This window comes from Schistocerca americana, chromosome 1 (assembly GCF_021461395.2).
Source record: "Schistocerca americana isolate TAMUIC-IGC-003095 chromosome 1, iqSchAmer2.1, whole genome shotgun sequence".
NCBI lineage: Eukaryota > Metazoa > Arthropoda > Insecta > Orthoptera > Acrididae > Schistocerca > Schistocerca americana.
Genome location: NC_060119.1, coordinates 107,002,939 through 107,147,117, shown reverse-complemented (window position 1 = coordinate 107,147,117; position 144,179 = coordinate 107,002,939). Strand labels below are relative to the sequence as shown.

The 144,179-nt window shown below is 39.6% G+C and overlaps 1 protein-coding gene across 1 annotated transcript; it reads right to left on the bottom strand.

The window, feature by feature from the left end:
- Nucleotides 1-116,803: 116,803 nt before the first annotated feature.
- Nucleotides 116,804-118,683, bottom strand: LOC124603037. The gene is made up of 2 exons (XM_047136369.1): nt 118,599-118,683; nt 116,804-117,441 (listed from the first exon to the last, which is right to left on the bottom strand). The coding sequence occupies exons 1-2, from the start codon at nt 118,681-118,683 to the stop codon at nt 116,804-116,806; spliced, it is 723 nt and encodes a 240-aa protein (XP_046992325.1).
- Between the last annotated feature and the right edge of the window lie 25,496 nt (nt 118,684-144,179).

Genomic DNA, 144,179 nt, shown 5'->3' with positions numbered 1-144,179 from the left:
AAAGAAGCTTCTGCATACATGCTTCTGGTACTACTCTTATGTGCCCTGCAAGAGCATGCATGAGGTAGAGATTTGCACAGTGCATTCGCACCCTTCAGTCCCAACCAGGCCCTTCAGTCCTGACCGGGCCCTTCAGTGCCGACATGTCCCGACTCTGCTCGGCTGCAGCATGAGGCAGAAATTTGCACACATGTTGTCTCTGATCCCTGTCATTTGGCACAGCCCTGAGACAAGATATATTAAGTCCACCTGGTCAGCTCTTCTCTCCCTCGGTTTCAGTCAGTGCAGTCTCCAAATATATTTAGGTTATGTTTTTGATGGAAATGGTATTTTTATGTAACATCTTCACCAGTTTCTTTGAAAACCTGTGTGTAGAGGTCTTGGTGAAATCAACGCCATCAATTTCGTATGTTCTATTGATATAAGGTGTCATTACAATGACTCCAACACTGGTTTTCTTGAAAGATGCCTGGTAATCACTTTATTTGTCACATATTCCTGTAAATATGGAGAACCGTGTCCTGACGCATAACTTTCAAAGTAATTTCTGAATTTATGCTTCTTGATGCACATTTTTCTTAGTGAACTGAAGGAAATATTAAGTTAGCAGAAGATATAATATTGGTGACTAATTAAACAACTGTGATAATATACTATATAGATTTTCTACTTTATACAGAATATTTTATACTTTTTATGAGATGCGAGGTAGATGGGTCAGTTTGTATCAGTTTTGAAAGGGGTGGGTATTGTGGATAAAAGGATGGTTTATGAGAGCCCATACATCATGACTAACACTAAACACACACCACATCCTTCAAACAACCCTCTCAAACAAGTGTGCCTGATTCTTCATCATTTGCTGGAAGCAAGACATGTTTCTGATATCTGTGTAAAGATGTGATTGTTAAACCAACTATGTTGTAAATGTAACTTAATGGTGTCTAATGGGAGACGACATCGGTGACTTACAAGAAGTCAATTATTCTTTATGGAAGTTGAAACATACCAAGAGTGAACCAAAAGTATTTCTTCAAGTACCTACATCTGAATGGACTAAAGGGGTTTGAACACCATTTATCCTTATTAATCCCTGTGCATCCTTGTTCAGTGGCGTATGGTTCAGTAAAGCTCAACACAAAAATGTGAGTGAGACTATTATCTTGTAGTGTTCATAATGCTTACTGTGCCTCTAAACTGAATGGTGTTAGCTAAAACAGTTGTGTTGCTGGTTAGTCACTATGAAAATATTCGGTCACAAAATTGTAAAACATGTTTTTTTATTATGTGAATAATAATCTTGTAGTATTCATAATGCTTACTACGCCTCTAAACTGAATGTTGTTAGCTAAAACAATTGTGGTGCTGGTTAGTCACTATGAAAATATTCAGTCACAAAATTGTAAAACATGTTTTTTATGATGTGAATAATAAACAAGAATAATTTTTAATTAGATACTCAGCCTCTAACACCACAAAATAATAAGGCTTCTAGAAGACCACCATCTTTGAATCTGATTTTAGTAACTAGGCACTGCCACAAACAGTTTCACTGATGAAAAGATACTTAAACATTTTTTCTTGAAGACTGTTCACATAATATTGATACTACTTCCTATAATTTTGAGGATATACAAATGACACAAATAGTTGCAAATTGTCTCTGTACCACTTTGCATTGAAACTACCATGAGTTGATGAAAATATGATAACCACTAATAGCTTACTCTATGGGGATTTACAACTGGATTCCAAACCTTCAGATATTCTATACTGTATCTGACAATTTCACCACAAGGCAGAAAGTACCAAGACTCAGCTGACCACACAAATTTCCAGTCAAATGTAATGCATGTGTTGTGATATCAATGGAGGCACTCCATGGTGACCTCTATTGCCTGGTCCCATGGAAGCTATTGTCCCATTGACAGATGTCTCTTAGATCATGCAATAATTTGCAATTCAGCATTATACAGTACTGTCTTTCAATTGCTTGAATTAGTCTTGCTATATGTTGTGAAGTAGCTGTGGTTGACTAATTCCCTGTCTACAATATATGATTATATGACCAAAGTATTATTATCAGCATACATACAACACGCTGTATCATGGAAAGCCTGTACAAATTCACAGGTGAAGGAGTGGGGAATGAACAAAGGGTTTATAACATTTAAAATGAGAAAGCCTGTCTGCTTCACAAGTCCTGATGTGAAACAGTTAAACATGTTTATATCTACATCTACATACACACATTGCAAGCCACCATACAGTGAATGGTAGAGTGTAACCCATATCACTATGTCATTTCCTTTCCTGTTCCACTCACAAATAAAGCAAGGGTAAAAATGACTGTCTATAAGTCTCCATATGAGTCCTCATTTCTTGTATCTTATCTCCATGGTCCTTACATGAAATGTATTTTATTTGTTTATTTATTTCATTTATAGTGCAGAATAATCCACAATTTTCAAATGTAAGGACTGCACATTATTCTGGCAATGTCATTGTCATTCCGTATAGGTCCCACATGTGCTAGTGTGTTGTATTGTAGTGTGATGTGTTCTGGTGGCCCAGTTTCTTCAGAAATGCATATTTCATTGTTAGTTAGTCCAATGTGATATAAGTGTATCAGGTATGCCCCATTCCGAGCTTGGGTTGACATGTTTTAGTTGTAATCTTTTGCGTACATCAGAGGAGAAAGAGTGTACCCGGTGACCCCTATCAGATGCCTCCCAATCTCTCTGCCACATTTGAATCTGCCATTGTTTCATTCATGTTTTGTTTATAATGTTGGTTCCTGTAATCTTGGTGAATTTATTGTATCTGCCCCTTTAAAGCCAGTAAAGTGCAGGTCTATAACACATTTTTATGTCTATGGGGCAAGCCACATCATAGTGCAGAGTGCCTCCAGTGGTGGTGCTGAAGGTTCCCCTCATTCTCAGGAGTACACTACGCTGACCTCATCTTGCAATTGTCTTGCTAGTCTGTGTGTTCAGTCCATGAGCCTAAGCACTCACGGAGAAGCATGGATTCCAATACTACAATATGGTAGGTCCTTATTGTCTTAATAGGTAATTTGTACTGTGTTGTGGCGAATCTTACTAGTTTGTGTATAATTTAGGAGGCTTTATCAATTGTCAGTATGATATGTTCATTGAAAGTCTGTTTTTCATCAAGATACAGTCCTAGACAGTATGTGGCCTGCTTCCTCTGTATGCTAGAATTGTCTAATTTTATAATTGGATTCATCTCTGAGCAGTAAATATAGAGGTTTGTTGAGTGCTATTTTTAGTTTATTTTCATTGCACCAACCGTTCATTTTCTGAAGCAGTTGTGTGCCTTTTGTCTCAACTGCAGCTCTTGAGTTGGCTGACACCACTATGAACAGTCACTGTCCAGGGTGTTCAGCAAGGGCTTGACTGTGATATCCCTGACAACCTTGCATGTAACAGCCCCCATTCTGTCACTCTGCCTCTGGAGTAATTGATGAGGCTGTTGTAGAGGGAAGCTGATAGCCACATTTTCCTTAACCTGGAAAAGAGGGACAGCCACCACAGGTAGTCAAAAACTCTGGCTATGTCGATTAGTATGGCAGCCATGTATTTGTTGCTGATGTTATTTGTTACTGTCAGTGTCTGGTTGATGATGTCCTCTACTGATCTATGTTCCCTGAAACCAAATTGATGGGGTGTTAGGCTGAAGGGGGGGGGGGGTGTCTCTATGATCGTAGGCACTCACACAGGAGCTTTTCCTGCACCTTGGCGAGAGTGGTTAAGTGGCAGATCAATCAGCATGTTTTGGGGTCTCTTGTCTCTTTGTCTTTATATTTCCTGATTATTAGTACATTAGCAGTTTCCAAGAGGTTTGGAATCATGCCTGTTCGTAGTTCCTCGTTGAACACGGTCATAAGAAAAGGTGTAATTTGTGTTAGTATTTGTTTGAATGTTTCTGAAACTATTTTGTATGGGTCAGTTTCTTTTCAGTTTCAAAGGCTGCTCATTGCTATTGCAACCTCTTCTTGTGAGAATAGTATGGTTATACTGTCATTAATGCACATCTGTTTCACGTTGTCTCTTAGGTCAGTGTGCTGTTACCTGTCCCGTGTGGCGTCATCTTCTGGGAGGAACCTTTTCAGGAGATATTCTGCTGTGCTTCTTCATCCCTTAGTCATTGTGTCATCAGCTTGTTTTAGTGTTAACAGAACTGTTGGTGTCCTAACTTGTCCTGTTTCTATCTTCAGTGGATGTTCCCAGATGTCATTTTCCAATTGGGTTTTGACAAAATTGGTCGAGTAGCCTTGCCTTGCTATCTTTAGTTGTTTTTTGTATTTCTGTGTCACAAAACAGATCAAGTCTTATCCGTCCTTCAGGAGCTGTCTTTGCTTGGTGCTGAGACTTTCTTTTGTTCCATGAATCCTTCCTTAATCTTGACAGTTCTGTTGACCACAGTTGTTTGCATCCTTATACAGTCTTTGCCCATGGTATAGTTGCTTCCTGTGCTCTTTGAATGACCTTTGTTGGAACAGGCATTTTATAATTTGTATGACCTTGAACAGTGTGTAGTGGCAATGTCTAAACAATCTCTTGAACTTTCTGCCTTTCTATGAGTAGATGCTGCTATTCACGGCCCATGTTATGTGTACTGACATATTTGTCTGTGGTTATAATGATTGTGTTGTGGTCACTGTATGTGTGGCTCTATCAAATACCCTCCATTTGTTGAATAGCGGATGAGATTTTGTGTTCCCTAGAGAAAGATCTATGTTACTTATGCCACCAGAATATCTGCAGTAGGAAGGTGGCTGCCCCTCACTACTCGGTATGAAAATGTTGCTTTCATTTACCACATGAAGCACTGGTTTTCTTCTGATGTCAGTTCTATCTGAGTTTTGTGTTGATATCAGTTAGAATGAGTAGCCTCTTTCTTAGAGTACAATATACTTTATTTTGTTTAAGAAACGTTCTGTTATTTCTGCAGTGACAATATGTTCAGAACAAAAATAGGTGATCTGTGTTACTATGGGGCATTTATTAACTACTATTATTGCATTTGGTGTTCCTGCTATTGTGATGTAAGGGAAGCCCTGGAATCTTCCCACCTCACAGAAAGGGTTCCTGAACACAGGCGATGTTTGCTTTTGTTTCATCTAAGAGGCTACCTAGTTCTGTGCCTACTAGGTCACTACCCTGGCGATTTAGTTATATCGCTTTCAGAATGGGTATCTAGTGATGGAAAAACACTTAGATGTGGTTTCTTTAGAATCCAGAAATGAACGTCCATGAGCCCTCATGAAATTCTTATATACTTTCTCTAAGTTTATGCACTCTCCCCTTCATGCACATGCCTCCCCTGAAAGCTTACATAGTTCTTTGGGGTTCGCTGGAAGATTTTCAATGTTTAGGATCATTCTGTCAGTTTGCTTTGTTGTTGGGAAGCAGATTTTATCCACATTTTTAGTCATAGTTCATATTATATAGCGATGAGCTGTTTCAAAAAATATATCCTTTTTTTAGCCTGCTATGTTGCAGGTGAGCTTTTAAGTTGTCATAGTTTACATGAATTATGGTTTTCTGCTTGGGGTCCTCAGTTGTGTCTGGTTGGTGTACTTGACTATTCATTAGTTGCTCTGAATTCAAGTGATTTTGTAGTGTTGCGTGTTTTCCCTGCTTTATGGTTTCTGGTAGTATGGAGTGTGATGTGGTTTTGCTGAGCATTTCCCTTGATAGTGGCTTGCATTTGATCTCCCCTGGGGACTTCTTGTTCATAAAAGCTGACTATTGTATCTCCATTTCTGGGGTGGTTGTGTCTGGTGTTGTGCCAGTGCAGAATGTGTCTTCTTGTTCACTACCTCACTACTTTGTTTTTTATAGTGACTGTGTTTATTGCCCCCACAGACAAAATGAGCAAGTGTAATATAGGGTCTGCATTTAGTTGTATCATATTCTACTTGTTGCTCAGGTAGTGTGCAATTGCCTTTGTTTGTGTTTCCCTGTGGTGTTGCATTTCCTGTGACATTTCATTCCCAGGATTTTCAAAGATGTTGTGACATTACTCTGTACAATCTCATAGTACTTTGTCTTCTGGTTCATCAACTTGTAAAAGGAGAACAGCCTATAAGACAGCCTAGTCAAACATTATGTTGTAGGTACATGGCCACTTCATATTCAGTTGCATCCTGCATGCAACTATTGTTTATGTACCCAGTAATTCTGAAGTACTTAAATTGTATTGTGCCCCAGAACTGAGGTATTACATTAGTATTAATACCTGCATTTGGGGTTGCAATAACCCCATGTGTTGCCAGCAGGAAACAGCTCACCATCAGCCTCTCATCCTAGTTGACGGCGATTTATACCTTCACCTGTCTGCATTATTAGTTACACCTGTTTCTGTGTGGGTTAGGAGGGTGGGTGGATTTCTGACACTTGTGGTAGCACTCCCTATTGTACTCGGTGCACTCTATTTGCCTTTCATACAGTTGCTTACAAGTAGGACAGTCTAGGCCCCCTGTCTTATTGCATGTTCAGTGTCTGTGTTTGCTTGGTATACAACCTACAGATTCTCCTCCCTGTATTCCAACTTTCTGTGTCACAGTTTTGCACATCTCCTACATAATGGGTCTTTGTCACAACAGTGATTGACCAAAGCCCCAACAGTTAAAACATTCTTGTACAGCAACAGAGTCAACAACACATAAAGAAATAACTCAAAAGCCAAAATCGCGTAAATACTGCTTATTGGCTAACCAGTTTCAACACACTAAAGGTGCCATCATTGGATCTGAATGTAGATTAACATTTATAAATCATTTGGATATAATGATACATGAGGCAGACCAGCTGATATAAAATCATTGTCACAAAAAATAAAAAACAACTGCTCTCATGGTCATTCTTTTCCGTACGATATGTAAAACTGAAGTCACAAGATAAAACTATTTGGTATGTGACCACTGCTCAACTTGAGCTGACTTAAGTGAAAAGTCAGTTACAGTTTCAGGTGAACACTTTTTTTCATCACATGGTGCTGCTCAAGACCTTACATCAAACTGGGCCTCCCACATGATTTCTCAGGGGTTTTATATACCCTAGCTAATAATTCATGTATTGTTGTATATAGTAAATTTGCTAATTACAATTACAAAACTTGGTGAGAATTACAAAAAATGTTGTCTTCTGTTTGTTACAACTGAAACACATGGAATGTGGCACAAAGATGATCAAATAGCTCTTGTTTTCATGGAAAAATAAGTGAAATGGTATGAATAAATAATGCTGATGACATTTTTGTTAATTAAAATGAAACCGCTTCTGAGTATTTCAACCATGTTGCCTGTTTCAAATATGAGCACATTATGTTTTAGTGTGAACATATTTTCAATACATAATACAGCAACCCAAATAAACACTTTGTTTACATTGTTAATCTGGTTTTGTTTTATGAATTACTGACACATTAGCCATTAGCTTAGCAAGCTGATAATATGCTGAAAAGAGTTATTACATGTTTTGAGCTTTATGATTACAGGATACTTTGTATCTCTTTCGTTACTCAATAGTTTGTAAATGAACACCCATAATTGCAACTGAACAAACTTACAATACATGTTCATACCAATGGATGTCTGCCCCCGGTAGCTGAGTGGTTAGTGTGACAGAATGTCAGTCCTAAGGGCCTGGGTTTGATTCCCGGCGGGGTAAGAGATTTTCTCCACTCAGGGACTGGGTGTTGTGTTGTCCAAATCATCATTATTTCATCCCCATTGATGCGCAAGTCGCCAAAGTGGTGTCAGATTGAAAGACTTGCATCCGCCAAATGGTCTACCTGACAGGAGGCCCTAGTCACACGACATTTACATTTTTATGCCAATGGATATAAGTAATATTAGTGAGTACTCTAGCATGGAGTTGTCAAAAATTATGTTACAGACCTCAAAAGATGAGATTAGTTATACAGGTCCTATTTAATGACACAACAGTTAATCATACAATCCAAATTAGCTCCAAAATCATGCAAAAAATGAGTTATTATGTCTCAGTACACCCTCAAAAGTATTGTACATCGACTTTTTGGACTAACTTTTGCAAGGCCGCGTGGTTAGAGGCTCCATGTCATTGATTGTGTAGCCCCTCCCGATGGAGGTTCGAGTCTCCCTTGGGCATGGCTGTGTGTGTTGTTCTTAGCATAAGTTAATTTAAGTAGCGTGTAAGTCTAGGGACCGATGACCTCAGCAGTTTTGTTCCATAGGAATTCACACACATTTGAACATTTTCAGACATTTTATGAATTGGAAATCAGGGTACAATAACTTCAGCATTCATACATATGACAGTAAATACAAAACAAACAATACATCCTCTAGTAGTAATTGGTCAAGTGAAATGGTAATACTGTGTACAGAACAAAAAAATTTCAACTTTCTTTTACATGCTACAAAATTAGTTTTTTTCGTGACATAACTCATTTTTCAGTAGTGTTGGAATGAGGCAGACAAATCTAACGTATCTCCTAACTTCCATTTTGAGGTAGGAAAGCACAATTCATATCTCAATTTTTCACTTTAAACAGGACACACAATGATAATTTCATAGGTCTTCTTATACAAATAATCAATTTACAGTATATCATTTCTCCATGTTTTATCTCAGTCTAACAACCACCAGTCTCTTCTTAGTGTTAAAAGCACATAAGTTGACTACCATTATGTACCCAACATAGATCATTCACATTCAAATACATACTTTCTGTTCACACAGAGCATATCAGTATAACTTTTTTTCTCTATGACAGAACACTCTGAGTAAAATGTCATATGTTCCCTCATTTGCATAATCACATAAAAAGTCTAATATCAATTTCATGATCAAGGTAAGTAATGTAAATCAGTAGTGTTTGTACCAGTTGTGTTAGTGCACACTAAAGATATAAATGATAATTCTGAATTCAACAAATCTCATATACTTAGCTCAAGTAAAACATCTATGTATCAGCGTAGTAGTTTTGATGCACACCGTATGATTAAAGTAACAAAAAACATCATTCCATGAATCTCCTATTCAAGCATATACATATATACATAACTAACTAATACCTCTTGAATTTAAATCTCCTGGTAATGCTATCCACTACTAAATGTGGTGATGTCAACTACATCCAAATCTTGGTTACATCGACAATAAAAGTTCAAGCTTCAAACATAAAACCAAAAGTAAGCCTACCCTTCTCTCCATTTCTCAAAATAAAATTCAAATAGTATGTATGACAAAACAGCAGAACTACATTTCCTATCTCAGTGTCACTTTATCATCAAAGTGCAATTATCTCAGTGTCACTGTATCGTCAAAGTGCAACAACAAGTACAGAGTAGCACAATGACATAAGTGGTCAACTTTGTATCAAAGAATGAGTCAGTACTACCATGTTATACATCTGGTTGCCTAAAATATTTCTCACCAATACTATACATAGGCAGTGTGTGTGTTTTTATACAAGGGTTGGAACTTTAATAGTGGCAACTATTTATTTACAGCTCATACAAAATAGATAACTGTTTCAAAGTTGTACTGACCTTTAAAGTAGTCATCAGCATTGAGTACAACCTATTGCCAGTGATGTGGAAGTCAAAGGATACTCTCAGCGCTACCAGTTGTGTAGTGCCGTAGCACTCAAACTGTGAACACAACTGGCACTGCTAAGAGTATCCTACGGCTTCCACATCCCTGGCAATGGGTTATACACAATGCTGGTGACTACTTTGGAGGTCAGTAAACCTTTGAAATACATGAAATGAACAATAAACATGATATAACTACAATGTGTCATCTATGTTTAAGGCATATTTTCTAACTCACCAAATTTGGCAGGACTTAAAATGAGAGTCTTCTGGCAATATGTAGATGACACTTTTGTGGTGTGGCCCCATGGTGAAGAAGAGCTGTCATGTTTCGTGCAACATATGAATGCAATCCACAAGAACACAGTGAAGGATGGTTGCTTGCTGTTTTTGGACATCTTGGTTACTAGGAGAGTGGCTGGGTCATTAGGGCATTCTGTCTACCGTAAGCCCACACTTACAGACCTTTACCTGCAAGAGTTGAGTTGCCATCACCATTCACACTCAACCGGCATCCTTACAACATTGGTGCACCGGGCTCATGTTGTTTCTGATGGAGACAGCCTTATAAAGGAGCTAGAACATCTACAGTCAGTGTTCAAAGATAATGGTTACTCTCCACATCAGATTAGTACAGCGCTAAGAAGAAAGAAATGTGAACACCCACAACATCAAGAAGGTAAGGAGCTGCTCAAGTCCAGGGCATTCCTTCCATACATCAGCAACCTTTCATCTCAAGTAGCCAGGATTCTAAGGAAACATCAAGCTAAAATAATCTTCTGACCACCGACAAAGATTAGTGCCCTTCCCAGTTTGGTAAGAGACAATTTGCGTCTGCAGAAGGCCGGGATCTATAAATTCCTTGCCAGTGTGGCAAAGCTTACATAGGTCAGATGATATGTACAATACATGAAAGGTACTTTGAACAGGAGCACCACACTTGCCTTTTGCAGACCAATAAGTTGGCCATAGCTGAGCATTGTATTACCACAGGACACTCGATGGATTTTTCTGCCACAAAAATGTTTGCCCCAGCAAGAACATTTTGGGATGTAGTAATTAAAGAATCTGTGGAAATATGCCTGTCACAAAGTCTTATAAATCATTATGGAGGTTTTCAACTGGATGAGGCTTGGAACCCAGTGGGCTCTCTAATATCTTCTGAGAGAAGACTGTTTATTCATAATGACACATCTGGTGATATCTGAGGTCTGGTTTTTAGTGGTGCGAGCATGCATTCTGACAGAGGGTGGGCCTGTAGTTTTACCTGAATGCATGCGCCTGTGCATCACAGATAGAACAGCACTTGCAGAGGGCATGATAGAGGACGCTCCTGTGATGGCCGCCAGTGTGCATGAGTTTCTGTGTCAATTTTTGCTATAAAACCAACACTGAGAACTTGCAGTCTCCAGTGGCAGACACTCACCTGAGGATTGCTGGACAATTGCCAGTCAAAATACTGTGGCAAGAAGTCATCATGATCCGGCTGCATTCCCAAAACCTTGCTGAACATTCAGTACACCAGAAAAACTTTAAGGATTACAAGTTCATGAACAGTTTTGATTGCTAAGAGATTCCTACTATTTTTAAATTGTAATTTTTCTTCCAGATATCACTACATATCTCAAATTTTAGCAGATTAATTCACAACTTCATTATCAATATCTCTCATGTGTGAATACTATAAGCTACAATTCATAATTTGTAACACAAAATGTAAAGTATTTTCAATTCTCATCATCAATGACAGTTTAAGAGCTAAATGCAATAGTGATCTGAATAAGCAAATGTAGCGTCATCTCCTCATTCACATAATCAAAATACCATAGTGTAGTGTAATAAACAATATCCATAATCATCAGTGTATCACCATGCTCAACAAAGGTAAATAAATTTTCCACTCATAAGTTACTGTGTATTCAATATATATATATATATATATATATATATATATATATATATATATATATATATATATATATATGGAGAATCTACTTCACAGGTGCTGAACTTTAAGTACTTACAATTTAAAATAAGTAATTACGTGAGCATATAGTTTAAAAAGTTCTGAAACACATGGCTTAACAAGATGTATGCAATAAGACTCTATTCATGGTTACTGGTCTAATACTGTGCATCATTTTGGTAAAAGGTGTTGAAGTCTGAAACGGACGCACCAAATAGTTTTCCAGACACATGGAAGAATACAGTAAGAACACAAATAAAAAAATTATCAATAAACAAGAGATATGTATTTATATGTGTATAATATAGTGTAATCAAAATAATCTCCTCATAACATGACAGAATTAATCATAGTACAAATGTTATAAAAGCAGTATATGTGTTTGGGAAAAAACAAAGTAAACAAAATAATCTCATCATAACATGACAGAATTAATCATAGTACAAATGTTATAAAAGCAGCATATGTATTTGGGAAAAAACCAAGTACATATTCTCTCAAGTATGTGCCTATTCAAAGATCACAGTGTATAAATCAAATAGTCAAGTGTATAGATACAAGTATGTAAGTCAGAGATAAAGGACAGTTTAATAAAATATGTGACACTAGAAATGTGTCACTGTGGAAGTAAATGTCACATTGGTTGCATTTGCCACACACACGATGCATGTATGAATGTGCACCCAATGAGGGAAATTTGTTACTTATCCACTTCTTCAACTGTAGTCTTCCTTCCACCACTTTTCTTTTACTAATCAGTACACCATAAGGTTTCAGCTTTAGCTTACATTGATAATTCTTCAATCTGCCCGGTCTCTCACCAAAAATGTCACTATATTCACATAAAAAATTTTCTTGTTCCTCTTTACCCTCCATACTCAAAGCTTTAGTTTCCCTTATCTTTCTTCACTGTAAGAATCATTAGTTATTTCCTAATCACAAAATTCTTCATCTTCCTCATAGTATCCTGTATTATCAAATTCCTCTCCCACACACCAAATCTGATAGCTATTATTATGATCATGACAATATCTGTCTCCCCAAAAATTCCCAGCTGAAGATCAGTAAATGACAATTTTATCTCATTCCAATTAAGTTAACTTTGGCATTGACAGTCCAGTTCACTCCCAGTATTAAACTTTCATTTAAACCTTCAGTAACTAAACAACCCTGCACAAAATAAACACTATTTATTTTGAAAAACAGTTAAGCTTGTCTGGTGATTACTTTACCACATTTAGAGTGGCACCTGTAATTCTGACTCCAGTTGCAGGAAACTATGCATAATTCTCCCCATCTTTCATTCTGTCTCTTAGTGTTTTTGATATTCCACATATAGGACTTACAGTGGCAACAAGACACCTCTCCAATTATCACTTTGTACACAAATGTATGGATTCCCATGCATAGACTTACAGTGGCAACAGGACACCTCTCCAATTATCACTTTGTACACAAATATATAGATAAATATATAGATTCCCATGTATATCACAATTATCAATGCTTTCATCTTCATACAGCAAATTCTCTTCTATCACTCTGAAATTTATACCTTTTTCTTTCACTGCAAATTCTACATTTTTGACAGGTTGTAAGCTCTCCTTAACTACGTTGTGATCTACTGGCTCTTCATTACACTCAAAATTTATCTCTCACTCTAGATGTATGTACTGACAAATTCCCTTCAAAACACCATTCATTTCATTACCATTTCTAACACTATCAAAATAATGGCAAGTTACTTTCAAAATCTCATCACTTTGCTTACTGACAACAGACCAAGTGGACACCATTTCACTGATATTAACTGGTATAAGCAGGTTATCACATACTTCCATATTCTTCACTACATCATCATCAAGACCTACATTTGACTTTTATCTTCAGCTTTCATCAATCTTCCCCCTTTAATCTCAACATAAATCATCACATCAAATTCTTTACAAAGCATTATATCATCATCACTGTCAACATCAGAAACAGCATAATACCATCGTCACCTAAATCATGATCAATAACATTATTATTCACAGCACACTCCTCATCATCACCACCATCATAACTACTATCCATCCTATCTTCTCCCCACTCAAGTATGTGATTCTCAGTCTCAACACATTTTACCACAGCACAAATAGGTTCATCACTCTTCTTTATATTTTCATTATTCATTAACCCCACAAGACCAAACTTATCACAATTATCATTATCAGTATCTTCAATCAAAGCTCTGTTACAGCTACAAGATCCATCAAACAGGTTAGGCAAAACATGATAATCAAGATCAACTTCTGACCTCTGCTTTCTATTTTCTTTCTCTTTCATCACTCTTAATATGTATTCCAAAAATTCCCTACTAAACTCTATTCTATTTACCTGATTTAAATTACCATAATCTCCACTGTGGAACTCCCTCTGAAAATTACCTCTTGCTTTTCTGAAGTTATAAATCTATTAAAATCCATGTTCTCTTTGCCTATCCCTCTGCCTGTCATTTCTTTCCCGAACCATATGTAGTTTATCAACATATTTTAAAAATTGTTCGATGGAATCAACTGGTCCATATATTAGCCCCCACTCCCTGTACTTTATGTGTCAATCATCTCTTTAATCCATTTACGTCTATTATCTCATGTAATGGTTCATCTAAGTGCGCAAAAGTTTTTAAGTTGCTGTTCACAAAAGTCTTTGATATGAATGCTGCCTTCTCTGAAACATAGTCCACTCTAAAATTCTGGTTTGAACCTGTATTGCTTGGCTTCAGACCAAAATTTGTTCAAAAAACATTTTTCAAATTCTGTAAACATCATATCTGTACATATATTCCAATTATCCCCTGACAGAACCTCCCCGCCTACAAATTTCTTTATGAATTTAATTTTCAAGTTGTCTGACAAACTGCAAGTAAAATAATCCATACACTAGCATATTAGTTCCACTGTGTGGAATTTCTATCCCTGGAAAAATTCTTTATGTTGATACTATTCCAAGTATTACCTCTGCTACTAAAAATGTTTCTCTTTGCAACGTCCTCAATTTCATCTACTTTTGCCATAACATTTGAAATAGTGAAAACACATGCAACAACACTATCTTTTACATTTGACAATTCTTTGTTAAATATTCTATTTCTTTCATTTAGTCTCAAATCAATATTGCCATTTTGACTTTTAATCACAGAATGTACTATTTTTGGGCTCCTGTCATTGCTCTCTATCTCATTGATCAGTTTTCAACCTTCTTAATTTTGTTTTCTGCTGAAGTAATATATGTTTAAACAACATGTATTTCAAATTTTCTAATCTCTGTCTTTACACGTGTTTTAAAATCATTTAAATATACTTCTAATCCCTCAGTTGTCTCTACAGTTTTCTCTACCTGAACTTTAGCATGGCACATTTTAGTGCTTGACCTTGCCTCTCCGAGTTTTTATCCAAATAACTTAATTTTCTCCCTCGTTGCTCCAACATTTTGTCTAATTTCTCACTCTACTTTTTCAGTTTTTTCCAATCCTGTGATATACTTTCTAGATTTGTTAACCTAATTTATCCCCAATGAGTTTTGCAAGCATATTAAAAAGATTGCCAGTTATCTCCTCATAACTGCAACCTTGAATCAATGAACAAATACTGTCTGACTTTCCACCTACTTCTTCCCATTCCAGTTCTATATCACTAACATTATTTTCAACTGTCTTCTTATTATCTTGTATCAAATTTTTTACCTTTTCCATCTCTTGACTGTCAACACTACTGTCATCACACACCATGAAAATATTATGTTATATGAAAAACACACACACCAAAACAAAAGAACATTGCCTCAACAAAAAGTGTTCATACAGCCTACTGCATTGACGACTGTAGAAAAGATGAAATAATTGTAGATGGTATACCTCAGTTATTGCAATGTCCAGGTTTATTGTAGATGTCATTGTGTTAGCCAATGTCTTAAGAAGTTGACAGAACGAGAATCAGAGTTGTTACATGTTTCAGATATTATGATTTGGTGTATTTGGTTATCCTTTCTGTTACTTGACTGTTCATAAATGAAAAGCCCAAGATTTAATTGAATGAATTGATGTAAATGTTCCTACCAATGGATGCAAGTAATATTAATGTGTGCTTTGACATGGAGTTGTTGAAAACTACATTACAGAGCTCTAAAGGTGACATTACTTATATGGACCCTACCTAATGACATGCAGTTAATGATGCAATCTAAATTAGGCTAATTATGTGTTTATAAACTGGCATGCGGTGGCAATGATGACGATACACAGTTGGTGCACATCAACAGCGCTGAAAGAACGTATATAGCTTCTTTTCTGTGTTTACTTCATAGATTCTTACTTACATTGCATGTGAGTTTTGTATAGGAGGTGTAATTTCGAGTTTTAGTTACTGTAATCGTAAATTCAGGCAGATTGTAGTGCAGTCGTTAGGCATTTGTACAGGTTAGTTCATACATTCTTTGCGTGTTTCCCTTGTGTTATCTAGGCACGGACTCGTGTTTCAGTAACTGTTGTTAAACATCAATTAGAATGGACAGGGACTGTGATTGCTGTGTTCAGATGAGGGCTGAGTTGGCATTCCTTTGCTCACAGCTGCAGGCGGCACTGACTTCGGTCGCGCAGCTTGAGGCTGTTGCCAATGGGCACCACTGTGGGGAGCTGGACTTGGGTATCATGTGGATGTCAACCTCGTCCCGTCTGTCCCCAGATCGGTCTGCCGCTGTTGTTGCCCTGGTTGTTGCCCGCAGTGGGGCTGAGCCCTTGCCTGTGGTTGATTGGGAGGTCGTTCCAAGGTGTAGCAGGCAGCGAAAGACGTCCCCGGAGGCTGATCAGAAAGCCTCCCCGGTGCGTCTGACAAACAGGTTTCAGGTACTGTCTCTGGCTGAGCCATATGCAGCTGCCTCACCCTTCAAGGTCCGGGCAATCGCAGAGGGTGGGCTTATTGATAATTGGGAGCTCCAATGTTAGGCGCGTAATGGGGCCCCTGAGGGATATGGTGGCTAAGGTGGGGAAGAAATCCAGTGTGCACTCCATGTGCATTCCGGCTGGAGTCATTCCTGATGTGGAAAGGGTCCTTCTGGATGCCATGAAGAGCACAGGGTGCAGCCAACTGCAGGTGGTGGCACATGTCGGCACTAATGACATGTGTTGCTTTGGATCTGAGGAAATTCTCTCTGGATTCCAGCGGCTATCTGATTTGGTGAAGGCTGCCGGTCTTGCTTACAAGATGAAGGCAGAGCTCACCATCTGCAGCATCACTGACAGAACCGACTGCAGACCTTTGGTGCAGAGCCGGGTGGAGGGTCAGAATCAGAGGCTCAGACAGTTTTGCGACCGTGTTGGCTGCAGATTCCTTGACTTACGCCATAGGGTGGTGGGGATTCGGGTTCCGCTGAATAGGTCAGGAGTTCACTACACTCAGCTGGTGGCTACATGGGTAGCGGAGGCTGTGTGGCATGGGCTGGGTGGTTTTTTAGGTTAGAAGGTCTCGGGAAAGTACGGGGTGGGCTGCAATCTCAAAGGGTGCATGGCAAATACAGGACGTGCTCAGATCAAGGAACAGTCAGAATTGTAGTTGTAAATTGTTGTAGTTGTTCTGGGAAAGTCTCTGGGCTTCAAGCACTAATAGAAAGCACAGAAGCTGAAATCGTTATAGGTACAGAAAGCTGGCTAAAGCCTGAAATAAATTCAGCAGAAATTTTTACGAAGTCTCAGATGGTGTTCAGGAAAGATAGATTATGTAGAATTGGTGGTGGAGTGTTTGTGTCTGTCAGTAGTGGTTTATCTTGTAGTGAAGTCAATGTAGATACTCTGTGCGAATTGATATGGGTGGAGGTTATACTTAACAGCCGAACTAAGTTATTAATTGGCTCCTTCTACCGACCCCCAGACTCCGATGATATAGTTGCTGAACAGTTCAGAGAAAATTTGAGTCTCGTAACAAATAAGTACACCACTCATACGGTTATAGTTGGTGGGGACTTTAACCTTCCCTCGATATTTTGGCAAAAATACTTGTTCAAAACCAATGGGAGGCAGAAAACATCTTCCAAGATTGTCCTAAATGCTTTCTCCAAAAATTATTTTGAGCAGCTAGTCCACAAACCCATGCGAATTGTAAATGGTTGCCAAAACACACTTGACCTCTTAGCCAAAAACAATCCAGAGCTAATAGAGAGTATCATGACTGATACAGGGATTAGTGATCATAAGGTCGTTGTAGCTAGGCTCAATACTGTTTCTTCCAAATCCACCAGTAACAAACGCAAAATAATTTTATTTAAAAAAGCAGATAAATTGTCACTAGAAGCCTTTCTAAGAGACAATCTCCATTCCTTCCGAACTGACTATGCAAATGTAGATGAGATGTGGCTCAAATTCAAAGATATAGTAGCAGCAGCAATTGAAAGATTCATACCTCATAAATTGGTAAGAGATGGAACTGATCCCCCGTGGTACACAAAACAGGTCCATACACTGTTGCAGAGGCAACAGAAAAAGCATGCAAAGTTCAGAAGGACACGAAATCCCAAAGATTGGCTAAAATTTACAGACACGCAAAATTTGGCACGGACTTCAATGCGAGATGCCTTTAATAGGTTCCACAATGAAACATAGTCTCAAAATTTAGTAGAAAATCCAAAGAAATTCTGGTCGTATGTAAAGTACACAAGCGGCAATAAACAGTCAATACCTTCGCTGTGCAGTGCCGATGGTACTGTTACCGACGACTGTGCCGCTAAAGCGGAGTTATTGAACGCAGTTTTCCGAAATTCCTTCACCAGGGAAGATGAATGGAATATTCCAGAATTTGAAACACAAACAAATGCTAGCATGAGTTTGTTAGAAGTAGATACCTTAGGGGTTGCGAAGCAACTCAAATCGCTTGATACGGGAAAGTCTTCAGGTTCAGATTATGCTGGTATAATAGCTCCCTACTTAGCAATCATATACAACCACTCGCTCACCGATAGATCTGTACCTACAGATTGGAAAATTGCGCAGGTCGCACCAGTGTTTAAGAAGGGTAGTAGGAGTAATCCATCTAACTACAGACCTATATCATTGACGTCAGTCTGAAGTAGGGTTTTGGAGCATATACTGAATTCAAACACTATGAAACACCTCGAAGGGAACGATCTACTGATACGTAATCAGCATGGTTTCAGAAAACATCATTCTTGTGCAACGCAGCTAGCTCTTTATTTGCACGAAGTAATGGCCGCTATCGACAGGGGATCTCAAGTTTATTCGATATTTCTGGATTTCTGGAAAGCTTGTGACACCGTTCGTCACAAGCGACTTCTAATAAAGCTGCGGGCCTATGGGGTATCGTCTGAGTTGTGCGACTGGATTCGTGATTTCCTGTCAGGAATGTCGCAGTTTGTAGTAATAGATGGCAAATCATCGAGTAAAACTGAAGTGATATCAGGTGTTCCCCAGGGAAGCATCCTGGGACCTCTGGTGTTCATGATCTATATAAATGACCTGGGTGACAATCTGAGCAGTTCTCTTAGGTTGTTCGCAGATGATGCTGTAATTTACCATCTAGTAAGGTCATCCAAAGACCAATATCAGTTGCAAAGCGATTTAGAAAAGATTGCTGTATGGTGTAGCAGGTGGCAGTTGATGCTAAATAATGAAAAGTGTAAGGTGATTCACATGAGTTCCAAAAGAAATCCGTTGGAATTCGATTACTTGATAAATAGTACAATCCTCAAGAGAGTATGGCAGATATGATACGCGAGTTGGGATGGAAGTCATTAAAGCAAAGACGTTTTTCATCACGGTGAGGTCTATTTACGAAATTTCAGTCACCAACTTTCTCTTCCGAATGCGAAAATATTTTGTTGAGCCCAATCTACATAGGTAGGAATGATCATCAAAATAAAATAAGAGAAATCAGAGCTCGAACAGAAAGGTTTAGGTGCTCGTTTTTCCCGCGCCCCGTTTGGGAGTGGAATGGTAGAGAGGTAGTATGATTGTGGTTTGATGAACCCTCTGCCAAGCACTTAAATGTGAATTGCAGAGTGATCATGTAGATGTAGATGTAGATGAAGTTATATGAGAAATGGCCTGTTATGTTTCATGTCACAATGGAATTGAGTGGCCAGTAAAAACACCTAACAGTTAATTTGGTTTCACCTAGACCTCTTGTATGTTACCGGATAATTTCACTGTCACACTCAACTTTGACTCAATACAAACAATATTTTGGGCAACTGTAATGAACACTCCTCCTCCTATGGCATCGAATGTCTTTCCAACATATGCTCCATAACTCGCTAAATATCTCTGAGCTTTCTAATTTGTGTAATCTGAGCTTGAGAACTTTCCTGTAGCGCACTAAATTCAGGAACTTTGTTATGAATCTTTGACAATTTTTTGCTAAAATTTTTACAGTCAAAGTATCTTGGACAAAGTGTTTGGACTTTCCTTTCTACATATCGACCGGTGAGTGTTGATGAGTGTTTATCAGAGTACCTCAAACTACTGCCTAGTTTTAAAAAAACCCTTCCGCACTCTGCAAGTACTCTGCTGTATAAGTAGCTGCTTCCTTCGTGTAGGGCACCCCTGACTTATCAAAGGGCATCCTACAAGTCCCCATCTAAAAACACAGGTCTAGAAATACACAGCCAAGATTATCATAGAGTCAATAAAAGGACCCTGACCAACTGTGGGAACAATGCTGCAAATTGCAAGCTCTAATTGTAACCTGCACACAAGCCCAGAACTGATGAGCCACAACATCCAGATTATTGCACCCTGCACACTCAATAGCTACAGGCACGACTGCCCCAACATCTTGGATGAGGCCCCCTGGCAGACATACTGAGTGAACACTGGCCTGAAGGTGACTGACTGTAGCCAAAAGCACATTCAGCTGTCTGTGAACTGTTGTCAGCTCCACCTGCATCCATACACAGTATGCACACATCCTACCCATGCTAGCAAGACTAACATGTCCTACCCAATGATGTCCAATTCCATTGGAAACCGTGTGACCTTAACAGTTCCTGTTCCAACATACAGTGCTGCTAAGGGAACAAGACAGGTTCATCCATTATTTCAAAATTATTGCACACGGTAAAAGTGATGATAGCTGTTGAAAGTAATCATCACAGTACATGTTAGACCTCATAGAAAATTTTGTGTTATTATGATATGGGCCTATAAGGTTTGAATAGTTTGCACTGAAGACGGTCACACAGTGACTGAAATTGATCTGTAAAATAAAGTATTTCAGTCTCTATGACAGATGCTGCCATTTATCCAAAATATATCATACCCATGCTAACAAGACTAACTGAAGAAGTCAACCATAAAAGCAGACATAAACCTACATATGCAACTTGCTACCCTCCTGAAGTGTCAATAATGGATACTGCTGCCTTAATGAACTATGTAGCTGGCTGTTCAGAGATATGAACACTGTTCAATAAACAGCCTGAATTTCCACTTACACTTAAAAAGGCAATATTAAACCTCATAAACAGAAAAACACACTTGAAATTTAAGGAATATTCTACCAGTAAAACATAGAAAAATCTAAATATGCAATGTGCTCCTCTGGAGATGTGAACAGGTGACAGCATAGGGCCTGACTGACTGGCTTACTAACCAAATGGATGCTTCTCTCCAAAACATAACAAATGTGCAACTACTGTGCTATAGGCTGAATAAATTTACTCTTGCAAAACATGACACTAAACTTTATAAATAGAAAAACATACACAAAATTTAAGAAATACACTATGGTTCTTGAAAAACACAGGAAAAGCTATAAGTAACTTGCCACTCTGGAGATGTGAATAGGCAACAGTGGCAGATGATCTAACACTAAGACAAGCACATCAAGCTCAAAAATTAACCTGGACTGAACAAACAAAACTGAAGTTCATGAGGATCAGAAAAAATTAAAATTGCCAAATTTTCTTAGAAATGCAGTTTTATTTTGAAAGTACAACACAAAAAATGATAACAATAATAACAAAATTAAAGTTTCCCTCATAGCAACTGATATTATTTTTTTCTCTAATACCATCATTTCCACCCAAAAGGAAAATATTTTGGAGTGATAACTATCAAAGCTGAGCACATTTGAAATCTACAATAGTAGTAACAAAAACGTGTGGAAAATTGTGTCCTATACTCACTGGAGAATAGAATGAATCACCACTTGATTGAGGTTTCATTACTCATTATGCTAACACAACAAACATAAACAACAGTACATGAGAACAACACGGAGATGGTTAGCATCCAGTCAAAGAGCTTTGGATAAAGCACCAAATACTATTGCTAGTGTAACTGTCAATAGTCACCACAGAGCCACCCCTCCTCCTCCCCCCCACCCACCCGACACCCCCCCCCCCCCCCCCCACCCACACAATTAGTGCGGAGCATGGGCGAGGACAGGAAGACCAGTCATGTCTTGGTTGGCCTCTGGGAGTGACATGAATGAACTATTTCTTATGTCTCATGGAGTGTGGGAGAGACTCAATGACGAAGGCTGAGACAATTCAATCCTGTAGCCAGCATGTGTGACATAGGGGATGGTCCATGCAGGAAAGAGGAATCATTTGGTTACATGATGTAGAGGTGAGATGCGAGATGAGAGATATGATGACCATAAGGTGGCCATTGGTGTCAATCAAAATTGAAATGTTGTCATCATCAGCACCCAATGGAAGGTGATAAGAACAGAGGTATGTGATGTAATTGGTGGCTGGGTGGTCAAGTGAAAATGGCGGCACGTAGAACACGAACAGTATGTCATCTGGTAATTGGAGGGAGAGGTCCTCAATGTAGTATGACTAAACGTCAAAGCAAAAAGTTGCCACACTGGATGGAATGGGGGCAATGGTATTGAAGAAGGCACCAGGGGAGAAAGTACTTTACATGCAGCACATTTGTTTTTGTGGGAACACAAGGTGGAGGGTCAGAGGAACCTCTAAAATGAGGCACCCAGGCACCCAGAGGAAAGAGCACTAATGGGGGGTGCAGGTATGGGACATGTCACACACATCACTCAAATCTGAGGGTGAGACATACATTGGTTACTTCAGGCTAAGACACTCTTAAGAGGAGTCACAAAGTCATGGAATCACTGGGACAAGGTCAGCCAGGTCTGAGACTAGAGGGGAGGGGTGGGGGGGTCTTCACTGAGTGTCCGCACTGGTTTAACTTTGTTTTTGAGTGATACAGTCTGGCACTTGCCATTAAGGTAAATGTCCATCGCATTGTCTGTATGACATAGTACTCTGGGTGGTCCCGAGTATGGGCACTGTGAAGCTACCTGAACTGTGAGATCATGGAGCATAACAAACTCACGCTGGTCGAATTCCTTGTGGACAAACACGTGAGGCATAGAACAAGAGTGGGGAGTGCAGGGATGTGTATATACGCTGCATAAGAATGGACACGCTTGACTAGTGTTGCGAGCTTGGACAGAGAAATGGAAGCAGAGAACTCAACAAACATGGCTAGAGGTACAAGGGGTTCACAACACAGGAGTGCCACCAATGAGCAGTTGAGGTCAGTACATATAGGGTGTTACAAAAAGGTACAACCAAACTTTCAGGCAACATTCCTCACACACAAATAAAGAACAGATGTTATGTGGACATGCGTCCGGAAATGCTTAATTTCCATGTTAGATCTCATTTTAGTTTCCTCAGTATGTACCGTACTTCCTCGATTCACCGCCAGTTGGCCCAATAGAAGGAAGGTAATGTTGACTTCGGTGCTTCTGTTGACATGTGACTCATTGCTCTACAGTACTAGCATCAAGCACATCAGTACGTAGCATCAACAGGTTAGTGTTCATCACGAACGTGGTTTTGCAGTCAGTGCAATGTTTACAAACGCGGAGTTGGCAGATGCCCATTTGATGTATGGATTAGCATGGGGCAATAGCCGTGGCGTGGTACATTTATATCAAGACAGATTTCCAGAATGAAGGTGTCCCGACAGGAAGACATTCGAAGTAATTGGTCGGCATGTTAGGGAGCATGGAACATTCCAGCCTATGACTTGCGACTGGGGAAGACCTAGAACGACGAGGACACCTGCAATGGACGAGACAATTCTTCATGCAGTTGACGATAACCCTAATGTCAGCATCAGAGAAGTTGCTGCTGTACAAGGTAACGTTGACCACATCACTGTATGGGAGGTGCTACGGGAGAACCAGTTGTTTCTGTACCATGTACAGCGTGTGCAGGCACTATCAGCAGCTGATTGGCCTCCACGGGTACACTTCTGTGAATGGTTCATCCAACAATGTGTCAATCCTCATTTCAGTACAAATGTTCTCTTTATGGATGAGGCTTCATTCCAACGTGATCAAATTGTACATTTTCACAATCAACATGTGTGGGTTGACAAGAATCCGCACGCAATTGTGCAATCATGTCATGAACACAGATTTTCTGTGAATGTTTGGGCAGGCATTGTTGGTGATGTCTTGATTGCGCCCCATGTTCTTCCACCTACGCTCAATGGAGCATGTTATCATGATTTCATACAGGATACTCTACCTGTGCTGCTAGAACATGTGCCTTTACGACACAACATGTGGTTCATGCACAATGGAGCTCCTGCACATTTCAGTCAAAGTGTTTGTACACTTCCCAACAACAGATTCGGTGACCGATGGATTGGTAGAGGTGGACCAATTCCATGGCCTCCATGCTCTCCTGACCTCAACCCTCTTGACTTTCATTTATGGGGGCATTTGAAAGCTCTTGTCTACGCAAGCCCAGTACCAAATGTAGAGTCTCTTCGTGCTCGTATTGTGGACGTCTGTGATACAATACGCCATTCTCCAGGGCTGCATCAGCGCATCAGGGATTCTATGCTATGGGGGGTGGATGCATGTATCCTCGCTAATGGAGGACATTTTGAACATTTCCTGTAACAAAGTGTTTGAAGTCACGCTGTACATTCTGTTGCTGTGTGTTTCCATTCCATGATTAATGTGATTTGAAGAGAAGTAATAAAATGAGCTCTAATATGGAAAGTAAGCATTTCCAGACACATGTCCACATAACATATTTTCTTTCTTTGTGTGTGAGGAATGTTTCCTGAAAGTTTGGCCGTACATTTTTGTAATACCCTGTATATTGAGTAACACCCAAGGTGGCATTTTGGAACAGGATCCACTGTGACACATCAGGGCCATTTTCAAATTGTGGCTCCAATGCTATGCAGTTGTGTGGGATTTGTTGGCACCACACAAGGCACACATCTTGGACAAAAGAGGAGGAGTAACTAAAGTAGGTGAGCCATGTCTTGACATGATGGGATTGGCCAAAGTGTCAGTCAGAGGCACTGCTTCCATCCATCTGCTGGCATGGTCAATCATGGAGAGAATGTACCTAAAACAATCATGAATGGTCAAAAGAAACTTAGACCATAGAAATGTAGGAACAAGTCAAGGTGTACCTGTAGATGCATCACACAAAACCAACAATGAAGAACTGGGAAGATGACGTGATTGCACAGTCAATGAGAAAGAAGTATCACATAACAAGTTTTGGATGTAGGTGTCTTGCATTTGCAGGTGAGCTACTTCATTCAAGTCAAGTCAATGCGCCAGAAATGGTGTGGAGGTAGATCAGTCACATGATTGCAAAGTGCATCCACAAGTCATCAGTGATAGATAAAAATCATGCTCTCTTGCCCTCGTACGTCCTCACAGAAGTAACATATGGTCTCATAGATCAACAAAAATTCTGTTATGGGCCAACCATTTGTGAAGAGGAAAGGTTTCTGGCAAACACCATGTTGATGCAAAACAGCGCTGATCAAAGATTCACTTGCTAATGGGTGATTGGATGTGTGAGAATTACAGTGTCCATAAGATATCTATTGAAGTCATTGAATACGTGAATTATGTCTTCGGACCATTGCATCTTACACCCACTGGAAGTGTTTTTGCCGATACATGTGTACTGCACAACAGAGTCTTGTCACCCATTATTTCAGAAACTAAGAATTTTAACTATTACCCCCATCTACATTTACGAAATCATAATCTTCCTACACAGCAGACAAAAATTATTTGAGGAGAATCATTTTAACCATACATATAACACAAGAAATAAAAACAATTTAATGCTACCTACACACCAGTTGAAATTACATGCATGGACTACATTAGTACATTGGGATGACAATATATAACAAGTTAATGAGCAAAAACACATTTAATATGAAGCCTGAATTTTAAAAATGAGGCTACAGCAGATTATGTGGGAAATGTGCTACTATTTAATAGAAGAATTCACAGAGGATGAAATGGCAATTTGAGCAAGAGGTCATTAAGTGTTAGATTTTATTGTATGTTCATACAGGGTGTCCCATTTATCTTGAACATCCTAAGTAACTGTTTGTCCAGATGCAAATTACAATATGTTTCAAACAAATGTTCTTTAGCCATCAGGGGGACATCAATCAACATGACTGCCTTCGTAGTAGTTTTATTTTTTAAAGAGATATGAACAGCAGTATGGCTTTTTTAAATGGCACCCTGTATTTTTTATTTGGTAATTCATTTACTCTCCTAAAGACCTATTCAAAAATGAATTACAGTGTACCATTCACTGAAAGACAACATTATTAATTACATAATACAAAATTGACTTTGAGCCCGGTATCACAAACTTGTCCACTTGCTGGAGTTGCCAGAAAACAAATGAACACCAAGTAAAAACATAGCACAAAATTGACTCTCCTGTCCCATTTCCCAGCAGTAGAACATTCAAAGGCGCTCAGAGGGGTGACCCTGGACACCGATACGCTCGTGCACTCATTGAATGAAAGAATTATTTACTGCTTCCAGTATTGCCTGCTGAAGAGAATTACAAGCAAGCAGGATACCTCCCTGCATGTCCTCTGGAGTTGTTGGAATATTGTGATAGACAATATCTTTAATGCATCCCAAAAGAAAAAAGTCCAGAGAATTTAAATCAGGAGACCTATCAGGCCAAGTAACTGTTCCTCCTTGACCAATCCATCTGGCAGGGTACCTTCAGTTCAGAACATGACGTGCATGCAAGGCATTGTGTGCTGGACATCCATCGTGTTGATACCACATAAGCATTCAGGTTCTTAGTGGTGTTTCATACGGAAGAGGAGGAAGAATTTCTTCTGAGAAAGTTGGCATATGCTGTGACGATTAGACTACCACTGATGAAATAAGGGCCAATAATTGCAATACCAAGCATCCCACACCAGACGTTAACTCTCCATTGACGCTGATGTTCCACCTGTCTAAGCCATCATGGGTTGTCACTGGACCAATGATGCATGTTCATATTACTTACCTGCCCTTTGAGAAAAAACATTCATCAGTAAATAGAACATTGGAGAAGAAGTTCGGGTTGCTGAGGATTTGCTGCTGTGCCTACTGACAGAACTGTACACGATTCTGGAAATCATTCTCATGCAATTCCTGATGTAGGTGTACATGGTAATGATGGAACTGGTGACATGTGAGAATACAATGTACATTGGTTTTTAGAAATGCCAATCTCGTGTTCAAGCTGTCATGTGCTCACATGTAGATTCATAGCAACAGAAGCGAGAACAGTAACTTTGGCAGCTTTGTCTGTGCAAGTGCTATGACGACTGCACTGTCATGGACTGAAACTTCCTGTTTCCTAAGGAAACATCCATTAGGAAGGTGGGTTCTTGTCAGGATATCGCTCTCTGTACAGTTCTGCTGCCTGTGTAGCATTTTGCTTACCTTCAACAACAATTTAAAAAATCTTATGTTGATGCAGTTTGTAGGAGGGACAGCCTTTATTGTATGCCTACTCTACAGAACAGTATTTAAAAGGACTAAACTACTGCACTAAATGTACCCGTACATATGAAAACAGTATTGCAATTACTGCTCTGCTAACTTACATTCCCCATAGATGAGTAGCATTTCGACCTTCTCTTCATTGGTGTACAGTCTACTCACACAACTCTTCAACTGATAATGGTTGACAGAATGACAGGTGTGCATTCTACTTATGTTGCATTTGTCCTCTGTCAACATCAGCACGTGAATGTGTTCCATTACCCCAAGTACCTGCACTAAGCGCTCGGAGTGTCAACATCAGTGTTGTGTTATGTAATTAATAGCGTTGTGTTTCAGTGAATGGTACACTGTGATATATTTTTGGATAGGTCTTTAGGAGGGGAAATGAATTACTGAATAAAGAATAAAGGGTGCTATTTAAAAAAGTCATACTGCTGTTCGTATCTTTGTAAAAAACAAACCTACAACAAAGGCAATCATGCTGATTGATGTATCCCTGATGGCTAAAGAACATTAGTTTGAAACATTTCGTAATTTGCATCTGGACAAATGGATATTTAGAATGGTCAAGCTAAATGGGACATCCTGTATAACAAAACTGTATTATTATTATTATGTGGTTTGTTAACGTCAGCTGTTCGTTCTTTGTGGTGAAATTTCACCATAACTTGATGTGTCTCTTGTACCTGAATCAAATGATTTAGATTAATATAATTATAAGACAAATATACTACAATCCACAATCTCACCAGAGTATTTGCCAGTGGAGCTTTAAGAGGAGCAGAGGAATACAAAGCCAGAAAAAGTTCACCATGCCAAGAAACTGTACGAGGTCACAATAAGTTTCAGATGGAGGCATTTCATTATTGAAAGCTATGTGGTTAGGCATTGACCAGAATCCGTCAGAAGTGGTGGTGTAACCAAAGAAGTTAACACTACAGCATCAAAGCTGACTTGTTGTGGTTGATTCCATTGCCAGAGAGAATTTTGAATACCTAAGGTAAGTGCCGCTCATGCTCTTTGGTGGAGGCAGAGAAGATCATCTAGGTAAGTTTAGTAGAAAGGTAAGGAAAGCTGTACAAAGTCGATAAATTGTTGCCAAGTTTGGGCAGTGGTCTTCAGATGATAAGGAATAATGTAATACTCAGACAGGCCGAACTGTGTGATGATGGCAGTTTTTGGAATATCATCCTTGTGCATAGTATCAGATGTTAAACTTTTTGACAGCCAATAACACTAAAGAACTGTGTGCCATGGAGCTGCTGCATGAAGTCCAGACTGTGAAGGGTTGGATAGTTGTGCACAACAATGGACAGTCTCCACATAACCTAAATGTACTGTCTTTCTTAGAAACCAGGCAGATGGTTTGATGATGACCAACTGATATCAGATGAGTGCACCATACCTAAATCTAAGAGTTCTTACATGGAAACCTTCACATGGCACAATTTTTTACCTGTGACACATTTAGCTTTGTAATGGATAGAAGAACCTTCTGTCATGGATAACCTATAACAGGTACCATTCAATATAATGCCAATGAATGTGTCTGTAGGACTCGGAAGCACTGCATGTGTAGATTTTCACATGAAACATCGATAGTTTGTTGTCACTGACCTGAGATGTCTGCATTGTAGGCAGTTATGAGGTGGTGGCAGATGCACAGTTGGAGCCCTCAACAGGAGGCTTCTGAACAGAGGTGAGGTCATTCACTGTACAGAGAGCATGCACCAGGTTGGCTGATGCATCGGTGATCACCTGACAGAGGGTGTGTATAGGTACATAAAGAAAAGCCCCAACAAGCTATGACAAAAATTTAAAACCAATGATAATAAATATTAGTGCAGCCGCTGTAAGTGCCAATAAAGATATATTTTGCTGGAAGGCGGATGACAAATGATTAAAAAAATCATCCCCCCCCCCCTTTTTTTTTATAGAGAGACTCTGACTTTTGTTCTCAAGTGGAGAAGATGCATTTTTGTAAAATATGTGTGTTAGCCATTTGTGTTGTCTGAATAATAATTATTATTTGTGCGAAACGAAGAAAGTTTTCCTTTCTTACGCGCATCATCTCGATGTCAGCGGCCTGCATCGGTAGAAGAAGCCTGATCAAGAACTAATGTTAAACACACGGTCAAGAGAATACTTATGGCAGAAGAAGATGAATATAACCAAGGACACCAGAAGTAAGTTCATGACCCAACTGGCTCACATTTTACGAGATTTATAAATTAAAAATGAAAGACAATTTATTCCCTCCAAAAACTAAAAAAAATCAAGTATTCCAAGAGTAATACAAGCAATTTGTTTAAATTTGCACAACTGGCAACCTGGTGACATGACATTGAGAAAGCCATGAATCCTGTTGTGTAAATTATTCAAAATTATGACATTGTATGAGATTTTTTTTTTTGTATGTACTAATTATTTTCAAATTTTCATGTGCAACATCATGACTGGGAGCAAAATAATCAGAACCAAAAATTCTTGTGGAGACAACCCATTCAAAAAGGAAGCAAAAAGAAACTGGAATTTGTGGAAAATTTTGGAAATATGCTTTTTGTTTCATCGCAGTAAAGGTAGGACCGCTACGCAACCGCTTGCTTAGCTGTGCTTGGTAGCATCCCCTGCATTATAATTAGAAGTACCTTCCTTTAATTTCCTTTCCTAAATGCATTGTAGTGAATTTTTCAGAAATTTTATGTTATCAGCAGCGAGAGAAAAGTTTGAAGTTTTTGTGTCATAACATTTCATGCATCGTAAAAGTAACTATTTAACGCTTGACGATTGATTGATTGATTGATTTGATTTATTGATCCATTTTCATCTACAGCTGCACAATGTGCAAGAGTTATTTGGATTTTTTTGTTAATATTAACAGTTTTACATATCTGCATCTACATCTACATCCATACTCTGCAAGCTACTTGACGGTGTATGGCGGAGGGTACCTTGAGTACCTGTATCGGTTCTCCCTTCTATTCCAGTCCCGTATTGTTCGTGGAAAGAAGGATTGTCGGTATGCTTCTGTGTAGGCTCTAATCTCTCTGATTTTATCCTCATGGTCTCTATGCGAGAAATATGTAGGGGGGAGCAATACACTGCTTGACTCTTCGGTGAAGGTATGTTCTCGAAACTTCAACAAAAGCCCATACCGAGCTACTGAGCATCTCTCCTGCAGAGTCTTCCACTGGAGTTTATCTATCATCTCCATAACGCTTTCACGATTACTAAACGATCCTGTAATGAAGCGAGCTGCTCTCCGTTGGATCTTCTCTATCTCATCTATCAATCCTATCTGGTACGGATCCCACACTGCTGAACAGTATTCAAGCAGGGGGGAAACAAGCGTACTGTAACCTACTTCCTTTGTTTTTGGATTGCATTTCCTTAGGATTCTTCCACTGAATCTCAGTCTGGCATCTGCTTTACCAATGATCAACTTTATACGATCATTCCATTTTAAATCACTCCTAATGCATACTCCCAGATAATTTATGGAATTAACTGCTTCGAGTTGCTGACCAGCTATTTTGTAGCTAAATGATAAGGCATCTATCTTTCTATGTATTCACAGCATGTTACACTTGTCTACATTGAGATTCAATTGCCATTCCCTGCACCATGCGTCAATTTTCTGCAGATCCCCCTGCATTTCAGTACAATTTTCCATTGTTACAACCTCTCGATACACCACAGCATCATCCGCAAAAAGCCTCAGTGAACTTCCGATGTCATCCACAAGGTCATTTATGTATATTGTTAATAGCAACGATCCTATGACACTCCCCTGCGGCACATCTGAAATCACTCTTACTTCGGAAGACTTCTCTCCATTGAGAATGACATGCTGCGTTCTGTTATCTAGGAACTCATCAATCCAATCACACGATTGGTCTGATAGTCCATATGCTCTTACTTTGTTCATTAAATGACTGTGGAGAACTGTATCGAACGCCTTGCAGAAGTCAAGAAACACGGCATCTATCTGTGAACCCGCGTCTATGGCCTTCTGAGTCTCGTGGACGAATAGCGTGAGCTGGGTTTCACACGACCGTCTTTTTCGAAACCCATGCTGATTCCTACAGAGTAGATTTCTAGTCCAAGAAATTTGGTACAGGCTGTTTGGGCAATTGTCTGTCTGTATAGCTCTAGATTGGGTGATATCAGATTTTTTGTTTGTGCTGTGTGTATATCCATAGCTACAGTTTTTTCAGTGTATATTATTATGTCATTGTCATCAAAGTAACATGTTAGCCTGTCAGTGGTTTCTTTTATGTTTTTTACAAGAGTTTCTTCTGAGTTTCCTGTAATTAGAACATTCGTATCATCAGCAAATTGAAATATTTTACTGCTGTCATTGCTTATGTTTAGGTCATTTACATAGAGTGAGAACAGAACAGGACCCATTACTGATCCTTGTGACACTCCATATTTAACAGTCAGTAGCTTGGAATTATATTTCTTGATGACATTGTCCCTTTCTTGATCTATTTCCACATATTGTTCCCTGTTCTTAAGATAAGAGCTGAGCCAGTTGTTAGCTGTTCCCCTAATGCCAAGATTTTCTAGCTTGTGTAGCAATTTGTCATGATTTATGGTGTCAAATGCCTTTGACAAATCTAAAAATATGCCCATGCTAAGTTTTTTGTTGTCTAATGCTATCAGTGCCTCTAATAGAAAGGAGTGAACTGCAGATTCGGTTGAGCGGTTTGCTCTAAATCCATGTTGGATTCTGACAGAATGCCACTTACCTCTAAGAAGTCTGTTAGCCTCTTATTGAAAAGTCTTTCTAATATTTTTGAGAAAACAGACAGAGGTGCCAGTGGTCTGTAGTTGGAAATATCATCTTTGTTTCCTTTCTTGTATAATGGCTTTACTTTTGCTATTTTAAAACATGAAGGTAAAGTTCCTGTAGCAAAAGATAGGTTACATAGGTGGGTTAAGGGCTCAGTAATCAAGTCCCCATACTTCTTTATAATGAAATCAGGTATATCATCTACACCTGCAGAGTGTTTTATTTTGAGACTTTTTATTGTAACCTGTACTACTTCTACATTTGTTGGGTACAGAAACATTGATCTGCTTGAGACTTTTTTCCCTGTTTCTGTATGCTGTTTTCTATTAGAAGTCTGTTGTAGTAGTTTCTCTGTTACATTTATAAAATAGTTATTAAACATATTAGCTACTTCCTGTGGGTTATTAATGTTATCCAAGCCAGCCTTTAATACTATATTATTAACTCTACTTTTGTAAGATTTGGTTTCTTTTTTCGCAACTTGCCAGATTGCTTTGGTTCTGTTTGAAGTATCTTCTATGTATTTGTCATTGTCTCGATTCTTTTCCTCCTTTATTGCTTTATTTAAGATAGATTTATATTTTTTAAAGTAACTATCAAACTCCTGAGTTGTGTTGCAGCTTCTTGCAATATTATGAAGGTACCATTTTCTAGCACAAGATTTCCTTATACCACTAGCAATCCACTTGTTGCTTTTAGTGGCTTGCGTTGTTTTCGCTTTCAATGGAAAATCAAGATCAAAATAATACTTAAAAATATTCATGAATGTCTGAAACTTACCAGAAATATTTTCTGTACTATACACTATCTCCCACGATTCTTGTTGAAGATAATTCTGGAATGTTTGTACTGCAGTATTACTGAAAGTTTTGCCCATTTGTGTAGTCTTCCTCATATAATTATAGGATGGATTAGTGTTTACACAAAAGCTTATAGCCTGTGCATGATGGTCTGCCAAACCAGCTTTAATTACAACTCATTTATATTTTGTTTTGGAGCTTATTATTATTTGGTCTATGGTAGTGCTAGAATGATTCGTTTCACGTGTAGGGGAGTGGATTGTAATCTCCAAATTATTGGCTGTTAATATGTTTATCAGCTCAGATTTTCAATTTCTTTGCTTATTAAAGTCAACATTTACGTCTCCACATATAAGAACTGTTTTTCGATTTGTACTACTTTATTTAGTAAAGTATGAAGCCGAGTATTGAATTTTTTTAGGTGGGTATCTGAAGATCTATATAAACATATTACAATTAACTTGAATGCTGGAATTTCTATGCCTGATATTTCAAAATATTTCTCAATGTTTAAGGACTCAGCATTGTCTAAGTTATTGAATTCGATATCTTTCTTTATGTATATGCAGTTCCCTCCACATGTAAACTTATTTCTACAAGTTTGTGCTGCTAACACATAATCCGTTATTTTCACTGTCTTTAACTCATTTTCTTTCAGTCAGTGTTCAGTTAAGCACAGTATATTAACGTATCTGAGTTCACTTGATAGCAAGATTTCAAGCTGTCTTACTTTATTCCTAAGTGACTGTATGTTCTGATGAAGAAGAGTGACATGGTGAGATTTTAGGTTTGTTCTGATTGTACTTGGTTGACCACTTACCTTCCTGAATTTAAATTGTGTGAGAAATCTTCCTTCTCATCTAGAAGCATGAGTTGGTTTCTTCCATTGGTCATAAGAAAATGTCCTGATGGTGAAAAGGGGCAGTTCTCCCTCTCTCTGGTCATTTTACTTGTGTGGTCGATGTTGAGGTGGTTTCTGTTTTTGCTGCAAGGACTGCTACTGGAGGTGGTGTTGATAGGTGCACTAGTTATCCTAATTTGGTCTTGAGGCTTTTTGGGAATAAAAAATCTTGTGGATGACATGGTCACCTTACATTTCTTCTCACTGGAATTGCTGAACTTCCTCCTGTTGCTGGGGTGGTAGTAGTTGACTGTTAGTGTTCCCTGATACATGTAAAATTAGATGCCATTGGTGATACTTTTGAGACTGCATCTGATGATGTCCTTAGTGGGTCTCCTGTAGGTACTGCTTCTGGTTTCCAGTGCCCCTTGTTGTATCTTGAATATCTTTCGGTGTGGAACTTGGTTCTGCTGCTTTTTTTGGGTTAGATGCTTTTGCCGGTATCACAGCCTGGTTTAGTCGATGGTAGTTTTGTTTCGCTCTGTCTTCTTTGAGTGATGAAGGTGTAGTACAGTTCTTTTTTGCGCCTCCTCATTTATCTTTCATAACTATCGAGTTGGATAAGTCCGTTTGTGCTGCTGATTTTTCTTTTTGTGTTTTCACTGTCATATTTGCTGAAAGATCTTCACATTGTATGTATGTTAAAGCTGGTATTTGCAGATTGGCACTTACTGCTAGTTGTAAATGTCTACATAATTTCTCTTTGCCTACCATTCTTAAGTGAAGTCCACGCTTTGTATAATCGCTTCTACTGAGGAATGTATTGACATCCACTACCACTACATGCTCATAATTTTTTGCTGTCTTCATTGAGAATGACACGTAAATCATATGTTTAAATTCACAAAAATAATATATTTCAATTTTCTATTTTTCAAAATTTCAATTTTAATATTCAAGCAAAATGGCACAAAAATCAGTTTTCATTATTGTTGACAAAGGCGAAAACGCAATGAGCCAAGATGGCATACAATTGCAGGATAGAACATCTCAAGTACCAGCGCCATTTCTTCCACACTCAGTAGTATTAAGTAGGTCAGAGATGAACATAACTGAAGTAACAAGTGCTGGTGAACTTACACAGAGTTCTAACTATGATGATATGTTGAAGACAATAGATGAAACTACATCATGTATCTCCACGAGCAGCATTCTGTTTGCACAGCAAAGCATAGAAAGTGCAGATAACATCATTTTTTACGACACTTTACCACCACCGATCACACAAAATTCAAATGTTGATTTGCAGAGTACAGTTGCCAATAACCAACGTACATTAGACAGCAACCAAAACAGCACACATGTGTTTCCTAGAAATTGGACGGAAGCACAAATGATCAGGTTTGTTGTTGGGTACACGCAAGGTGATGTACTTTTGTGGGCAACCAAGGTAGCTGAGCATTGTACCACATATTTACAATTTGAACGGGCATTTCTTGACAAATACTGGTCAGAAGCCGTACAGGAGACTTAGGCGAGAGGTTTTTAACCCCGCCCCTTTTAATAGCAAATATGGTACATTGCAAAGATATTTTGAGAAGTATCTCAACAAAACACGTTATTGGACGAATCCTATTTCTCATGTGGATGTTTAAAAATTTTAAAAAGTTGTTTTCCGCCACACATTCGTGAAAAATTAATTACTACACCTGAGCATGACACAGAATATTTTATATCCATTTTAGATTCAATCAACCTAATAAATAAAGAGAAAGTAGTAACAAATAGGATGTCAGACAGCCAAACATCACAACAACGTAACTTTAATGGTCAATACAAAAGGCTGGACACGAATACACAGCAAAGCTGGTAAGCGCAACCGCAAGGATACATTACCCATGGTAATGGATATGGGAATGGGAATGGTAGGAACAAGAGATTTAAACAAAACTTTCCGTAAAGAGGAACGATTACCATCCACAAGCTAATTTCAATCCCTTATTTAGACGCGTGTAAATAAAATCAGTCAGCCGCATCGGTGGCCGGTGCGCGGCAACAACAATAGCATGCAACACGCTGTACCACAGCCAAACTTTGCGCAGCAAAACCACAATACAGCAACATTTCACAACAGCCATATGACCACATGAGAAAGCATGTTGTGAACTGGAAATTATACACACTGGACAAACAATCACACAGTACAACTGACAGAAGTTGTCCCGTGTACCGAAGTAGATCAGACTACACCACATGAAAACCCAAATCAGTCTTAGGTGAGCGATGGGGGCAAACCAGAGTTGCAAACATGTTTCATACAATTCGATAAACAAGGAGACATAAAAGATGATCTATAACAACATGAACTAAAATCAGCAAAAAATACACTGGAAGAACAAGTGCAAGCAGTAACCAGAGTGAAAATTTTTGGTATAGATACACAGTTAATACTTGATACAGGATCCATACTAATTTAATGTCTGAAGCATTTTTCACTGAATTAAAAAGACTGAATAAATTTCCAGTTCTGTCAGTGCAAAACTGCAAAGTACAAACAGCTAAAGGTGGCAAAACCAAATTAGTAAAACACCAAGCTCTTATCACCATGAACATTGAACATTTTTCTGTGCAGTGTAATTTTTTAATAGTGGACAAACATATAGTCAACTTCTTGATAGGTATGGACACATTTAGAACCTACAAAACTCAAATAGACATAGGGAATGGTAAGTGCCATTTCTTTGTGAAGGACCGAAGATTTTCTATCAGCCAGATTACAACACCAAAGAGGTATGACAAAGTAAACAGAGAACCCCATGTCACTGTATTCATATCCCACCATGTATTTTGTGAACAAATGTGATAATGAACACTAAAATGACACTGAAGTTAACCAGGAATTAGTAGAACAAAAATTGAATGAAGCAAATATTCTATATGCTACACAACGACAAGAGCTTTCTGACTTACTTTTTAAATATGAAAGTGTTTTTAATAAGACTCCAGGAGTAATCAAAGATTATGAACATAAACTTAATGTCTATCCTCATGAAACATTTTGTGTTAAGTCTTACCCTATACCGTGCGCAAAGTGTGAAGCAGCTAAGCAGGAAATCAATAGAATGTGCAAATGGGTAATCATACAGCCATCATTTTCTCCATATTGCAGCCCAATACTACCAGTTAGCAAACCTGATGGATCAGTATGACTAGTTTTAGATGCTAGAGGCATAAACAAAATCTTAGTACTAGTAAGAACAAAACCAGATAATTTAGATGAACAATTGCTAAAATTTCATAACATCAAATATTTCAGCACCCTTGACCTTAAAAAATCTTACTGGCAGATAAAGTAACATGAGGAGAGTAGAAAATACACAGCATTTGTCTGCAATGGCAGGAGTTATGAATTTCAAGTTCTACCCTTTGGCTTAAACATTAGCACAGACATATTTATGTCAGCCTTGGACAAGGTCTTAGGACCTGAATTGCTCAGTAAAGTTGCCATTTATGTTGATGATATGTTAATAGCCACATCAACTTGGGCAGAACACATCAGTATAATAGAAAAGATATTTCAGAGATTTACAAAGTATGGAGTAACAGCAAATCTAAATAAATCTAGCTATGTCAAAGTACAAGTGAAATGTTTAGGACATATTGTATCAGAACAGACAGAGTATATTAACAGACCCAAAGAAACTAGATGCCATACGTAATTGCCCACCCCCGAGGAACAGAAAACAATTGAAAGTATATCTAGGACTAACTTCCTTTTTCCAAAAATTTATACAACAGCAGCTTATGAATAGTGATGTCCTACTTAACCTGTCGAGAAAGAATAAGCCTTGGATATGGGATGAGAGATACCAGGAGGACTTTACCAAAATTAAAAATGCATTAATATCAGCAAACATTTTGAGTCATCCTGACATGTCCAAAGACTTTTGTTTAAGCATGGACGCCTTGTCTCAAGGGCTGGGGGCATGTTTGTTCCAGATACAAGAAGAAAAAGGAAAAACCATACCCAAAGTCATCAGTTTTGCCAGTAGAATTTCATCAGTGGCAGAAAGATCATATTCCGTATCAGAACCTTAAAGTTTAGCAGTAATTTGGGCGTTCAAGAAATTTGAGTATTTTCTTTGGGGTAAAAACAATAAAGTCTATTGTGATCACCAATCATTATCTTTTCTCTTAACATGTGAACTGTTACACAAAAGACTAGTGAGGTGGTGTTTGTACCTGCAGGAATTCAATTTTGAAATAATATACACAAAGGGCAGTCAGAATGTTATTGCCGATGCATTATCCAGATTACTGCACCGACTAGACGAGTTCTGTGAACTGTCTGAACAAGATTCAGAAAGCCATACATTATTGATGCAAAGTAGTACACAAAAATCAGACAACAAAAAATTTTGCAAACAAATGGGAATAAAACAACAGCAAGACAACAGGTGGAAAAAGGTAATACAAAATCTTAACCACAATGCAAACCAAAATGTAAGTAAATCGTATCAGTTATACAAAGGCGTTTTGTTCCACCAGAAGTACAAAAGTTCTAACCATTGGTGTGTATGCCTTCCAGAGGAATGTATTGACGAATTTATCAAAAACACACACAAAGTATGGGGACACTACAGAGTAACAAAATGTGCAGACAAGATTTCCAAACTTTGTTACTTTCTTAATGTACGACGACATGTTTCACAAATATTTAAGAAGTGTGCTATTTGCCAAAGAACAAAACCATCCAATATGTCAAAGTTTACAGAACTACACCCCATACTAACCAAAGCTCCACTGGAAATGGTTTCTCTGGATATCGCAGGGCCATATCCTTGACCAAAAGGTGGTGTCACATACATAATAGCTCTTTATGATATTTTCACAAAATACATCAAACTTTATGCTATCAAAACCACTACAGCCAGTAGCATCACAAGGAGGATTGAAGAGGATTATTTATGAAGAGTAGGGAAACCCAAAGTCATATTAACAGACAATGCAGCCTATTTCGTAGGAAGAAAATGGAAACAATTCATGAGCACACAGGACATTAAACACATCTTGGTAAGTTTTTTCCACCCTAAAGCAAGTCCCGTGGAGAAGGTGTTACACTCATAACAAACATTCATGATGGATTAAATACATTACTCCATTTATGCAAATAGTAAACAATCTCCCCCACTCTTCCACAGGTTTCACTCCTAATCAACTTACGTTTAACACAAAGAAAATGACAAATGGGAATCATCCATACCAAAATTATCTACTAAAGAGTTAACGTTGCAGAATAAAATAGACAAGCAATAATTACACTAGAGAATAGAGCAGAATACAGAAAGAGAATATACAACAAAAAGTTAAAATGAGTTACACATTTTTTTTGAAGGGCAATGAGTCCTCTTGAGAACACATCCCAAATCAACAAAGATCAGATAGTTGAACAAAAAATGGTAATTACTGTACTCAGGGCCCTATATTATTGCAAAAATTCCTTGTCCTGGAACTTATAGGTTGGTATATGAAAGAACAGGGAGAGACAAAGATCTCCACCCTCACAAAGACTTAAAAGCTTTTCACAAGTAGTGACACAATGCACAGCAGTTTTCTTGTAATAAAATGTATTTATAAGTAATGTCATAGTTTTATAAGTAAGAAATCTTATTATGTGTATTTTTACATGAAATGTGTATAAACTCAAGTAATTTTCTTGTTTTGTAAGCAAAGACAAACATTTGTTTGGGAGGAAGTTAAGAAACACAGCTTCACACGAAGCGAAATGCAAATTGGAGCAGCATACAACTCAGCTCAGCATGCTCAACAATGCATGTTTACATCAGTACTACGGAAGAGACACTGACCTTGGGCAAGCCCAACAGGCTAACTTGTGGCACGACCAAACAGAAACGCAAAGCTGCACAAGTATTAAGCCCAATTTCAAAATAAATAATAACACGTAACTACTATATTTATTATCAGGGAATGAAAAAATATAATATTACACTTATATCAACATGCAAAGTTGCGTCAATACTAAAATATAAACATTCTAACTAGAATTAACAGAAATCATTACAGCAAAACATAGAGGACATGTTAGCTTACAAAAGGATAAGATACTGTAGGAGATGTCAAAGTAATTTTCTTTGTAGTGTAAATGAATAAAAGGAATACAAATGCAAGTAGATAAATATATAAACAAATAAGAATGAAATATGAAAAATTCTGCAAACGACTGTGATGACCGAGTATCTGTGTGGTCTATGAACTACAAAACACAATTAGTTTTTAAGTTAGTTACAAGTTTTTTCATTGCAGCTACCAATGCCTCGACACGGCGCAAAAAAAGAGATTTATGATGGGTGTTATAGGTACCGAATGAAAAAAACGGGCCGCTCCTCAAGGAAATGATTTAGTTATTAGTATGTCTATGTGTATATTTTGCATCAATCAAATGAAAAATAAGAATATACATCATCGCAGTCCAACTACAAAACATTTACCTGTACCTACTGACTGCAAAATGCACATAAACGCGGAGAATTTTCTACATTTGACAGAAATAATGGATCGAGTGTCAGCCTTAGATTTAAGACATTGTAATATGCATTGTTATGTCAAAAATGTTTATGTGAATTTTAAGTGTATATTGAGCCATATGTAAAAGATGAAGTTGAAAAACGAACAAAAAAGGAAAAAACCTCCAGGACTAAAACAATTCTCACAGCAAAGTGAATGACAAAATATATAGTGGTATCCAAACGTGTGTGCAATAGTGCAACGAATCAGTTTTGGTAATGTTATGCTACGCAATGTCTGATATATTAGTCAGTAAACTACAATTGTTCAAGTATCACTTTCCTTGATGTCAGGTGTTGATGTGCAGTATTCACCCCACTGAAAATGTGGATACAATGGAGAAGATCCTTCCTGGGCCATATGAAAGGCGAATTATTTGCCACAGCATCAGTTCTTGAAGAGTAAACGCACATGGATTGCACTCACGTAGGAAAACCATGCCACAGCAACCTATTTGACGGATAGTACGGCACTCAGAGTGAAAATGACACTAAAAGTGCAAGTGGAATCGCGGATGACCATACCCAATAATATGTGGAACATTTAACAGTTGTTGCACAGTCGCCCGCATCTCGTGGTCGTGCCGTAGCATTCTCGCTTCCCACGCCCGGGTTCCCGGGTTCGATTCCCAGCGGGGTCAGGGATTTTGTCTGCCTCGTGATGGCTGGGTGTTGTGTGATGCCCTTAGGTTAGTTAGGTTTAAGTAGTTCTAAGTTCTAGGGGACTGATGACCATAGATGTTAAGACCCATAGTGCTCAGAGCCATTCGAACCATTTTTTTGTTGCACAGTCAACAAACATATTTAGCGTGCATGTGTACAGAGACTAGCAATATTGGCAAAGAGACGAGTAACCACTCTTGGAGCGCCCTCTTGTAAATACTTGGTAAATTATCATTCCATATGTAAGTTATGTATTTCCTGTAAGATAATGTGTAAACATGACAAGTTGGTATATCAAACCCAAAAATACAAAGAGAAATATGCCGACAAATGAAGGTCATTGCACCCCCTTCGGCAAAAACTTAAATAAGTTGTACGAGTGTATACAAAACACTGTGCACCTCCATTACATGTCATCGCACAGTGTGGGGGCAGTTTTATAGGTACATAAGGAAAAGCTCCAACAAGCTATGACAAAAATTTAAAACCAATGATAATAATTATTAGTGTGGCCACTGTAAGTGTCGATAAAGATATATTTTGCTACGCCGGAAGGTGGATAACAAATGATAAAAAAATCATTCAATTTATTTTGTTAATAGAGAGACTCTGTCTTTAGTTCTTGAGTGGAGAACATGTATTTTTGTAAGATATGTGTGGTAGCCATTTGTGTTGTCTGAATAATAATTATTATTTGTGCAAAACCATGAAAATTTTCCTTTCTCCCACGTATCATCTCGATGTCAGCAGCCTGCATCGGTAGAAGAAGCCCAATAGAGAACTAATGTTAAACACACAGTCAAGAGAATACTTATGGCAGAAGAAGATGAATATAACCAAGGAAACCAGAAGTAAATTCACGACATGACTGGCTCACAATTTACGAGATTTATAAATTGAAAACGAAAGACAGTTTACTCCCTGCAAAAAGTAAAAATATATCAAGTATGCCAAGAGTAATACAAGAAACTCTTTGCCTTTACAAATGTCTGCTTGTGTCTGTGTATATAATAGAGGGAAACATTCCACATGGGAAAAATATATCTAAAAACAAAGATGCTGTTACTTACCAAACGAAAGCGCTGGCAGGTTGATAGACACACAAACAAACACAAAAATACACACAAAATTCAAGCTTTCGCAACCAATGGTTGCTTCATCAGGAAAGAGGGAAGGAGAGGGAAAGACAAAAGGATGTGGGTTTTAAGGGAGAGGGTAAGGAGTCATTCCAATCCCGGGAGCGGAAAGACTTACCTTGGGGGGAAAAAAGGACAGGTGTGGCTAAACATGCCATGGTGCACGGCCAGCACATCTTGGCACAGTGTTACACCATCCGGGTTATCTGGATACTTCCCACTAACACCAACCTGTCAGAACCCCAAGTTGCCGCCGCTCATACCTCACCTGTCATTCAACATCTTTGCCTCTGTACTTCTGCCTCGACTGACATCTCTGCCCAAACTCTTTGCCTTTACAAATGTCTGCTTGTGTCTGTATATGTGCGGATGGATATGTGTGAGTGTGCGAGTGTATACCTGTCCTTTTTTTGCTTTTTTCACCCTAAGGTAAGTCTTTCTGCTCCCGGGATTGGAATGACTCCTTAATCTCTCCCTTAAAACCCACATCCTTTCGTCTTTCACTCTCCTTCCCTCTTTCCTGGTGAAGCAACCGTTGGTTGCGAAAGCTTGAATTTTGTGTGTATGTTTGTGTGTCTATCAACCTGCCAGCGCTTTCGTTTGGTAAGTCACATCATCTTTCTCTCTAGATATATTTTTCCAACGTGGATTGTTTCCCTCTATTATATTCATATAAAAAAAAAGATGATGTGGCTTACCAAACGAAAGCGCTGGCACGTCGATAGACACACAAACAAAACACAAACATACACACAAAATACTAGCTTTCGCAACCAACGGTTGCTTCGTCAGGAAAGAGGGAAGGAGAGGGAAAGACGAAAGGATTTGAGTTTTAAGGGAGAGGGTAAGGAGTCATTCCAATCCCGGGAGCAGAAAGACTTACCTTAGGGGGAAAAAAGGATGGGTATACACTCGCACACACACACATATCCATCCACACATATACAGACACAAGCATACATATACAGAGGCAAAGAGTTTGGGCAGAGATGTCAGTCGAGGTGGAAGTGCAGAGGCAAAGATGTTGTTGAATGACAGGTGAGGTATGAGCGGCGGCAACTTGAAATTAGCGGAGATTGAGGCCTGGTGGATAACGGGAAGAGAGGATATATTGAAGAGCAAGTTCCCATCTCCGGAGTTCGGATAGGTTGGTGTTAGTGGGAAGTATCCAGATAACCCGGACGGTGTAACACTGTGCCCAGATGTGCTGGCCGTGCACCAAGGCATGTTTAGCCACAGGGTGATCCTCATTACCAACAAACACTGTCTGCCTGTGTCCATTCATGCGAATGGACGGTTTGTTGCTGGTCATTCCCACATAGAATGCGTCACAGTGTAGGCAGGTCAGTTGGTAAATTACATGGGTGCTTTCACACGTGGCTCTGCCTTTGATCGTGTACACCTTCCGGGTTACAGGACTGGAGTAGGTGGTGGTGGGAGGGTGCATGGGACAGGTTTTACACCGGGGGCGGTTACAAGGATAGGAGCCAGAGGGTACGGAAAGTGGTTTGGGGATTTCATAGGGGTGAACTAAGAGGTTACGAAGGTTAGGTGGATGGCGGAAAGACACTCTTGGTGGAGTGGGGAGGATTTCGTGAAGGATGGATCTCATTTCAGGGCAGGATTTGAGGAAGTCATATCCCTGCTGGAGAGCCACATTCAGAGTCTGATCCAGTCCTGGAAAGTATCCTGTCACAAGTGGGGCACTTTTGTGGCTCTTTTGTGGGAGGTTCTGGGTTTGAGAGGATGAGGAAGAGGTTCTGGTTATTTGCTTCTGTACCAGGTCAGGAGAGTAGCTGCGGGATGCGAAAGCTGTTGTCAGGTTGTTGGTGTAATGGTTCACGGATTCCGGACTGGATCAGATTCGTTTGCCATGAAGATCTAGGCTGTAGGGAAGGGACCGTTTGATGTGGAATGGGTGGCAGCTGTCATAATGGAGGTACTGTTGCATGTTGGTGGGTTTGATGTGGACGAACGTGTGAAGCTGGCCATTGGACAGGTGGAGGTCAACATCAAGGAAAGTGGCATGGGATTTGGAGTAGGACCTGGTCAATCTGATGGAACCAAAGGAGTTGAGGTTGGAGAGGAAATTCTGGAGTTCTTCTTCACTGTGAGTCCAGATCGTGAAGATGTCATCAATAAATCTGTACCAAACTTTGGGTTGGAAGGCCTGGGTAACCAAGAAGGCTTCCTCTAAGCGACCCATGAATAGGTTGGCATACGAGGGGGCCATCCTGGCACCCATGGCTGTTCCCTTTAATTGTTGGTATGTCTGGCCTTCAAAAGTGAAGAAGTTGTGGGTCAGGATGAAGGTGGCTAAGGTAATGAGGAAAGAGGTTTTAGGTAGGGTAGCAGGTGATCAGCGTGAAAGGAAGTGCTCCATCGCAGCGAGGCCCTGGACGTGCGGGATATTTGTGTATAAGGAAGTGGCATCAATGGTTACAAGGATGGTTTCCGGGGGTAACAGATTGGGTAAGGATTCCAGGTGTTCGAGAAAGTGGTTGGTGTCATTGATGAAGGATGGGAGACAGCATGTAATGGGTTGAAGGTGTTGATCTACGTAGGCAGAGATACGTTCTGTGGGGGCTTGGTAACCAGCTATAATGGGGCGGCCGGAATGATTAGGTTTGTGTATTTTAGGAATTCCCCACTCCACCAAAAGTGTCTTTCCACCGTCCACCTAAGCTTCGTAACCTCCTAGTTCATCCCTATGAAATCCCCAAACCACCTTCTCTACCCTCTGGCTCCTACCGTTGTAACCGCCCCCAGTGTAAAACCTGTCCCATGCACCCTCCCACCACCACCTACTCCAGTCCTGTAACCCAGAAGGTGTACACGATCAAAGGCAGAGCCACGTGTGAAAGCACCCACGTGATTTACCAACTGACCTGCCTACACTGTGACGCATTCTATGTGGGAATGACCAGCAACAAACTGTCCATTCGCATGAATGGACACAGGAAGACAGTGTTTGTTGGTAATGAGGATCACCCTGTGGCTAAACATGCCTTGGTGCACGGCCAGCACATCTTGGCACAGTGTTACACCGTCCGGGTTATCTGGATACTTCCCACTAACACCAAACTATCCGAACTCCGGAGATGGGAACTTGCTCTTCAATATATCCTCTCTTCCCGTTATCCACCAGGCCTCAATCTCCGCTAATTTCAAGTTGCCGCCGCTCATACCTCACCTGTCATTCAACAACATCTTTGCCTCTGCACTTCCGCCTCGACTGACATCTCTGCCCAAACTCTTTGCCTCTGTATATGTATGCTTGTGTCTGTATATGTGTGGATGGATATGTGTGTGTGTGCGAGTGTATACCCGTCCTTTTTTCCCCCTAAGGTAAGTCTTTCCGCTCCCGGGATTGGAATGACTCCTTACCCTCTCTCTCAAAACCCACATCCTTTCGTCTTTCCCTCTCCTTCCCTCTTTCCTGACGAAGCAACCGTTGGTTGCGAAAGCTAGAATTTTGTGTGTATGTTTGTGTTTGTTTGTGTGTCTATTGACGTGCCAGCGCTTTCGTTTGGTAAGTCACATCATTTTCGTTTTTAGATACATTTTTCCCACGTGGAATGTTTCCCTCTATTTTTTATATATATATATATATATATTCCATGTGGAATGTTACCAGTAAGATGACAAAGTTACCTGTCAGGCAAGAGCATTCGTAGGTAGTGCAAACAAAGGGGACCCACTGAACCGCAGATGAGGGAGGAGAAAGGGTGCAGGAGCAAAGAATCTGCATGTTCGGTGTGTGTTGGAGTAAGTTACCAGAATGTAGTTCAGGGGAGAGACCAAAATGTTTAAGAAAATCGATCCTAAGGACAGGACGCTCCATTCAACCACATGTGAGGTCCAAGAGAATTGTAGATATTGCATAAGGTGAAGCCAAAGATCGGTGTCATCATGGATGGTGTTATCTAAGCTCTTAGCTGTTCAAAGAACATTTGATGTCAGGAGAAGACTTGAATGAGCAAAGGAGGGAGGGATGACATTCAGATCTACGCTAATGTTGACAAGGGACTCGATATTATTTGCTAGATCAAACACATAAACTCTGAGAGACACTGAGAATGATGACTGGTTCTGGAGACAGCAGCCTGTTGCAGCAATGTGGGTCAATGTGCTTAAATTGGCCCATGTGACGAGTTTTGGTGCCACAGTTTCTTGCAGCATTGCCAAACATCACATGAAACCAACATTGCAGGCAGATTGGGTGTGGAGCAAGGCAGGTGTCACCTGCACCATCTGCCGGGTCATACTGGTGATTTGCAGTGGCAGAGAGTGTATCAGCAGTTGTTGTAGATCAGGAAGCAGGAGCTAGTAATGCTAAGGGGTGGTCCCCAGATGGCAGCATGACATTGTCAGGTGTTGCATGAGATCTAGCATGATCTCTGCCATATGACCATGAAGGAGAAGTTGGTGGGGCAGGGGTTGAAGCACTGCTACCAACAATGTCTGTCTCATATCGACTTGTTGCTGGCAGGAGCTGACGATGGTAAATGATGTGAAAAGCATGATTAGTGAGCTAGCATTGAGCATCCAATGGCTCCATGGCACAATGATAACACAAGTGCCCCACATGTTTTAACTATTGGAGATTGTTACTAAAGTAAATTATTAAAGTTTGTAAAGAACACTTGAAGTTCATGAGCCAGTGTGATGAACCATAATATCCATAGAGCAACATGAGGCATCATCTCTGGGTCCATGAGAGCATGTAGCCTCCAACAGAGCAGTGAAGGGGTTTTGTCTCTGAGGTGCTCATCATGGGTGATGTGCCATAAAGCATTCTCAGAGGAGAATGGAAAAAGTGTTCAATGATAATCACATGTACAGTGCCATATTTTGAAGGGGATAGATATGTCAGAAACAAGTCACTGAGACGTCTGTATGTTCTCATAAGTAGCTACCCTAAGCATTCAAATCTGGCGTAATCATTGTGGATGCCATGTATGTCCAGGATATTGTTGAGCAAAGTGTACCATGTTTTCAAATAGTTTTAAACTGCTTTGGTAGCTTGGGGAAATGTCCGACATAATCTTGTTGCATTACTGAGGAGGAACTCAGTATAGAAAGGACAGAGGGCAGAGTGGCTGTATGTAGAAATGATATCTGGAACACATCCAAAGTGCAGCAACAATGTGCAAGTGGCGTATAACCTTGATGAAGGTGCAGGCTGGGAGATAGCCACATGAGGAACACAATATGGTAGACACAATTGAAGACACAACTGGTACAGACGGAATGGCTGTAACAGTTGAGAAGCAGCTTAAATTGTTTGGCTGTGACTGGTCCTGAAATGGGATGAGGCAACATTGCTCATATATGAAAGACAAGTCTCTCACCAGTTGTGATGGTATAGTCAAAGGCAGGGAAGGATGTACCACTGCGGCCAAAAATGCACTATGCTCATACTGAAATGACCTCATCCCTGAGGAGAATATTCACAGGACATAGGTACCGGCCAAAGCCGTGGTATGGTGGCAGCATGGCATTTAGTTCTTATCATGGCAGCATTGTCATGCTCAGGTTACATACATGTGCTGACATGTCTTACAACAGGGCTTGATGATGCTGAATTGGTAACTGCACAGAGAAACACAGCTGTGAAATGTGGGTGATGTCTGGAGTAAAAGACATCAAACGACACTCATAGGGAACCAATCGATTGTCCAGCACTGTTTATCACTGTCATGCATAAAAAGAAGGGTGTGAGCCAGTGGAATCTGGATTACCACTATGGGAAATTGGGACCTATACTCACTGGAGATTAGAATGCTTCACCACTTGACAGTAAGACTGAGGTGATAGTAATCCAAGAAACACAAACAACATTACATGAGAACAAGATTGAGCTTAGTAGCATAGAGGTAAAGATCTTTGGCTGAAGCTCCAGAGACAATCGATTGTGTAACTACTGATAGCCACCACACATTATTTGGAATTATGTAGATCCAAGAAAGCCAGATCACTAGTGGTCATTGTTGTTTGCAAGTTTCATGATGCTCTATGTATGTTACAGTGTACAATAAACCTGCAATGAGATGTATTAAGGTGTACCTGTTTCTTATTTCACATATCACATTGATTGACTCTAAAATATGAATCCAGTTCTCGGCAAGAACTCTAGGCCACTGAGCAGATCTCAAGACAAGTTACATCACCCACATATACAGTTTATATTTCATCATGATTTTGACTGCAATAACTTAATGTAAGTATGTCATCATGAGAAACAAAACTGGCATTCTATGGATCGGAGTGTGGAATGTTAGATCCCTTAATTGGACAGTAGGTTAGAAAATTTAAAAAGGGGAATGGTTAGGTTGAAGTTAGATACAGTGGGAAATAGTGAACTTTGGTGGCAGGAGGGACAAGACTTCTGGTCAGATGAATTCACAGATATAAATATAAAGTCAAAGAGGGGTATTGCAGGAGAGGGTTTAACCACATATAAGAAAATAGGAATATTGATAAGCTACTATGAACAGCATAGTCAATCCATTATCTCACCCCAGATTGACACGAAGCCCACTCCTACTACAGTAATACAAGTTTACATGTCAACTAGCTGCACAGATAATTGAAGAGATTGAAGAAATGTATGATGAGGTAAAAGAAATTATTCAGATAGTTAAATGAGATGAAAATTTAATTGTGATAGGGGACTGGAATCTGATAATAGGAAAAGGAACAGAAGGAATAATAGTAGGTGAATATGAACTGGGGGAAAGGAATGAAAGAGGAAACTGTCTGGTAGAGTTTGGCACAGAGCATAACTTAAACACCGCTAACACTTGGTTTAAGAATCATAAAAGAAGCCTGTATACCTGGAAGACACCTGGAGACACTATAATGTTTCAGATTGATAATATAATGGGTATACAATGATTTAGGAATCAGATTGTAAGACATTTTCAGGGGCAGATGTGGATTCCAACCACAATTCATTGGTTATGAATTGTAGATTAAAACTAAACAAATTGGAAACAGAAAGGAAACTAAGGACATAGGACCTGAATAAGTTGAAAGAACCAATGGTTTTTTAGAGCTAGAGAGGAAACATTGGGAAATGGTTGACTAGAACATGGGAAAGGAATACAGTACAAGACAAATGGATAGCTTTAAGAGGTGAAATATTGAAGGCAGCAAAGGATGAAATAGATAAAAAGGTAAGGCCCAATATGAATTCTTGGATAACACAAAAGATACTGAATTTAATTGATTAAAGGAGAAAATTTTAAAATCCCAGCAAATGAAGCAGTCAAAAGGTAATACAAATGTCTTTAAAAAATGAGATTTACAGGAAGTGCAAAATTGCTGACCAGGAATGGCTAGAGTACAAATGTAAGGATTTATAAGCACATTTCACTAGGGGAGAGATACATACCACCCACAGGAAAATTAAAGAGGCTTTTGGAGAAAAGAGAAGCAGTTATGTGAATATCAATAAGCCAGATGGTAAACCAGTCCTAAGCAAAGAAGGGAAAGCTGAGAAGTGGTAGAAGTATGTACAGGGTCTATACAAGGGAGATGAACCTGAAAACAATATTATAGAAAGCAAAGTAGATGTAAATGAAGATGAGATGGGATAAATGATACTATGAAATAATTTGATAAATGTTTGAGAGATCTAAGTTGGAACATGGCCTGGAGTAGACGAGATTCCATAAGAACTACTAATAACTTTTGGACAGCCACCCATGACAAAACTCCTCCATACAGTGTGTAAGATTCATGACACAGGCAAAATACCCTCAGACTCCAAGAATTACTGAACTATAAGTTTCAAAAGTCATGGTTACAAGAATGTAACACAAATTCTTCGCAGAAGAATGGAAATACTGCTAGAAGCAGACCTTGGGGAAGAACAGTTTGGATTCTGGAGAAATGTAGGAACACATGAGGCAACACAGGCCCTATGACTTACGGCATCTTATAAGATAGGTTAAGGAAATGCAAACAAATTTATTTATTATTTTATTTACACTTCAAGTTCTGTAGGACCAAATTGAGGAGCACATCTCCAAGGTCATGAAATGTCTCAGTACATGAAATTACAATATAAAAGTAATAACAAATAAAATCAAAATATTTATGAACCTGAAAAAAGTCAAGCCATAAGTTTAAGTAAATGCAATCAATAATACAACAAGAATCATGTTAATTTTTCAAGGAACTCCTCAACATAATAGGAGGAGTGACCTATGAGGAAACTCCAGTTTTGATTTTTTACGGATTACTGCTAATATTTTTGAATTCTTGTGGTAATTTACTGAAAATGGATCCAGCAGTATACTGCACGTCTTTCTGCACAAGAGTTAAGGAAGTCAGATCCAAATGGATGTTGGATCCCTGCCAAGTATTAACTGAGTGAAAGCTGCTTATTCTTGGGAATAAGCTGATATCGTTCACAAGAAGTAAAGAACATATATTTTGAGAGTCCAGTATCAAAATACCCAGACCAGTGAACAGAGGTTGACAAGAGGTTCACAAACTTACATCTTTTATTTCCTGAACCGCCCATTTCTGAGCCAAAAATATCCTTTTAGAATGGGAAGCGTTACCCCAAAATATACTACCATATAACATAAGCAAATGAAAATATGGCAAGTAAACTAATTTTTGTGTCGAACAATCAGTTACTTCAGATACCATTCAAATAGAAAAAATGGCAGCATTAAGTCTTTCAACAAGATCCTGAAATTGGGCTTTCCACAACAATTTACTATCTATCTGAACACCTAGAAATTTGAACTGTTCACTAATCATATGCCGATTTTGTGAAATTAAAATGTCAGCTTTTGTTGAATTATGTGTTAGAAACTGTAAAAATTGAGTCTTACTGTGATTTAGCATTAGTTTATTTTCTACAAGCCATGAACTTATGTCATGAACTGCACTGTTTGAAACTGAACAGGAGTGGCCTCAACACTGATCCCTGGGACACCCCCCATTTGACCATACCCCACTCGGACCCCACATCACAAACTTTCTCAACGCTGTGAATAACAACCTTTTGCTATCTGTTGCTAAAGTAAGAGGTGAACCAATTGTGAGCTATTCCCCGTATTCCATAATGGTCCAACTTCTGGAGCAATATTTTGTAATCAACACAATCAAATGCTTTAGTTAAATCAAAAACTATGCCTAGCATTCAAAACCTTTTGTTTAACACTTCCAGTACCTCACAGAGAAAAGAAAATAAAGCAATTTCATTTGTTAAATGACTTGTTAAGTTGAACTGCACCTTCAATAGCAAATCGTGTGATATAAAATGATCTATTATAATTACATTTACAGCCTTTTCGATAACTTTAACAAACACTGACAGCATACAAATAGATCTAAAATTGCCTGCATTGTCCCTTTCTCCCTTTTTATAAAGCAGTTTTACTGAGTTCTTTAATTGTTCACCTTTACTACTGAGTTCTTTAATTGTTCAGGAAGCTGACCATTCCTAAAGGAAAAATCACAAATATGGCTAAACACAGGGTTAACATGTGCAGCACAGTACTTTAATATTCTGATAGGCACTCCATCATGTCTATGGGAGTCCTTAGTCTTCAGTGATTTAATTATTGACTCAATCTCCCCCTTGTCTATATCACAGAGGTGTATTTCAGACATCAATCTCGGAAAGGCATTTGCAAAAAGAGTTATATGATACCCTGTAGAAACTAAATTTTTATTTAATTCACCAGAAATGCTCATAAAATGATTGTTAAGTGCTGTACATATATCTGATTTATCACTAACAGAAATATTTTTACTGCAAACTGACTTTATATCATCGATCTTGTGCTGCTGACCAGACACTTCCTTCGCAACTGACCATATGGTTTTAATTTTATCCTGTGAATTAGCTGATCTATTTGTGTAGAATATTTTAACATTTGTAGACCTACAGAAAGCTTTTGACAATGTTAACTGGAATACTCTCTTTGAAATTCTGAAGATAGCAGGGGTATTATACAGGGAGCAAAAGGTGATGTACAGCTTGTATAGAAACCAGATGGCAGTAATAAGAGTTGAGGGGTATGAAAGGGAAGCAGTGGTTGAGAATGGAATGAGAAGGTTTATAGCCTGTCCCCAATGTTATTCCAATCTGTACATTGAACAAGCAGTAAAGGAAACCAAAGAAAAAAATGGAGTATGAATTAAAGTTCATGGATAAGAAGTAAAACCTTTGAGGTGTGATCTGGGGTTTTCCCAGTGTACATAAATCTTGAAAATTTCTCAGGTATTTGGCTGAACACCCAAGAAATTTCCAAAAACTTTGAAGTTTGCCGAGGATGTAATAATTCTTTCAGAGACTGCAAAGGACTTGTAAGAGCAATTGAATGGAATGGACAGTGTTTTGAAAAGAGGTTATAAGACCAACATCAACAAAAGCAAACCAAGGATAATAGAAAGTATTGGAATTAAATCAGGTGATGCTTAGGGAATCACATTAGGAAATGTTGCACTTAACACAGTGATTTAGTTTTGCTATCTGGGCAGCAAAATAACTGGTGATGGCCAAAGTAGAGAGGTCATAATGTAGACTGGGAGTGGCAAGAAAAATATTTCTGAAGAAGAGAAATCTGTTAACATTGAATACAGAGTTAAGTGTTAGGAAGTCTTTTCTAAAGGTATTAATCTGGAGTGTAACCATGTATGGAAGTGAAACATGGATGATACACAGTTTATATAAAACGAGAATAGAAACATTTGAAATGTGGTGCTACAGAAGAAAGCTGAGGAATAGATGGACTGATCACCTAACTAATGAGGTGCACTGAGTACAATTGTGAAGACAAGAAATTTGTGGCACAACTTGATCAAAAGAAGGGATAAGTTGATAGGACACATTCTGAGACACCAAGGAATCACAAATTTAGTATTTGAGATTGTGGCAGTAAAATCAGAGAGAAAGACCAAGAAAGGAATACAGTAAGCACATTCAGAAAGATGTAGGTTATAGTAGTTATTCGAAGATGAAGAGGCTCACACAGGATAGAGTAGTGTGGAGAGCTGCAGTAAACCAGTCTTTGGACTGATGACCACAACAATAAATTTTTTACATTTAAAGAAGAATATGTTACATCTCAAAGTGACTGGAATATTGAAGTGTCACACAGAATAAACAGAAATGTAACAGCATTGTGGAAGAGTTGGGATATGAGGTACTGGACAAAGGGCTAATGCTGTTTAAAATTTCAGGTTCGCCAAATGTACAAAAAACAAGAAAATAAAATGGAAAATAGACTCAACAATAATGAATTAAAGCTGTAGAAATAAATGCTGGAGCTAACCTGTGTGGGTAGAAACTTAAGTTAGGTACAAAAGTCAAATATGTGACAATCAACAATGAGAACTTCACAACAAACAAGATAAGTACTTTTTACTTTTCTCTGTGTAGTGTGTTTAGGACATGTGAAAAACTTTTTGTTTATGTTTGTTTGTTAGTAAATCATTGAAAATGAGTGATCTTGGTGACATGTTAATCAAGAATAGGAGATGGACAAAAGTTTAGATTCTGAATAGGACAGTATTGATGTGCAGATTTTAGTTAACAATGACAATTTAAATGATAAAAGTCATGAAGTGAGAGCTGTACATGTTTACTTGAGGAGTGCACATTTTCCTTTTCCTGGATTTGACCACCAGGAATGGTTAGGCAGCAGCACTAATCTATTTGAACAACTAAAAACATTCTTAGGGGAAGATTTGGACAAACAGGGCGATTGAGATTAGATTTCATTATACAGCACTGACTTAAGAATTGTATTGTTTTGCTTGCATTGAAATTGTATACACCGATGGACTTTATTTTTGCATGTCATCATTTGCTTGCAACACACCTTTGTGAATATGCGAAGTTAGCTATTGTTATTTCCCATATTGTAATAAAAATTTATTACTGTGATTTGCTTGAATTGTTGTCTAGCAATCCGAGAAAGCAGCTTTCCTAGGCACCTTATATTATATGGGTGGGCAGAACACGACGTCACAAGTGTTGCAAACAAGGGAAATTCCAGCACTGGTCAAATAAAACTCAAACCAGTCTTTTATTATTACTGCATATCAATTTCAATCACACAATGATGATATTCAGTGATAAAATAAAAACAAAATCAGAAAAAGTGGAACCTAAACAATCAATGTACAAACATATGTATCATTTTACAATAGGGAACATTGAGTTTTACAAAGTAAAATACTTACCAAGACTAAGTTCTGTGGATTCATACAATCATGAACAAAATACAACTTCAAACACAGTGGCTTACTGTGAAGAATGTGCCACCTAGCAGATAAGGTTCAAACGAAGATAGCTGGTTTTATTGAATACATTAATGAAAGAGTTTTTGTTGTACAAAATAAGACAAAAGTTTGTATGGAAACAGAATACAGTATTACTGAATGAAAAACATTGCCATAAAAACATAATACAAGAAAATAAAATGCTGCTAATGTTATATACATTGTTGAATAGAATTACAAGCTATTTTGACTTGCTTATATATCAATAAAATTGTCTTTCCACAAATATGTGTTAATGAAACCGTGATATTATCAACAAAACTGCAGCAGACATTCAAGACACGTATATTTCTTATTAAAATATCTTGTCCACATGGAACTTAAAGCCAGAACAAAATCATACAACTATGCCTACTAGCACGTTAAATCCGAATAACTCTATATCAGTGTCATTTTTTTAAACTATTTACCGGGTAGTGTACAAAATTGCAAATGCAAGACTTTTATTCTTTCAATAAACTAACACTTATATTGCAGATAAACTGTTTTAAAAATATTTACTTGCAGGTGCTGGCCACTAAATGTACTGACACAGTGTGCTTTATGTGATATTAATAACAATGTTTTTTAGTAAGAAATGTACGTTAAGAGAAATGTGGTAACATAGTTTGATGTTACAAATCATTAAGTACACAATGGGTGCAAAGTCAGCAAAATAAATTTGTACAGGTAAACTGCGTGGAAAACGTTCTTATACTGTGAGCAACTAGAGTGACACTGTATAAGTGCTCACTCAAAGGTGTGTTAACGACTCTGGTCATCAGCACCAACCAAATGAAAAGCTTTCCCCTCTAGTTGCATTTGTTGGTACTCTCATAGTGCATAGACTGGTAAGTGCCACTCTCCTGTGATTTGCAATACATGTGTGTTCACTTGTGTACTTAGCTTGTTTGTCAAGACTGTCTTCTGCATGTGCATGCATCTTCTCCTTGCATGTCATCATTTTCTTGTCACCGTCACCATTGTCATGGTGTTCAGTTGTCATCACATAATCATAGGCATTGCTGGCACCACCTCTCTGCCTGATTCATTACTGTCACTGTCATCAGTACTGCCAGCACCGCAGTCTACTCACTACCTTCTCTGCCTCTGTCTTCACCGCTGCCACCGTCGTCATCTACTGTCATTATATCACAACGGATGTTGCTACCATGTTTCCCCGCCATCCTGGGTATAGTCTGCCACCAGTAACCATGGTCCTGATCTCCTGTTTCCCTGCTTCCATTGACCAATAATGGACACTCCAGCCAGCACTGTTATTTTCATCACCTCCTCCTTTGCTCCAACTATCACTACGTAGAGCACTTCCTCTGGCCCACCACCCTATAACCACCCTCCTCTTCCAACAGTATTGTCTGACTCCACAGTAGCCTCTTTTGCCTACCCTGCCCTTCCCATGACCTGTTACATGTCTTCCACTACATCTTTTGACTATCCCCCACTTCCAGCTTCTCCTCACCAACCACCTCCCCTGCAACTCCTGCCAAAATAACAACTCACCAAGCTACCATCACAACACCTGAAATCACACTATCATTGACATGTGACAACATTTACTCAAGCCTACTCCAAGGATATGCAAGCAGCTGCAGATTGCGACAAACATTGGAATAAATGAAACCTGTTGCCTGGACTCTGAGGCCAAACTTGGATCATTCCAATAATTGACAGAGAAGTACGATAAGACCAGCCTTGCACATCGAGTTCCCAATTTGCCGCATTGGCTCCATAACTGACTGTCACCCCTTGGTTCTGAGTCAAGTGGAAGGACTGAAACGAAGATTTCAAAATTTCTGTGACAAGCTAGATTGCAACTTCCTGGACTTGTGTCATAGGTTTGATAACTGTCCAGGTAGCTGACTGCATGTGAGGTGCATGCAAGGGGTTTTTGGATTAAATTATTGTCCACCCAATCCAGAAAACAATAGCCATAGGAAAACCCAGAAGCATCTGTGTAAGATGAAAAGAAATGCTTGCCACAGGTGGGAGTAGTAAAATCCTAATGGTTAACTACCAAAGCATTCCCAAAAAATGGCTGGAGTTTGAAGCACTCCTGAAAGGCATTGAAGCCCACATAGTACCAGGTACAGAAAGCTGGTTGAAACCTCAACAGCGAAATTTTTTGGGGGAAAATTAAGTGTGTATTGGGAGGATAGACAAGAGGGAAATGGAAGTGGTGTATTTGTTGCAGTAGACAAGGCATTCAAATCCACCAAGACAAAAAAAAATAGAAGCTTGATGTAAGATTGTTTGGGCAAGACTCAGTATCAGAGCTTTGGCACAAAATGATAATTAGATCGTTCTATCACCCACCAGACTCATCTCCTGGTGTAACCAAAAACTTTATAGAAAACCTCAAGTTTGCTTTTACTTATGTTCCCCATTCATACTGTAATCATTGGTCAAGACTTCGATCATCCAACAATCAATTGGGAAAATTACAATTTTGCTATGGTGAATGTGATAAGACAGCCTCTGAAACTTTACTATATACCTTCTCTGAAAATTATGTAGAATGAATAATTTGGAACCCCACTAATGATGGAAATGTACTGGATCTAATGGCAACAAATAGACTCCACCATTTTGAGAATGTGTGCTTCAAAACTTGTATCTGTGATGATGATATGATTATCAAAGTACAAAGGACAACTAAAACAAGAAGAAAGATGTATATGTTCAGTAAACTAGATGAAAAATCAGTAATGTCATATCTCAATGAGTAGCTTGAAACTTTCAGCACAGGGCTATAGCATGTAGTAGGAATATGGCTCAAGTTTAAAAGAATAGTTGACCATGCACTGGATAGATATGCACCCAGTAGAAAGGTGCATAGTGGGAGGGAGCCTCCATGGTATTCAGTCATTGTAAAGAAACAGAGACTTCTGCATAAACAGGTGTAAAAAAAAGTATAGGACTATAGATAGACATGCTGAAAGAAACGTGTTTGGGTGGCAAGAGAGTGTAGCAACTGCTACACACTGATACCACACTCAGCGCCTGCAATAGTCACTCGCATTGAAGTTCACATGTGAGTGTGAAATGGAGACAGAAGAATGCCATCCTTACACCGAGCATTTTCGCCACTAGGGGCACGGTAATTCGCCTGCAGTGATGTGCCATATTTGCTCTTAGAATAGCAGGGAAACTAACGATATTTACTCTTTGTTTTTTGTAGAGGTTCTGTGACTCTTGTCATAGTAGTGCTTGTACACAACTGGGAATGTGGAGAGTTAATAAATCTGTTTGATGTTCCATCTCATCTTTCAAGTGCAGGATTTTCTCACATAGTTACACCTCTTGTCAGTGGTGACCCCAATGTGATTTTTCTATAAGGAAGTAGCAAACATCAATGGAACCATTTATGGTATATTGCCTGGCTGTGCACCTCCCACCATTTTAAACCCAAAATCCTGTACTGTAGTTTGCTCAGGTGGAAGCAAGCTTTTCCTACACCAGAATAACCATCACAACACAAAATTTTCTTTAGTCATAAGCCAACTTGACCAGTGATATGCTACGGAGGTCCAAGACTTAATAACAGCTCCTCCAATGGAAAATGCCTATGACAGATTAAAATCAGAACTCATACATCGTATAGCAGCTGCACAGGAAGATCGCATTTGCCAGGTATTGACTCAAGAAGAAATTGGCGACAGGAAAACTTCACAATACCTTCACTATCTTTGCAACAAAGTGGACATCAGCACCATTCCTGGCAACCTCCAGTGCATGATTTGTGCTGTCTGCCAGCCCAGATAAAAGCCATCATTACTATACAGTTGGACATGTCACTGGATGCAGTCGCAAAACTTGCTGACTGCCTTCAAGATGCTATCACACTGTGCTCACAGGTCAGTACAGTAACTGTTGCTTCCAGTGTTACATCCATAATCCCTATGGTGTTGCATACTGATTACGATGCCCTGGCCCCTAGGTGGATCTCTTAAGTGCACAGATGGCAGCTTTGCTTTCACACAGTAATATGAGCCACCATAGCGGGTGTAGCCAACGACATTCCAGGAGTCGCTCTTCTTCACTTACCAATTCAGAGTCTGACCCAACAGTTTGCTGGTACCACCACAGATACGGCAAGCAGGCGGAAAAGTGCACAAGCCCATGCACATTCCCAAATGGAAGTGGCAGTCTTCAGTAGGCGCCACCAACTGCCACAACACCTCTCAGCATCTACACTCCTGGAAATGGAAAAAAGAACACATTGACACCGGTGTGTCAGACCCACCATACTTGCTCCGGACACTGCGAGAGGGCTGTACAAGCAATGATCACACGCACGGCACAGCGGACACACCAGGAACCGCGGTGTTGGCCGTCGAATGGCGCTAGCTGCGCAGCATTTGTGCACCGCCGCCGTCAGTGTCAGCCAGTTTGCCATGGCATACGGAGCTCCATCGCAGTCTTTAACACTGGCAGCATGCCGCGACAGCGTGGACGTGAACCGTGTGTGCAGTTGACGGACTTTGAGCGAGGGCGTATAGTGGGCATGCGGGAGGCCGGGTGGACGTACCGCCGAATTGCTCAACACGTGGGGCGTGAGGTCTCCACAGTACATCGATGTTGTCGCCAGTGGTCGGCGGAAGGTGCACGTGCCCGTCGACCTGGGACCGGACCGCAGCGACGCACGGATGCACGCCAAGACCGTAGGATCCTACGCAGTGCCGTAGGGGACCGCACCGCCACTTCCCAGCAAATTAGGGACACTGTTGCTCCTGGGGTATCGGCGAGGACCATTCGCAACCGTCTCCATGAAGCTGGGCTACGGTCCCGCACACCGTTAGGCCGTCTTCCGCTCACGCCCCAACATCGTGCAGCCCGCCTCCAGTGGTGTTGCGACAGGCGTGAATGGAGGGATGAATGGAGACGTGTCGTCTTCAGCGATGAGAGTCGCTTCTGCCTTGGTGCCAATGATGGTCGTATGCGTGTTTGGCGCCGTGCAGGTGAGCGCCACAATCAGGACTGCATACGACCGAGGCACACAGGGCCAACATCCGGCATGGTGTGGGGAGCGATCTCCTACACTGGCCGTACACCACTGGTGATCGTCGAGGGGACAGTGAATAGTGCACGGTACATCCAAACCGTCACCGAACCCATCGTTCTACCATTCCTAGACCGGCAAGGGAACTTGCTGTTCCAACAGGACAATGCACGTCCGCATGTATCCCGTGCCACCCAACGTGCTCTAGAAGGTGTAAGTCAACTACCCTGGCCAGCAAGATCTCCGGATCTGTCCCCCATTGAGCATGTTTGGGACTGGATGAAGCGTCGTCTCACGCGGTCTGCACGTCCAGCACGAACGCTGGTCCAACTGAGGCGCCAGGTGGAAATGGCATGGCAAGCCGTTCCACAGGACTACATCCAGCATCTCTACGATCGTCTCCATGGGAGAATAGCAGCCTGCATTGCTGCGAAAGGTGGATATACACTGTACTAGTGCCGACATTGTGCATGCTCTGTTGCCTGTGTCTATGTGCCTGTGGTTCTGTCAGTGTGATCATGTGATGTATCTGACCCCAGGAATGTGTCAATAAAGTTTCCCCTTCCTGGGACAATGAATTCACGGTGTTCTTATTTCAATTTCCAGGAGTGTATTTATAATTGATCGGACCTCAGGAAGGAAATATCTAATTGATACTGGATTTGATCTGAGTATTTTACCAAGAAAGTCATTCCACTGCTGCAGGTCTATGTGCATGTCTCAGCAGTCAACTTAGCAGCTGTTAACAATACAGAGATCCCAACTTGCAGTACACGGCATGAGGATGCAAATCTAGGCCTATGTAGACAATTTACATGTAATTTCACAGCAGCGGATATTCCTGAGGTGATAATAGGCGCTGACTTCTTAGAATATTTTAAACATTTGCCTGATGTATCTAATCCCTGCCTTGTGGACAGCATTACTGGTCTGACAACCACTGGATATCACTGTGATACTGGAACTAGTAGCATCAACCTTGTGCAAGTAGCAGACGAAGAGTCCCGTGCAATTTTTCAAGATTTTCCAGCCTTAACTAGGTGACCGGGAACACCACAACATATGTTGCATGGCACTGTCCACCACATCAAAATTACTGATGGACCACAAGTGTCATGTCACCCAAGCAGATTAGCGCCCAGACGCTTTCCAATAGCAAAGACAGAGTTTCATCTTACGTTGAAGGAGGGAATTATCTGCCTATCATCCAATTCATGGCCATCAGAATTACACCTAGTACCTAAAAAAGGTGGAGCCTGGCACCCATATGGCGATTATCGAGTGCTGAATGCTACGATTATTCCCGACCGCTACCCGGTACCATTATTACATGACTACAATCAAGCTCATCATGGCTCAATACTATTTAGCATCATTGATTGTGTGAAGTCCTACATGCAGATCCCTGTCGCACTAGAGAACATTCCCAAGACAGCTGCAGTTACACCCTTCAGACTGTTTGAGTCAAAGTTATGACATTCAAGTTGCGGAAGGAGTCACAGACCTGGCGGCGGTTTATAGATTCCATCTAGCATGCGCTACCTTTCTGCTTCGCATACATGGATGATGTGATGGTCTAGTCGGAAACCAGAGAACAGCACCACAGCCACTTATGTGAGCTTTTTAAATGACTGGAGAAGTACAGCATAGTTTTAAACACTGCGAAATGCCGTTTGGCCAGACTGAAGTTGATTCTATGCCACTACATATTGTCCTCTCATTTGGCACGACTACCACAAAAAGTAGAGGCCATCTCACAACTGCCAAAGCCTACCACCGTAAAAGAGCTACACAGATACCTCAGGATGCTGAATTTTTACCAGTGTCACTTACCACATACCACTGAGCAACAAGCTCTGTTAAATGCAGCACTATTTGGTGCAAAGGTATGGGGTAACACTCCCATGCAATGGAATGAGAGTATGGATGTGGCATTTAAAGTGGGAAAGACAGTCATGTTCAGGTCACCCTACCGGCTCACCCAACACTTGGCACTTTGCTCGCCTTAATGGTTGATGCCAGCCAGTTGCAGACAGCTCTGCTTTACAACAATGGGTAGATGGTGCATGGTAGCTGCTGGCATATTTTCCACATAAACTGATGCCTTCACAGCAGTGCTGGAGCACATATGATAGGGAGCTGTTGGCCATCTACCAATTGATCAAGCCCTTCAGACCACATGTCAAGGCACAGGATTTTGCAGTTTATAACAATCACAAACCATTGGTATATGCCTTCAGTAAGAACAGTGACATGTGTTCACCAAGTTAGTATTCTCAACTTGAGCTCATAAGCCAATTCACTGCAGACTTGCAACACACTACCGGACTGACCAACATGGTGGCTGACTGCTTATCCAGAGTATCTGGTGTTTCACAACCACTGAACATGACAGAGCTAGCAATCACGCTGCAAGAAGACCCTGAACTACAAGCAATATTAAGCAACAACAAAACTTTGCTAAAATTGCAGCAGGTCATCATTCCGGGCGAAACTGGCAAAGGTCTACTGTGATGTACTGCATGGCAGATCGCAACCATATGTACAACTGCATTCAACCTCTATAACCTGTGTTACCCTGGAGTGTGCATGTTGGTTAAGTTGGTATCAAAGAGGGTTGTGTGGCCAGGCATGGACAGAGGTTGTCGTCAGTGGACTAGAGTTTGCCCGCACTGCCAGTTATGCAAAGTTGTCCACCACGTACCCGCTCCAATAAGGAAGTTCCCAGATGTCAGCACACGTTTTGCTCACGTTCACTTAGACGTGGTAGGACCACCTTAGACAGCTGTTGCTGTTTAACGTAAATGATCAACAGTTAGATGCATTGGTCGGAAGCAGTATCTACTGATGACATTTTGGCAGAAATGCTAGCGGCAGCTTTCACGTCAACATGGCATCGCCAGATTCAGTTGCCCTCTCCAGCTGACAGGGAGAGACAGTTTGAGTCTGAAATGTTCATGCAGCTAGCCAAGTTCTGTGGATACTTGCACCGTAAGACCACTGCCTACCACCCAGCTAGTAATGGCATGCTGGAAGATGGCACCGCACTTTGAAAGCAGCACTGATGTGCCACCGGACCACAAGGACTTCAACACTGCCCATTGTCGTACTTGGTCTGAGGACTGCATTCAAGCCAGACATTGAAGCTACACCAGTAGAGCTTGCATAAGGAGAGTCACTGTGTCTACTGGGTGAATTTGTTAATGCCACAAAGATATGTGATGTTAATGATCAACCACAATTTCTACTTGCTTTACATGAGACTGTGGATTGCATGAAACCAGTACAAGTAACTAGGCATAGACAGCACATGATATTCATGCATAAGGATCTGGACACATGCAATCATGTTATGCTTTGCATAGACACTGTCAAACCACCACCGCAACCACCCTACTACACTGGACCACACCATGCCCTGTGCAGGAGTTTACATACCATGTACATTAATGGAAAACAAGCTACAGTTTCAATTAATAGAGTTAAGCCAGCCTTCCTGTTCAAAGAGGCCCTGACTACACTGCCAAAGATTTCGAGAGAGAGGAGAAGGAAGGGGCTACAATCCAGTCACCCATTCCATCACCACCTCAACCACATCAAGAAAAGCAAAATGCATGACTCGCTCAGGAAGAAACATTCATTTTCTTGCCAGTACAGAGAAGACTTACCATGCTCTGCTGTCGCCAAGGGGGCTCCTGTAGTGATTGCTACACACTGACACCACAGTTGGCATATGCGATAGTCACTCGCATCGAAGTTCGTGTGTGAGTGTGAAATGAAGACAGAAGGATGCCGTCCTTATGCCGAGTGTCTCTGCTGCTAGCGGCATGGTGATTTGCCTGCAGCAACACGCCACATTTGCTCTTAGCATAGCAGGGCAACTACCGATTTTTGTAGAGATTCTGTGACTCTTATTGTTATAGTATAGTTTCATCTCATCTTTGATTGTACATAAGTTCAAGTGCGGGATTTTCTCACATAGTTATCCCTCCTGTCAAGAGTAATGTGGTGAAGTCTTCAATGACTACTGTAACAGAATATTGTCATGTCATCTTTCACAAAACCCAAAGAAATTCTCATCTTATGTAAAGGCTGTTGGTGGCACCAAAGTTGGTGTTCAGCCACTGATGAATGAGACAGAAACTGAAACTTGGGGTAGCAAAGCAAAAGCTGAAATTCTGAACTCTGTTTTAAAATGTTCCTTTACAAAGGAAAATCCAGGAGAATTGCCCCAATTTAATCCTCATACCAGTGAAAAGGTGACTGAACTAAGTGTCAGTGGTGTTGAGAAACAGCTGAAATCATTAAAATTTAACAAAGCTCCAGGTCTTGACGTAGTGCCCATCAGATTCTATGCTGAATTTGCAGCTGAGATTGCACCTCTCCAAGAAGTGCAGTATAAGTGATCCACAAAACTACCATCCAATATTCTTGACATTAATTTGTTGTAGAAGCTTAGAACATATTCTGAGGTCAAACATAATGAGGTATCTTGGACATAACGATCTTCTCCATGTCAACCAACATGGATTCTGATAACATCGATCATGTGATCAAGGCAGTCACATAGATGCAGTATCGCTTGATTTCTGAAAAGCATTTGACTCAGTACCACACCTATTCTTATTGTCAAAAGATCAGTCATATGGGGTATCAATTGAAATTTGTGATTGGATTGACAACTTTGTGGTAAGGAGGATGCAACTTGTTATCTTGAATGGCGAGTCATTGTCAGATGTAGAAGTAACTTTGGATATGCCCCATGGAAGTGTGTTAGGACCCTTACTGTTCATGTTATCAATAAATGATGTAGAAGACAGTATTAATAGCAACCTCAGATCTTTTGTAGATGATGCAGTGAATGTTAATTTTCAGATCATCCAATTTTTATTGAAAATATGTAAAAACACAGGCATTTAATGCACCATGTCTGAATATCCTCTTCAAGAAAAACTCTACATGGGAGTGGAGTGAGAAATGCCAGGTAGCTTTCGATGAGATAAAACAACTTTGTGGAAGTGAAATAGTACACAGACTGATCTTTCCATACCATTTTGTTAGATGAGAGGCAGTTGCAATTTTTGATTAGGAGTTCATTCATTCCAAGAGAAGATAGTTAATGAGAAAATAAAACATCATCATTCAACTGGCTTTGCAAGTAGGAGATTTCAAAAATGTGAAAATAATTAAGAAAGAACTTAAATCATTATATGGGAATTTCTGGAGTTTAGGAATTACTTAATTGGACACAAAGTCATTGTCTATACTAATCACAAAGCTCCATGTTATGTCCAAGAGTGTAAATTATATCACACAAGAATTAATAGGTGGGCAGTCTATATGCAACAGTTTGATTACACAGTAAAATATATAAAAGGGAAACAGAATTTTATTTCAGATGCCTTATCCAGGTTACCAGGGGTGGGGGGGGGGGGGGGGGGGGGGAGGAAGTCAGAATGGTACTGAGGAAGGAGAGAGAAATTTAAAATTATGTACATAAAAGTCTAAAGTATGAAGTAATGACAATATTATGAAAAGGATAGCTTGCTACTCACCATATAGCAGAGATGTAGAGTTGCAGGTAGACAAGTAAGCCATTAGCAAAAAGGTCTTCTTCCAAATAAGACAACATATACACACACATTTATGCAAATGCAACTCACACACACATAACCATTGTCTCTGGCTGTCAAGGCCAGATGGAGTCTTATTCAAGAAAATTTCTACAGCATTGCTTGGAGAGTTAGAAAATGATTAACTACATGTGATAGGTGTCAGCACATAAAAGTCTGCAATGAAACATGTAAAGGATATTTACAAAGTGTGCAACATTGCTTGGAGAGTTTGAAAGTGAGTAACTACATGTGATAGGTTTCAGCATGTAAAAGTCTGCAATGAAACATGTAAGGGATATTTACAGAGTGTTACCCCAAAAAGACTGATAGATCTAGTAGGAAATGGCTTGTTTGGGTAACTACCTGAAACAAAACGGGGGTACAGCTATATATTTGTCATGATGGATTTGTTTTATAAGTTTATGAAGTTATATACTTTAAAAAAAGTCACAAGTAACAAAATTATATCAAAGAGCACTCAAGATTATTTTCAAAATTTAGGTGTTAGTAAGGCAATCCTTTCTGATAATGGGAATCATTTTTCATCAAAAACATGGAAAAATTTTGTTGAAGAGAAAAGCATATATTAATTTTGATTTATTCTCCACTATGCAATCCAACTGAGAGACAGATGAGAGAGATAGGTCAATTGTGCAGAACTTATTGTAGCAAAGATAATTCAGACTGGACAGGATTCACTGGTTGTTTTGAAAATGTTTTAAACAGTTTACAGCATTCTACCACAGGCTACTCATCACATGAAGTGCTTTATGATAAGAAACCTGCTATCGACTCACTGAGTTGGTTGAATACCTAGTGTACAAAAACATTACTGCAGATGAGGTGAAGAAATAGTTAGAAAAACCATGGAACAGTCTCATAGTAAGAGAAAACAGAAGCATGAAACTAAAGTGAAAGTAATACAGTTTAAAATCAGTGATCTAGATGGAGCAAAAAGTTATGAGAAATTATAAGCAATAAACAGAAAGTTCTCTGTCATTTACATTAGTCCATTTCAGATAGCAGAAAACCCTCACCCAAATGCTTACAGATTGGTGTATCCAAAATCAATTAGCAAGTAAACTTAAATGTTATATCTAATAGTAACTTTACGTTTGCCAAATCTTTCATGAAATGTACATCTGACATAAAAAAAAAGTACCCAAGGGTCATAATCTATAATGTCTTGAAATCCGTATATTACTGGTTATTGATAAGATACTTTATTGTCACATAACATGTCTTCATACAATCATTTGATTGAGAACATTGGTGACTCATCTGTTTTAACGTATTTTATATACTACATGAAATACATAATACATACATTGCTTATTAAAATAAAAATACAACATTATATTTTAAATCTTTCTTATATTTTAAATCTATCACACACCTATATGAAGTATGGATGTACTGCACGGAATACAAACCACCATTCAAACTATAATTCTATACACAAAGATGAATATAAAGTGAATGTGTGTATATATATATATATATATATATATATATATATATATATATATATATATATATATATATATATATATATATGGCTTTGAAAGTATACCATTTGTACTTGTATCCTTACTCCCTATTCCTATTTGTAAATTCTTCTAAGCTATAACATTTGCTTTTTATTCATTTAGAAATTCTTCTAGACTATAATAACATCTGCTTTTTAGGTATGTGCCAATGGTCTCCAATGTGAATTCCCCAAATATTGACCTTATCTTATTTCTGATCTTCAGAGCCATGTAATATGGAGTATTTTCATATAATGTGAGTCTGTGACAAGCTAGCATGTATTTCAATTTATGTCTAGTTTCATAGGCATGTGTGAATGTACAGGGTTATTACAAATGATTGAAGCGATTTCACAGCTCTACAATAACTTTATTATTTGAGATATTTTCACAATGCTTTGCACACACATACAAAAACTCAAAAAGTTTTCTTAGGCATTCACAAATGTTCCATACGTGCCCCTTTAGTGATTCGGCAGACATCAAGCTGATAATCAAGTTCCTCCCACACTCAGCGCAGCATGTCCCCATAAATGAGTTCGAAAGCATCGTTGATGCGAGCTCGCAGTTCTGGCACGTTTCTTGGTAGAGGAGGTTTAAACACTGAATCTTTCACATAACCCCACAGAAAGAAATTGCATGGGGTTAAGTCGGGAGAGCGTGGAGGCCATGATGTCCACCATGACCGATCCATCGGTTTTCCAATCTCCTGTTTAAGAAATGCCGAACATCATGATGGAAGTGCGGTGGAGCACCATCCTGTTGAAAGATGAAGTCGGCGCTGTCGGTCTCCAGTTGTGGCATGAGCCAATTTTCCAGCATGTCCAGATACACGTGTCCTGTAACGTTTTTTTCGCAGAAGAAAAAGGGGCGGTAAACTTTAAACCGTGAGATTGCACAAAACATGTTAACTTTTGGTAAATTGCGAATTTGCTGCACGAATGCGCGAGGATTCTCTACCGCCCAGATTCGCACATTGTGTCTGTTCACTTCAACATTAAGAAAAAATGTTGCTTCATTACTGAAAACAAGTTTCGCACTGAACGGATCCTCTTCCATGGGCTGTTGCAACCGCGCCGAAAATTCAAAGCGTTTGACTTTGTCATCGGGTGTCAGGGCTTGTAGCAATTGTAAACGGTAAGGCTTCTGCTTTAGCCTCTTCTGTAAGATTTTCCAAACCGTCGGCTGTGGTACGTTTAGCTCTCTGCTTGCTTTATTCGTCGACTTCTGCGGGCTAAGCGTGAAACTTGCCCGCACGCGATCAACAGTTTCTTCGCTCACTGCAGGCCGACCCGTTGATTTCCCCTTACAGAGGCATCCAGAAGCTTTAAACAGCGCATACCATTGCCGAATGGTGGATCTTTGCTGAACTTCGTCCTGAAGTGTCGTTGCACTGTTATGACTGACTGATGTGAGTGCATTTCAAGAACGACATACGCTTTCTCGGCTCCTGTCGCCATTTTGTCTCACTATGCTCTCGAGCGCTCTGGCGGCAGAAACCTGAAGTGCGGCTTCAACCGAACAAAACTTTATGAGTTTTTCTACGTATCTGTAGTTTGTCGTGACCATATGTCAATGAATGGAGCTACAGTGAATTTATGAAATCGCTTCAATCATTTGTAATAGCCCTGTATTTCCTTCAAACAGATGCGAGTTTTTCTGTTAAAAGCAAAGTATTTCATATATGAAGATGGAAGGAATTGTCATGAAGTCCAGGCTTTTGAATAGTGGTTTGCATGAATGTCTACTATTAGTTCGTCATTGCTCTGACTTCCCCTCCCCCCCCCCCCTCCTCCCTGCCCCCCCCCCCCCCCCCAAGGAGGTTTGTATTTTCAGCACCACAAAAAATTATTCCATATCTTATAACTGTTATGAAATACACGCGGCATACAATTTTCTTCATCGTTAAATCCATTACTTTGTATAGTACCCTCATTGCATAAACTAAACTATATAATCTCTTCAGTAAACTGTCCACATGGTCGGTCCATTGCAAGTTTTTATTTAAAGTTATCCCAAGAAATTTTACAGGATCAACTGTGGTCAGTTCTTTACCTGAATATTTTATCTGCAATATACATTCAGTAGTTTGATTGGTCCTGAAGAGTATGATTTGGGTTTTCTGAAGATTTAATTTCCAAGCATTACTTTTTATCCATTGCTCAAGTTCTTGTAGAGTTTGTTTCAAGGTCCATACTAATTCTTCAGTGTTTTTCCAGCATCTTACAGCAGTTGAGTCATCTGTGTAAAGTATTGTATCTGTATTTACTTTGCTTGGCATGTCATTTATGTAATACAAGAACAGAAGTGGTCCTAATATCAAGCCCTGGGGCATGCCTGCTTGTACTTCTTTCCAGCTAGAGCAAATTTTCTCTCCCTTTTGATGTATCACCACCCTTTGGTGTCTGTTTTAGAGATAAGATGAAAACCATCTTACAGATTTTCCATGGAAGCCATAGGTACCCAATTTTTGGAGCAGTAGCTTATGGTTTACTGTGTCAAACGCCTTTGAGAGGTCACAAAAAATTCCAGATACACTTTGTTTGTTTTTGAAGCATTTACTTACTTTAGAGATTAGTTCATTTACAGATTGTAAAGTGTTTTGTCCCTTCCTAAACCCATATTGGTTATTGAGAATAATATTACCTTCTTTATTGTACTTTTCTAATTGATTACATACTACTCATTCAACTATTTTAGAGAAAACTGGGAGTATAGATGCTGGGCGGAAATTTACTAAATCATCTTGTTTTCCCTTTTTGTAGATTGGACAAACTTCAGCATATTTCAGTCTGTCTGGAAAGCAGCCCTCATCAAATGACTGTTTTATTATTTTACAGAGTTGAGGTGCAATGCTAATGCTGTCACTTGCTGCCTTTATTATATTTGTTGGAATTTCATCCCAGCCCACAGATTTAAGATTTTTTAAGGATTGTATGATGTTAGCTACTTCCTGACATGATACTGCAGTAAATTTAAACTCTCTTGATTCCTGCAGTACTGCATTAGGTCTTATTTGTGGAAGCAATAAGTTATGAATTTGGTTTGTTGTTATGAAGTACTTATTAAATTCTTCACAGATGTGCCAAGTGTTAGTAATAGTATTACCATCAATTTCTAGTTTGTAATTAAAATGTTTTGTTTCTTCAGTACCTGTTTCTTTCTTGACAACCTGCCATACTGCTTTTGATTTATTTGAGGCATTTACTGTTTGCCATTTGTTTTGCTTGTTTAACTACCTGATCAAATATTTTTTTGTATTTGATTTTGTACCTAATACATTCAGCATCATGGACAGTTTTCACTTCCATATGCATTTCCCTCTTTCTAATACTAGAGATCATGATACATTCTGTAATCCATGTCTTACTTTTATTGTATTCATCACGTGTTCATACGAGGCGAAAGCATTCGTTGAAAATGTTCTTGAATTCAGATATGAAAGTGTTGTAATTATTGTTTACTGAACACTGGTTGCTGAAGGTCCAGTGGGTTCCCTTTAATTTCAAGATAAATGTGTTTATTTTTGGCTGGCTGAAATTTCTGACCAATTTTACTGTGGGCCTACATGTTTTGTCCATGTATGGCAATGATATAAAAAGTGCTGAGTGATCAGATATCCCTAATTCTAATACATGTTTTTCTGTATTCCCATAATTTTTGCTGCTCACTATATTATCAATGCTTGTGGCAGAAGTGGCTGTTACCCTGGTGTACTCAGTAAAATTTACTGTTAAGCCGTTTGTAGCCAACAAATCCTTCAGGGTGGTAACAAATCTGCTTTAGCCTCTCATATCTATATTAAAATCAGAACAAATTACAATTTTTATATGGTTTCTCTACCTGCAACCTACGTAGCAGAGTTTCAAATTTCTCTAGAAATGCCCTAGTAGCCCAATATTCTTTGGCTTCAAAGTTTTGTATCTGATCAGCTAATATACATGATCCCCCATACCCTTTTTTTGGAAAAACTCAGTGCTAACTTGTATCCTAAGAGAGAATGAAGTAGCTTGACATTGTCCCATTTAAGCCAATGTTCATTCAAACATATGACTTTCACAGAGTTTATTTGCCCTAAGAGAATTTCTAAGTCATGTAGTTTGTTCATCATTTCTCCCGACACACCACCTATATTTAAGTGCATTATGAAGCTATCTTTACTACAATATCTATTAAGCTGTCAGCAAAGTTTATACCTATGTGAGCCTTTACTGCTAATTTATGGTCTCTCATTTTGTTAGTTCTTTCAGACCTAATTCCATAGGGATTGGTCCATTGTATTAGTTTCCCTGTGAAGGAGCTTCCATTGCAATAACAGGTCTGTTTTCATTATCATGAGATATCTGTTCAAGCACATCATTAATGCTCGCAGCTAATCTTTTCCTACCTTGTTTGTTGTGATGCTTTCCATGGCATGTAAAACAATTTCTTTCATAAGTATCAATATCTATGAGCTTTAAATTTACAAATTTGGCACAAAAACTTTTTAACTTACAATTCATTCATCAAATTTCTTTGTTAACACACGACCAGTCTGGAAGATCATACCTTTGTGTGAGTGTTGTTACAATTACATTTGTGAAATGCACAAACCACAGCACTGTGATCAGCTTCTTAACAAAGGCTGTGGCTTCATTTCTGTAAACATTGTTTTTACCTCCTGAGAATGACTAATATAATTCATTGAAATGAAACAGCTATACAAGACTCAGTTGAGAAGTTAATACATGAGGAACTTATTCCATATTTCATTGTAATATTTTTGTAATGTTTGTTTCTTTCAACGTGAACATTAACTACTTCTTTTAGTATATGTAACTTACTCACCACAAAACATTAATATTGAACATGTTGATGCTGTACTGTCTTATCAAAGGTGTGCAGGAAAGAATGTGAGACATATGTAGTTTGTCTGGATGACCTGAATGGTACATAGCTATTACCATTCAGTTCATTGTCTGCACTCAGTAAAAATTTCTTTTAATGGATAAGCTTCACATTTGATAAATTAATCTGCAGGGGGATGCACACACTATTGTGTAACATGTGTGTGGCAAATGGAAATATAATTTCTGGATAAGTTTAATGATGATGAGAATGAAATATGTTTCCACAGTTTGTAAAGCTATATAATAATTTGTAAGTGAATATTTGTAACAGGTAAGTGTTATTTACACTCATGGAGTATTCACAATGAATGTATTGTTAGTGTCAGAGTTGGAATAGTGCACGGATAGCAGGAATACTGAAAGTAATGCACAGATAAATGATAAGGAGAATTGTAAAAGCACTGTTTATGTAGTAGGGAACAGAATTCTGCACCAGTGTCTTGCAAATTATTTGGAATGTCCATGTGACATCGAATTTAGGTATGATATGTTATATCTGTGAGAGCATAAGTGTCCACTGTGTGATGTTTCAGTCTACATTTTTAAATATTTTTTGTGTTTTTATCAATGTAGCATTATGTCAAAGCTTATTATTTTTTTTCTTACTGTTTACTGAATGACCTCCACATTGCAATCACCTCTACACTTACTAACAACTACTGCTTTTTCTTTTTAGATTTTAAGAGAAGGAGCTTGTCACATATGAATGTTTGGCAAATACTTACTTATAATCAGAATAATGACACATATACCTATTGCTATTCTGGTTATGTGTGACAAGAGGATAGTAGGTAATTTGGCTCTTTTTCTATAGTCCTTCGTGAACCATATGATAGCACAAGTATATTAACTTGCAACATTATATTCTCAATGAATTACTATATGATTTTTATTAAATTAACCTTGTCTTAGCAGACCCATTGTGATCTAAATGGCTGAACAATTTTGCACATTGTATATGTACATTATGACCAATGTGAAACATGAATGAAATGGTTTGATCTATCACTACACTAGACAACGAGAAATATGATTAGCAATCAAAACTGTGCCTGTGATCACAATCTATACTGTCTTGAAATCCATATATAATTGATTTTGGAGTATGTTTAAAACAAATCATTAAAACAAACAGCTATACAAGACGAGAAATTAACACACGAGTAAGCTATTCCATACTACATTAGGGAATTTGTACTATTTGTTTATTCAGTGTGAACATTAATTACTTCTTTTAGTACATGTAACTAACTCACCACAAAACATTAATAATGAACATGTGGATACTATACTGTCTTTTCAAAGATGTATAGGAAAGGATGTCAGATGTATGTAGTTCATCTGGATAACCTAAATGGTTCCTTGTTATTACCATTCAGTTCATTATCTGCATTCAGAAAAGTTAATTTATTATCATGGATAAGTTTCACATTTGATAAATTAATCTACACAGTGAAAGTTACAATATAATGAAAAGGCTGCTTATGATTCAAGAACTGTCACGCGCAGGTTTGTGCTGTATTGAGTGAGAGAGACTGATACAGTACTTCAACTTACATACTCTCTCTACTCAATCCGTAGAATTTGGAATGCATATATTCTATGTGAATGCCATGTTGTTGTAAAATAACTAATTGATTTTAAGTTTTAAGTAAATCTTGTATAGCACATGTCTTTGCACTAATGTGATGCTTTACTGTTAATTAAGTTAGCACACTAATTGAAAATGATTAATGGTAAAAAGAGATCTTATGTTATAGAAAGAGAGATTAGCTGGCATGATTACTGATCATTAACACTGAGTATAACATATGTCACTGCATTAGAGACGTGTTACTGCACAAAATATGAGACTGGTAATTGTTATGATGAAAATGAAAATAATAATTGTAACAGTGATACATGAATTGTGGATATGTAATTGTTTAGAATGAAATGCATGAACATTATTGAGTTAGGCTTATCTTTTCCTGTACAAAACTGTAGTTGATACTGTGGTTCATTTTTATCTTAATGAATTTCTTTGTATGTTCTCTACCTCATATTTTTTTATTGTGCTTTCAGTCACCTATAAAGAGACATGTTTTATGTACGTCCCTTGTTGATAGAAAAAGTGACCAGATTTGTGTGATTTTGTCAGGACAAAATGACATATGACATATAAGGGGAGATGATTATGTACTACAGTGAAAAAGAAGGTGGACTGAGACACTGAAAAGATACTGATGACAAAGATGAGAAGTAATTTAAAGAAAGGTAAAAGTGTATATGTTGAGCAGGTCTGCAGTTTGGAGAATGGACAAGAAGTCTCCTGGGCTCATCTGTGGTGAGAAGCACCTACCTCCTGTCTCACTGCAGCTGACCCAGTATTGCGGTAAGATAGTATTTGAATAAATAATCCTATCTGGGTAGAGCTGAGATCCACGATAGCAAAACTGGATAGGCTAAAAACATAATGAACAGTAGTGGGAATGACAATAGTGACATAAGCTGAGAGAAATAATCAGCTCTGTAGGTGGGTGGGTGCAGTCAAGTGGCTCCAGGGGATCAACATGCAGCATGCAGCTTCACTCTCACAACTGTATCACCCCTATTCTGCTGCAGTTACTCCATGATTTTGTACTGGGTCCAATACTTTCAAAGCCTGAAGTGCCATGGGGTGTGAGACTTAGCCTGGCAATCATAGTACAGTCAGGACAAGAACAGTGCCCAGAAAATACGAAGTAGAATAGTGCAAAACTTCCTGGCAGATTAAAACTGTGTGCTGGACCGAGACTCGAAATCAGGACCTTTGCCTTCCGTGGGCAAGTGCTCTACCACTAAGCTACCCAAGCGTGACTCATGCCCCGTCCTCACAGCTTTACTTCTGCAAAGGTCCCAAGTTCGAGTCTCGGTCCAGCACACAGTTTTAATCTGCCAGGAAGTTTCATATCAGCGCACACTCTGCTGCAGAGTGAAAATCTCATTCTAGAATAGTGCAATCTGTACCCCAAGAGGAGAGGGCAAAGAAGCAACGAGTGTTAATCTTGCAGTGCACACTCCGCTGCAGAGTGAAAATCTCATTCTAGAATAGTGCAATCTGTATCCCAAGAGGAGAGGGCAAAGAAGCAACGAGTGTTAATCTTGCATGAAGCCAGTCTTAAATTGATGAATATTAGGAGGCAGTGTAAGCATTTTGACAAAGAGGAGCCACAAAAATCATCCCTGTGCAACAATGTCCAAGTGCTGGGTACGCAAGTGGAGGGGGATCAACATCCTGTCAGCAGTGTTATTAGAGACCCAAGTAGAGTATTCAGTCAGGAAGAACCGTGGTATGATGAAAGTAATTACTGACTTGCAGAATAAAACTGGAAGGCGTGGAAATGGGTTTGGAGATGGCCCTGTAGATGGCTCCTTGAACTGACACTGAGACAATGATATAGACTGACAACTACACCAAATGCACAAAGTGTCAACTTTAGAGTTTGGGGTAAGCTACTGGTCCAATGGAAATCTCTAAACCATTTATTGTGATATAATGAAGTGTATAACAATCAGCACAGAGCCCTGGTGGATGCTGTTCTTTTGGATCCATGGGGACCTTAGTTACATACCAATTCTTACTTGAAACAATCAGTGTAAGTAAGAAATAAAAATCAGTGGGGAGCCCTGAAAGACCATCATGGAGGGTAAGTAAAATGTGAAAATGTGATACATATGTCAAAAATGTCTCAATGAAATGTTAATGTTCAGAAAAAGTTTGTTGGATTACTGTTCGCTACTTAACCAGATGCTCAGTTGTGGATCATCCATCCTAAAAAGCCTACTGAAAGAAGGGCAAAAGGCCCCATGATTCAACAACCTAGCATAATCACTGAATGATCATCCTTTCAAGTAATTTGCAGAGCATGTTGGTGAGGCTAACTGGTTGGTAACTGTCAATGGACATTGGGTTTTTGCCTGGTTTGAGGGTTTGGGATGGTAACACTATTACCCCATTGCAAAACATTTTAGCATAGTTGAAGACCTTGAGTAGGTGGAATCTATGACTTGTGTTCAAATATTGAATCATCTTATTATGAAATGAATGTGGGCCTTGGGCTGTATTGTGTGACGAGTCTCCGACAACCTCACTGATATAATCTGATGAGAGGAGTGAAGGTGACAATGGAGGTATACAATGGCCAACGTGGCAGTTGATGACAGATGGTGACAGAGAAGTGACAAGATCATCAGAAAGTGATGGCTGCCACAAAGATTGTCATATAGTGATGATTGTAAGTAAGCCATGAGACTGGGAAAAAGAGATCATAAGGTTGATGGCCAAAATGGTGGCAAGGGCAGCAGCGGGTGGGGATACCATCAGCGAGGAAACACAGATCAAGATCAGAAAGAAGTTGGTCAATCAGAAGACTTCTGCCAAATGATGTGCCACTGCCCCAAAAAGGGTGGTGAGCATTGAAATCCCCAAGTAGGAGAAACTTGGTTTCCATACAATATGAAGACATATGCCTGAAGCATTGTCAAAGCACCACATTGGGGTTGGAAAATACAGCTTCATGTCATAATGATAGACCAAGATTTTTACTTTCTCAGGAAGCAAATCCCACTCAAATGTGAGGATGAACACTGCGGTATTAGTCTGGTTATAGTGAGCCTTGATGTATGTGACATACAAATATCAACCCTTGCTTCTCCAAGATTTCATATAATTTCATATCTGTATGCTTGGTTAAGTCCTAGTGAAAAATTAACTGTTCAGTGAATAAGTAAATGTTATACTGGTCTAAAACTGAAGTTTATCTCAACCACAAATGTAATTATTTCTACACATCATCAGTAATTACAATTTTAACACAAGAATTATAATACTAAAAAACATCACTGACAATTTAAAAAGATTGTTATATAAGCAACAGCAACAGTGGTGATGAGCATCTCCTAGTCTGTTGTGATTTCATATGTAGACAAGTAAGAAAGACTCTGTACTTCATTAACTCCATGGCATAATTTATATTATGCAATAACAATCAGTGGGAAGACTAGGATGGAATAACAACAAAAATGGCATTGATTCGTAGATGGCACAAGGAAACAACTGCTGAACATTTAATAGTTTGGTCAAAAGGCCTTCTTCAAAAATAAAAAAAAAAAACACACAGACATTCACACAAGCACAACTCACACCACATGGCCACTGTCTCTGGCTGCTGTGGTCCAACTGGGAACTGCAAATGTACCTGGCATAGCAGAACTCTGGGGTGATCACAAGGGTATGAAGGAGGCATTGGGGGAGGGGGTGGGGGAGAGAGTGATGGGGGTAGTAGGGCAGTGGTGGGAAAAGGTATCGTGCTGCCTATGCCAGCATGCAAGGACATAGTGAGGACTGGATATGGCTGACAGGGAAAGTGGAAAAGGGAGAGAGTGTAATATAACTTTTGCTCATGAAGCATGAATGTTAATGTGTAACTGAGCAAGTAATTTATATGTCTCAAAGACTCCTTATGACTGCAAGGGCCAGATTATCTCTGACTCATGATATAAAAACTATGTGGATAGAATATGGAACATTACCTGTAGAATGGACTTACTTACTTACTTACTTCAGTTTGAGAATTGTGGAGAATAGGATTGCAGTGGAATGGTAATTAGTGGCATTGTTGTAAGCTGCCATTTGAATACCGAATGTAATTTGATGAATTACGATAACATTTCATCTCATACAAGAGGATGATGTATACTGAAATGTAGCTTGGAAGATCATTTGTTGAAAAATAATTCCCTGAATGGAAAAGATACATTCAGTTCTTCAGTTATTTTAACTTATTCCTTGTCTGTGGCTCAGAACATTATTTGATGTGTTGTAACTTGGAAGGAACTTTGTGTCCTGGGAAGTCAGTAATGCCTGCACCACCGTCATTCAAGCTCTATTTTAAGAGATTAAACTCTGGACTTCATCAAAATTTATACACAACTTGGACACTGACTACCATGCTGCAGAGTGCCCAAGACAGCTTCCCTACATCACACTATTGTGCCTCTGATTACTTTAAGAATTTTCAGAACTGATGATCGCCAGTATTCTGCAGAGCCACAGAGATCTTATTCCAGGTGGAGTAATTAATTTTACACCTGGAAGAGTGGGAGATAATTGTGTAAATATATTGGGGAACTGACTTCTAGTGCCCAAAAGTTTCCACTCAAGTAACTAGATATTATTTGGACATAATAATTTAAATTTAATTTCAGAGGGGGAAGGAAGTTAAACTGGGAACTGTGGCAGGGCTCTGTGTATAATATTTGTGCGCATCTGTTTCATGCCACAATGGAGAAGTACTGCTGCTAGGATATTGGGTGCAGATTGTGCAAGTCCATCACATGTGAATTACATACCAGAAACTAGATGGATGACAACATATAAAGGCAGGACCACTAATCACTTGTCTTTCTGAATCTTTTATGCCACCAACTTGGTTCTGGTAGTAAGTAGAAGTAAGGACTCTGTTGCTTTTCAATGTAAAGAATAGTTTTCCATTTTCGCTATCATTTGGTAGACAAACTTCTGTAGCAGCAATTTGTGAAGTGTTACGATATTTTAATTGGGTGTGAAATAGTGACTCAATTTATTGTGTGTGTTAATCCAAACAGTAGAGTTTATGTAACTGCTGGCAGCATTTCATGGTTTTAACTCACATGCAGTTCAAAATGCAAGTCAGACATTATAGATGACCCGACAGCTGCAGCACAGGATCTTGCTATATTTTCAGACCCTGCAATTGATCCCCTCACCATAATTATGCAAAAGCTTGGTTTGCTATCTGATAATATGTCTTTTATGCAAGTGCAGTCATCCATGGCAGAAGCACAGTCTACCATGGCATGAGAGAAAAAGATATAAAAATTGAAGTCAATCAGATGGCACAAGCACAGTCTGAAATCAAGATACAAGTTGACTAAATTCCGCTGATTGTGCAACATCAAAATCGAATGCAAGAGACAATAGCTGATCTTATAAGAAAGCAAGAAGCCATGTCAAGTGAGTTACTATAATTGTGACAGGATCAAGAAAAATTCCTGATAGAGATAGAAAACAGAGGTGGTACTGTCAATGACATTATGAATCGACATAATCAGGTAGAAAAATGGTCGGAAGCTTCAGCAAAACAGTGTAAGATATTTCCTCATGACAGCAAGATAAAATCAAAGAAAATTTTGAGGTACGTGAGTGTTACTTTTTGGGGGAGATCAATAACTGGGCAAACGCAAAGGAATAGCAGCTAAATCAGGTAGTAACAGATGGTGTAAGATCTGCTGTCTCATCCTTATCCCTGGATGAATTGCCAGAAGAGAATTTCTTTAATAAAGTACTAGATAAGGTTAAGACTCAGATAGAATCCAATTTTGTGGAGTGGAAGGGCAAGTTGTGTTGAATCATATTATTTTTTCATTCTTGTCTTTTCTTCCATGTAAGCTATACGTGAAGCAAATGAGTTACAAACACCACCAAAGATAAATTAATGAGTTGTTTTGTGGCAAGGATAGTGTTTTGATATGTCTGTATGAAACAAAATAAGAAATATGTGCTTCAATTTATTAATTCCTGTATCTTCACCTGTTTGTTTTGGAAAGTAGTAGGGTATGGACACATGCTTGGATCCGTCATACCAGCATGGTTAAAAATGTGTATTTCAACCATACGTTAAAAGTGTTACCAAAAGTTATTAGAAAGGCAAGATTATTCACACATTTAAGACATCCGACCATGTCTGTTCATCATTTCCCCAGCCACCAAGATCCTGCATCAAAAGGTTTGGAACAGACAAGAAGAATTTATGTGAACAATTGAGGAGCGATCCTGCATCGACATTGTCATAATCAAGACTACACACACTGGAATTAATGTGAAGCAGTACATAATGCAGATTATGAATACTGACCTTGAATGTATTGATAGTGAAGGTCTATTGATACTGGTATCAGTTAAAGGTCACCCACGATTGTGTATAGATTTATAAATTACCTTCAAATTTCTTTCAACTATTCTTTCAAATCAATTTTTCCAAATATTCAAGAAATTGTTAACCAATTTCCATTATCTTCCCAACACACATATATACACATTCAAAGTCAAGGAATCTATTAAGATGACCAAAGGAAAGCTGCAAGGGTTTCGAGGGTGATGAACAGTAGTAGCAAGGTATGTCAAACTCCATGACAACAAACTTCGGGTGACACATCCAGTTATGGAATCCAAATATGTATTTGCCGTACTATAGTCCTCCGTATAGTCCACAAGAACCCACTAAGGGCCAGTACATGCGTTCTACACCTAATATCGAAACGAAAATTCAGAAGAGAAATTTCAGATATTTGATCCCAATAAGCAGACAGTAAATCCCATAGTGTTCATGAAAAGCTTCAGGGGAGCTTTGCCAAGGAACTGGACTGATGTACAGAAGATAAGCTGCGTATCAAGTTATATTCAAAGAGAAGGTGCGCTATAGGCAACCAACACATGTGAATCTTGTCAGACTTTATCTTAGTAAAACACCGGTCACATGGAATTCAACAAAGGTTGCAGCAAGAAGTATTTTATCCTGTACAATTTTCATTCAAACAAGGGATATTAAGAAAGTACTTTAAAAAATATCTTAATAAATGTTGTTATTGGGACTATCCATTATGACAACAGGACATATTGAGAATATTAAAAGCTAGATTACTGGTCAGTGTCAGAATTCAGGTAGTTAATGTGTCAGACAAAAATTTGGAAGAATTTTTATCTGTGTTAGATTCAATTAACCTGATTCAAGAAGACCTGAAGTCCACACAAAGATTGAATAATGGGTATAATAATGTGTACGTGACGTCTATTACTCACCAAGTGGCTGTTGAAATGGTAATAATGCCCAAAGAACCAACCAAATGGATAAAGCAAACCCAAGCAATCTACTAAATGGTAATCCAAACAATAGCTGGAAGAACAACAGTGGAAATGACAATGGTTGTAGCTTCTGACCGGCAAGAAACTAATTTAATAGATGGGGTTGGAGGTATAATCCAGTCCAACCAAATAACCAGCAACTGTCAACTAGCGAGTTTTGGAACAATAACTTTCCACAACAGCAACAACAGAATCAGCCACTGTCTATGCCAGGAGATCGACACATGCAGACACCAATTACAGAGGTAACAGATGTTGCAAATAGTGGCAGTGACGTGCATCCAACAAACTAATCGTGACCACTTTGAGCCCCAGAGATGTGGTCAGGGATTCAAATAGGGGCTACGACCAGCAATTGCAGATGCTACAGTATAATAATGGAAAGCAATTATCAGAGGAATTGTGTGAGGATATTAATCAGTGTGACAAGGTTTATCCTTTTGTGCCAGTGTTGTAAATCCTTGCTACGGTTGAAGGAACTCCAGTCACTGTAACTTAGACAAGGTAACTTTGACTAATGTGATACCAAGTGCTTTGTTCCAAAAGCTATCATAAAAACTGAAACTACCAGTTTTGCCAGAGGAGAACTGTAGGATTATAGATGCACTAAGCACAAGAGCCACAAGTGTCAGGATGCAGACACTATTGAAACTGAATTTGGGAAATGCAGCAATTACACGCATGTTCCTAATTGTTGAAAATTGATAGTGGATTGTATCCTGGGCATTAGTAGCATACAAGAGAGGGACGGAAGTATTGGGGAGAAGAAAAATTTTGTATTGAAGCTGCTTTACTGGAGGTTGACTCAGTACAGAAAGAAGGAGTACATGAGGAGTACTGCCATGCACATGCATAATCTTGATCATCGCAAATAATAAACCCTGAAAAACATCGTACTGGAACACAATGAAAGTATCCACATTTTCAGATCAAGTAATTGAGAAAATAAAGGAACCCATGCACCTCACTGATGAACAGAAACAGCAATTATCAAGTCTCCTATCATTTATTTAAGTGGTTTTTGAAGAAAAACCTAGAATGATCAAAGGATACATATGTCATCGTGATGTTATGCCACATAAGACATATGGTCGTAGCTTCCATCTGCTTCCTTGGTGTGTTAAGAAACTTGTAGAAGACGAAATTATGAACAACCTGCTTCATGCATCAGCCAAATTCGTGCTTGCTGAACTGATGTTTTGAAGAAATGGAAGAAACAAATGGGTAGATAAAATTCTGAAAGGACAAGATAGCGACATACTTTGTGAAGAGAAAATTAGACAAGCTCTGCTTACTCTCATGGGTCAGAAAGAGGGGATTATGACGGCAAACTCAAATGGATGCAGACATTTAGGATCAGAGAAAGGGTATTGCTATGAGCACATCTGCAATCCTCATTACTTTCCAAAAAGAATAGGAAGTGGCAATTATTATGCTCTGGACCATTCACAATTGTGAGAACTACAAATGATGGTGCATATTTCTTGGTTTATCCATAAAGTTTACAAATCAAAGGACTTTATCTCCATCAGGATACTAAGAAATATCATCTGAAGTGATTTACTGTGTGAAAAGGAATATGATGGTTAAATCAATAGTGATTAAGAATTGCATAGTAAGGAGTGATGGATTATGATTAAATTTACAGTAATTGTGTTTTTTGTTGGACTATATGCACTCAAAGTGAGATCAGTTACTAATAAGAGACTATGCATTACATAGTGAGTACTTTAGAGAAGTAATGATAGTGTTTATCTAGTAAGTAACTAATTCATTCTTTTTACTGATGCCAAGTTAATTTTTTTTAGGAAGATTGTATATATATTTATATGATTGTGTGACCTTCAATTTTAATCATTTAAGTTTTGATGCAGGATGTGTGTTTGTGTTTTATCCACTCAGTTTCATACATCATATGTTACTCCTTTGTGTGAGAGGAAATGTACCCGAATTGATTGAAATTTCTGATTTATAATGGTGGTGGCATTTTAGAGATTTGCAGGAATCATCTATTATGAAAATTTAAATTTTGCTACACTCTTGCCACTTAGTGAGTTGCAAGTTGGTTGGTATGCAAAGTGTGGATTGGGATTGGTTTGATGGTTCCTGAACCTAATGAATTTTACTTTCAGGAAGAGTAAATCCTTTTTTATATGTTAGTGTGATTTATTTGATTTCAAATGATTATGAATTTGAATTAATTTATCTACCTGCTCTAAACTGAATTCAGCTTCAGACATTGTCTGAAAAGAAATTGGGAAGGTATAGGAGTTTAAGAAACAAGTATATGATGAAACCATAGAAGTGGTGCAAAGACAAGGTGATTTATAGTTTTCATCAGAAGCATTTCTCAGGTGGAATATCCACTTTGGGTATACAAAAATTTGTCTTATCTTACTAAGTAAGATGATAATGTGATGCTGATGCACAGAGAGAAGGATTTCTAAATGAAAGATGATCTTTCTTGGATACTGGCTCGTATGAAAAATTCATATATGTCGAGTTATGTGGTTAGGAAAAGTACTGAATGATCTGTGACTTCATATAGTCCAAGAACACCTGAATCTAATGATTGATCATGAGCAGTGACTTACTTTGAAAGGACTTAATTAAAATATGTAAAATCTATTGTTTTGCATAGCCGCGCGGTCTAAGGCGCTGCAGTCATGGACTGTGCGGCTGGTCCCGGCGGAGGTTCGAGTCCTCCCTCGGGCATGGGTGTGTGTGTTTGTCCTTAGGATAATTTAGGTTAAGTAGTGTGTAAGCTTAGGGACTGATGACCTTAGCAGTTAAGTCCCATAAGATTTCACACACATTTGAACATTTTTTTAATTGTTTTGCAGTGCACACTGGAGTGGATCATACCTCTTTTGAATCTACTGAATTCATGAAGGATCCAATGGAGAAACATGCAACTAACCTGTTCTTTTGCAGTGTGTAAAGTAAAGATCTCTGACTGATCCAGTGTTTGAAATTGTTTCGTGTCCTATTGGTCTTGTGTGGTGCCATGAGGCTCAAGATCATTCCACTTTCCTACAACCTTGTTCCTTATTCCCACAAGATTTGTCCTATATCAGCCTCCAACTATGGCAGTCAGCATCCAGCATCCAGCCATCCATCTGTGAATCCACTCCTTCCAACTCCATCAACTTTCATCAGATCTGTCTATTCAAGCCAGCAGATTGTTATTGTAATTTACTGAACTGTTTTAAATACACAAACTGTAGTTTATTCCCTATTGGTAATCTGAACATTCAGACTTTTAACCAAATGAAGCAGGTTAATATTTTGAAACATACAAGGTGATTTGTACATGCTATTTTAGTTTCCTCTTTTCTGTATGTAGTTTTCAAAATTTTAATATCCATATTATCTATATATTGTGAATAGGTCATGGTTGTGGGTCTGTATTCTGGGGTTTTTGATGGTTTCTGTCTGGAAAAAAGTTCCCTAATGGGTAGACCTGAATTTATTATGATCTTCCATGGTTGTGTGGTGAATGAGATATACCCCTCTCCATGTGTGAAAGTCAGCAACCTTGTACCAAATAAGTAAACCCATGCCAAGATAAGGAGAATGTATAGAAATTTTGTAAAAATTGGTTAGGTACCAAAATTTGGTCTGTTGTAAATCAACATAATTAATATCTATTAATTCTCATTAAATTAATAAAATTGGATAATCCCTTTTAATTGGTAGAAACAAAATTTAATTGGCATTTAAAGTTTGTTGCTCCCACGAGGGGCATTTGTAGTATAACTTTTTCTCATGTAGCACAAATATTAATGCGTAACTCTGCAAGTGATTTATATGGCTCAAAGACTCCTTACAACTGCAAGAGACAGATTATCTCTGACTCATGATATAAAAACTCTGTCGATAGAATGTGGAACATTGCCTATAAAGTGGACTTACTTACTTTGGATTGAGAATTACGGAGAATAGGATCACAGTGGAATTGCAATTGGTGGCATTGTTGTATGCTTCCATTTTTAATACCGAATTTAATTTGATGAATTATGATAACATTTCATCTCATACGAGAGGATAATGTATAATGAAATATATCTAGGAAGATCATTTATGGCGTCCCTTGTCTGTGGCTGGGAACTTTGCATGCTGGGAAATCAGTAGAGCCTGCACCATGCAGTCCTATTTTAAGAGATTAAATTCTGGACTTTATCAAAATTGATACACAATTTGGACACTGCTTACCATGCTGCAGAGTGAATATGTCATAGCACCCAAGACGGCTTCTGTACATCACACAATTGTGCCTCTGATTACTTTAAGAATTTTCAGAGCTGATGATCACCAGAATTCTGCAGAGCCACAGAGATCTTATTCCAGGTAGAGTAATTAATTTTATACCTGGAAGAGTGGAAGGTAATTGTGTAAAAGTATTGGGGAACTGACTTCTGTTGCCCAAAAGTTTCCATTCAAGTAACTAGATATTATTCAGTAATAATATTTTAATTCAGTTTCAGAGGGGGAGGGAAGTTAAAAGAGGAGAGGTGAGAAGTACAAAACGGGAAAAGACTACAGCTACATTGATGGAATGGAAGGTGGGTGTAGTGCTCAACTGGGAGAAGGGAAAGGGGTAGGTATGTGGAGGACAGGGAAAAACAAATACATGAAATTAATTCACAGTTGGCAATATGTACAACCACTGGCTGAATAATGGAATGACGATAATGAAAATTTGTGCCGGACCGGGACTTAAACCTGGGTTTCCTGCTTATCGTGAGTGGTTGCCTTACATTAGGTTATCCAAGCGCACTTCACAGCAAGATCCAAACATCCATGTTTTGTCAACTATGTATTTACAATGTGCTCTTGTACATTCATTATGTATATCCCATACAGGGGAAGCATTTTTAATTGAAAGTCACTTTGCCTGGTGTTAGTGAATAAATACGATATTGAAATGCCTGTGTTGTTGAGAATTATGATGCAATGTTCCTTCACACATGCACACGCATTGCGTCATAATTCTGAACAACACAGGTACTGCAATATCGTGACTAGCAAAGAGTGAGGAAAGGGGGTGGATGTGTGGAGGGAGAGTTTCCATCTGCACAATTCAGAAAGGATAGACTTGGCAGGAAGGATCTAGATGGTGCGGATGGTGAAGCAGTCATTGAAGTGAAACACTTTGTGTTGGGAAGCTCGTTCAGCAACTAGATGAGTCAACTCCCTTTTGCCACTGATTGGCTGTAGCTATTCTTGTGGACAGACAGCTTGTGCAGGTTGTGTTGGGAAGCGTGTTCAGCAACTGGATGGGTCAGTTGTCTCTTGGCCACAGATTAGTGGTGGCTACTCATGCAGATAGACAGTTTGTTAGTTGTCTTGTGCATGTAGAATGTGGCACAAATAGTTGCAGCTTAGTTGCAGATTACATGACTGCTTCCACAGATATGCATCTAGACCTGTTACAGAGATAAGAGACATGAGGTAACGGGTTGTGAACGGAATAGGGGCTGCAAAACCTCACCTGATTCAGATTCATCTATGTTATCTTCACAACCTGGGCCAAGGGTGAGGACACTCTATTCTCAGTCCTCCAGAAACACATCACCTCCTCCCCATTCGCTTCACATGCTCCTCCTCAACCCAACAGTCCTTTTTCTTGCTGTTGATCTTGTAATCATATCCTCCCTCATATCACCATTAAATTTCTCTTAGTCTCTTCATTATTTTCAAAAGCTTCAAGAGGCATAAGATATACAAAAGAAAACCTTTTTAATTATCTTCATTTTCTCTTCTTGTTGGCTCCTAGTCTTGCATCTAGGGGTACATTCTTGTGGCTGAAATTTTAATTTAACATTGTGGGTTCCTGGTGACTAAATAACTGATGAAGATGTGCCTGTATATTTCTTGAATTTTATTCTTTGTCACATTATTAAATATCACACCATCTTCACAATTTCCACTTTCATAAAACCATCAATTACACTGTTGTTGACAAGAGTAGCAAAATGCATGAATTTCCATCAGAGGCATACCCACTACTCCCAACATTCTGCGGTACTCACAATATTCCAAAGAGTCTACAAAGCAAAAGAGTTAACAAACTTTTTTGACAAAAGAAGAATCATCACTTTTGATTTATTGATCCATTTCATCTACAGCTGCACAATGTGCAAGAGATATTTGGATTTTTGTTAATATTAACAGTTTTACATATAATACACCTTTGTACATAATAACACACATTAATATATCAATTAATGATGAATACTTAAATAAATGTTGTTACGCTATACACAGAGAGATAAAATACAAATGTTCTTCTGAATGAGACTACATTGGGTGAACACACAAAAATTTTGTTTTGTAGGTATTCATTTACTGTGTAAAAGCAGTTATCAACCAAGTATGACTTCAGTTTAGGTTTGAAGTGACCAATGTTTTGTATGTGTTTAATGGTACCTGGTAGGACATTGTATAGTTTGATACTAGGATGGAGAAGACTGTTTTGAAATAACTTTGTGTTGGCACTTTGAACATGTACATCCAATTTTTGTTTTGTATCATAGCTGTGTATTGTGTGATTTTGAGTGATGAGTGGTCTTTTTGTATGTAAGTTTTGCTATAAATACATTATATTTTCCAGTATATATATGCAAGGAAGTGATCATCCTTTTTTGAAACAATGGTCTACATGATTTGTGATTATTTACCCCATCCATTATTCTTATATATATATATATATATATATATATATATATATATATATATATATATATATATATATATATATATATATATATATATATATATATATATATATATATATATATATATATATATATATATAACCCGGAAGGTGTACACGATCAAAGGCAGAGCCACGTGTGAAAGCACCCACGTGATTTACCAGCTGACCTGCCTACACTGTGAAGCTTTCTATGTGGGAATGACCAGCAAGAAACTGTCCATTCGCATGAATGGACACAGGCAGACAGTGTTTGTTGGTATTGAGGATCACCCGGTGGCTAAACATGCCTTGGTGCACGGCCAGCACATCTTGGCACAGTGTTACACCGTCCAGGTTATCTGAATACTTCCCACTAACACCAACCTGTCAGAACACCGGAGATGGGAACTTGCCCTTCAGTATTCCTCTCTTCTTGTTATCCGCCAGGCCTCAATCTCCGCTAATTTCTAATTTCAATTTGCTGCCGCTCATACCTCACCTGTCTTTCAACAACAACTTTGCCTCTGTACTTCTGCCTCGGCTGACACCTCTGCCCAAACTCTTTGCCTTTACAAATGTCTGCTTGTGTCTGTGTATGTGCGGATGGATATGTGTGTGTGTGTGTGTGTGTGTGTGCGCGAGTGTATACCTGTCCTTTTTTCCCCCTAAGGTAAGTCTTTCCGCTCCTGGGATTGGAATGACTCCTTACCCTCTCCCTTAAAACCCACATCCTTTCGTCTTTCCCTCTCCTTCCCTCTTTCCTGACGAAGCAAGCGTTGGTTGCGAAAGCTTGAATTTTGTGTATATGTTTGTGTTTGTTTGTGTGTCTTTCGACCTGTGAGCACTTTCGTTTGGTAAGTCACATCATCTTTGTATTTAGACATATTTTTCCCAAGTGGAATGTTTCCCTCTATTATATTCATATCATTAATTTGAACCCAACAATTACGTTTGTTATTGTCACTGTTGCATTTCGAAATCTTTCCTGTCAACTTATTTTCTCTTTCTGTTTATGCAAGTAGTTTTACTTTGTATGCACCTTCTTCCCATTACCGAATCTGTCATACAATTTTATCCCGCCTATATATACTCAATAATACGTAACCCACTTCCAAACCATAACCAAAAAATTTTTTCCGCTTTCAACACTACTGCTGCTATAAAATCCACCGTTTCCAGTTCACAAACAGTTCCTTTCAGCTATTAAACAGCCATTTCAGCTAGTTCTTATAACTTTCATCTTTTTTTCCATTTCCGTTTTTCCCACATCACTGATCTCTTTTAGCCGCTTCCCACAGGTTTTAATGTCATATTTCTTTGTCAGACAATTGTTAGCCTCATTTTCACAATCTGCCACCACAAAACCACTCCCTTTTAATACATTTGCACGCAGTTTTTTGGAAATTTTCCCGAATTGCTCCACCCTTTTTGCGTGTTTTGGCGGCATTACAACCACCTAATCTCTGTGCACATCGTTGTCTACCAACCCAAGTTCACCACAGGATCAACAAGCCCAGCTATAACCAACACTTTTTCGCCTTTTTTCACACCAGATCTCCAGTTGCTTTCCAGTTCACCTTTATCTCTCCCCATATATTTATATTTTTATTTTCATTTTCATTTCAGCCTCATGTTACACTTTCCACCTTCTAATACCATGTCACCCTCACACCATCCCCACAACGACCCCATTAAGTTTTATTTACATTCCCTCCGCAAACATGCCTTCGCCCTAGCCAGATTACACTCCCATATTTTATTTTCTCAAGCTTGTCTGACATTTGGCATTACCCCCAAAGGCCTCACACTTAAAGTTCCCATCTCTGGCTGTAACCCTTCTTTCCATCAGTCCCTATATCAGTTCCAAACTGAACAATCCATTGTCCTCACCCACCTAATCCTTCACCTACACATCAACTCAGCCAATGAACACACCCATCAACTCCTATCCTTAATAAAAGTCCTCAGTCTTTCCTCTCCCACATCCACACCGGCTGTTCAGAGCATCCTCCTACAGACCAACTGCAAATTAGAACAGCATGCCACCCTCCACCTCCAAAAACTATCCAATCTCCTGGTTTCCCACCTCCGGAAAGGCAACTCACTCACCCTTCACAACCTTTCCAGCAAACCTCAACCTCCTCTCATTGCACACAGACCCAGTCTCTCCCATCTACTCAATCTCCCACTTCCAGCTCCACTCCCTGCAAAACCTCAAAATTCCAATCAACACAATCTGAAACCACAACACCCTAATTCAGTAGTTAACCTTTCCTCCAAACCTCTCTCCCAATCCGAAACCTCTGTCCTATCCAAAGGCCTCACCTTCAGCCCCACTCCCAGATTCAAACAAACAGTCCTTGTCAAAGATTTACTGTCCTACACCCGTACTCTCTGCTGGAAATATCACTTTGCCATGAAGAAAAATGATCCTAATCCTACTCCTAATGATCCAACTCCCCAAGACACTACCCAAATTGAACCCTGCCTGGAACAGTTCCCTCCTCCGTCACAGCGGGACCCACCTCCTCTTCCTCAAAATCACCCTCTCCAAACTTTCCAGGAATTTCTGACTTCCAGCCTTGCCTCTCAATCCTGCTTAAAAAACCTTAATCCTACTCCCAACATCACCACTGCTGAACCCCAGGCCATCCGTGATCTGAAGGCTGACCGATCTATCGTCATTCTTCTGGTGGACAAGGGTTCCATGACCATGGTACTTGATCGTCAGGAGTATGTGGCTGAGGGACTGCGTCAGCTTTCAGACAACACTACTTACAAAGTTTGCCAAGGTAATCCCATTCCTGATGTCCAGGCGGAGCTTCAAGGATTCCTCAGAACCTTAGGCCCCCTACAAAACCTTTCACCCGACTCCATCAACCTCCTGACCCCACCAAAACCCCCCACCCCTACCTTCTTCCTAAAATTCACAAACCCAATCATCCCAGCCGTCCCATTGTAGCTGGTTACCAAGCCGCCACAGAACGTATCTCTGCCTACGTAGATCAACACCTTCAACCCATTACATGCTGTCTCCCATCCTTCATCAAAGACACCAACCACTTTCTCGAATGCCTGGAATCCTCCTTACCCAGTCTGTTACCCCCAGAAACCATCCTTGTAACCACTGATGCCACTTCCTTATACACAAATATTCCGCACGTCCAGGGCCTCGCTGCGATGGAGCACTTCCTTTCATGCTGATTACCTGCCACCCTACCTAAAACCTCTTTCCTCATTACCTTAGCCAGACTCATCCTGACCCACAACTTCTTCACTTTCGAAGGCCAGACATACCAACAATTAAAGAGAAAACCCATGGGTACCAGGATGGCCCCCTTGTATGCCAACCTATTCATGGGTTGCTTAGAGGAAGCCTTCTTGGTTACCCAGGCCTGCCAACCCAAAGTTTGGTACAGATTTATTGATGACATTTTCATGATCTGGACTCACAGTGAAGAAGAACTCCAGAATTTCCTCTCCAATCTCAACTCCTTTGGTTCCATCAGGTTCACCTGGTCCTACTCCAAATCCCATGCCACTTTCCTTGACGTTGACCTCCACCTGTCCAATGGCCAGCTTCACACGTCCGTCCACATCAAACCCACCAACAAGTAACAGTACCTCCATTATGACAGCTGCCACCCATTCCACATCAAACGGTACAGTCCCTTCCCTACAGCCTAGGTCTTTGTGGCAAACGAATCTGCTCCAGTCCGGAATCCCTGAACCATTACACCAACAACCTGAAAACAGCTTTCGCATCCCGCAACTACCCTCCTGACCTGGTACAGAAGCAAATAACCAGAGCCACTTCCTCATCTCCTCATTCCCAGAACCTCCCACAGAAGAACCCCAAAAGTGCCCCACTTGTGACAGGATACTTTCCGGGACTGGATCAGACTCTGAATGTGGCTCTCCAGCAGGGATACGACTTCCTCAAATCCTGCCCTGAAATGAAATCCATCCTTCATGAAATCCTCCCCACTCCACCAAGAGTGTCTTTCCGCCGTCCGCCTAACCTTCGTAACCTCTTATGGATGTGGCTCTCCAGCAGGGACACGACTTCCTCAAATCCTGCCCTGAAATGAGATCCATCCTTCATGAAATCCTCCCCACTCCACCAAGAGTGTCTTTCCGCCGTCTGCCTAACCTTCGTAACCTCTTAGTTCATCCGTATGAAATCCCCAAACCACATTCCCTACCCTCTGGCTCCTACCCTTGTAACCGCCCCCGGTGTAAAAGCTGTCCCATGCACCCTCACACCACCACCTACTCCAGTCCTGTAACCCGGAAGGTGTACACAATCAAAGGCAGAGCCACATGTGAAAGCACCCACGTGATTTACCAGCTGACCTGCCTACACTGTGAAGCTTTCTATGTGGGAATGACCAGCAACAAACTGTCCATTCGCATGAATGGACACAGGCAGACAGTGTTTGTTGGTAATGAGGATCACCCTGTGGCTAAACATGCCTTGGTGCACAGCCAGCACATCTTGGCACAGTGTTACACCGTCCGGGTTATCTGGATACTTCCCACTAACACCAACCTGTCAGAACTCTGGAGATGGGAACTTGCCCTTCAGTATATCCTCTCTTCTCATTATCCGCCAGGCCTCAATCTCTGCTAATTTCTAATTTCAATTTGCCGCCGCTCATACCTCACCTGTCTTTCAACAACATCTTTGCCTCTGAACTTCTGCCTCGACTGACATCTCTGCCCAAACTCTTTGCCTTTACAAATGTCTGCTTGTTTTTGTGTATGTGCGGATGGATATGTGTGTGTGTGCGCGAGGGAAACATTCCACATGGGAAAAATATATCTAAAACAAAGATGATGTGACTTACCAAACGAAAGCGCTGGCACGTCGATAGACACACAAACAAACACAAACATACACACAAAATTCTAGCTTTCGCAACCAACGGTTGCTTCGTCAGGAAAGAGGGAAGGAGAGGGAAAGACGAAAGGATGTGGGTTTTAAGGGAGAGGGTAAGGAGTCATTCCAATCCCGGGGGCGGAAAGACTTACCTAAGGTAAGGCCTTTACAAATGTCTGCTTGTTTCTGTGTATGTGCGGATGGATATGTGTGTGTGTGTGTGTGTGCGAGTGTATACCTGTCCTTTTTTCCCCAGCACATGGCCAGCACATCTTAGCACAGTGTTACACCGTCCGGGTTATCTGGATACTTCCCACCAACACCAACCTATCCGTACTCCGGAGATGGGAACTTGCTCTTCAATATATCCTCTCTTCCCGTTACCCACCAGGCCTCAATCTCCGCTAATTTCAAGTTGCCGCCACTCATACCTCACCTGTCATTCAACAAGATCTTTTCCTCTGCACTTCCGCCTCGACTGACATCCCTGCCCAAACTCTTTGTCTTTAAATATGTCTGCTTGTGTCTGTATATGTGTGGATGGATATGTGTGTGTGTGCGAGTGTATACCCGTCCTTTTTTCCCCCTAAGGTAACTCTTTCCACTCCCGCGATTGGAATGACTCCTTACCCTCTCCCTTAAAACCCACATCCTTTCGTCTTTCCCTCTCCTTCCTTCTTTCCTGACGAAGCAACCGTTGGTTGCGAAAGCTAGAATTTTGTGTGTATGTTTGTGTGTCTATCGACCTGCCAGCGCTTTTGTTTGGTAAGTCACATCATCTTTGTTTTTAGATATATTTTTCCCATGTGGAATGTTTCCCTCTATATATATATATATAATATGGTATCTCCAGAATTTACTCCCAGAACATAATCCCATACCGGAGGTGAGAGTGTACAACTGCATAATATACACACTGGTACAAGTTTTTAATGTACGCGGCACAAAACAAGAAGTACTTAATTTTTTGTTCATTTGCTCAATATGTGCTTTCTATTTCAAGTTGTCTTGTAGATGAAGTCCAAGAAGTTTGGTACAGGCTGTTTTGGCATTTGTCTGTCTGTACAGCTCTAGATTGGGTGATATCAGATTTTTTGTTTGTGCTGTGTGTATATCCATAGCTACAGTTTTTTCAGTGTATATTATTAAGTCATTGTCATCAAAGTAACATGTTAGCCTGTCAGTGGTTTCTTTTATGTTTTTTACAAGAGTTTCTTCTGAGTTTCCTGTAATTAGAACACTCGTATCATCAGCAAATTGAAATATTTTACTGCTGTCATTGCTTAAGTTTAGGTCATTTACATAGAGTAAGAACAGAACAGGACCCATTACTGATCCTTGTGGCACTCCATATTTAACAGTCAGTAACTTGGAATTATATTTCTTGATGACATTGTCCCTTTCTTGATCTATTTCCACATATTGTTCCTGTTCTTAAGATAAGAGCTGAGCCAGTTGTTAGCTGTTCCCCTAATGCCAAGATTTTCTAGCTTGTGTAGCAATTTGTCATGATTTATGGTGTCAAATGCCTTTGATAAATCTAAAAATATGCCCATGCTAAGTTTTTTGTTGTCTAAAGCTATCAGTGCCTCTAATAGAAAGGAGTGAACTGCAGATTCGGTTGAGCGGTTTGCTGTAAATCCATGATGAGATTCCGACAGAATGCTATTTACCTCTAAGAAGTCTGTTAGCCTCTTATTGAAAAGTCTTTCTAATATTTTTTAGAAAACAGAAAGAAGTGCCAGTGGTCTGTAGTTGGAAACATCATCTTTGTTTCCTTTCTTGTATAATGGCTTTACTTTTGCTATTTTAAAACATGAAGGTAAAGTTCCTGTAGCAAAAGATAGGTTACATAGGTGGGTTAAGGGCTCAGTAATCAAGTCCCCATACTTCTTTATAATGAAATCAGGTATATCATCTACACCTGCAGAGTGTTTTATTTTGAGACTTTTTATTGTAACCTGTACTACTTCTACATTTGTTGGGTACAGAAACATTGATCTGCTTGAGACTTTTTTCCCTGTTTCTGTATGCTGTTTTCTATTAGAAGTCTGTTGTAGTAGTTTCTCTGTTACATTTATAAAATAGTTATTAAACATATTAGCTACTTCCTGTGGGTTATTAATGTTATCCAAGCCAGCCTTTAATACTATATTATTAACTCTACTTTTGTAAGATTTGGTTTCTTTTTTTGCAACTTGCCAGATTGCTTTGGTTCTGTTTGAAGTGTCTTCTATGTATTTGTCATTGTCTTGATTCTTTGCCTCCTTTATTGTTTTATTTAAGATAGGTTTATATTTTTTAAAGTAACTATCAAACTCCTGAGTTGTGTTGTAGCTACTTGCAATATTGTGAAGGTACCGTTTTCTAGCACAAGATTTCCTTATACCACTAGTTATCCACTTGTTGCTTTTTGGGGTTTGCGTTGTTTTGGCTTTCAATGGAAAAGCAAGATCAAAATAATATTTAAAAATATTCATGAATGTCTGAAACTTACCAGAAATATTTTCTGTACTATACACTATCTCCCATGATTCTTGTTGAAGATAATTCTGGAATGTTTGTACTGCAGTATTACTGAAAGTTCTGCCCATTTGTGTAGTCTTCCTCATATAATTATAGGATGGATTAGTGTTTACACAAAAGCTTATAGCCTGTGCATGATGGTCTGCCAGTCCAGCTTTAATTACAACTGATTTATATTTTGTTTTGGAGCTTATTATTATTTGGTCTATGGTAGTGCTAGAATGATTCATTTCACGTGTAGGGGAGTGGATTGTAATCTCCAAATTATTGGCTGTTAAAATCTTCATCAGCTCAGATTTTCAATTGCTTTGCTTATTAAAGTCTACATTTAGGTCTCCACATATAAGAACTGTTTTTCTATTTGTTACTACTTTATTTAGTAAAGTATCAAGCCGAGTGTTGAATTTTTTTAGATGGGTATCTGGAGATCTATATAAACATATTACAATTAACTTGAATGCTGGAATTTCTATGCCTGATATTTCAAAATCTTTCTCAATGTTTAAGAATTCAACATTGTCTAAGTTATTGAATTAGATATCTTTCTTTATGTATATGAAGTTCCCTCCACGTGTAAACTTATTTCTACAAGTTTGTGCTGCTAACACATAATCTGTTATTTTCACTGTCTTTGACTCATTTTCTTTCAGCCAGTGTTCAGTTAAGCACAGTATATTAACGTATCTGAGTTCACTTGACAGCAAGATCATCACCAAGATATAACATTATTTTATAAATTAATCCTGAAATAAATTTAACAATCAGTGCTAGACGTGCAATTAATAAAATTAATTTTAAGCATGACAGATATTTCTAAAAGAAAAATAATTTTAGCTGTATTGATTGTAACAACTTAATTTCTTTTTACACATTCTAGTCTGAAACACAATATATCATATACAAAATCAAATGAAATTCCTTCAGTGAAACACCCAAGAAAGTTCACCTATACAGGAACCGATAGCATATATAGTATCGGTTATTTCTGGAAAAATAAAGGGTAGTGTTAGAGGAGGGTGTCCCATTACAACTTCCACCTCAAGGATGGCTACATCAGTACCTCCTGCTACATCAAACCTACTAACCACTAACAATACCTCCACTTCAACAGCTGACAATTGTTCCGTACCAAGAGCCTGGCCACCCCTGGTCACTGAATCTGTAGTGATCAGTAGTCCCTCTCTTCATACGCCAAATGTCTCATTGAGTTTTTCACAGACAATAATGACAATCCCAACCATATTAAGTACAGATCACTACTGCCCTCTCTCTCCAGTTACCTACTGCCTCCTACATACATACCATCTGGCCACAAAGGAGCAGTCATCTTGTGACACGGTACCAAACAGGACTGCAGCAGCTGACTGACATTTTCCGGCATGGTTTTGACCACCTCTCACCATGCTCTGAAATGAAGAAAATACTACCCACTATTCACTGTAACACCCCCCCCCCCCTCTCCCACAACGATTTCCCACCAACCATTGAACCCATGCAATATCAATATGTTTGTCCATCACTACTCTGACCCTCCTCCGTACCCCTTACCTCATAGCTCATAGCCCTGCAATAGACCTAAATGTAAGACCTGTCCCATACAATGCTCCCATCACCATCTACTCCAGTCCTGTCATTAACTCCTAACCCATCAAATTCAAAGGTAGCTGTGAAAGAAGCTGTGTTATCTACAAACTTATCTCCATCCAAAACATTGCTTTCAACATGACAATTAAGCAGCTGTCTGTCTGGATGATGGCCACCACCATAGTGCAGTCAAGAGACAGATGGACTAACCAGTTGCTGAACATGCTGCCCAACATGATGTGACTGATTCCCAGCCTGCATCATCTGTATCCTTCTTACCAACACCAGTGTTCTGAACTACAACACATCCATCATTTCTGTAAGCACCCATCACTCACCTCCCTGCTCCTACTCCAGCAGTACACACACCTTCTATACCACCATTACACCCACTAGTGTTTTCCCCTTCTCTACTTCTCTCCTTTCGCTTCTTAGTTTTCTGCTCTCCTAGCAACCATATCCTGTCTCCAACACATCCCTATGTGCTCTCTCACACAGCACAATGCATCTGCCCACCCCTACCATCCTATTCTTCCACCACTCCCTCCACGCCCCATGCCTCCTCCTGATCTCCACCACCTACCCTAGATTCCTAATAACATCAGACACATTTTCAATTCGTAGTCAGGCCACAGTGGCCGCAGACAGTGGCCACGTGAGTTGTGAATGTGTGTGGGTGTTTTTTGTTTCCAAAGGATGCCTTTTGGTCAAAAGCTTAAATGTTTAGAAGGCTTCTCATTGTGCTTGATTATAAACAATGCCTTGTCTATGTGATGAGTAGCAGTCGATCTTTTCAATAACATTAAAAAATAAACATCACAAAAACTAGATGAAACTTTGGACAGTAAAAGGATTCTAGAAGTTTCTAAATATATGCAGTGAGTTACCTGGAAGCCACTTCCCGTGACATTAGCAGACTCTCTATTGTGCCAGTAACCATGTAGCAGACACCAAGCCTCTGCAACACTCCAGGCAGTCGCAGGGTCCTTATATCAATTTTTCTGTAGTTGTCAAATGAGTTCAAAATCACTCCTATAGCAATTAGGAAAACTGATCTACGTAACACACGTCCGAGGACACAGGGTCTTGGTTTGCCGGAGCGCAACTGTGGGTGCAGTGATAATGCCAAGCTCAAACCCATTATCCACATAAACCTGTCAACAGAGAACACCTTCAAATCATTGTTTATTGTAAGACATGGAATATGGAAATGACATACAATTTGCTCCTGTGTCAGGGTTTGTGGTCTAATGTGGGCGCCTGGAAACTGAAAGATCACAGGATCGAATCCTGGTCAGACTACATAAATTTTTCCTGCTGTTAATCTAGCCTTCACCATTCAACAATGTGAGGAGTCACCAAGGTGACATGTGGTTCAGAGTTCAGATGCCACATTAAACTGTAGATCCCTTTCCCCTGATTGGATAAGTGGATTAGACTGGCAAGATCCAAGTCACTGAAATAGCATCAAGTCGAAAGACTTGTACTTTGCCATTGATCCACAAGCAATTATTATTACCCTCTCTCTCTCTCTCTCTCTCTCTCTCTCTCTCTCTGTGTGTGTGTGTGTGTGTGTGTGTGTGTGTGTGTGTGTGTGTGTGTGCGTGTGTGTGTGTATGAAAAGAGAGAGAGAAAGATAAAGAGAGGGGTGAGGGGCGGGGGGGGGGGGGGGGGGGGGCAGTGACAGAGAGCACCACTTGACTTGCCCATTGGATCATCTTGCTTCTACCGAGCGAGGTGGCGCAATGGTTAGATGCTGGACTCGCATTCGGGAGGACGACGGTTCAATTCCGCATCCGGTCATCCTGATTTAGGTTTTCCGTGATTTCCCTAAATTGCTCTAGGCAAACACCGGGATAGTTCCTTTCAAAGGGCACGGCTGACTTTCTTCCCCATCCTTCCCTAATCCGATGAGACTGATGACCTCGCTGTCTGGTCTCCTTCCCCAAACAACCCCAACCCAACCCCAACCCATCTTGCTTCTCACCATTTTTGTAATCCAATGAGATGCCAACAAAGTTCTTTTTTTGTTCCCTGTCTCCATTCTCTTCTACCCCTACCATAACACAAGAATTCACACTCCTTTTTGGAGATATCAGATTTCTGTCTAATCTCTTTATTAACTAGCCATGCTTTGTTAATGTAGAGTGGTACTAAGTGCATGATTGATCTGTAGAGCTTAATCATTCTTCTGTGTGGCAGGGCTTGGGATCTCAGTGGATTTCACAAGATGATAAAACATTTGTCTCTCACTTCTAGTATATCATTTCAGGCAACATATAACTCATTGTATGTGCTTGATCACACTTCCAGGTACTGGAAAATCAACATCAATTTGGAACTCAATCCACTTGCTGATGGTGGTGGTATGTGTTGTTTTTACAGCCTCAACATCAGCACATACTCAGCCTGATTTTCATTCACCTGCAGATTCACTTTTGGATCTCAGATAATACTCTTTAATGTAATGTACTAAATACATTAAATTTCTGACTAGCTGTCTCTTGCATATTTGTAAGTTGATGGTGGATGATGTCCTAGATAAAGGTAACTGTTAAGAGCTATGAAGAGTGTAGGTTATTGTTAGGATGTTCACAGTCTTCTGTACCATCAGCATAAAACTTCAGCTGAATTCATATAAGGAATGTACAGAAATGCCATATATTAGGGTTTGAAATACCACTGATGACACAGTCATTATGCATGACAAGCTCAAATTTGACTAGCAGGGGAAAGAAATCAGTCCTGTCCTTTACAAAGGAACCATCCTGCCATTAATTTTAACTATTTTATAGAAAACATACAAATCATAAAAAACTGAACCCATCTGTGTGAGATGGAATTTAAGCCCTTTCCTCCACAATGTAATCCCGCTGCTTTCACATGCTGCATCACACTGCCTGATGCATGTATGAACCTTGAATGTTGCATGGGTTTGAAATTAGTGGCAAACCATGGTCACTTATACAAAAAGTTATTTACAATAATTTTTATGATTTATCCAATCACTCATTATCAAAATGGTGGTAGACACACTTTTGGTGTACAGGAGCCATCTTTTAGCCTTTTTCCTGTAGTGCTTTGAGAAGTATTTCACTATGCTCATGCAATTGGAGAGCCTTTTGCTGTGCCATTTATCATTTCATTGTATTCCCCGTCATAGTGTAAACATGCCAACTTCAAGGTGTATTGAAACAGTCTGATTTCAGACACAAAGTAACAAAGATGTACTTTGTCTCAAAAGGAAAATTCTCTTGATAAAGTTACAAAAATATGAGACAGAATTGTAGTCCAGCACTTATCTTCAGAAGAAATATCAGCACTGTGAAAGTTTAAGAGAAGGAGCATGTTACTCAGCATCAGTACGATAGGGACCCACCTGTTCTGAGGATGAGGGTCTCTCCTCATACTGATTAATAGTAACAGTGATGGAAACAACAATTATTACTGCCAACAGCACTATCACCCCCCCCCCCCCCCCCCCTGCCAGCCCCACCACCACCACCACCACCACCACTACCACCACCACCATGACTACTATTGCTACTACTACTACTGTTACTGCTACTACAATGGTCTTTCGATCATTTGTTAAAAGAGAGTTATGTTTGAAGTATACAAACATTTCAGGTCTGATGTTATTGTTGCTTTAGGCAGGCTGAAAGAACACTAACGTCAGGCTTGAAGGCTTTGGATGAATACTTCAAATGTAACTCTCTCTCATTGAATCACCAAAAGACCATTGTATCAACTTTCCATCCATACAATAAACAAGCAAACTGCAAAACTAACAACACATTTAGGGATCAGACTCTCCAATATTGCAACACTCCAAAATGTCAAAGAGTGACCCTAAACAGGTCATTGACATACAAAATCCATCTCCAAAACATGGCAACTAAAATGAAAACTCAGAACAATTTACTCTAGAAGTTTACAGGAACTGCCTGAAATTCCATTGAAACAATCCTCAGCTTTAGCACTTTCATACTCATGACAAAACTGAAATTCTGACATTAGCCACAGTTGGACATTAAATAAAGTCAACAGTGACAAGTAAAAATTTGTGCTGGACTGGGACTCGAACCCAGATTTCATGTTTTACTTGAGAATTCATCTTAATCACTTCAGATATCCAAGCATGCTTCACACCAGTGCCATATTCCCAACTTGCCCCATACTACAAATATAGTGCTCCATGTCCATTACCCTCATTGCTCATAGCCTCACACGGATTCCCGTAAGAGGTATAATTAAGTCACAGAATAGTGCTTCCCTATTTGGCTAAACAGTGCCCACATTGAAATATTTGACAGACAGCTCAATGCAATGCACCTCATCACAGAGTGTACTCATCCCACAAACTTGCAATGCCTAATGCTTCCTAGTAATATTCCTCTGACATCTACAAGAAGATTACAGTCAAGCTGAACATATGTACAGGGATTAAAAACAAACCAGAAATACCAATTCATTCAGAATTATCACTATCAGAACCCCTACAACTAGGATCTAGAAAATCACCACGGCACACAGAAATCAACCTGCAGGACAATCCTTTCAACATGTAAAATGCCTTGACCAAACAATGGCAGGAGCAAACTTCCTTGAAGCAACACAAGCTAATTAAAACTCCCTGGGAGCAACCAGCAGGTTCATTCCATGTAGGCTTTCACAGCCGGCATCTTCATCAGTAAACACTTCCGGGCTAAGTTGCTGTGGTTGATCTGTAGAACTTCTTCTCCTTGACGTTTCGTTCTCAACTACGGAGAACATCTTCCAAGGTGAGTCAACGACTGGCTGCTAGAAGCTGGGGCCGCCGCTTATATGGATATCGTAGGGGGTGCATGCCACATGTCACATGGCGTCGATGTGCAGCTATCTCTGGCTATCGTCTGTTCTCTCGATTGCAGGCAATCGATTGTCATGTGATTGATGCAACGTCGACCACCATATCTTATCCAATTTTAATCCTTCTTCTTTACAATTAAAATTGTATTGATGTTTGTGGATTTCAATTGCCTCTCTATACATACGTGTATAATAATGCGACATCCTCGCTAGCATGCTTGTTTCACCAAATTTTATTTCGTGATCTCCATCCTTAAAAACATGTTCCGCTACTGCCGATTTCTCGATATGTCCCAAGCGACAGTTTGTTTTGTGCTCCGTCAACCATGTATTGATGCTTCTTTTTGTAGTTCCTATGTAACCCTGCCACAACTACACGGAATTTTATATACCCCTGGGGTGGCTAGGGGGTGACGAGCATCTTTTGTTGATCTTAGGGATTCACTAATTTTCTTAGTAGGTCTAAAAATGGTCTCTACCTGAAACTTGGCTAGTACTTTCCCAATGCAATCCATGATATTATGGATGAACGGAAGAAATACTTTTCCAGCTGATGGTTGTTGCTGTCTCCTATTTTTAGGCATTTTTCTATTTGGGTGAAGTGCTCGGTTAATCTCATTTTTCGTATAACCATTTTTTGCAAAGGCCATTTGTAAATGATTTAGTTCTTCTTGTAAGTAGACTGGTTCACAAATATTATTGGCCCTATCCACTAGTGTTTTAATGACCCCCCCTCTTTTGCCTAGGGTGGTGGTTTGAGTTCTTATGGTTGTAGCGATCAGTATGTGTACCTTTCCTGTAGACCTTATGGCCTAAGGTCCCATCCACCCGTTTGATAACTGATACATCGAAGAAGTTAAGTTGTCCATTCTTCTCCTTCTCCATAGTAAATTTAATCTTTGGGTTGATGCTATTTAAGTGTACCAGGAAATCATTCAAGTCTTCTTCCTCATGATTCCATATTACAAAGGTATCATCCACATACTGATACCACTTCGAGGGGCTTTTTTTGGCCAACTGCAGTGCTTGATGTTCAAAATATTCCATGAATAAATTCGCAATTGCGGGACTTAGGGAGCTTCCCATGGCTACCCCATTGATCTGTTCATAAAATTCACCATTGTACTGAAAATAGGTCGAGGATAGACAGTGTTGGAACGAGGCTACTATATCAGTAGGGAACATATCAGCTATATGGGAGAGAGCTTCATCAACTGGAACCATCGTGAACAAAGACACTATATCAAAACTGACAAGGATGTCATTAGGACCGACAGTAATTTCCCTCAATTTCTCAATGAAGTGTAGAGAGTTTTTAATATGACTCTCAGTTTTGCCTATGTAAGGTTGTAACAAAGAGGCAAGGTGTCTGGCTAGTTCCTGGGTAGGAGCTCCAATTGTGCTGACTATTGGTCTCAAAGGAACATCAGGCTTATGTATCTTTGAAAAACCATATAATCTCGGAGGATAAGCCTCCGTTTTACAAAGATACTTTTTATCTTCTGTAGGAATGGAAGACTGTTTTATCAGCATTCAGCACATTCATTGTGGGATCCTTTTTCAACTTCTTGTATGTGCTGAGTTCCAGGAGATCACTGATCTTCTTGTGATAATCCTCAGTATTCATTAAAACAGTAACATTTCCCTTGTCAGCGGCAACTATAATAACATTCTTCTCTGCATTGATCTCCCTCAATGCCTTCCTTTCCCCTTCAGACAGATTGCTGCTGGGTGGCTTAGCTTTGTGTAATATCCTGGAGGTTTCCATTCTAATTTCATCAGCAGAATATGATGGTAACTGACGAATTCCTGCCTCTATATTAGCAATAATGTCCTCCATAGGAACCTTGGATGGAGTTATTGCAAAATTCCCTCCTTTAGACAGAACAGAAAGTTCTTCCTTAGACAATTCTTTTTACAATAAATTAATAACCGTTTGGGAATTGTTTGGAATCGGTGGAATGGAGATTAGTGCAGAAGTGTCTTCCAATAGGCAGAAGGAGAAGTTTGATCATCTACAAGAGGGTCGACAGGAAACACTCATGGAATATTTTGAACATCAAGCACTGCAGTTGGCCAAAAAAAGCCCCTCGAAGTGGTATCGGTATGTGGATGATACCTTTGTAATATGGAATCATGAGGAAGAAGACTTGAATGATTTCCTGGTACACTTAAATAGCATCAACCCAAAGATTAAATTTACTATGGAGAAGGAGAAGAATGGACAACTTAACTTCTTCGATGTATCAGTTATCAAACGGGCAGATGGGACCTTAGGCCATAAGGTCTACAGGAAAGGTACACATACTGATCGCTACCTCCATAAGAACTCAAACCACCACCCTAGGCAAAAGAGGGGGGTCATAAAAACACTAGTGGATAGGGCCAATAATATTTGTGAACCAGGCTACTTACAAGAAGAACTAAATCATTTACAAATGGCCTTTGCGATAAATGGTTATACGAAAAATGAGATTAACCGAGCACTTCACCCAAATAGAAAAATGCCTAAAAATAGGAGACAGCAACAACCATCAGCTGGAAAAGTATTTCTTCCGTTCATCCATAATATCATGGATCGCATTGGGAAAGTACTAGCCAAGTTTCAGGTAGAGACCATTTTTAGACCTACTAAGAAAATTAGTGAATCCCTAAGATCAACAAAAGATGCTCGTCACCCCCTAGCCACCTCAGGGGTATATAAAATTCTGTGTAGTTGTGGCAGGGTTTACATAGGAACTACAAAAAGAAGCATCAATACATGGTTGACGGAGCACAAAACAAACTGTCGCTTGGGACATATCGAGAAATCGGCAGTAGCGGAACATGTTTTTAAGGATGGAGATCACGAAATAAAATTTGGTAAAACAAGCGTGCTAGCGAGGACGTCGGATTATTATACATGTATGTATAGAGAGGCAATTGAAATCCACAAACATCAATACAATTTTAATCGTAAAGAAGAAGGATTAAAATTGTATAAGATAGGGCGGTCGACATTGCATCAATCATGTGACAATCGATTGCCTGCAATCGAGAGAACAGATGATAGCCAGAGATAGCTGCACATCGACGCCATGTGACATGCGGCGTGCGCCCCCTACAATATCCATATAAGCGGCGGCCCCAGCTCCTAGCAGCCAGTCGTTGACTCACCTCGGAAGGTGTTCTCCGTAGTTGAGAACGAAACGTCAGGGAGAAGAAGTTCTACAGATCAACCACGGCAACTTAGCCCGGAAGTGTTTACTGATCAACCAGCAGGTTTTCATCCACCCCAACAACACTGGTGCACATTCTGCTGGATTGGAACTATCTGGAGCAGACATGGGGCATAGCAGCACCACTGGGGATGGAAGTCATACCCTGCATGTGGCTGTAACAAAGAGCAGCAAACAGTGTATCATATAACATTGTAATGAATCCTCAGAGCATACAAAAGGGACCTTCACAATTTGTCCACAGAAGCTTCTGACTTTGATAGTAATAATAACACACTAACATGCAAAATTACTTAAAATGGTTTTAGGTAATTATAGAAAGAGATAAACATACCATGGATATAAGAGGTCTGCTATCAAGAGGCCATTCCATACAGAATGGTGGAAAAACCAGTAGCTGCCTCCTCCATAGTTGACAAATATCATCAGTGCTATGCATAAGCTGAAAGATAAAAAAGAATAAATTTATAAAATATCCACGTCAACATATTTAATTATTATTCTGATACTGATAGTAATCCCCTCCTCTGTCACTCTCTTTTGAGATGATATAGATAAAAGCATTACATTATAACCAAACCATCAAAATTTGTGTTATAGTAACGGGCCCATCACAATTAAATTATCAAGTAAGATCAGGAAAGGAAACCACTCTCGTCCACTCCTGCAGATGGATGAATTGTGGTACACACACACACACACACACACACACACACACACACACACACACACACACAAGTAATGAATAACTTACAGCCCCTACAGTTTCATGAAGTTCTGACGGGCGATGGCACTACATGTTGCCTCTAAAATGCCACCTTTAACAGAGATGCATGCAGGCAGCTGTCACTGAGTTTCTTTTTTTGCAGAAAACCAGACCATCACAAATAATGTCTAAAAGAACATGACAGTAAACAGAAACACAGTGATTTGTGAGGTGAGCCTCCTGTCATCATTGCACAAACCTCACTGATATCCTGCAAATCAGCCAGCCACACAGCTGTGACTCCTGCAATGATGGAATGTACAGACACTCTCATTCAAAATCATCAATAGGTCACAAACAGACGCGTTGTTGCACAACTGGACATTCTGTTGATAGTGCTGACACACTCGTCCACCACTTCGGGTCCTCAAAGGTGTGTGCCCACTGAGTTACTCGCTGCCTGACACAAGACCATAAAGAGCAATGAAGGACCATTCTGTGCAGAATTGCTTGCATTTTATGAGGCTGGTCATGACAATTTTTTGTTGAACATGGTCACAGATGATGAAACATGGGTTTGTCACTTCAAAACAGAAACAAAATGGTAATCCACAGAGTAATACCACACCTCTCCTCCAAAGAAAAAGTTTTAAGCCACACCATCAGTTAGCAAAATCATGGTTATGGTCTTCCAGAATGTTGAATGTTTGATGCTCTCCCTCTGATGCAACAATCTATTCTGGAGTGTATTGTGCTACCCTCAGGAAATTGAAGAAATGACTTAAACATGTTCATTGCCACAAAACTGCAAATGAGCTTCTCCTTCTCCATAACAATGAAAGACCTCACACAAGTGTGTGCACATTAGAGGAAGCCACAAATCTTCACTGGACTGCTCTTCCTCATCCACCATGCAATCCAGATCTCACACCTTCCGATTTCCATCTGTTGGACAATGAAGGATAGGCTCCATGGAAAACAGTACATGGATGATGGGGGGGTTATTGTTGCAGCAGGATGTTGGATCTGACAGTGAACAGTAGACTGGTACCATGCAGGCATACAGACTCTGCCAGTAAGGTAGCATAAGATCATCACATTTGATACAGATTATGTTGAAAAATAGTGTTTTCTAGCTATAAGAATGAGGATAAAGTGGTGTATTGAATCCTGAATAAAACCAACCTGCTTTCAGAAAAAGAAAATGTATTGGATGCCCATCATATGTAATGCAACAAAAAAATCACAAAAACTTTTGAGCTACAATTTTGGTTTTGCAATATGTGAAGAGGTAACACATTTACAATGTATTCTGTTTGTTGGTGATAATTCTACAAGGTCAGTATAACAATCATGAGTATTGATGACCTTCATTTCAGCTGCCTTCTATGTCATGGATTACTACAGGGTGATTTAGAATTCCTATCACACAGTTATACACTGACGAGCCAAAGAAACTGGTAAACCTGCCTAATATTGTGCAGGGCCCCTGTGAGCATGCAAAAGTGCCACAACATGATGTGGAATGGCCTCAACTAATGTCTGAAATAGTGTTGGATGGAACTGACACCATGAATCCTGCAGGGCTGTCCATAAATTCCTAACAGTATGAGGCGGTGGAGACCTCTTCTGAACAGTACATTGCAAGGAAGCCCAGATATACTCAATACTTCCTTACATAACCCCTGCTCCCAATCCCTTACCTCATGGCTCATACTCCCATAATAGACCTAGATGCAAGACCTGTCCCATACATCGTCCTACCACCACCTACTCCAGTCCGGTCTCTAACATCACCTATTCCATCAAAGGCAGGGCTACCTGTGAAACCAGTCATATGATTTACAAGCTAAGCTGCAACCACTGTGTGCTTTCTAGGCATAACAACCAACAAGCTGTCTGTGCACATGAACGGCCACCGACAAACTGTGGCCAAAACACAAGTGGACCACCCTGTTGCTGAACACACTGCCAAACATGATATCCCTCATCTCAGTGACTGCTTCACAGCCTGTGCCATATGGATCCTTCCCACCAACACCAGCTTTTCTGAATTGTCCCTGCAATACATCCTATGTTCCCGTAACCCTCCTGGCCTCAACCTTTGTTAGTCACTGTCCTCACCCATCCAGCCCCCTCCCTGTTCCCATTCCAGCACTACACAGCCTTCATTTCACCGTTCACCGCCACATCCAGTCTTGTAATTTATTTTTTTTCTCTCCTTTCCGCTACTTATTCCCTCACCCCTCAGCACCTTCTCTCCTGCACTCCATCTAAACTGCAACACTTCACTGTCCACCACTCCCACCATACTATCCCTCCCCCTTCTCCGCCCCCCCCCCCCCCCAGCCTCCTCCTTACCCCCACCCAGTCGCCAATCCCATCATGCACTAGTGCTGCTGCTCGCAGTGTAGTTTCAGTTCTCCGAGACTGCAGACATGTGTGCAAGTTGTGTGTGTGTGTGTGTGTGTGTGTGTGTGTGTGTGTGTGTGTGTGTGTGTGTGTGTGTGTGTGTGCACGTGTATGTATGTGTGTCTACTGCTGACAAAGGCCTTAGTCTTCCCATGTAGGAGACTACATTTTTTAAGAAAACACTGCAAATCAGCTCTTCTGCCTAAGAGTAATTGCAAGTGGCAACTTCTATATACTGGACCTCATAGGAGTGTATGAATACCACATGCAGGGAGCTATCTTCCACCTTATCATAAAAGTCGTAAAATAAAGAGATTATATTGCCATCAGGATTTGAAAAAATATTTTCAAAAGAAATGATTCTTAACTTTTTAAGTGTGAGTTTATGCTAAAAGGTAACACTGAAGGTAGTTTGTAACCAGTTAAGCCATGACATCTACAGGAATCTTGCTCCACAATGAAAGGAAGTCCTTAAGAAGTTATGGAAGAATACTACTACTTAGAAGTTACGCCATAACATCTACAGGAATCTTGCTCCACAATGAAAGGAAGTCCATAAGAAGTTATGGAAGAATACTACTACTTAGATGAGAGTAATATTTAAGTACTTAAAGTAAAATGAAGCAAAAAAAGGCTGATAATTAGTTAAACCTAACACCCATTTCCTAACTTTAAACTGGAAGAGAAACACTTTTTCCAGGCAGAATCGTTTCTTGACCGTGAGAATATTTACCAATTTGTATGTAAGTATGTCAATGGTACAGATAATAATAGTCATTTGTAAAATCACTAAATAAACTAAACACAAAGAAAGTGGTGTGGTGAAACCAGTAATTGGTATATGTGCATAACATTATCAGCATCACTCATGTCAAAGCTATGTAAATGTTAGGATAAGAGATTACACAAGCTTTGAATAAGTACTGTGCTTAGATTTCTCATGAACTGTACATATAAGTCTATATTCCACTCAGCTTTGAGCATAATTTGCTCTATGTTAGTATGCCATTCTACCCAGATATTAAATTTTTAACCTGCTATAGACTGTATTCTCCTATCCAGAGTACACATAGTACTTTTCTGAAGAAATATTACATGAATCAGCCCAGGTTTGTATAATTGGACTATGGTATGACTGTCTCGTGCACGCCAAAACCAATGATCTTCTGAAGTGACCTCGAGATGTTGGACGAATCAAATTGATGGTCCCTGCATGCTGTTCCAACCAATGTCCTTTAATCCAGAAGCTGGCTGCCAAGATGGACCTTCACACAGATGAATGACATCACCTGTGCAATTTCTTTGGTAGCAGCTCCAGTGGCCATCATCATCCACAACATGAGTCCTATTCTGACATCCTTCACCTCAATAAATAGAACATTGCTCAGCATGCCTCAAAGAAATGCAGTCAACTTGTTACCAGCACACCATGACCCTAACATGTGAAATATGCAAACAATACAATCCAACTGTGGAAAGTATATGTAAACAATGATATATGTTGCACATTTTAGGCTGTCAAATGCTAATAGAAAGAAATTGTATTGTGTATCTTCACCATAGACTGAACTTCAACTACAAATATTTATTAATTACAACATTATGAAAATGAAAGATTGCTACTTACCATACTGTGGAGATGTTGAGACTCAGACAGGCACAACAAAAAAATTACTAAACACACAATACCTGTCCCATACATCCTCCAATCACTACTTGCTCCAGTCCCGTCATAACCCTCACCTATCCCATCAAAGGCAGGGCTACCTTTGAAACAAGTCATGTGATCTAAAAGCTAATCTGGCAACCATTGTGCATTATTCTGTGAGGGAATGAGAACCAACAAGCTGTCCGTCCACAAGAATGGCCACTGACAAACTGTGGCCGAGAAACACCTGGATCATCAATTGCCAAGCACACAGCCCAAAACAACATTCTTCATTTTAATTTCCGCTTCACAGCCTGTGCCACCTGGATTCTTCCTACCAATACCACATTTTCTGAATTGTGCAGATGCAATCTCTTCCTGCAATATACCATGTTTCCATAACCCTCTTGGCCTTAACCTTCATTAGTCGTTGTCCTTCATGCAGCTATCCACTTCCAACTCCAGCACTACACAGTCTTCTATTCCACAAGCATACCCACAGTCTTTTTACTGGCCTCTTCAACTCATTCCTGTATGCTCCCAGAAATAGCACTACACTGTCCCCCAACTGTACTCTGCTCTGCCTCCACCTCCCTTCCCCAGCTACAACCACCACCTAGATTGCTTTCCTATCAAGCACAGTTGCGCATAGTCTGGCCCCAGCAGCCAGACAGTTGTCACATGTGTGAGAGCTATGTTTACATTAATGTGTGTGAATATGTCGGCTATTTCAGAAGAATGCCTTCTGGCCAAAAGCTTATGTGTTTAGTAGTCTTTTTGTTGAGCTTGTCTGTGACTCAACATCTCCACTATATGATAAACAGCAATCTTTCCCTATCATAATACTGTCATTATTCCATCCTGGATTTTCTATTTTTTTAATAATTATTAACTTTTTACTGAATAACATGATGTATAATTCATTGTACTTATCACAATATTCTGTGTTGTGTGAGACAACCCTCATAAAGGCGTGTTGAAAGGCTACTCCAAGATGATATGACCCTTGCCTTAGCCACTCAAGGAGGATGATATAACGTATCTTTACAATTTTTATTGTGAGAGTGTCACTTGTATATCTTTTCACCCTTATTTTTCCACTATGAAGTACAAGTTGGGTGATGTGATGAATCTTTACTTCGCTCATTTTAGAATCTGCAGTCTGATTTATTTTAAAATTATGTCCAAATTTTACTCCTATGCACTGTGATATGTTTCATTACTTTGTACTGCGATTTCACACATTCTCGCATCATCAAAGTTATTGTTATCCAACAAAGATCTCTGTGCCTGTATGCGATTTTTCAAACACAGAAGGTAACAATAATAAACAGAGAATCAACTATAGAGGGAAACTTGTATAAAATATATCTCATTTTAAATTTTTTACACAATTTGTTCAATATGAGCATTGTAGATGTCAACAAGAGGCTGTATCTGAAAAATGATGTGCTCAAAAGTTGCTTGCAGCAATTCTGATGGAATCTTAGCAACATGTTCCTATATCCTGGCCTTCAGATCAAGTAGAGAATGAATGTGTCCCAGATAAATGCATTCTTTTAGATATTCCCAGAGGCAAAATTCACATGGATTCAGATTAGGTGAACTCGCAGGCCAAGCATCTGGAAAACATCCAAATATAATAAAGTTGTGGAAGGTTGCATTAAGCAGATCTTTCACTGGGTGAGTGAGCATGGGGACAGTGGTTTCTACATGGCTGCACTCTTCCAAAGCTGGTATCAGATGCTCGACAAGGAGGTCTTGAGAATTTGCAGACATCATGGTACAACTGACAAGCCCTGTAGGTATATACTCTTCAAAGAAGAATGGACGAAGAATCCGCACCACACAGTTGCATACAGTGAGTGCAGTGGATCTACATGCACAACGCATGCTCTAACTGTCCCCAAATTCAGCAGTTCTATGTATTCATCACACTCTGCTGCATAAAATGTGCTTCATCACTCCATACAATATTGCCTGGCCACATGTCATCAACTTCAATCCATGCCATAAATAAAAGAGGAAATTCAGGATGCTGCAGATGATGAGGTTTCAGTTGCTACACCATTTGGATCTTGTAAAGGTACCAGTGTAACATAAACATAAAACTTTATGCACTGCTTACCATGGGATGGACAATTATGACACTGCATGTGCACTAGCACTACCTGGGGCACACGCTGCATGGTCAGTTACAACAACAGCAACATCATCAATAACTTCCACTGTGTTAGGACACTTTACTCACCTAGGTGCCACACCAAGCTCACACATATTTTCAAATTTCATTATCATCTTCTTTAAATAATTTAATGAGATTGGGCCTCTCCTCAGACATTTCAGTCAGTGATACTCTCTCAATGCAGTAATGTAATTGCTGATGTTCACATAACACAGTTTCACTAACAGTGCACAGTCTTTCTCCTCAACAGTCCTACTCTACACTCATTTTATTGCTTGTAAAATGACAGCATGGATGTAATGCTGTCACACAAACAGTGTACAGCACCAGATTTACACTCAGTGGCCAAAATTGGAACTAATTTCTTTCTAGTGTAAGTCAGTTCCACATTAACACATCAGTATATCCACCAAATTTCACTACCATATGATAATTACAGCCCATACTGGAACTCCATGAGTAGCTGTACTTTAATAATAACCACCTGGTGGTACAGTGGCAGTGACTTGGGCTGTTCTAGCCTTGAGTGGAACAATTTGTTGCTACAGAAATTAAAACACTATACTTAGCACACACTCATTGCAATCACTTCGATTTATTTGTTTGTGTCAGGCTTTTAGTTTTTAATTGTGTGAAGTTTGGGAAGCAAAAGAGATGGGATTCAATCAGACAGATCCTTGATATCCATACTCATGTAAACAATAACAATAGGTGACTCATTGGGTGATTTTTGTTACTTGGTAGCATCAAGTCAACTAGCTTGCAGGAGAATTGAAAACAGCCCCAAAGTTCTGAACCAATATGAAATTGTGCTGCCTTCTTGGAGCACCAGAGTTCGCTCTATCACTTGTGAATTTCTCACTTTCCCACAGTCATTGTTGTACTTTGCTAAACGTGGGGTGACACGGAATCATAAAACTTGGAAAGTACTCATGGTACAAATGTTGAGCTTCTCTTCAATTATGACAAACTTCATCATAAATTAACAACATATCAGTGCACTCTGCAAATGAGTACTCAGGCTTCCTGTTGCTGCAGTGCTAGTCACTGTAATGTCAACCGACTTGTCATCATGAAAACAAGGCAGACGGAAACATAGGACATCACATGACACTGCATCATTGTACCACTCCTGAATGTAGGTAGCCTCTCATAACAGGTGAAATGCATAAGTAACATTCACTGCATGATTGAATAGATCTTGTTTTTCTTGTAACATTAAGTCAAACTGTTTCTGGACATGGTTTCATATGAAAAACTTGACCTAATAAGTAACATGAGTTGTGACGTTGTGAAATACCCTGTATGTAGACACACACACACACACACACACACACATACATGCTCGTTAACCAATTGTGATGATGGGCCTGTGACCACAGATATTGAATTTAAATCATTAGTTTATTAGGATATATTTTGTTGTTTGCTTTATTTACAAATTCATACTGCATTTGTTTTTGGTTTCCACAGAGATACAAATATCTGAATATGCTTAAGATTATGTGTAGGTTAGGAAACGCTGCTACCTAAATTAGACAATTTTTTTTTAATTTTTTTAAAAAAGGACAGGAAAATAATATTTGTGGGTACATCACAATGTTTGGTGCTGATTGTGACACTACTTACTATATGTAAAGAGTGGTAAGCAGGGTATTGAGATAGCACATCCCGGAAATGGCTATGAAAAACTTTAACAGACACAGCCATGAATGCACATCCTGATGTAATACTGGCAGCCGAAGCAGGGAGTGCTGTGACGGCTAAGAGAGGATGTTTTGACAGCTGTGCAGGGGAAGGGGGGGCAGGGGGGGGGGGCAGAATGCTAGGCTGGTTGAGCTTTGCAGCATTGTCAATAGGTGGAGGAACCTTTGAGGCATTATGATTGGCAGGCCACAAACTACAAGAAATCCTGAGTGGAGGTCAGCCAGACTCCTAACATGTGGTGGGAAAAACCAGTTGTTTGAGTGCACTTGGAAGGGTAGCCACCATTAGAGAAACTCTAAATAAAAACTAAACCAAACAAATAACCCACTAATACCTTGAGTGATTCATGCAAATGTCATGTCGATAGATAGGTCTCAGTGAGTACTATCAAATAGTTATGGTAGATTTTTTGGTGAATGTTACTTACTTTAAATTAAAGGCCAGAATGTATATTGTGGGCATAAAAAAGTGAATTTTCTTGTACATAAAACATGAAATAGTGAATTTAGTGGCAGCATTAGTAAGTAGATGTAATTATTTTATTTGCTTAGTTTTCATAGATGATATAACAATACAAAGTAACATCCATATGAACAAAAGCACTATCTGTGACCAAACTATTGAAACTACAGCTGATGAAAGTTGCATCCAAATACATGTGTAGTATGTATACATAACATTAAATTTATAGTTTGTGTATGTTTTTGGAAGTCAGTAGTGTGTGGCTTTGACTCATGTCAGTTCAAAACTGTAAGTAACGGCAGCCATTTTCAAATGGGGGCACTTTTGTATTCAATGGTCAGTTGGTGTGGAGTTGGCAAACAGACAGGACACACGTGAGGCTGGACATCACCACATGTGTGTATCAAAAATATTTTCTAAGTATTTGGTCATGGATTTTATCAGTAATTTCATGTGTAATGATTGTTAGGTCACTTGTGTGGACTTAGAAAAAATCCATGTTGGGCAAACTGGTTGGATGGGACTTGTAGTATTTTACATGAGATGGTCACAAAAGACTTTGACTTTTGGGTTAGGTGGATTAGACTAAACTTTAAAAAACTGTTCTGGAGTTAACTTTGAGAGAGATCAACACAGATTATCATTAGCTCACGATCACAGAACTTCAACTTAGAATAGTGCTGAAGCAACTTTAAATATTTTTTGTGGATTTTTGAAAGTTGAAGTGAACACATGATGCTGGTCAGTTTACTTAGGATCTCAAACTAAAAGATGTTATTTTAATTTTAATTGATTGTGAATAGTTGGAAGGAATATTTCAGTTTTCTGCGATAAAGTCAGTTTTTTTTTAAGAAAATTAGAAACAGTATGTGAAGTGAAAATTACTGTTTTTGTATAAAAAGTATACAGAAAATTTTCAGAAAAATAGATTCATTAAATATATTGATACAATGTCTCAAAATTCTTCAAACTACAGCCCTTGAGCATTGACATACTTTTGCGAGAAGCTTTTCCACAAATATAAGGGGCGTTCAAAAATAAACGAGCCGGATGCATAATTACAGAAACCAGTATCTGTATGTTAGAAGTATTGACCATGGCTGTTGAGACACTTGTCCCATTGTGACACAAGGTGGTGAATGGCTGTTGCATAAAATTGCTGGGGCTACGATGTTAACCAGTTTCGCACATACAGCTGGACATCATTGTCCGAGGTGAATCATTTGACGTTCTTCTTTGACCAAGATGGCCCCCTTCTGATTCACTTCTTGCATCACAGGACAAAAGTGAATGTCCAGTGTTACTCACAAACCTTGACCATCCTTCACCAAGTGATCAAATCAAAACGACCGGGAAATTTCACTCGTGTGATCATTCCACTCATATGGCCAACACAGTCATGGCACTCCTGCAGAAATTCAAATGTGATGTTCTTGGCCACCTTCCATACAGTCAGGACCTCTCTCCCTGTGATTACACCATTTTTGGTCCCCTTAAAAAGGCTCTGAGGGGCAAACGATTCACCTTGGACAATGACATCCAGCTGTAAGTGCAGAACTGGTATGTTAGAAGTATTGACCCTGGCTGTTGAGACACTTGTCCCACTGTGACACAAGGCAGTGAATGGCTGTCTCATAAAATTTCTGAGACAGCCATTCACTGTCTTGTGTCACAGTGGGACAAGTGTCTCAACAGCCAGGGTCAATACTTCTAACATACAGGTACTGGTTTCTGTAATTATGCCTCTGGTTCATTTCTTTTTGAATGCCCCTTATATATGCATGTAGACTTCTTTGACAGTAGTTAGGGTGCCATCATGAAGTCCTTTGAGGGAATAGGAAATAGTCTGCTGGTGCCAAGTCAGGACAGGGTTTTGGGGAATCACCATGATGTCATTTATCATCAGGTAGTCAGAGACCTTCGAGCAGAAGTGATTGGGTGTATTGTTGTGATGCAATTTCCAATTTCTGGAGGTGATTGGCTCCAGCTGGCTGTCCCTTAATCAGTATCTGCCCCTCAGGAATAAATTCACAGAGCACCATCCCCTTTCCGGCCAGGGTGGCCGAGTGGTTCTAGGTGCTACAGTCTGGAACCAGGCGACCACTACGGTCGCAGGTTCGAATCCTGCCTCGGGCATGGATGTATGTGATGTCCTTATGTTAGTTGGTTTAAGTAGTTCTAAGTTCTAGGGGACTCATTACCTCACTAGTTAAGTCCCATAGTACTCAGAGCCATTTTTTTGAACCATCCCCTTGGCATCACTCTGAATTTTCTCATCCAACCATTTTTTGGATGAGGTGATGCTTCAGTTTTCCATTTAAAACTTTCCTACTTTGTTTCTGGGTCATATTCGAATTTCCAAGTTTAGTGTCCCATGATAACATTATCTAAAAAGTCAGGGTCTCCTTCAGTGAGGTGCAGGTCTTCGCAAGCAGACACTTGCCTCTGCTTTTGGTCATCTGTCAAGACCTTCTGAACAAATTTAGCAGAGATCTTTCACATTGCCAAATCTTCATTGATAATGGTGTGCACTATCATCTTATCAATGCCAATTACATCTGTGACCATGTGTACACTTAATCAGTGGCCTGACTTCAGCACTTCACACACATGTTGAACATTGTCATCAATTCTTGATGTCAGAGGCTGCATGGGGCTCATCCTCCATACATTCTCAGCCAACTTTGAGAGCTTGTGCCACTTGAAAACTACAATTTGGACATGCTCTCATCCTTGAACATTTGGCAAATCATGGGCAATATCTCTGTACCTGACTTCCCCTGTCCAACAAAAAAATTTGGTAGCTTAGCACTGTTCAACGCTTCACTCCCTTTTGTACTTGCACCGATTCACACGACAGGGTCCTATTACAAACAATCTCACAAGACTGAACACCACAGGTGCATGGCCTTTGGTGTGTGTTGCAGGTCACACACCCTGCCATCGAGCATGTGTGGTGGAGCACACTACAACGAACAGTGACATCAGGAAGAAATTGTTTCTGATATATTTTGTGCAGACTCTGTATTTCACTTCAGATTCCTACCTGCATATATTAAACTTGTGACTGGTATTATGTAGAGTTAATGCAGTGAATGTGTTGGTTGGCCCCTGGACAGTGATGTAGCTAACAATTTGAAATCCAACCACGCATTAGGGCCCTAAGAACAGTGCTCTTTCTTGCTTTTATTAATTTTTTTTATTTATTCAGTTGCACGTGGGGGCTCATGCGGTGATCTTTGATGGAAGCAACAGGATTAACTTTGCCATTAGCGAATTATTTCTCTGATAAGATTCAACAAGAAGAGCTGTGTAAACATTCATTAACATTTAACATTCCCTAATTTATTCCACAACATCACAATTCCCTTTGAGATATGGTTTGACCTGTGATATATGTTTCCTAAAAATTCTTTTAGTTTGGTGGTTCCTTGCCAGCAAGGTGACTGGAGCCACAAAGTGCAAAATCTGAGTAAGCCGCAAAAACCGAGCAAGGGCTCTCCCATAATTTGTCTCTGTAATGCAATGCAATCAAGGCTGCTCTCAAACTGCGGTTCACATGTCCCACAAAGGAAGTATTTGGGTAATATGGTGTAGTAGTGCTGTGAACCATTCCTATTTCAAAACAAAAGTTACAAAAAGCAGTAGATTTGAATGTCATTACATTATCAGAAAATAAAGCACAGCAAGGACCAAAGATTACAAATATCCCCTGTAAACACTTCATTGATACTTGAGATATAACACTGCAAGTAGGGAGCAAGCAGAAAAAGCATATAGACACATCTATGCATGCATATACATACCAGTTACCCACTCTAGAGCATAGGGATGGACTCACATAATCCACATATAATTTTTTCATAGGCTCATTAACCATATCTTGTTGGATATTTAATGGAGGTTTGCTACTACAACTGATTTTACAGTTCATCACCAATGAGTTAATCTGTTTATCCATCCCCTTCCACATCAAATTCTCTCTAGCCTTCACCCATGCTTTGATAACACCAAACTGAAAGCCCACTGGTGTTTCATGATAATATTTGAAGACTAAAAAAACGAAATCAACCAGCATTAGGACCTTAAAGTCTCAAAGGACAATTATTGGGATGGGGCCCATGTGAATATCCTTTCTTTCTTCAGAAAGTCATTCAAAGGAGCTGCTAGCTGTGTTAAATTTATGGAAATAATTCATCATCCCAATAAAATATACCACTGTTTTTATGTTTTTTGGTATGGAACAGTAGTAAATAGACTTTGTCTCAGCCTGAACAATTCTAATACTTTAAGCAGAAACAACATGACCTAAGAAAGAAATTTCAGGCTGAGTAAATTTAACTTTTGAAGGATTAACTGTAAACTTGTTGCTACCCAACTACGGAAGCCCTCCTCAGTGTGGCCTATGTGCTTCTGAAATTTCTCATTGAAATCACCAAATAATCAAGATAATGACAGACATACATTTAATCAAAAAGCTCTATCCAATACACCAGACAGCACAGCTGCTTCTATAGACTCTGCAGATGGGACTGTATTATATTTATACAGCAACAAATCTGTTGCACTGGCTGTAACTTGCTTAGACTCCTCAGTTAGATGTCTTTGATAACGGGCTTGGTTTAGGTCAAAGAAGGTGAAGATCTTTACCTCTTAGAGCCATGAGAAGAATGAGTGCAAATCAGGAAGGCGTACAGATTGAAGAAGTACTTTATTATTCAGGGCCCAATAGTCAACAACCAGTTTCATCCCACCTTGTTGCTTTGATACACAAATAGAGGAGAGCAGTATGAGGATTTGGATGGATTAGTAATTCCCTCACATAACATATCGACATTCACCTTTAACTGTCTCATCCTACATGGGGACAATCTGTATGAGGGATGCTTTACACAAATATTGACGAGTAATTCGATTTTATACTCTGCTCCTTTAACCTTACCTAATCCATCAGTAAGCACATCCCAACATTATTCACACAAACCCACAATCTATTTTCTCTACTCAGCTGGTAAATGTTCTTGATCATAAGTCAGAATATCGGCATTGACTGAAGTGGTAATTTGGTTTGATGCCCTGACTTTCCATTTGCCACATGCTTACAAAACTTAAAAAGACTTCCTTGTGTGCAAGTTCAAAATAAAACTTTCTCTGACATCACTGAAGACTAACCCTAAGACAGACCTTCTGGTATCAAGAAGGCTACAAACAGGCTCCTCGTTTATAGTCAGACACATTAAGGTGACTTAGCCACTGTGAATAGCAATAATCCTCCTGCAAAGTGACCTCTTTCATGATTCCCCCTTAATATACCATCAGCTTTTGCTTAATTTTCTCTGCCTTGTGCAGTTCCTTCCTGTGTGCCCACCCACTCTATTGGTCAGCATATCCTATGGCTTGCCCACAAATCACCAACTCATCTAACCAAAGGAAGCTTTGTGGCTGATCACAAAAAGCGACCTGAAGCAATCACCAGGACACATTCCTTTAATGATATTTTAAATTATTTGCCCTTAACTATAAAACAAACACAAGCCTCTAGCTCTATCTTTGATTCTCTTAACATATCTTTCTAACAGTTCCTCTTATCATTGCACCCAAAAGTAGCCCTTATTGATTAGCTCATGTTGAGCATGGGCACTCAAACAATTTTGACAAATTATGATCCAGAGTTAATTATAAGGTAGTTTGCATTGGATGGACTCAGACAATGCCTGCTCCAACTGCTTGCCCATCGTGTGGATCAGAAACTGATAGCAATGTTCAGTACTTGACCTCAATCTCACAATTCCCAAAGGCCCTCTACACTTTCTCAATAATCGACCATCATAGACAGTCTCACTAATGGGTTAGGTAACTTGACAAACAGACCAGCTGTAACTATAGAAGAGGAGCCATGAGGGATCTGCTCTATGATCAGTTGAGGGCATGCTTAATTCAATTCGGCCAATTTCCCCCATCCAAGCTAAGGTACACTGTGTTCCTTTATCAGTAAATCGCACAGCTGTTCAAATGGTAATTTGCTCACAGAGTCAGATGGTCTGAGACTTCAAAAATCATGTGCACTGTTAACATAATGAATAACATGGGCTCTAATCCCATTTACCTGTGAGTGAGATGGTTCACTAACTTCTAAACAAGAGAGAATAGATTTTAAGCCTGCTAACACAATCTTAATGCTGGAGACAGTAACACTCATCTCTGCTTTCTGCAGCCTTGGCAGGGCCACAAATGAGCAATAACATCCCATAGATAGCTCACTAAACCCCCCATCCCCCCACACTGCCCCAGCAATGGAACCTTTAACTCATAAGCCAGATCTTCCTTCCTTAACTCTGCAATTCCAGGCTTGTTGCTGGCAGCCATGCTGTAACAGAACAGTAATGGGTAATATTTGATAAACAGAACACAAGACATGATATATCAGGTAGCAAAATTAATAAGATTTTCCCCCAACCCAAAAAACTGCCCTTAAGCAAAACACTGTTGAACAAAAGTGCCACTGGAGTAGTTACTGAGGCCCATTAAAACTAAAAAAGTAAAAAAAATAAAAAAATATCTCTGGCTGGGGGAGCAGAGAATGCACGTTCAATTCCCACATTCATTCTTCATTTGTTTTATTTATATTTTTTCTTTATCCCCATATTGAAATTTGGGGGATTAGGAGGGTTTAAGGTAATGAATCAGGAATAATAAGAAGGTAGGCAAATAAATTTCTCAGATGAATTGGATTGGTGGAGCTGTCCCCATCCATTATGCTCTCTACTAACACAGTGGAACGTAATGATTGGAAGGGCTAGATCGAGGTAGGTGTGATACTTTCCTTCAAAATACTTCATCATTTAATACAACAAAAAGCTCCCATAAAAAACAACAGTATTCATAAAATTATCATCAAATCACAATTTAGAATAGCACATAATTTTAACCAATTAAACTGATATAGCTCCACAACTATCACACCAAATACAAAGTGCAGCTACAATAACTTTAGAAAAGGCACCATAATAAAACAATATGCTTACAATGCTAATAAAATAAAATGCTTAAAACTCATAATCTATAAATCTCTACTATCCATGCATGGAAAATACTGCTGTGACATTAATTGCATTAAAACTCTGTAAAAAAAAATTTTACACAGGCAAACAACCATCCACTTTTGTCAACATAGTTAATGAAAATTACATAATATTATTTGGTGGCTCCCCCATGACTGAGATCTGATTAAAATACAGCAAACCAGCAAGACTGGAGCCACCATACTTACAAATACTCAAGAGAATCAACCTGTCTCAGGCCATGTATGCCAACAGTTAGCTGAAACATGACCAGTGACATTCTAGATAATACTTAAGGCCACCCAGTATGTTCTTCACATGCAGTGACACACACCAAGGTTCACGATGCCAAACAGAGAAGCTTAACACATTGAACTGCATAACTGTAACTGGTACTGTCAATGATACAGCACCTGGAAAACAAGCATGTCCAGGCATGTGGAAACAGTGTGCTCAAGTGCGGTGGGCTCTATCAGTGGTAGTTACAAGTTGAAAGCCCATGGAGGAAAAAGGCCACTGATGTTGTTACTTTATGCAAGGCAGCTTCGTTTACAGGCTGCACAGTCACACTAGCCACAGTGGCTCTCAAGACATTATGCAATGGAGGTGCTCGCAGCATCCCAAAGCATCACAATGGTGGCAACTATGAGTTGGCCCTGTCCTCACACCTGTCTATAAGTAGTAAGACATCACCCAAATTAGGCAGTCTGCCATCTGGAAGTACATGAGTAACACCTATGTCATACAGGCATTCATTGTTAACTCAGGCAATAGTTACATACATTTTATACACAAAAATACATTCACCGGTCATTGCAGAATGCAAGAACTCTCATGTTTAATTATTTACAAGTGATTTCTGTAAAATAAATCAATGAACATTTGAAATTAAGAGTATTATAATTATCAAGAGCTTGAGATGTAATTGTCAGTGAAGCAAACTGTTGTTGGACTCAGTAATTCATGTGCTGAACTCACTTAAATTTAAATAAACCACCAAAGTATAATCAGCCTTAACAGATTGATAAAGGACTGTGCTAAGTAGGAACAGAGATATTCTTGTATAAATATGAACATTTGTTTTTTGCCACAATAGAAAAAATTCCCACCAGAATTGTGTGGGCTTGACAAATGACTTGTACTACTTATTTTTTGTAGTAGATAAAGTGGCCACTGTTCATATTATTCAAACTTTGAAAGTAATAAAATGTGTGTGCTATTGTCAACTAAACTGTTGGTGCCATGTACATTTCTGAATGCCACCATTCCACACTTACATGAACTTTCAGCTTTCAACTGATTAAGATTGATGCTACCGAGGATGAGACTCTGAATTACATGCCAGTCCATCACAAATTCATGACCTACGACTACGTCTGTGGAAGAATACAAAACTTTTTTTCAACAAACATCTGATTCATCATTGAAGAACTATTTTAAGTAATACTGTAAGTTGAATCCTGGTTCAGTTTAAAAGATTAATATCATCAATTGACAAAATATGCCTGGTTGGTACTTTTACCATTTTTCATTACATATAAGTGCAAAACAGGGTCCTCAGCTTGTGTGTTGATAAAAAATAAATAGCACAAAAGCGTTACAAAACTTTTCATGAGAATTCAGCTTTCATCCATAAAGTCTATTATTATGAATGTCATTGAAATAAATTATCAGAATGACATATCTCAAGAAAAGTTAAATGTCTTATCTGCTTGTGCTACTTTCAGTTTAGGTTAACATAAGAACTTTTAGATAATCTTGATATTACTTTTTGAAACAAACATTATTTGGAAGGATTATCTTTGTTCCAAATAATCTATTTATAGAATGTTGCATTAAATACATACAATGGAAACATACCAGGGGCTCCATAATAAAAATGGTTATTGAAAATGGTTCGACTCATTAAAAATTTATGGTCATTAATTTCTTACATATCTTGATTGAAAGTGGAAGAGAAACCATTGTGTTGGTGCTAAACCTGGTATAAAGTAATAGTGGCAGTACTGACTGTAGTAACAATATTAAAGATGGTAATACAAACCAGAACAAAATGATATCTCTCTCTCTCTCTCTCTCTCTCTCTCTCTCTAACCTTTTGCAGAGCATTGTATTTGGTTACACCTTCAGCTTTTTACCATTATCTATCTTCATTTTACCAGTAACTGCAATTTTACATTTTTTACAACAATTGTTTTGCACTGCATGTATGGCAACATGAAAATGCATTTCTTTAGTTAGTGGTGCAAGGAACTTTCACTTACCCTCTGTAGATGTCAACAGATGCAACTCTATTCTGTCGGTGGATTATTTGCTGTACCTCATTTCTTATTACTGGAGGTGCATCACCAGGTTTTGAGCTACCAAGGTCCTAAACAAAATTGAGAAAGAACACCTTAGGCCATCCTATATATATGTCCACACTGCAGATGTAATTTATAATGAATTTTTAATCCAAGAAACTTACAATGGGAACAGCTCAGAATTGGCATACCAATTCAGCTGATATCTGGTAGGTCACTTGTGCACAAATGAAAGACTCTAATGTATTTTGGCTCAGCATCCCTCCAGTTTTGAGAAAACTATCCCTGAAGATCATGATGTACAGCTGACTTGAAATTCATAGAACTAATAGATAATTAAAAACTGAACATTTTTCATCATCATACATGGTGTCCTCAAGTGCTTATCTTCCAAGAAACTGTGGAAATAAACTGTCATGACTTACATATCCACAAGGTAAATGTTGTTCAACAAAAGTACCACTGGCATTTTTAAAAAAAACTGTTTCAGAACTGATAGAAGTAGGAGGGTTAATAAGATAGACAGCCAACCACACAATGCTTGTTTACAGCAAGGCAGGATACAGAACTATATTTGAAGAGATCAAGATTGCAACATGCTTCTGAAGACCCAGTTGAAAATGCACACCTGCACAGATACTACAACAATTCATAGCATAGTTCATAATTAAACTCAGTACCAATTTTTCATGCGAAGTTTTGTATGCACAATATGTGTTATGATTATTTCCTGAGAAAGAAATATTTCCATTTTATGTTAAATCTTCAGAAGGAACAATGTAGTTGTGTGAAGACCGCAATCACCAGATGTTCTTGGCACCACAAGTATATTTCCTGTGAATGTCTGTGTGAGAAGTGGCATTCGCACAGATATTCAAGGAAAAGTAAGGACATGTAACACAGTGAGTAAGACAACCAGGATCAGAATTTTAAATCTTTGCCAATCCAAGTTCATCTGAGAAATTTATTTGCCTACCTTGTTATTATTCCTTATTAATTACCTTAACCCACCTATTCACACAAATTTCAAATCTTTACCAATCCAAGTTCATCTGAGAAATTTATTTGCCTATCTTGTCATTATTTCTTATTAATTACCATAATTCCCCCAAATTTCAATATGGAAAAAATACAAATAAAACAACTGAGGAGAGCATGTGGGAATTGAACACACGTTCTCCACTCCCCAGCCAGAGATATTATTTTTTTCACTTTTTTAATTTTAGTGGGCTTCGTACTTTCATTCAACAGCATTTAACTTATGAGTACATAAGCAGCAGTTGTAACAGTATCTTCATTCTTTCCTAGGAAATATGAATTTGTGGACCCTACATATGATGATGAAAAATGCTGTTTTCAAGATCCTGTCAATTCTGAATGAATCATACATCATGAATTTTAGGGGCACTTTCTCAAAAATAGAACAGTGTTGGGTCAAAATACGTGAAGAGCCTTTAATTTCAGGTTGTATGCAAGTGTTCTGTCGAATACGAGCCAAACTGGTTGGTCATGTGTGAGACCTTCCCCTTGCTAGTATCTCACAGTTAATGAAAATGATATTTGTATGATGTCCATTAGAACAATGCTAAAATATGTACAGTGAGGTACTGTCCAGAAAAAAATTACAGTTTCTTTTTGCAATTACTGTAAGTGAACAGTTCAGAAATGAAAATGGTATTGTAACAAATGTATTAGTATACTGCCCCACCCACCATCCCACCATGCTGATGTAATGCAAAAGAAGAAATTTCAGTGTGATGAATAGGAGCTGTAGCACTACATCATCAGGACTGAATGCTGAAGTAAAACAATGACTGTTGAGATAGTGTGCAAAACATTAGCATGTAGGGAAGTAAACAAGCAGGTTGCCCTTAAACCTGTTGTGTTGTTGATGATGAAATAACTATTAGGGAATGTATAAGAGGCAGCTCGAGGGACCAAATATTAAATCTCCTTCTTAAAAGAGTACATTGTGTACTTTGGAGCATTGTAGATTATGTGCAACTGATACCAGGCGGTCATGTGACTCTCACCACTAATGTACATCATGACAGAAGTGGTCTGTATGTGACAGTCAACTACATGGAATTAATACATTAAGACAGAGGGACATGGGGCCAGACTGAATTATAGAAAGGAGCTATTGTGTTTTGATGTGTCGTTGACCACACTGTTAATGAAATTAACTGACTTGTTGACATATCAATGTGAATTGTCCAATGTATCTACGAGAACTGGTGTTTTAGTCACAGACTGTAACACAGCTTAGGAGCAGTGGTCAGGAAAGGATCCTAACTGACAGGCACTGGAGATGAGTGTCTCACATTGTCAATGACATTTAATTCAAACTCAACAAAAATTTCTGCTGTCAATCTTAACTAGTTCATGAGCAAACATAGGGAAGGCAGCTGCATGCAATGGATATAGAGTCAAGTCAGAGGACCATTGCCCAAAGCTGTGCATAAAGCTGAATGTCTTCAATGGCCCTACAACACAGAAACTGCACAGTAAGTAAGTAGAGGCATGAAGTGTGGTCTGGAAAGCCACAATTTTGTACTGTTTTTAAATGATGCAGGATACTGAGTGCACTGATGGGCCAATGAGGCACTTGGTCCACAGTGTGTTGAGGAAGATCAAACTGAAGGTGATTTCGTGATGTTTTGGAGATGTTTTTTTGTGGTGTGACCTGGCCCCACTCATTAAGGTCACTGTGAATGTGAACATTCTTGTTGACAAAATATTGCCCTTTCTTCAACATCTTCATAATGAGTATTCTGTTGACGCTGCCATCTTCCAAAATGACTGTGTGTGTGTGTGTTCACAGATCTGCAAAAACATATTCCAGGTTCAATGAATACTTAGGCATCCTATCGTATCTTAACTAATCCACTAAATAAACCAATCATAATCCGACATAGGAAATCTGGTTCTATTGCAGCAGGTGAAATGTAGCAGTCAACATGCTGGCAATTTTCTAGCTCTACAGGACCTAATTATAAATGAGTGGCTTCAACTGAATATGACATACCAAAAGAAACATGACTACCATCTTCCTTGCTGATCTGATGCCATTATTGAGGCCAGATGTGGTGGTACATGGTATTAGCATGATCTCTTCTGGTGGTGGTGAATTCTTTTCTTCAGTGTGCTTATACATCACATTTAAAGAGCTGAAGAAATGAGAGTTAAGCAGGAGCAAATGAGGCATGAAAACACACATACAACCAAAGAAAGAAACCAAAAGCAAACAGAAAACTGCTGAACAAAATTGTGAACACGATAAAGAGGATACTGACAAACCCGAAAAGAGATGAAACACTAATTTTCAAGGAAAGTAGCCAACTGTGTAATTGAAGGGCACATTGAAAGCCTTATATAACTAGAACAGGACAATTCTGATGTAAGGAATAAAAACTTGTTTCAAAGTCCATTAGACACGTGGAAGAAGATCACACAAAAGTTACAGCATTACACTCTTTTTCTCTCCAGACATTATTTAAGTTTGACTGGAAATGCTGCAAATCAACTACTATCTTCAGAAGGATTAGCTAACATCCAGCAGATCCATATATCATCTAGCTGAGACCAACTGAACTGTGCTAACTAACACTGTCCAGTTATGTCCAACATAAAATAAAATTCTCAAAACAACAGACCATTCTTTCAGTTAGTTAAATATTGTTATTACGAGCTCACAATTTTCATCTATTGTGAGTGTGTTTTTGTCTGACCAGAGCAATGTTCAGTGAATCGTTACATTAGCTGACAATAAACATGTGAACGTGACTTTAACAGCACCACATCCTATTACTTCCTTTTCCTCCTAGGAAATTTGAAAGATGGAGGGGCAGATACAGCATACATAACAGGAGTGAAATAGTGCAATACAATACATATACTAAGAGTATACAGATGCAACATAATACAATGGAAAAAAAATCTTTAGTAGGACAGAACAAGATGAAAATGAAGTTAATTAAATGAAGGTAATGACAAAAAAAGTAACACAAGAAACAGTATACCAGTAAATTGTTGCAGAGAATGAAATAAATGTAATACACTGGAAACACAGCTCGACAAATGTAAAACCTGAAGAGATATGATATGGGGACTTAGGAATTAAATTAATTTTATTCAGGACATTATCATTCAATGTTCCCCCCTTGCACAAAGTCACAGAAATTTTGGAAGCTGTGTTGCAGTTTATATAATAAGGAAGTGCTGTAAAATATATGAATGTAATGAAAGATGTGATATTTTTACGCTGATTTCTTGATTAATCAGACTACGACTACCATACACAAGAACAATACAGAGGATAATTTTTTGGGTGCTTTTAAATACATTTTAAGTTTCCAATGAAGAAAACTATTTCATTATAGATAGTATCTGTGAGCTTGTCAGAATGTAGTGCACATACCTGCAATGTCAGCAGCATGCAAAAAAGATAACACTGTATTAAATGTTTCTCACTAGAAGATCAGTTACTACAATCATAATACTAACCAGTGAAGTAAAAAATATACATATAAATTACGGAGAAACAGAATTTTCTACTAACTTTTTCCAAATCTGGGAAGGAGGCACTCCTCCTCCCAAGGTTTGTGGGACATCCTGATTCTGCAATTGTTGCAAATACATAAGATATTATACCAAGAAGCAGCAGCAAGGAGACAGCCACGATGATTGCTGTAAGAAACAGAAAGAACTGAGACATGACTGCAAGAAACTCTGTAAATAATTTTAAAAAGCTAATACAGACATAATTTAATAACCTTACATTAACATAATTAGATTAGCAATAATGACACAAATATGAACAGATTTCACTCTATTATATCTCTCATTTGTATCAAATATACATACGAAGAAACTGTGTAACAGGCATCCTTATAATGTATAAGTCACTGCAAGCATCATCGGATATATTCCACCCATATAAACCATACTCTTTGAATGTAACATTCCTCCTGTAACAAATGAATCAGGTCATTCAAATTAAATCATTCAGCTCTTTCTTACACTGAGAAAAATACTAGTATGGAAGAAAGATTTATACTTACAAACACCATTTGGAGGCATTGAAAGAGTAACGAAATAATAAAGGAAATTCTGTTTCCACTTTAAATGAAACATTTTCTTGTGCCCCAACTGTGTGCCATGCCTCATAGTCACACTGTAAAGAAAAGAGCATATGTATGATTTCTTTTGAATTTCTAAAATATATTTGAATGTAGTGAGAATTAATTAAATTTTAGAGACCTCGTGAGTTAAGGACAACTACCTTTTCCAATACAGCAAAGGGCTACATTCGGTTGGATGATAAAATTATAAACAGAGTATACAATAAACTTAACCTTTTAATATTCAAATAATCCAGAATAGAATAACAATAAGAATTTGGATAGATTGCTACTCATTAAGCTGAGGTAGTGTTGAGCAGCAGACATGCGCCTCAAGAAACAGCACCTGGAAATGACAGTGGCCATGTGTGTGTGTGTGTGTGTGTGTGTGTGTGTGTGTGTGTGTGTGTGTGCAGATAACATCCAGCAATCTCCGTTTCAAAGAACCTGTCTGCCATTCAATGCCTCCTCTATGTGGTGAGTATGGATCTATTGTAGATCATATTGTCAGCCTTTGCATATTTTCTGCAAAAGCATACAACATTAGTGAAACTCTTTGCTTGGTAGCCAAAGTCTCACTAAAAGAAGTAGGCATTGGTTTAACACTAAATTATGAAGGAGAGAAATTAAATGACATTTCATAAGACTTCATTTTTGGTGTGTGGATTTTCTGCATTTCTCTAAATAACAATCTCAATGTTGCTCTGTATGTAGGTAGTTTAGATATCATGATTAGCAACTCCCAAATATAACATGCAACTGATGCTTTAAAATATGAGATAAATGGCATTTTATTCCATAATTTCGCTATCTTGTGGAACACTGTTCCTTAGAGAAACTGTCATGAAGTACTGACATACAGAAGTTAATGTATGTACTGAATAAGTGTATAGAAATCAACAATATGCTGTTCCCAAGGTGCTATATATCACTATTACTGTGTGTAAGTTTGACTGTGCCAACTGTGGGTAACCTCACACATGTGTTCAAATTGGCTGCCAATTATAACAGCACGGGTCGCTCACTGGAGGCCTCCGGTGGGAGGCATGAGCATGGCACAGTCTCTGCCGCACTGTCTGCGAGAAACTCACGCATATACTGTAATATGTGCAGAGCAGCCCTGAATGACTCTCTATGCTATTCTAGTTTTGTATCATCCACATCCATTGTTCTGTGTCATGTGGAGTCCCAAGAGTCTATTTCTTTATTTGGTCAGAGATCATAAGTAAATTGGTTGTATTACTTGGTTACTATATGACTGGTAACAAGGTTGGAATGGTTTCTGCATGTGCCGTCCATTAGTGCAGTTTCATCAGGACTATTCATTATGGATGCCATGCTACTGGCCCCGATTGAATGGCTTATTTCAGCTGTAACCGCTTTGCTTCCACTAACAGAGTGGTGAACAATGAGGGCCGATACTGAATGGATTTAACAGTATAAATTTTGATTTTTTTTTTTACTTAATGCCCATCAGTGCCTTCTGCCTGGCGGCTAGTTGCAGCAGATCAGTCATGTTGCAAAACCGGACAGAACCACTTTGAAACTCACGTGTTGACCCATCAGCAGCTAAATTCACATGTTGCTGACGAGGTAACACCACCAAACTGCGCATCTACAATTTGGCCAACCAATAGGGAGGTTTGGAGGTGGTCACGTGGGGGGTGGAAGCACGGCCAGCTGCCGGGAATGGACACGCCATCTGTTCCCTTCTGCTGACAGCTTCCGAGCCGACCAGACGCTCTCCTCTCCTGCTCTCTTGGGCAGCAGCCCATTCAGTTTTGGCAGCTTCTATAGGCCTGCCATTCCTTTTTACACCATTAAACATCCGTGCATTTAAAATATGTTTGATTTTTCACCTCAAAGGGTGCCCACTGCTTTCCCTTCCTCGCCAATCCTGATTCGTTATCATCTGGTGTCAGAAGTGGGATCACTGTCTTATTGATCTGACTGCAGTACCCAATGAAGTTGGCAGTAGTACTTCATGATTGATGCTCCAGATGCAATGCACAATAACACACACATGCAACGTGGTTCGCCATGCAGCCTTTTGCCATTTCGGTGTTCTTTCCAAGCTGCTGCCACAGTGAACGCCAGATCACTTGCATGGCCAAGCGCATCACCATGCCACACAGACAGCAACACTGCTGCCACTTCCAGGCAGTCCAGTGCTACACCATGCTGTGGGTAGCCGGCCTTCATGCTGCTCCAACGTAGCATGGTGGCATGTTCCGGCCATGCATTGCCATCCAGGAAATGCACACGTTCCAGCCGACTAGGTGAGGCACAGCCGTCGACACTGCCAACATCATCTTCGCCACTGTTTCCTGCTGCCATTGTCCAGCGAGATGCAGCCATCGACAATCTACCACTGCAACAACTACAGCTCCAGTAAGTTCATTGCTCAGATTTTCTTTGCCACCGCCTCGTTGCTGTCAAGTGTAGGCCCTTTTTTTGTGCTGTCATTGTAAAATTTTTGGCGAGTGTTAGGTGTCCTAAAATTGTAACCATAGTACCACCACTAGCGAAGGGAACTCCCCACCTATGGAAAAACCAGACCCAGTAGCTACCCTCCAAGCAGAAATTGATAGGTTAATGTTAAGGGAGATAGAATTGACAGAAGAATGCCAAAAATTGTCTCAAATCCAGTCTGCCAACCTATGTGCATCAGAAATACACCCTGCTGCGCCGAAAATGATGGCTGTAAGCACCTTAAGTAGCACAGTACCCCAACCACCCATTGCAACTTTGGCTAACAGTTTCCCTGCAGTCGATTTCATTCCGACATTTTCCAGAGAACCTAATGAGCAAATAAATTCCTTTCTACAAACTGTCTGAGATGTAGAACGCACTTGCACTTGGCCAAACAATTTCCTATTAACTGTACTCCAACTTAAATTGTCAGGTGATGCTCGTACCTATATAGAATCAGTTCACACCCTTAGGGACACCACCTCTTTTCCTACATTAGAAGCTGGGTTGAAAGAGAGGTACTCAGAAGATGTGATGTCCGCTATTACAGGGACAAGTTGTCCACCCTCTGCCAGAAGCAAGGAGAGGATGTAGAGGCATTTGCTGACCGAATCCGTGCTATGGCTTGTGGCACTTACATGCTGGGTTCAGACCCCATCCGTAACGAGGTGTTAATTCAGCAGGTGGAAGTCCGCTCGATAGACGTATTTATAGATGGAATCGACCCGTGTGTTGGAGGGGAGTTAAAGATAGCATCACCTGCCTTGTTGCATGATGCCACACAACTCGCAATGTCACGAGAGGAGGTAGCGCATTTTATTGCCAGTTCAGCACACTTGAATGAACAGCCACATCCAATTTTTAAATACGAGCAGGCATGCCAATGCTGCCGAAAGGCAGGCCATGCTGCCACCCAGTGCCATGCACCTTATTGTCCTCGGTGTGGAATCGTAGGACATATGAGTGAAAACTGCCCACAGAACCCAGGAAACGGGAGGGGGGGGGCCTCACACAACCAGCAGAGGGAACAATTCACCAACAAACTACCATGACCCCAAAATGAGCCGGGAAACAGTCAGGGGGCAAGTCACGCTGCCAGACCATGCCCCCTGTGAAATTCATGCACCCAGTCCACCATGGAGTCGTAAATGAGGCAGCGAATATCCTCCTCAATGGCAAAGTTCGAGGAAAGAATGTAAGAGTGCTTGTCAACATGGGAGAGCAAACCAGCATATTATTCATAGAACATGAGAATAGACAAGTGTCAAAACCACCCTATCACCATATTAACCATCTGAGTAATGAGATAATCATACTTGCTGGGTATTGCCAAGTTCAATTGAAAATTGGAGCTAGCCACTACCCTTTTGACATGGATGTAATTTGAAACCGAAGGCGAGATTTTGACGTCATCCTGGGGAGTGATTTCCTCCACCACTATCAGAGTGTAGTAGATTACAGAACACGAACTGTCCATCTCAGTGACAAAACCTACCGTTTTGGTGCCCCCCACGTCATTGCGTCCCAAGGTACTTCTGAAATGCAGTCACTTTCACAGGTAATTTCCTCACACATGTGAATGTTACGTACAACGACCTCTGTTAGAATCAGTGGTGGCACAGGACACATTCTCTGGCTTGGGGTCAAACCCAAACCCTACAAACTGCCGAGAACAGCCATATTGATGGACCCCCTCCATCAATACGATGTCCTCAACAGACTACAGGTACATGTTAAATGTGGCTTAACAACAGTGGAAGTGCAGGGAAAGAAATTTTATGTTCCCATCTGTTTGGATAATTTTGGAATCAAACAGGTAGAAATTCCTAGGGGAACCATTCTAGCTAGCGGCTACGAGATTGAACAAAATCACCCTGTACAAGAGAAGCCAAAACCTAACCAAAAACAAAGGCTTCCGGAACACAGCATATGTCATCTTGCTCCCGTGCTCAGACACAAATTCAAAGATAAGTTAGCTCATCTGCCTGCAGCTGACCAAAACAAATGGCACTCCATCTTGAAGAACACTCCTGGTTATTCGAGGAAAGGCGTTATTTGCTGGCCACTGACCTTGTTAACCATGAAATTCCCACCAGAGATGCGAGGCCATTCCACAGAAACCATATAGAATATCGTATACCTCCAGCCTGTTGTGGAGAAAACTATCCAACAGCAGCTAAAGTGATAATACAACCCCCTGTCAGTTCCTGGTCATCCCCAATCATCATGGTCCCAAAGAAATCAATCAATGGAGAAGACCTAACATCTAAGCATCGATATGAGAGCAGTAAATAAGATAACCGCTCCTGATAGTTACCCTCTCCCCTGTATCGACGAAACACTGGACAGGTTAGGAAATTGCAAATACTTCACTATCCTTGATATGAAGAGTGGGTACCACCAGATTACTGATTGCACCACAGGACAAGCTGTTCGTCCGTTTGCTTGCGGATGGAATGGACTAGCGCGTAGTTTCTTTACCTTCAGTAACTTACACAGTTGCTTCATCAGATCAGACGTGAAATTAGTACCTTGATCCAAGATTAAGGACTGAGGTATCCCATACCTGAGTAACCAATTATTAACTAAAGCTTGTGCCACCCCACTTGCTTTCTGATCTGGTAATGCGACCATAACTAAATACGTAGAAAAGGGGTCAATCACTGTTATCACATACTTATTCCCTGCTGCACTCCTATTACATGGGCCTAATACATCAATTTCGATTTGTTGGAAAGGTCTGTCTGCCTCTGGTAATCTTTGAAGCTGAATCTTTAATGGCTCAAGTCTGCACGCTGTGCGCATGGCACACAATTCCTGACATTCTCATCCATGTCTTGACGTGTCCTCCACCAAAACTTCTCCACTATCTGCCTATCCGTAGCTCTTCTCCTGCCATGTCCTGAAAGAAAATGGTCATGCGCCTGTTGCAAAACTTCAGATCTTAACGCTGCTGGTATGACGGCGCGCAGGCCGCATTTTGTCGACCTGCAAAGTAACCCGTCCTGTACTAGAAACTGCGGTTGCTTTCTGAACAATTGGCAATCACTATCCACGGCTTGTGCCCCTTTCCACTCATCTTCAGTCACACCTATTACTTGTAATACTGCCACTTTCCTGCTCAATGCGTCAGCTTTGGCACGTTTCACACCTGGCTTGTGTATTACCTCATAATCGAACTCACTGAGTTTCAGCACCCATCTCACTAGCCTACTCGCTGGGTCTTTCAGACCTAATAACCATTTCAGAGCTGAATGATCCATCACAACCTTAAACCTTCTACCATACAGATAACATCAAAAGTATGAAATCCCGTATATTACCGCTAACAATTCCTTCTCTGTTGTGGAGTAATTTTGTTCCGCCTTGTTAAGTTGACGAGACGCAAACACAATCGGATGTTTTTTCAATCAATTTCTTGCCCATGCACAACCCCAAGAGCGTGATTAGATGCGTCACATGGTAGTATAAACTCCTTCGAGAAGTCTGGAAACTTCAAAACTGGATCTGATGTCAGTATCCGTTTCAACTCTTGAAATGCTTTCTCACACTCTGACGTCCACTGGAAGGTAACACCTTTTCTTAGCAACTTAGTAAGTGGCCTCGCTATTTCTGTGAACTGCTGTACGAATTTTCGATAATAGCTCACAAGACCAATATACGATTGCAGTTGTTTAACTGTTTGCAGAACCGGAAAATCTCGTACTGCAGAAGTGAGACGAGGATCTGTCCATACCTTGTCCTGACTGACAACATGCCCGAGATAATTTACTTGTGGTTGTGCAAAATAGCATTTGTCCAAACTTAATGTTAGCCGTGCTGCCTCTAATCTTTTAAACACCTCCTCTAACCATTCCATGTGCTGCTCTATATCTCTTGTATCTCTTGAAAAACTATAATGTCATCCAGATACACCATGGATTTTTTCGGTTTCAACCCACGAAGGACTCCATCCAACAACGTCTGAAATGTTTCTGGAGCATTTTTTTTTTTTTGTCCAAACAGCATTCTTTTATACTTGAAGTGACCACTATGCATCATAAATGCTGTTTTTGGTCTGTCCTCTGGACATACTTCAATCTGGTGATAACCGCTTCGCAAATACAAAGTGGAGAAAAATTTACACTGCCCTAGGTTGTCTAATGTTTCTGTGATATTCGGAATGGGATATATGTCCGCCACTGTCCATTCATTCAAATGTCTGTAATTGCAACAAAAGCGAAATTTTTTCGACTCGCCCACTGTCTTCTTCGGAACTAGGACCACGCTACTAGACCAAGGACTATTACTGCGCTGAATTATCCCATCTTCCAGTTGTTGCTCTATTAATTGCTCTACTACTGGTTGTAATTGTTTCGGTAGTCTGTATGGCTTACAATACACCGGAGCATGATTCCCTGTCAGAATACGATGCTGCATTATCGGTGTAGCAGGTAACATACCCTGTGCATCAAACAATGCTTTATACTTTAGTAATAATGCTTCCATACCCGAACGATCATTTCCTCTCAAATGATTTACCTTGTCACAAAGTGCAGACGTGCTGACGGTTTGCTTTACATCATAGTCTAGCCTCGAACTATCGATGTCCTCTTCATCCATTAACTCTACTGTGCCTATTACTAATCCCTTTGGCAGATCGACATCATCCCACCCGAAGTTATCTAAACTCACCGGAACCATAAACTGCCTGTTTATGTCCATTATCTGTGATACACTCCTATGAATAAAGCAATGCTTTTCGTCTAAAACCTCATTACTCAGTAGTGGCTCTACGAAGAATAACCCATGCTGTGGCACATCGACATCCACCAATACCCAGATCAACTTCCCTGTACCTGTTTGTACTTTGTCACACGAAATCACCTTTAATGCACTTGTACGCAGTTTAGTTGGTATCACCTTAGCTATCGGTGCACCTTGCAACTCTGAAACATTTGCAACAGCTGTACCCATTGAGAACAAGTTCCCATCGAGATCCAGCGTATGTTGCGAAAGGTCAATTTTGGCGTGATGTTTAATCAGAAAGTCCAACCCAAGTATTGCTGAAAATCTCTGTCACACAGTTGACAACAACTCCATTTGCTCCCAGAACCACACGTTCCCTATCTTAAACTTCAGCTGTGCTGTCCCTAGTGCATCTAATTTCTTATCACCTACTGTGCTCAGGAGAAAGAAAACTGGCATTCTACAGATCGGATGCCTTAATCGGGCAGGTAGGTTAGAAAATTTAAAAAGGGAAATGGATAGGTTAAAGATAGATATAGTGGGAATTAGTGAAGTTCGGTGGCAGGACGAACAAGACTTCTGGTCAGGTGAATACAGGGTTATAAATACAAAATCAAATTGGGGTAATGCAGGAGTAGGTTTAATAATGAATAAAAAAATAGGAGTGCGGGTTAGCTACTACAAACAGCATAGTGAACATATTATAGTGGCCAAGATAGACACGAAGCCCATGCCTACTACAGTAGTACAAGTTTATATGCCAACTAGCTCTGCAGATGACGAAGAAATTGAACAAATGTATGATGAGATAAAAGAAATTATTCAGGTAGTGAGACGAGAATTTAATAGTCATGGGTGACTGGAATTCGACAGTAGGAAAAGGGAGAGAAGGAAACATAGTAGGTAAATATGGATTGGGGCTAAGAAATGAAAGAGGAAGCTGTCTGTTAGAATTTTGCACAGAGCATAACTTAATCATAGCTAACACTTGGTTCAAGAATCATAAAATAAGGTTGTATACATGGAAGAATCCTGGAGATACTAAAAGGTATCAGATAGATTATATAATGGTAAGACAGAGATTTAAGAACCAGGTTTTAAATTGTAGGACATTTCCAGGGGCAGATGTGGACTCTGACCACAATCTATTGGTTATGAACTGTAGATTAAAACTGAAGAAATTGCAGAAAAGGTGGGAATTGAAGGAGATGGGACCTGGATAAACTGACTAAACCAGAGGTTGTAGAGAGTTTCAGGGACAGCATAAGGGAACAACTGACAGGAATGGTGGAAAGAAATACAGTAGAAGACGAATGGGTAGCTCTGAGGGATGAAGTAGCGAAGGCAGCAGAGGATCAAGTAGGTAAAAAGACGAGGGCTATTAGAAATCCTAGGGTAACAGAAGAAATATTGATTTTAATTGATGAAAGGAGAAAATATAAAAATGCAGTAAATGAAGCAGGCAAAAAGGAATACAAACGTCTCAAAAATGAGATCGACAGGAAGTGCAAAATGGCTACACAGGCATGGCTGGAGGACAAACGTAAGGATGTAGAGGCTTATCTCACTATGGGTAAGATAGATACAGCCTACAGGAAAATTAAAGAGACCTTTGGAGAAAAGAGAGCCACTTGTATGAATATCAAGAGCTCAGATGGAAACCCATTTCTAAGCAAAGAGGGGAAAGCAGAAAGGTGGAAGGAGTATATAGAGGGTCTATACAAGGGCGATGTACTTGAGGACAATATTATGGAAATGGAAGAGGATGTAGATGAAGATGAAATGGAAGATACGATACTGCGTGAAGAGTTTGACAGAGCACTGAAAGACCTGAGTCGAAAAAAGGCCCCGGGAGTAGACAACATTCCATTAGAACTACTGACAGCCTTGGGAGAGCCAGTCCGGACAAAACTCTACCATCTGGTGAGCAAGATGTACGAGACAGGCGAAATTCCCTCAGACTTCAAGAAGAATATAATAATTCCAATCCCAAAGAAAGCAGGTGTTGACAGATGTGAAAATTACCGAGCTATCAGTTTAATAAGCCACAGCTGCATAATACTAACGCGAATTCTTTACAGACGAATGGAAAAACTGGTAGAAGTCGACCTCGGGGAAGATCAGTTTAGATTCCGTAGAAATGTTGGAACACGAGAGGCAATACTGACCTTACGACTTATCTTAGAAGAAAGATTAAGGAAAGGCAAACCTACGTTTCTAGCATTTGTAGACTTAGAGAAAGCTTTTGACAATGTTGACTGGAATACTCTCTTTCAAATTCTAAGGGTGGCAGGGGTAAAATACAGGGAGCGAAAGGCTATTTACAATTTGTACAGAAACCAGATGGCAGTTATAAGAGTCGAGGGGCATGAAAGGGAAGCAGTGGTTGGGAAGGGAGTGAGACAGGGTTGTAGCCTGTCCCCGATGCTATTCAATCTGTATAGAGAGCAAGCAGTAAAGGAAACAAAAGAAAAATTTGGAGTAGGTATTAAAATCCAAGGAGAAGAAATAAAAACTTTGAGCTTCACCAATGACATTGTAATTCTGTCAGAGACAGCAAAGGACTTGGAAGAGCAGTTGAATGGAATGGACAGTGTCTTGAAAGGAGGATATAAGATGAACATCAACAAAAGCAAAACGAGGATAATGGAATGTAGTCGAATTAAGTCGGGTGATGCTGAGGTAATTAGATTAGGAAATGAGACAAAGTAGTAAAGGAGTTTTGCTATTTGGGGAGCAAAATAACTGATGATGGTAGAGAGGATATAAAATGTAGACTGGCAATGGCAAGGAAAGCGTTTCTGAAGAAGAGAAATTTGTTAACATCGAATATAGATTTAAGTGTCAGGAAGTCGTTTCTGAAAGTATTTGTATGGAGTACAGCCATGTATGGAAGTGAAACATGGACAATAAATAGTTTGGACAAGAAGAGAATAGAAGCTTTCGAAATGTGGTGCTACAGAAGAATGTTGAAGACTAGGTGGATAGATCACGTAACTAATGAGGAGGTATTGAATAGGATTGGGGAGAAGAGAAGTTTGTGGCACAATTTGACTAGAAGAAGGGATCGGTTGGTAGGACATGTTCTGAGGCATCAAGGGATCACCAATTTAGTATTGGAGGGCAGCGTAGAGGGTAAAAATCATAGAGGGAGACCAAGAGATGAATACACCAAGCAGATTCAGAAGGATGTAGGTTGCAATAGGTACTGGGAGATGAAGAAGCTTGCACAGAATAGATTAGCATGGAGAGCTGCATCAAACCAGTCTCAGGACTGAAGACCACAACAACAACAACACTGTGCGCAATCTGTATCTTGGAACTTCCAATCCTTTCTTGCCCACGAGTTCCACACTGACAACTGATACATGTGCTCCAGTATCCACTAAAACTCTTCGCCACTTATCTTTTATCCAAACCATTAAACTACAATCCGCCTCTTTGTGCACTCTCTGAGTACCTCTTTTTACTGGGAATGCCACCCGATGGCAGGAACACTCCCTTTTTCGTTTAACAGTTTTTTACCTGCTGTATCATTAACCCGTTTCTTGGCTTTACACTGCCGTGTCTTATGCCCTATTTTCTGACAATTGAAACACTGTGGTTCCTGACATTGTCCCTTAAAATGACCTTGCTTCCCTCTTTGGAAGACAAAAAAATTTTCTTGTCATTGCAACTTCTAGTGGCGCTATCCACTTCCTGCAAATGTGTAGCTACGTGCAATGCTGCTACTAAGTCACTTGGATTTTCCATCTGTATCCAGCATGAAAAATTCAGGGAGACCCCTCGCAAAAATGCGTCTAAAGCTCTATTCTCTGCTTCTTTCAATAGAACTTCATTTGAACTCTCATCTTGCGTTATCTCATACGTGTGCGCATTCATTCACCTAATTCTGTCTGAAAATTCTTGTACTGTTTCATCCGTTTTTTGCATCATCCTTCCCAATTTTTCTCAAAAAATCTGGCACTGTTTTGTTTCCTAAACCTTTGCAATATTCGTGCAGCCAATTCTGTGAACATAGTAGCATCCTTTAACCCTTCATGGTATGCCACATAAGTCTTTGCTTCACCTACTAACCGTAACCTCGTCATTTGCAAACACATTTCATCTGACCAGCCACACAGTCTAGCCATACTACGTACGTCACCAATGAAAACATTCACATCCTCTGATGTTTTACCCGAGAAGTAAGTTATCAAATTAGCTGCTGAACAATCTGCCACACCGGAAAAGACAGTACCCTTGCATTCTACACTATCGCTTCCCGAGCCTGATTGACTATTTTGCAACAATTGTTGCTCCACCCTCTGCATGTGCTGCTTTTGCAACTTATTTTCTTCAATCCGTTTCTTAACTTGCTCTATCAATGCGACTATGGCATCACTTGTCCCGGTTGCATGTGTGTCTGGCATTTTCCGTGTGGTATACCTCACCTCACAAAAATAAAATTGTATTACCCAGAAGCAAGTTAATTCCTAGCATGTCTAATGACAAGCCATCTAGACTTACCACATTGCCCCATTAGATGACCATAGAAGCCACCCACATCACAAGTGCTTGGTACAAATTTATCGCAAGGAGCGACGTGACATGTTAATCCACACACTACACATTTAGATGGGACTAAGTTAACGTGACTATCATTCCCACGAAACCGCGATAAGGCTACAGGCTGCTCAGCCTTTCAAATGACACTCTCACACCCCTTAACATTACCTTTGACATGTCTAGCTACACAGAAAACATAGAGAGATGGCAGTTGCTAGACTCATCCTATTTGGTGTTTCTCGGTTGCTCTGCATGGTGCTAGTCAAAGTCATGGCATGGGTGCGCCTGACACCACTTGTTACGACTTCTGCACCACTTGTTAACAGCAGACACAGTGGCTGCGCCAAAGACTGAGACGGCGTGAAGTTTTACAATTATTTATTGAACTTTCTTTACAATTTCTCCCTTGTCGTCACTGCCCAGCCCAGCGGTTCCCTCCACCTGGCTGCTGCTGTGTAGATTCTCTGACAATGCACACAATGCGAGCCACTGATTGCACTCGGAAGCCTCAGGCTACCAGTGCTCCGCTGAAGCCAGGATGCCCTGTGGTTGAGATGAACTCGTCGCCACTCAGCGCCCCCAGTACGGGCACGCCCATGGAGACGCGTCACTGTGAGGTCAGCTGCCAATGCCTGCTGCCCCGGCAGCTGGGAAGCTGGCAGTCACGATGTCCGCGAGGTATCATCATGGACGGACCATGCGCCGTGGGGCCGGGTTGCCGTGAAGTCCGGGAGTCATTCCCCGGTGGCGCCTGTGACCAAGACCACGCTGTGGCCAGTCCTGCTGGGAGTTCTCACTGTAGTTAGTCAGTCATGGTGCCGACCGAACTCGAGCCGACCTCCAGAGCTGAAGTTGACTTTTGGTGGCAAATGGATGACTCCTGTGAGCTGGAACAGACTTCCAGAGCCATCACCTACGAAGATGCACATTCGGACATGGACCACGTCCATCCTCAGATCCGAACTGCATCTGTCTGTTGCTGCCTGTGCTCCACTATTTATATCCGGCAGGAGGACATTTTTTACCCTCGGTGATAGCTTTTTGTTATTACTCCCACAGTATATTGCAGCGTAACTTAGCGTGCTGGCCTCACTTCCCCTTACTCAGCACTCTCCAGGCTTCGCTCGGCACTTGGTCTGTGTGCATCCTTGCATCAGCCTGCTGGTACACTGCTGCTGTCAGCAAGGCTTCGCAACACCTCAGTCACCGGCATGCCTCTGTTTTGCCATTCTCCACTGCATGAAACAATGCTTACTACATGTGGCCGTAGCAGATGTGTTCAGGGGCAAATGGTAAAGGGACAGGAGCACCCGGTGGCATATGCTTCCGGACAGTTAAATAGCGAAGGGCAGAATTATTCCACAATGGAAAAGGAGATGTTAGCCATAATATATGGAGTAATTTATTTTCTTTGTTACCTTTATGATAGGAAGTTTAAGGTCATGACAGATAATGCAGCATTGAGATGGTTACTGGGACTCAAGGAACCTTCTAGTCCGTTAAAACAATGGGCTCTAAGATTAAGTGAGTTTGACTATGAAATAATTCATAACCCAGGGAAGAAACACAGGAATGCAGATGCATTAAGTCGCAAGTTAGACACATTAGAAGTAAAGGGTAAGAGTGTCGCGGAATGGCAAAGGGCACAAGCAAAGGATGAGGAGTGCCAGGGTTTTAGAACTCAACCACATTTCATTGTGGAGGGAAATTTGTTGTGTAGAGTTACCAGGTGTTGACCACAGGTAGTGGTACCAAAGAGTTTGAGAGAGGAAGTCTTAAAGCAGGCCCATGATCATGTGCTTTCAGGGCATGGGGGTCGTCGAGCAATGGAAAGACAAGTAGCAGAATGATATTGGTGGCACACACAGAAAAGGGATGTGGAACAATATGTAGCAAATTGTGTACTGTGTGCGCAGCGAATGGATGTGACGTGCAAGAATTCCACTGCAACGGTTACCAGAGGCTTAGAAGCCTTTCGAGTTTATTGGGCTAGGTTTCTGCGGGCCATATAACAAAACACCGGCAGGGAATCATTAGGTTTTAACTATAATTGATCACTTTTCGTGGTTTCTAGCCGTGGTTGCAATACCAGACCAACAGGCAAGTATGTTAGCACAAGCTTTAGTCAATAAATCGCTATTGAAGTTTGGGGTGCCTGCTGCCATAATTGTGGATCAGAAAATGAACTTCATGTCCGAATTAATGACACAGTTGTGTCGATTATTGAGAATTAAAAAATTATGCAGCAATTCCTTTCATCCATAGGCGAATGGGAGAAAGGAGTGAGTACATAAGACAGTTTCAAAAATGCTAAGTTATTATTTGAATGGAAACCATGATAACTGGGACGTTTATCTTCCGTACGTGGTATCAAGTTATAAGACCAAAATACATTCGAGGGGCAGAATGTCACCATTTGAGGTGGTCTATGGAAGAAAGATGCCATCACTGTTTGACATACTATGACCAAAATTGGGAGCTAAAGGGGACACAGTGAGGAAATTTGCACAGACAATACAGGAAGTCTGGAAGAGGGTACATAAGGCCAATACAAAAGCGTTGGAAAGGCAGAAAGAACAAAATAAGCGGTTGGGACCTTTGCCACAGTACAGGGTAGGTCAATTGGTACTGATCATGAATCCATATACACCTAAGGGAAAGACGAAAAAATTCTTGACGAAGTACCACGGACCATACCAGGTCATGGAGATGACTTCGCTGTAAATGTTAAAGTGCAGCTGCCAACAAAAACATCCGTTATCCACGTAAGTAGAGTAAAGCCTTTTAAAGAAATGGTGGATGGATTAGCTCAATTACAAGGAAGTGACCCAATTGCAGAGGCTAGGCAAAGAAAACGGAAGAAGAAGGTCATGGCAGAGGAACAACAGTGGACGCATAACATTCCATATGCATTACAGTGATGGAGGGAGTAAAGTATTATATGTGTAATATTGTACGGCATGTTTACATTTTGTGTTTTTGTATCAAGCAATAATTTTTGTTGGTTTTCTTGTGTTTTGGTTGGCCAGATAATAGTTGCATTTTTCTTGTTTGTTGTTTTAGTTTTGTCATTGTATAGGGGAGACTATGTTCAGAGAATCTGATATGGGCAGAGTGAACTATCGGGAAGTTTAGAAGATGTCGTACGATGTTGTAGTAACTAGTAGTGGAAAAGAGGTGGTGCAAGCACGTTCGTTGCTTTCCCTCACAGGGACAAGTGATGATTTGCCCTAATCGACTGGTCTTTTCAGATAGTAGTACAACGTGCGAAGTTGGATTGTTCCTGGGGATTACCAGTGGCTCAAATTATGAGAAAGAGGTCTTGTTGACACATTCCTACTTCCAGGGGGTTGGGAGGCATTGGTTATATTTGGTATTTATGCCAATATGGGTGATGATCACTTGTTATACCAATCAGAGAGTGGATAAAATAAGGAGGTTGCAACTGTGGGAGAGTGGAATAATTATAAAGGGAGTAGTTGTGAAATTGTAGGGAAGGATTTCTGTCTACTGGCATTACATACAGGTGAAACAGCTTTGTCACAGGGAATGTTGTTTTATCCGAAATGGGTTCTGGAGATATTACCAATGCAGAATCTGACATTTAAACTCCATGTTAAATCCAGAGTTTTTGGAAATGTTGCATTCATTTACTAATGCACATGAAGGATCTATCACGGTTAATAAAGTATTAGAACATGTTTGAAGGTTACAACAGCATCGCACCAACAGAATAATGACAATGAGCATTTCAGCCACAGGGTGTGCCGTCTTTCTATTTTTCTTGAGTATAGCTTTGTGGAGAGTGTGGAAACGTGCACCAGTAGAGGAGGTGCCAACACATCAATTGCCTACGGCATGGGTAGCCAGTGTAAACAGTGTATAGGGGTGTTAATGTTTTTATATTCTCATTAGTTTTAGTCTGTAGCATATAAGTTTTGTGAACAAGGTATGTTTACGCAGCCATAGGCCACGGCTGTTATATTTCGATTCGGGATGAATCTTGTTCAAAGGAGGGAGGTGTGATACACTAGTATTAGTCTTAGTTGTAGAAAATGGGAATTTTGTTAAAATTCAGTAAAGGAGCGGTTGGGTGATGAAGTCTGGGGATGCTGGCAGTGTGTGGTAATAGTCGGCATCCAATAAGCCAGACAGGGTGAACACGGTGCAGAGCTGTGATGACATTATTATATGCATTATTTGTTTTTAGTGGTGCAACAATGGCGCAGAAACCGCAGTGTCGCTTGAAGTTATTGCGATGTATGAGGCGAGGCAGTAGGTCAGAGCCGGGAATGGTGATGTGTAAGTGGCTGATGTATGGGAATTTACCGCTGCCATAGTTTCTGTCTCTCTCTGACACTACATCAGAAGTGAGGGGAAAAGCAGTATAAATAGTCGGGCACTTTTAGCTTGAGAGTGTGCCAGGTTAGTCGAGAGTCAGGTCGGACCTGTGTTGGTCTACACTTATAGGGGCCAGGCTGGCAGCAATGTTGTAAATATTCTGTGTAAACCTGTACTTTGTTTCTACGTACTTGTTCGGGCTGTATTCCACCTCC

Bases quoted from the DNA above. Each gene is read 5' to 3' on its own strand.
- LOC124603037 (XM_047136369.1), bottom strand. From the start codon at position 118,683: ATGAAAGAGGTCACTTTGCAGGAGGATTATTGCTATTCACAGTGGCTA. The intron at 117,442-118,598 runs GTTTGTAGCCTT...TCGTTTTTTTAG, and splicing joins TGACTATAAACGAGGAGCCT to TCTTCAAATATTATCATGAA.